Source organism: Barbus barbus (genome assembly GCF_936440315.1).
Source record: "Barbus barbus genome assembly, chromosome: 15".
In the NCBI taxonomy this organism is placed as follows: domain Eukaryota; kingdom Metazoa; phylum Chordata; class Actinopteri; order Cypriniformes; family Cyprinidae; genus Barbus; species Barbus barbus.
Window position 1 is genome coordinate 7,363,372 of NC_136743.1, and position 102,101 is coordinate 7,465,472.

Below are 102,101 nucleotides of genomic sequence, written 5' to 3' on the forward strand. Positions count from 1 at the left end.
GTTCAGGAACCGGTATCGAACTCAAGGTATCGGTATCGATATTGAAAATTTTTGAACGATACCCAGCCCTATAAGGGTGTGTCCACGTTTGAGTGACAGGTGGATTCCGCTGTGGTCATTAGCCTTGTGTCTGCTGTCTGTTAGCCATCACGTTACCTCAGCTAATTTATCGTAAAAATAAATAAATTCCAGCCACTAATCTTAGCATTTCTGCCGTGTTTGCCGTGTCGGGATTATTTCACTGTCATAATGACTTGCTGTGGGGTTAATTGTATTAACAGATCGTCCCAGAAGAAGCCTGGACTACATTTTTTTCCGGTGAGTGAAATTCTAATATAATTTCATTTATTCATTTTATTTTGAATAATTTATTTATTATTTATAATTGCATTTAAAACTTTATTACACTCCAAGATCCAACAGACTGTGATTAGCTGTAACGTTAGCTTGAATCCATGGACTGTAACGTATAAAACGTCTGAAACGTTGTCATATAATGTTACGCCTTCATTTAATAATTTAGCGTAACATTTACTAACACTGACTATATTGGAAGTATTTTTTTGACATGTCCTCAAAGATATGTGTAGGAAATTAACCTGTAATTACTCAATAGACAGTACAATGAAACAGAATGAGGACTAGCTGTGATGTCCGCCACAAATTATTAAGCTGAAATACATTTATTAATGTTACAAACTTTTTGACACGGTAGTAATTTAAGTTATATTACTTGACAGTAGTCTGTGATGGAGGTAACTATCTATTTGTTTGTGTAAAGTTTTCCTCTAGGTGATCAAGAACATCTCAGGCTGGACCAGTGGATGCTATTTTATTATCTTTCAAAAATAGCCCAGGACTGTCTTGTCTAATGTGAGGGTGCTCAATCATGGCACCATTTAAGCTACGAACAAATGTAGCCATAACACCGTTAACAAAATTTTTCGCCTTGTTAATTTTCACCGGATTGGCACCAGCCTCCCACCGGCACCTCTGGATCACAGCTGAAAACATGATCTCCATGCCCGGGTGCCGGAGTTTAAGCTGGTGCAGGTCCTCCTTCATGGCGTTCACGAGCTGGACGCTGCTGACCTCGCTAGGGATGGGTATCGTTAAGGTTTTAACGGTATTACTACTCTTACCGATACTGCTTATTGATCCGGTACTTTAACGGTATTCTTATCGGTACTTTTTGTTTTACTTTGTTTCTTTGTTCATATTCTTACAGTATCTTATCTTATGTATATAAAACACTAAATATGCCTGCACTTCATCAATTTGTAAATGCACCAGTGTGCAGGTATTTTTAGTGTTTTATATACATAAGATAAGATACAGTAACAACATAAACAAAGAAACAAAGTAAAACAACCTGACAAATACAATAAAACAAACACACAAACGAAATGAAATAAACAGTGCTTTCATTTTTCCATGAAGGTCTACTAATATTAATGTTCAGGTAAGTAATAGTTACAAAAGTAATCAAATGTAAATGAGCACTGCATAGTTTTCACTGTATGTACTGATAGATTTATGTTTATTAAAGCTATAACGTTGTTCAGATTAAGAGCTGTGGGTGATTTTCTCTTTGCATTTTGTTCTTTGATTAACATCGATGGCTCAAGCACCAGTCTGATACTTTAAGACAATATACTGACACGCATCGGATTTTCTCCCAACTGTTCTCGTCCACTTAAAACATAAAAGTGAAGACTCTCATAACCGGCCATTTTGACACATTGTGTATTTTTTGGCATATTTTTGCGCCCGAAGCTCAAAGTGTACTTTGCTTGTCCGTTTTGGAGCACGCCGCCGCGCCTGAACAGCATCACTTGTGCAGATTGTACTTTCAACGGTTTACTATCAAATATGTCCTGCAATGTAGCAACAGTAAAGACGGCATTTTATAACAATCACTGACTGAGCTGATTCAGATGTTAAGTTTTGGTTCGGAGGAACGAATCTGCGCCGCTATGAAGGGAAGGGAGTTGTGCTAGAAGAAATGCGGCTATAATCCTTGGAAGCCAAAATCGAAAAAAAAAATATATATATACTTATCTTAATATAACAGCCACAGGCCTAAAGTGTGAGCAGATGTTTGAATAGTTGGTTCTCTCTTCTATCATAATTAAACAGGACTTTCATGTTGCGTGTGCTGAAGCTCCTCGCGTGAGCGCGATCTGGCTTCTGAATTGCGCATAGCAAAAATGCATCATAGACAAATGTTTGAATATTATTGCACATAAAAACAGCTGGCGACATATATATATATATATATATATGGCCCTGAGGGTGTTTTGGGGGCCTGGAGAACTTTCGACATGCCCTGACATTTGTGCTTTTTTTCAGTTGCTTATAAAAATATAAATGGCTAAAGTCTAATAACACTGTAAACAGCACAAACCGGGCTACAATGTTATGTTAGCAGCATTTGTGTACATGATTGTGTTTTTGAGAAAACAACGTTTATGCGTGGTTAGTGAAAAACTTAAATTTTGAAGTCACTGAAATAAGACCATAAAACACATACAGAACAATTGTTTACAAGACTTTTGAGAACCAGATCTTGTAGGCTAGAATATTTACTTAACAATTATGTGAAAATGATTCAGCTTACTCATTCACAGAAAACAATACATTGATTTAAATTTTTAAAGACATGTTTTGTGATTGAAAGTCAATATGCGAGGGAGTGGTAATGGGCTTGAATATTAAGTGATTTTCACCTGAGAGACAAAGGGCCCTCCCCTAAAGCTGCTAATGGCCCATCAGTGTGACTGTGACTGAGGCAGGTAAGACAGAGTGAGGAGACTGACAAAATGGGGTTTTTAAATTATTTGTATTTTATTTACAACACAGTGTAATGAAAACATACACAATGAGGGTCAAATACACATTATTATGCACACTGATCTAACCACAGAGATGTGAACAGACTTTGAGTCGTTCCTGCAACAGATTCTGTTCAACAAGTGAAACAAATAAATCATACCTGTTATTTAAGTGTTTCTGCTATTTTCCATGGATTCAAGAAACTGAACTTCTGATGTTAGTGCAGCGCTCTCAGAGGAAAACAGTTGGAAGAGACTGAAAGTCAGCAGGATTCATCATCTGTGGTGCAGGTGTCTGATTCAATAAAATACAAACAACCAAAAAAAGAGAAAAAACATTTGTGAGCATGTTTATATCAGGAGCACCTATATTTATATATATATATATATATATATAGGTTTTGTAGTCATAGACTCATTCATGCTTTGTATTATCGTAAAAAAAAAGACATTTTGTTTTTCAGAAACTAATTATTATTGTTTAGCATGCAATTATACTAATTTTTGAACAGAGTAGACTATTAATCATAAACATGTTGTAAACATACTTAGACTCGTAGCATTCATCATGTTACAATGTACTCTCATATTACTTTTGTTTTATATAGAGCATGAAAACATACTGGCGCCATAAGAAATTTAAAGAAAATTAATTGCCCATCATATTCAAAATGTTTTACTGGATTTCAAAAATTTTAGTCAGGAATTATAGTTTGGGGAAAACCCAACTATGATTTTGTAGTCATATAGCCATCCTGAACATCATGTATGATTTTATAGTATAAAATATATGATTCTGTAGTCATAGACTCACTCATGCTTTATACTATAAAAGGATGAACTTTGCACTATAAAAAATATATTTTATATCTGCGAACTAATTGTTATCGTTTAGCACGCTATTAAAATATATTTTTGAACAGATATTATTAATAATAAACATGGTCTAAACATTCTTACATGCGTAGCATTTATCGTGTTCTAGTTTGGGAAAAACCCATCTAGTAATGTGTTCAAGTTTATGTCACAATAACACGTTAACTAATGCAAAACATAAACATTACTTACTTATCAGATCGATCTTCTCTACTTGATGAACTCTTGCTGTTATTTTGAGGGAAATCCAGCCTTTACTCAGCGCGTCTTCTTCCAGAAAGTATCAGCGATGAACTCGTCACTGACGCTTTGTTTATGCTCCGCGCGCGCGGGTCACGTGGTTATTTACATGTGAACACGAGGGGGCGGGATCTCATTAAAAATAATGAGTTAGACGGGACAGACTGAACATCGTGTTGGTTTCATACGGATTACTTCATCACAGAATATTCGATGTTTTCGATATGACTTACTTCATTTGAAAGTGGACACTTCAGGGTTTCTATAGAGATAACTCTCATGGTCACAGATTCGAATGGTGTATTGCTCTTATCTGAACGATCAAAAATGGCAGATTAATTCAAACTCATTTCTGCCTTATCAGGAAAATCTGGACGTGGATCCCGGGTGGCCATCACCTCAAAATCGATCACTAAAAAAATACACAGCTTGTAAAAAATTAACTAAGGTAAATGGGTAATAACCTATGGTAATAACATTTTTATGTTGGCTAATACGAATCTAAACGCTACGAATCTTATTTAGTGAAGTGACATTCAGCCAAGTATGGTGACCCATACTCGGAATTCGTGCTCTGCATTTAACCCATCCAACGTGCACACACACACCGTGAACACACACCCGGAGCAGTGGGCAGCCATTTATGCTGCGGCGCCCGGGGAGCAGTTGGGGGTTCGGTGCCTTGCTCAAGGGCACCTCAGTCGTGGTATTGAGGGTGGAGAGAGCGCTGGACATTCACTCCCCCCACCTACAATCCCTGCCGGCCGGAGACTCGAACCCGCAACCTTCGGATTACAAGTCCGACTCTCTAACCATTAGGCCACGACTTCCCCACTACGTTATATACACTCATAAATTCAGGTTAATTGATTTGCTTCAAATAGTTTATTTGAGAAGTAAGTTTTTAAATACAGTTAATATTCTTATTCATGAATCACGGCAACTGTTAATGTTTTCTGCAAGTCATCTAACGTTAGTGTTGAAAATAAACGTTACCGCATGTATCAAAAGTGCTGCAGCGTTTTCAACCTTGTGTAGTTTAATATCAATAACATACATTTATTTCAAGTTTTGTTGTGTAGGTTCAGGTTAATTTACCTCAATGGTAAGCTTGCTTGGCTCAAAATTCAAAATCAACCGCCGGCGATTTGCGTCGAGGTAGGTGGGCGTGGTTTCAGCACCAGGCACCTCAGCTCCACCCAGGTACCGCTTCTTTGCCCATTTTCATTTATCTGGGAGTGACGCGCTGCCAAGATGGCGACGGTCGGCTACGCCCACTTTAGGTTTCAAAAGAACTCTACGGGTGACGTCACGGACACAACGTCCATATTTTTTACAGTCTATGGTTCATACCTTTATCTTGTTTTGTTACAGTTTAACAAAAGAAACTACAAATGGTACATTAGTAAAGCTTTGAAGAATCGAGCCCCGTCTCCTGCTTACTGAAGCCATTTATGTTAGCTCACTGCTGTTTAGATTATTGTGCTAGCAAAATACTTAATATCATTTGTCAAATCATGTTTTATTTACTGAAATAAAAGCATGCAATTGTATGAAGAAATTAACAATTATTTCTGGTAAGTATTAAGAGTTTGTCTCTCTCACTTCCATTAGAATTTGATTTGTGTATATACTGCAAATATGCAATACATAAAATGACTGTCTACTCTATGGTCTGTATTTATGTTCTGTTTTAGGTCCATGTAATGCTTTATTTTATTTTTATTTATATATTGCGTTTTATTACATAGAGTAGGGTGGGGGAGTTACTGTAAATTGCTAAAATTACTCGATACCATTTTCGATACCACGGAGAAAAAAACTGCCACAATATTAAGGGGGTAATTTTTTTAATTTAAAGATAAATGTAACAAGTCGAGAACATGCGGTATATTTTACATGAACAAAAAAGTGTCTTAAGGTACTGCATTTGTTGATTTATTTATTAATCTTTTATTAATCTTAGTTATGTTAATTGAAACTAACGTTTACTAATACATGTATTAAAATCCAAAGTTCTGTTTGTTGATATTCTCATTTGCTTCATAACCAAAATATTTCCAGATATAGGGCCCTATGAAATCCGTTTTATTTTTCCCCAAATTCAGTTTTATTTTTTTCTACATTCAATTTTTTCCATTTTAATTTTTCTGGATTCCGTTTTTTTCCGTTTGAATTTTTCTGGACTCTTTTTTTTTAATGGTCCAATTAAATGCTATTAATCTAAAAGCATGTCTAATTCATTAAAATCATGAAAATTATACAATTTAACATTGAATTTATTAAAAGTGTAACAAAAATGACACGTTTAGGGCCGTATGAAATGTTTTATTTTTTTCTCACCTTATGTTTTATTCTTAACAAATTCTGTGTTTTAGCATGTCTATTATTTGAATGCATACAAACAATTTTTATTTATTCTTACAGTAGCCTTATGAAATGTGTTTTCCCCCTCAGAAATTCTGTGTTGTGTATTTAAATTTTACTGGATATCAGATGAAGACATAAAACTATTTTAATTCATTTATATTTGAATTAATGAAAATTAAACATTTACATTTTTGGCAAATGAAGGGGATTTACTATTAAAATTAAAATATTTTGTGATTATTTCTTTAAAAAAAATTAACAGTAGTAGTATTATGTACATTGTACTAAATAATAGTAATATAGCCTATTTCTGGCACACGGTCTAAAAGTTAAACCGAACTTTTATTTTGACGGGTTGCCGGGAATACTTCTAAAGTTCTGTGTGTGTATGATATGATGCTAGTTTTACTCAAATTAAATGGTAAAATGCTCGTGAAGTGCCTTTCAGATCAGTTCTGGAGATATTGTTGATGTATTTATGTCCTCATTGAGACGGCAGACGCTGAAATCACCGCGAGCGCCACATTAGTAAACACAACCGGACGTGCAGCACATTCACACAGAGATGCGCAGAACATGCAGGATTCATATTTAAATCCACTTTTGCAGCTTAATATTTACAGATACTAGTCCATATCACGATTTGATTTAAATGTAATGACCTACTTTTGATTAATTCATCCAAACTTTGACAAATTCCGTGACATTCCGCGTTAAACTGTCAATTCCGTGTTTCTGACTGGATTCCGTGCGCGTTCTCTGCATCGCGGAGATCATAGATCCCTACAGATAGCGCTCCTGCTGTGTTCTTTAACAACCAGAGCAGTCATCTTTCTATTCACTTCACTTTTGCTATTTAACCAGAGCGAAGGAGACGAGTGCGGTCACGTACAGCTCGGCTAGTAGGTGTATCCATACTTCGGGAAATTAATATTGGTACCGTTCAGATATTTCAGTATCGATATTTATCGAAATATCGATATTTTTGACAACACTAGCACCTGGTAAGAAAAATATGTTGTACATTAGTAGATGCTAATAATATTAAGTATGATATTTTTTTGATAATGTATTCAGCATTTTCATGTGTAATCAGGTGCAATGCTAAAATTTGTGCATTGTATTAGAAAAAAATGTATTGCATATCTGCTAATGAAGTTGTGTTAATGCTGTATGGTGACAGACAGACAGACAGACAGATTGATTTAGCTGCCAACAATCTATTTATAAATTATAATCAATATTGTAAAAGATGGAAATAAAAGTAGACCGCTTGACACAGAGATGGTCTGTTTGGACCCTTCAAATCATCCAGAACTGCCCCAGTCTAACAGAACTCAAGTAAGGAAAAGATCTCAAATCACCTTCTGTCCTGTTTGTATACATTTTTCTGTTGTTAGCAACTATTGTGTAGGTCATATTTTAAGGAATGGTCCACACAAAAATGAAAATTCAAAACCTAACTTTATTCTGTGGAACAACTCAGAAGATATCTTGGTAACATCCATTTAAATTGTTATGGAATTGTTCAAATGAATGTGTCAAAAGCAAAGTATTAAGTGTATCCATTCCTAAAATCTATCATTTTATCTGTACAACTAGGGTAGATGCTGGCTTTTTACTGGAGGAAGGAATAAAGATCTTGCAGAGGTCGCGTACAAGACCAGGCTGTGTTATGAGAGTTCAAGGGTTTGTATTGGTGTACTTTTTGCATCAGTAAATAAACTTGTGTATTTTTTCCATGCAGTTTAATAGAGACTAGAGCTTTTAAGCTTCAAAACACCATGAAAGATGTCCACAGACTTGTGCAGCATATTCCAAGTCTTCTGAAGTTACATAATAATATTTTGTGAGGAACAAACCCAATTGAGGAGCAATCTCTTAGTTCATTACCTGTGAATACCTACTTAAATGTTGGTCTGTTTCTCCCGCAATTGTTATTACAGTGATTATTCTCTATTAAAAGCAGATGTCAGGTTTGTTAATGACTCTGCAGTGATGCTATGCTTTGTGCTTTCTGGTTATGAAGGTTGGTTCGCCATAAACAATCTCAAAAATGTACACTTGGCTCCAACCAGAAGGTGATGATTCATTTGAGTTCTCAGGGCTTTTCTATGGAGACTTTGCGGATGTAAGTAAAAACTAAGATTAACAAATGAATGCATAGATAACGATGAGAACTGTAAAATGATACCAGCCAGAAACAAAAAAGATTTACTTTGTATGATTTATACAAGATTTCCATTTGAATATTTTATGTTATAATAGTGCATGATCACATATATTTATACAGTTGATCTCTTGTCTCTCTCCATTTTTAAGGTCCTTGTTTTAAAACGAATGGTACAGCGTGCTAACTAGGAGAAAGCTACAAAAGCAGCATCTTCACTTAGAGCTGTGGATGGAGAAGACGACATCACCCAAATGCATATAAAATGCAGTTAGGTGTTGTAATAGTTGTCAAGTCAATTTATTTATTTAACTCTTTTCACAATACATATTGTTTCAAATCAGCTTTACAGCGTTTCATGATGTTGATGCTTAATTTTTTGGTAGTTTAGAGCTGGGTGATTGAATAGTTAACATTTGATGATACAAACAATCAAGCAGTTGGGATTTGCTCAATTTTATATATTGTGATTACGAGTGTACTATTTGTATGCAGAAAAAAATTGGTTATACTTGTAATTTTAAGTTGGGGTTATTAGCCTAATTATTTTGCGATGAGGATTCATCCGAGAGTTGATAATGGAGAAGAAAAGCCTTGGGAGAAACCAGGCTACACCAGCGGGCCAGTTCTCCTCTGGATATACAGTCAAAATATAGTGTCAGTAATTCACTAGATAGGATTTAGTTGTAGTAGCATGTTATCACTGATTTAATTTTGCAATATTGTGAAAAATAAAACAAAGCAAAGTCTCTGTGAATGTTTATTAATTTGCATTACTTCACGGAACAGGTTGCCCAAAAATAAAAATTGACTTCCAAACCTGCTTGATTCTTTCTGCTGTGAATCACAAATAATTATATATTTTTTAAATAATATCCTGGCCACTCTTTTGCAGATAAATGGAAAGAGGGCAGGGGCTATCAAACAAAATGATAAAAGTATCCATGACTGCCATTATTGAAATCTTCTGAAGCCATATGACAGCATAGTTCAAGCAACAAACCAAAATGAAAGTTCATTTCATACCAAACAGAGCTAGGGCAGATGTTTGATTTATAAATAATCCATTTGTGTCTGATCTTTCCGATAATCGGGTTCACAATGAACGATTCATTCATGGATCACTGAATTCACCAACATATGTTCTAAAATCTGGATAAGTTTACTTTCATAAAATTTAACCTGAGAAAGAAATAAAACCCATTGACTAGATCCAACCCACCAATAATGAAGGAATCTTTCAAAAAAAATAAAAAAAATTTTTTTTTTAAATTTAATTCATTAAGACTTGATGCATGAAACTGCAGGGGTGACGTAGAGAAAAAGCTGTATTTGTTCAAAGAATATCCGAGAAATGACACAGAAAGGAGTTGTGCTGGTCAAACACTTAATGCCCTGGGTTTATTAAACATTTGTCATACGTTTTTTTTTATTATTATTATTCATTCTTCCAGGTGGGACTAAAAAAAAAACACCTCAAAGATAGATGATGCCATTGGAACGGGCATTCAGATTGTGGTACATACAAACAACAACTACGAGTAGCCTTGTGAGGTACCGTCCTCTTCACAGAAGAGAGCTCATGCTGGCCCCACAGGACGGGTGCCACCATGAAGTCTTACAGGAAACAAAACGTCCCTTTTTTGTTCGTTTTCCTTGTTTTCATATAAAGTGGAATGATGATGATGACAAAGAAACATACTGAGATGTCACTGTAGTCCTCTCTCTTATGAACTACTGTTACGTACAAATAACAGACTCGCTCCTTAACACAGGGGACGTACAATCAGTCATCAAAAACAGAGGTAATCAAAATAAACCCATTTAAGTTTCACAAACCCCAAATGAAAAAGGGCCTCTCAGATTCCAGAAAAAAAAGACTCATACAAAAAGCAGCATTGATAAAAAAAAAAAAAACAATAGTGCTTGAGTGGAGTGGGAGCAGCCACGTGAGTGAGTGAGAGAGATTGAGAGAGAGTGAGTGAGTGAGAGAGTGAGAGAGAGATGAACCCCTGCTGCTTTTTTCCAACAAGAGATGTTCACATACAACTGCTTTAGCTACATACATACATACACACGCTCACACTGCACAGAAGCCCAGGAGGTTACAGTGTATTAAAAAAAATAAGAATTTAAAGGGGGAAGAAAAAAAACGACTGTAAACACCTCACAATAAATAGATAAAACAGCAGGTTTTGCACCATGCATGTGACGCATACATTCAGATACAGTCTCACAAACACTTGAACATTCACAATCTCCGACACAAACTGCACACACACTACGAAAATCGCAGTTTTTTTCTGATTTTTTTACCCCAAGTGCAAAACATCACAAATGAACAATTTCTGTATTCAAGTAATGTTATATACAAGGGGGTGTATTACAAATATGTATGTACATAGAATATTTTCCATATTTCATAATTTACAGATGTTGATATCTTAACAGTAACAAAATTTTGGAAAAAGACAAACAAAAAAAAGATGAGCATTGCAATTAAGTCCCAACGGCTGCCAAGGAAACAGCGTCGCTACGATGCATAGCACCTAAAGGAGACGCCTCGATTGAGTGAACACTTGAGGGGGGGGGGCTACGTCACCTCCATGGCAACTGTGTTGTCTGTTAGACTGTTTAACGGAGGTTTCTCTTGATCGTGATTTTCCCTGGAAAACAAAAAGAACTTGTTAGGAGACCTCAAATTCAATGTTACGTCTGTCTGGTAAATCACCAGTGAAGAACAAAAACTGATACTCGAATAAAAAAAAAACTAATACTACAAGAGCTTAAGGAGAGAACATGAAACAGCATTTGTAATGATGTTTATTTTTCTAATGCAATACAATCAGTTTCTGTTTTGCAATCAGGAATACCAAACCAACATAGTCATTAAAACTTCAGTTTTATTTAGAAAAATATGAAGTTTTAATAATGACTACAAGTCACGCTAAATTTTAAAAGTTGGAAAATGTATGAAAAATTTATATTTACTTTGATTAAGATTGCATTAACCAACTGTTAAATTATTTGTGTTTTTAAGATTAACTTCAACTGAGTGTTAGATGATGTCAAAAACAATCAAACAACTCAAAAAATGGGAAGAATCTGCAGTGGTTGACCGAGAATATTAAATATAGACCAAAGATTTGTGCATGATTTGGGGAAAAGTATCTAATTGTACCTAATAATTTTTCTAAAAATAATTATGATTGTGATTTAAAATGCATTAGCAGCAAAATGTGCTTGTTTATTCAGAATGGCACAATTATATCAATATGATAAAATAATTACTACAACTACTACACAAAAACACAACTGAAGAGTTCAGATGCAAAAGCTAAGTGCCATCTGAAATTTTCTTCTAAAAGGAGCATTTTAATCAGGCTTCTGTGTAGGTTCAGTAATTTTACATTAATGCCAATGAATAGGTTTCTTTTCAATGCTATTAAAGTGAAATAACTGAACATAAACATAAGAGCCGGAAGAAAAAATGGTCATTTTAGAAGAAAAATTCAGAAGGCACTTAGAAGCTTTTGCATCTGAACTCTTAAACTCGCTGTAAAACGATGCCAATATCTATGGCTGTCTGAAAATCGCCATTTTCAAATGTTAAATTAAGCTTTTAATTTGGAGGAAAAGCACAGGGATAGAAAAGCACTAACAATTCTATCATTATCTACTCGCTCTCAATATAATATTTTGAAGAATTTTAGTAAACAGAGAGTTGATAACCACTGACTTTAGTAGTGTGGAAAAACTATTACGCAATCAATGGCTTCCATCAACTATTTGGTTACCAACATTGTTCAAAATATCTTTTGTGTTCAGTGGAACATGAGTAAATGACCCTTTTCATTTTTGGATTAACTATCCCTTTAATGCTTTTCTTTTGTTGATGAAAGAAGGTACTTTTAATTTCTATTTAACCAAAAATATTCTTTTGACCCCACACAGGTACTCACCTGGGCCTCATGTCGAGGGTAGTTGACCCTGCGGTGACCTTTGGGATGGGTCTGTTGGCGTTGGCAGCGAGTTTTAGGGCAGAGGCGGGAACAGTGAGCTGACGCTGCAGCTGACGCACGCTCAAGGTGCCTGCTGGTGAGGGGACGCTCACTCTCACGGCCCCGCCCATCAGAGCTTGACCAGGGGCGGGGCCGGCTGTGCCAACATGGTGATTGGCCGAGGAGGTTCCGTTGTTAGTTGTGGTGGCAGCAGGGGAGGGGGATGAGGTGGAGGTAGGGCCGGCAGACGGAAGGATGGATGACACTGCAGAGCTTGTGTGATGTAAGCCCTTATAGACGCCTGTGGAGTCAAACGATGGAAGCTCATGAGAACAGAATTCATTGCATGCTGAGAGATAGATATATATAAACTGTGAAAGCGTATAGTTTAGAAAGACCAACCTGAGGCTGAGACGACTCCATTGACACCAACTCCCTCCTCTTTACTCTTGAGCGTCATCAGCTGGTCAGGAGTCACTAGTGCAGAGGCAGCAAACTGAGCACTGGCAGCGTCTATCGTCTTTGACACCAAACTCTGAGGTAGAAAAAACACATTATGAAGTTATACAACTGTACAAAACAGCAGCTCAGTAACATGAAATCTGTTCAGTTTAGATTAAATTCAGCTTGAAAGCAGAATTTTTCCTTCATTTCAAGGATACTTGTGATCAAAACAGCAGGTGCGCTACATTATGGAGATGGTCCTCACTGCAGAACAAAAGATCTAGGGGGGTGTGTTTGGATCTAGATCCAACTCCTCCCACCTTACATATACCTAAACCTACCCATCTCCACCCCCTAGATGTGGATCCAACCCCGCCCCCTGGATCTTTGTTCTGCAGTGAGGGGCTACTGTCAAAGGTGTGCCATCACATAAACATGATGCTAACACACCTTGACCTTGTTATTGCTTTTATAAAATTGCATTTATCATCAATAATGCATCATTTTCATGTTTTTTTTTTTTTAATAATCCTCCTCTGTTCATCTTTACGTGTGTATAATGTGTTTTCAGATGTTATATTTAAAGCAAGTGCATATAGATCCTTTTAAAATTTCCAGGGTGAACTACTATATATTTCTGAACGGAACAAAATCACGACATATGTACATTTTGCTGCGTCCGAAAGCCTAGGCATTTTAGAGCTTTCGGATGCAGCCTTTTGTATTTGTTGCAATAGTTAAGAGTGTTTAGCATTTCCAAGACTTTCCAAAAGAGAAAAAAAAACCTGTGAAAGAGTCTGATCACGTCAGTCAAAAAGAACAACATGTCAATAGCAGCATTAACTTGATGCCAAGCTAACAAAACACAATGTATTTAGTGACAAATGTGCATTAATTAAAATAAAAAAATAAATATAGCTGTGAAAAAGGTCCATAAACTGTAAAAGTATTCTGGGAACAGGGCTTAAGTGTCGTTGTCATGCAAAATACGTCCTCAGACAATGAAATATTCATGAATATTAACCAAAATAAGCCTTAAAACATTGTCTCATGTAGTACATTAAAACAGGACAATCTTTCAATCAAAATTAGAAAGCACATCAACAAATTCTTGCGCAAGTCAATGTACAGGAAACATGCCAAGTTTAATGGACACTAGGCTTGCTGCGGTGTTGGCGGGGATACCGGTGATATGCCACAACACCGGTTACGTCACTTGCCCACCGCGGCACCGTCCCTCACAGTCATTTAAATTTTTTTAATAGCAATAAAAATCATTTAGTTCAGTTAGAGAACAGACACTACAATTAAACCGAACGCGGCTGCTCAATGCAGCACACCGAACAAGAGTCGCACATCACAGATCAGATTTCATTTATCACATGAGGAGAGTGAGTCAAGCTGATGAGGTGAAACAGACAAGACGATAGCGATAGAGTTTCAAAACGAAATATAAAAGCGCCTGTTGTAAAAAATATTTTGGATTTTGAAAAGCCTGTTGACCTGCCATTTAGCCTAGGCTAAGGTGATATTGGAAGTTTTTTACATTCGTTTCTCATTTATTTGGTTCCACAGTATTTGCTGATTTTTATTTAAACTGTGATATTTTTCCCATTATTTTACATCAAGGTGAATGCAGTCCGTGCCTCCAAACTTTCTTAATCGCTAATAAACATTCTACGTTTTATAATTATTGGTTCCTCAGTCTTTACTGATTTTCAGTTTTGTATACCCATTTAAAATGTACAAGTTATTTGTTATTTTATATTAGGCATATAGCATGGTGTATTTTTATTCGTTTTGTTAATAAAAGTTAGCTATATGTTCCATGTTGTATTTTGTTGTATGCCGAATCACTGCTAATTTAAAAGTGAAAGTAAAATGCGCACGGTGCAATGCGCAAGCTATTTAAGTAAAGGAAAGTGAGGGAAAGTGGGAAAACGCAAACAAACTAAAAACAAACAACTGCTTGACGCCGAATTGCCGCAAATTTAAAAGTTAACGTAAAACGCGCACAGAGCTTACAAGCTATTTAAAACCGAGGGAAAACTCAAACGACCCCCACCACCACCACGTTGTTGTCACATGTCGATTAACCGGTGGGAAAATTGCCTCACCGACACAACCCTAATGGACAGTGGAGATCTATGGTCACAGAAGGCTCACCTTGGGGTTGTTAGTGATGGCTGTGCTGCCAGCCTGCTGCTGTAGCTGAACCTGTTCAAGCTGCTGCTTCTGCATTAGTGCCAGCTGCTCCTGGTGTTGCTGGTACTGCTCAGCGGTGAAAGCTGCAGGAGCACATGTACAGAGAAAAGATCAGGACATGACAAAAACTGATGCTACTGCTCATGTCAAGATTCGCAATCACATTATGCTAACAAAAGTTATTTTAACATTTTCATAGGGGTACTCTGGTAGTCTTTTCTGAGTCCGAGGTGTTTTACAACCACATTTTGAAATTAATTTTACAACTCATTAAAACTAGAGCCCTAACCGATATGGTTTTTTTGGGCCCGATGCGATACCGTTATTAGGGAGTAAAAAAAGGCAGAATCGATATATCGGCCGATATTCTTTGTGCGTATATTATAGGACGGTACCAGTCAAAAGTTTGGACGCACGAATGGGAAGTGTGTCCAAACTTTTGACTGGTACCGTCCTATAATATACGCACAAAGAATATCGGCCGGTACTGTATATAGAATACATTATATACATAAACAATCTATAGGCTACATCACCACATTTGAGTTATCATTGCTAAAAATGTGTTTATCAAGTACTTTAAATGTGACAAAAATATGTAATGGAGGCAGGGAGGATATTTAACAATAAACTTAATTATCCAAAATGAGCCTGACATCAGTGCACTTAACAGAACACTTCACATCACTTATAAATAAATAACTTTAAAACAGAAATAGAACACATACATATACATACATGCATACATACATATAAAACTTGAATTAAGAAATAAACAAGGTAACTGTGTAGGGCAGTGTTCCTTAAATCTTTCCCTGGAGGGCCAATCTGCTGCAGAGTTTAGCTCCAACCCTGATCAAACTCACCTACCTGTGATTTTCTAATGATCTTGAAGACTCTGATAAGCATGCTCAGGTGTGTTTGATTAGGGTTAGAGCTAAACTCTACAGGAGTGGGCCAGATTTGAGTATTCTTGGTGTAGGGCAACAAGCTACTGCCAATCCAACAGGGGCAGGTTTGTGCAGGAAGCACAGTTTTTCCAAATGTAAACAGCTAAAATGAATAATAATAATGAATCTGCATATTCGCCGATACCTATATATCTGCGAGACTCATATCGGCCGATAAAAATCAGCAAAACGATGTATCGGTCGGGCTCTAATTAGCAACAATCAGAAACTATTTGGCACCAGGGGACTCACCAGGTGTGGGTGGAGGGACACGTGGTTTGGCGGAGGAGGCGGAGCTTCTCTGCATCTGAAGCGTGTTGATAGGGCGGATGAGGAAGCCGCGGCGGGGTCTCCGTGCAGACCAGTGCTCAGGATTGTCGGGGTCGTCTGGCGGTGCCGTCCGAGGCTTGAAATGCCTCCAGCGACAGGCTTTGATATTGAGCAGGATTTGTGCGAGGTCTGGTGAGGTGGAGGAGGGGGCAGAGGTATCTGTGCTGGTGTGTGAGGTATCCGTGCTGGGCTGCTGGGTGAGAGACAACGATGGGAATGTGGGGGAATCCGGGTCCAGCCCATGATACACAGTATCCCATTCAGAGTAGGCTCGATCCAACAAAACCCTACAAACAAACGTGAGAGAATTTATCTATAATATATACATACATATATGAAAATGAATTAAATCACAATATACACATTCATTTTTAAAAATCACATATTAGGGGTGGAAAAAAAATAAATAAAAAAAAATTCACCTCTTGCGATTCTTTTTAAAACTATTTAAAAATCGATTGGTTTACCTCAGAATCGATTTATATTTCATTATTTTATTTTTCCTAAGAGGTGGTGAGAAGTTAGCGCTTCGTAGGGGTGTGCGATATATATCGTCTGCGATAGTATCGTAATTGTCGTTTTAACGATGTGCAATTTAACATTATCGAGTATTTTGCAAAAACCAAACACCACCTACGGAGTGCACGCATACATTACGTGATGAAGTGTAGACTAGAGCGCGTGCGCATTTAGAGTGTGTTCTTTCACTGCACGATTCAGTCTATGAAAATGCATTAAGATCGATCACAAAATTCAATATATGGGGCAGAAAATGTATATTTATATAATTTCATATAGTTAAAAATCACACGAAAAGTGAAATTTTTTCTTCAAAAATTTGCATGATTACAAATGTGATATTGTTTATTGAACTGTTGTATAAAATCAATAAGTTATTATTAAGAGAATTACATTTTAGACACCATATTGCCTGTTTTTGCTCCATTTTGCCAACAAAAAATAATTCCAAACAGCTATAGCACTGACGTGCTGCCACCTGCTGGCGATTTAATTTCACATTTAAAGTATCTTTTCATTTTTGATCAGTTTAAAATATCAAAACATTATGCATTTGTAACTTTAGGTTAAAGAACTCCATGTCCCTCTGAGCTGCATTAAACTGTGTAAATACATCTAAATACCACTTCAGAAGCAACTTCTGCAAAGATTAATTTTGTTGATACTGGTTTCATTTGTTTGGTATCAATTCAAACTTATGAAAAGATAAATTTCTGTTCACTGACCACACAGAAAATGAAGAATATCAAAAACTGCAGCCGTCCACGGTAGTCAGATATCAGCACAATAACACACTCAGCAAATTCAAAGAAGAGTTTTTTTTTTTTTTCTCAATATCGCACTCCCCTAGCGCTTTGTAATTCCAACAGAGGGCGAAATGTATCGGTGAGTTTGACTTGGAGCAGCACTGCGCAGACGCTCAGCGTATGACAAAGTACAGCGAGAGCGATTCAAAAGCACACGAAGACATGTGCGGAGACGTCTGTTCCCTGTAGCTCTCGCGGTGCTTTGATATCATAAAACGATCATTCTGCATGCAAAGTGCCGCTGCATTAGATGACGTCATTTACGTTTAAAGCAGGCACGAGAAAGCAAAACCATGACGGAGGCAGAGGATCAAACCTTTTCCAGAATTATTTCTGTACCTTCATGTTTTGAATCCCAATTGCCAGGAAAACATGACTGAAACGGTATGCAAAGTAACATAGCACTTTATTTTATTTCCTAACGTATTTTTTCTGCTCATTTTGTTGAACATTTAACTATATTCATGTGCAAGTTCATGATTCAAGGTACTTTAAATATACACTGTATGTGTTTGCTCCTGAAATAAAATCAGAAAGATGTGATGCATATTTTTTGTTAATATGACTCATCATATACAGTCTCTTTTAAAGGTATAAATCAACTATTTTCCATTGTCTAGTCTTTAATAAATAAATAAACCTCACAATAAATTGTACTATTTAATCAGCTTAGTGACTGCTAAGAGGTTTTCTTTTTTATTGTGACAGTCTATATTAAGAGTATCATTCAACTTTTTCCCATGGTCTAGAGCAGGGGTCGGCAACCTTTTTTTATTATTTCATTTTTAATTTTTCTGGTTAGCCACTGCCAATACGGTAGCACCCCACCCCCATAAATACAGAATATGCATAATAAGTACATGAACATTTTCAAATAAGATACGCAAAAGATTTATTTTTTTCATAGTTTTTTAAACTTTTCAAAAGATAATACAGTGATACAGTGTATTATAGATACAAGATACAACAGATATACAGTGACCGTACTGAAAACCACTGTGTGTGTGACAAGGCCAATGCATTAAAACCATTTAGTTTAATCAGCATTCTATATTAATGCGCTGCTTTAATTGATGCACGTGCACACACACACAACACTCGCACACAGAGATCGGAGATCACTCTGTGCAAAAAGTAATTCAGAATCTCAAAAACTTCATCAGCGCTGCCACGCAACTTATTAATCAATAGGCTACTGAATTGCTACTTAATTAGATTTCTCAGCAATGAGGAGGTAAAATCGCTGTTTTTTTAAGTAACTAAACTCAGCTTCATTGTTTGTAGAGAGAAACAGATGCAGACAATTCTCACTCTCTCTCTCAAAATGGCCATATTTGAGAAAAAATAAATTCAAGTAGTTTGCATCACTGAATATAACTGTCGGTCATTTAACATTTCTTTCATAAAACAGTTGACTAATATTAAATGATTTGCAGCTTCATCTTACCTTGCTCTCTACCAAAGTTAAACTGACGCTTCGCGTTCAGCATCTGTGAACAGTAAACCCCACCTACTTTGATTTCATTAGCCATCTCAGTCATTTTGACATTGACGAGCGTTGTTGAGGATTTGATCTGAAGCGCCTAGTATGTGCAGCGGTCGCGCGCGCATCTGTAGACTAGCGCAAGTTAATTCTCACACTTTAATAGTATTTATAGCTCCTAACAGGCTGTGTGACTATGAGAAGTTATTGCATAAAAATGTACATCAGTATGCAGTTTTCCCTATTGCTCGCATGCCAGCGATTATCCCTCTGCGTGCCACTGTTGGCACGAGTGCCATAGGTTGCCAACCCCTGGTCTAGAGTTAAAAACAAAAATCACAACATCGAATCGCAATACTTGTAGTATCTAAATTCTTATCGCAATACATATCGTATCGGCACCCAAGTATCGTGATAGTATCGAATCGGGAGGTAGGTATATCGTCCCATCCCAAAAATTATTAGTATTTGCTGAAATAGTTCACTTTAAGTCACATAAGAGTAATACAATTTTTTAATTATGTAAAAATTATGTGATTACATGCGTTTTTTTTTTTAATTCAGTCAATTTGCAAGTATTATTACTTGATCAAATGAAGATAATACAAATTAATTTAATCAAATGCAATTGCATTTATCTACAAATAATTATATAAAATGTATTGCTCCAAAAAAAATTAAATATATAATTAATGGTCTAATTAAATCACAAATTTGAATATATGTGGTTATTATTTGCTGATCAAAGTCGTCAAATGAACATAATCAAACTGCAATTATTTGTGTATGAAAATATATCATTTAAGTGGCTTAACTCACCTGCCCCCTCTGCCCATTCGCCGACGTGCCAACCCCAGGCATCGTCGCGGCACCGTGAGCGTGGTGAGAGAATAGCGATATCGCACATCTGCTACCCCGCCCTCGGCAGGGTCTGACCAGGGCCAACTACCCACAGGCCCTGAACGTGCCTTTGAGAACAACACAGAATAATTTACTAGTAACATACAGCCTAGATTGTAACCTTACAACAAACTCTTGTTCATGCGTATCAGGATGCTTCACAACGTACAGCATGATATTGACATCCTGTTCTCCTTCTGAACCCAAACACACCATCTGGATCGTTCTCTTCCTCAACCTCTGAAGAGCCAGAGAACATCTGAGGAAACAAGAGTGTGTTAAGCCAAAAGAAAACAAAAAATGACTCATGAATCTCTGTCACTGAACGTGTGTGTACCTGTGAGTAGGGCTCATCGTCTGAGCTGGGAAAGTCATACTGATTGAGGTCTTTAGTGTTAAAGACTGCCGGGCCTGAATGGGCAGAGCCTGCCAATGGCAATGGCTTGGCCTTCTTCTCATACTTCCGTTTCTGCCGCACAACCTCTGGTTTATCCATCTACAGCCGAACATAAGAAACACAAACCCACATGAGATTAAATAATTTTGTTGCACTTGTAAAACAAGTTGACTGATCAAGATGGGAACACATAGAAATGAGTGCCGTCAATCGATTAAAGGCAGCAAGTATCTCATACAATACAATATTATTGATGTCTCTAGGATAGTTAATTTTTCCTAATATTCAACCATATATAGCCATTCAACACTACAGTTTAATTAAGAGCTATCAATTAACATTTATTAGACTTAAACAACAACCAATTTAAGTTAACTTAAAACAATCTTTACATAAACCTATTTACTTGTTCCCTTCAGCAAGTAGGAAATACACAAAATTGAATAAAGTTATCAAACACTAAATACTAATGTTCCTGTAAGAGCTGCCACTGCTGAAGGTGATGTGGTTCTGACATGCATGTTCCTAGTTTTATTTGCACTTTAATATGAATTGATAACACACTACAGCATGTGCTGCCATATTTGTGCGTGCAACTGAAGTGTAAAGTGAAATTGGAGTGCGTGTCTGACAGGTCTCCTGTTTGATGTGGTTGTAAAGGCATTCTATTAAGTAAATGCACTTCATCAATAAAAATAAAAATACATAAAAATAAATGTTAAAAATAAATAGCCCTGCCAGTGTTAAATATTTAACGCCATTAAGCTGGAAAAATGAATCGCCTGCACACACTAATTTTGACAGTCCTAATTAGAAATATTAAAGGTGCTGTATGTAGGATTGACACCTAGCGGTTGAAACAGGTAGGTATTGCAGTCCAAATTCAAAATATTGGAGGGGTTTTTTTTCTTCCACCTGGCACATCCTCCTCAGACTTGATGCACACGCAGGTTGCCAGATTAACGACACCAACAGGAACGAGCGTACATGACTGAAATGAAATACGCTGTGTTTTCCACCATCTAGCAACTCAGGATGCCGAAATACAATTGGGTAAACTGGCACTGGGCGGGTTTCACAAACCAAAACAGAGACCGACATTACGGCCCGGAACGCACATTTTCAAAGGAGAATAACTGACTGTAGCATTGTTTTTCAGATAAACAAGTATGTTAACTTAGCATGTTTATTAAATATCTGCAAACATATAGTATTTTTATGCTTTAATAGAGTCAAAAACTTACATAAAGCACCTTTAAGCAGGAACAAAATAAAAAAAAATGTTATATATAAAACAGCACTTGTGTACTTGTGCAAAGTCTGTTTTGGGCACAAGGGGGAGCCCACTGGCCCAGATAAACAGAGAGATGAGTGCCTGTACCTTGATCTTGTAGTCCCGGTCATGCTCTGTGTGTCTGTACTGGTTGCTGTTGGTGATTGGGATCAGAGGGATGACTGGTTTCTCCAGAGCTCTCTGAGCCAGAACCTCTGCCATCACCTCGCCTCCGAAATCAGCCATGCTGTTTCTACACACAGACAAATGAACACACAATGAGCTTAAACAATACACACTCCTGTGACAACCAACCTAGAATACCAGGTTTCCCAAAACAGTGAATTTCCATGAATTTTCCAAGGTTTGTGACAGCAAAATTTTCTCAAATTGCTAAAGTTGTGTTATATTGCATGAAAAACATTAGTGCAATTTTAGGAACTGATAAAAAATATAAAAAAAAGATACTAATGCTAAAAATAGTTAAAATGCAAAATTACAAAAACACCAAATACGTTAAATAGACACCCTTTATGAATAAATATTTGCATATTACTCTTTGCTGAGAAAATATAAGCCAATTAAAATGTGCATACACTCATACATACATATTAGGGATCTCCATAACTATCAGCCAATGATACGATATATTGAAGATACATATGAAGCAGCTAGCGATGCGATACACCCCTATTACGATGCAGTGCGATACGATTTTGATTTGATTCGATTCAACACAATGCGATCCGATGCAATACCATGCAATAGAAAAATATGATCGCTTTTATTTCAGACAGCGAATCATAAATTAACTTGTGTCTTCTAATGCCTCGAGGCCTGTTTCATAAAACAAGTTTATCAAATAGGCTTATTTAAGTTAGTCTGACTGGCTGTCAAATGATTTGGTTCCATAAAGCAAATTAAACAAAGACCAACCTCAGTCGCTGTGGCTTCTTATGCTGGAAAGTTAACCTAGTCCAGGAGGGCAGGCTAACTGTCAGGCTAAGCTGAGTTCCTCTAACACGGAGCAATAGGAACGCAATGATATTACCACTGACTCTCTCACATACTATTGTAGCCATGCATCCTTTCTCTCCGGCTTTATGACAGCTGTACCTTTTATAGTTAGAACAGGCAGCATTAGAATATTACAATCTAACATTGCTCTTTAAATCATTAAAATCACTAAATTAAAACTAAATTAAATTACATTTTAACTGCTATAAGAAACACATTAACTTATCTGAGCTTAGTAATTAGGACTGTACAGCCTACCCATTACCAGTTTAATGCATTACTCAAATGCATTATACAGCAGAAATATATTCACTGTTTGCCATGGTGGATCAATTTGATCCATGATCGACATTAAGGGCTGCTTAAGAATAAGCATCCACAAATTAGTTCGATTGTATGAACTTACATTGTCGTTTATGCAACTGCTTTGATTTGTTAAGTTATTTCAAGTCAGGTTTTGGACTTAATCCCCACTTTTCCTCAGGTCTCCATAGTGTTGTGATACATATTCACGCACAGCGGTGATGAGAGAACACGCTTGAGACAAATCAATCTACATATAAAATATTGGTCACAGATTCTTGGTCACTTTCTAAACAATAAAAGTGTAGCGCATCCACTAGTAATTATATATAAATAAATAGTTTTTTACAGATGCAAAAATGCTAGAAACGATGCGTCGCGATACAACTTGTATGCAATGCACTTTTGTAAATCGATTTAACTTTTTTTGCCGATGCACCGAGCGAATCTGTGAATGTTCCCATCCCTAATACATACATATATATTTAATAAAGATAAAATTGCAAAATAAGTCAACATTTCTTGATCTTTCCAGGTTGTATATAAATCACAGGAACCAGGGAACACATATGACAGAATAAATTATGTTCATGTGCACCTCTTCTCTACAATCTCCAGTGTGAGGTGCAGCAGCTCTCGTTTGCTCTTCTCTCGTCTCTTGATCATCTCCAGGATTGTGACGGCTCGGCTGAGGTCCCTACGCAGCTTCAGCATCTTCTCATAAGAAGCTTCATCGTTCTTACGATTCTGTGGATAAGGATAATGCGCAAATTGATTCTCTTGTCATTCCATAAGCAGAGCCAATTCGTTGAGCATTGCCCTCTTACCTTTCGTGTCTGCATCTTCTCCGTCCTGCGCCTGAAGGCCACATATGAGTCATTGGTGCTGGAGCCGTCACGCTTCTCCTGTTTGACGACAGGAATGAGAGAGCCGCTCTGACATGCTTTCCTCTTCCTGCTCCAGTATTCATACACCTCCTTTATCAGCTCATCATCCTCCTTTAACAAGAGTTTGGCCTCCTGCAGAGACACCGGCTGAGAGAAAGAGAATAATTCATATTAAGCTTGTTTTAAACAACATAACAGGCTAATGACCATCAATATCATCAGTAGAGGTCAAAAGACTAACAAGAATTTTTTTGAAGGCCCGGTCAGAATTGTAGATCAGTTTTTCACTTGCCCTACTGACAGTTTTACTAGCCCCTCCACAAATATGATAAACAGCCATTTTTAACGTTTCTGCAAATAACCAAAATATTTATATAATATTTTTTTTACTGGGAAACAATGGCATAATACCAAAGCAATATTTTATCTCATTTAGGGCTGCCCCCAAATAGTCGACTAAACGTTAGTCGATATGAAGAGGGCTTGGTCGAATACATTTTCATTAGTCGGTTAGTCGCAAAAAAAAAATCACGTGAAATTACGCATTCAGGGGCTGCGCAGTTGGTGTATGACATCAAAGCAACGAGAGATCAACGCGATCTCGTGCCTCGCGGTATACCAAAGCGCACTTGTGGGAGAGGTGTCTGGCTGATGCTAATAATTATGTCAGGAAAAAGAAGAACGAACTGTGGACAAGCTGGTGTTCCTCTCACATAATATGAAAAAAAATAAAATCGAATTGAAAGCTTAGGTAAGAATGCTTAATTTCATTTTTGTAGTGTTTCTGTTTGCTATCCTTTAGGCTATAAAAAAAAAAAAAAAAAAAAAAAAAAAAGTATTTTTATAACGGGTAGGCTATACAAATAAATAAATACATATTTTTATTTATTCGTTTTTATATAATGCAGAAGTTGTTTTTTATTCTGTTAGAAAAATTAGTCTGATGTTTGCAATTTGTTGTTTCAGGTCAAGACTCATCCGTCGTCTTAATGACAGTTTGCGGCTTTGCTCTGATATTTTTTATTTGTATTAGTGTTCTTTAAATTATTTGTTCCACATTTTGTCTTAAATATAGTTGTTCTAAACAATTTAATCAAATACTTAGGCTGTTAATTTGTTTGCCTTCTTTTTTATTCTAAGTTTTGGCGTTGTGCGATGTGCCATGTGCATTTATTAAATTGTTCGTTTTTGTTAATTTTCCTTTTGAACAATATAAAAATTATATAAATTTTCCACTGTATTTTTATACCAAACAGCGTTTTTGCTACAGTATTTATTTGTTTGTTTTTTTTTTGCCTTGTTTTGTACTAGGCCTAAGTTACTAATAAGTTTATTTGATTTATTTTAAAGAACGAATTTTAGTTTATTTTATTCAAAACTGTTTTTTTTTTTTTTTGTTTGTTTGACATGTAACTGTTACAGTTTGTATTTTTGATAATAAATTATTAAAATGCACAGGCAGTCTGATTGCTGTTTTTAATGTTATAATTAGCCTATAACATTCCGGCCACTGATTTTTGTGTCCATAAGCGCTGTATACCTTGGAGAACCTGGCGATACGATACATACCTCGATATACAGGTCACGATTCGATACGTACCTCGATACAGAGCTGTCTCGATACGATTTGATACAATGTGACACGATTCGATACGATTCAATAAAAATACATGGGCCAGAGCCAATTAGTTAATGCTGAACACATTTACTCAACAAACAGAACTCTGCATTTTTCTTCAATTTAATGAAGACAAAAGTGCATTATAACAAAGTGCATTTTGCTTAAATATTTGCAACTTTAAGTGCTCTGATTAATTGTACACAAATTGTATTAATCTGGAAATTACCACAAGTCAACATTTAACTTTCCAAGGGTACAGTCTGAGCTCACACAAGCACAAAATCTTCTTCTTATTATTCTTAACTTCTTATTAAATCTTCTTATAATTCTTTTTTGTGACACCATGTACTGCCATAACATATTTCACTATGAAATCACTTAAATGCTACATCTTGCTTTAACATTTTCCATGAGTTTTTTGAAACTCGCGGGCGCCGCTGCGCCCCCTAATGGCTGGGCGGAGTATCGATAATAAGGGCTAGAATATCGATACTGTATCTTTTTTTATTATATCGGTATGTATCTAAGAATCGATATTTTGAGCACACCCCTACTTTAAACGCTTTACTATTCTGTTTTAAGCGCTTCATTTTCATTTTGAACGCGCTAATATCATGCTTTAGCATTTTCTGTCATATGGAAGTGTTAAACTTCAACTTGGACTGTATACCTTTCCTTGTATATACGCAAGTTATTATATTAATATCATAAATGAACGATTATTCGACTAATCGCTAAAATGCAGGAGTGTTAGTCGACTAGGAATATCTTTAGTCGGGGGCAGCCCTAATCTCATTATAATAGCCTGTTCACACCAAGAACAATAACTATAAAGTTGACCATAAAGTTTAAAAACACCCTGCTGTAACAGGGTAAAACCACTGACAGACATTAATAAACCATTTAATATTAATGTGTGCACTGCATGTTGTCAGCCGTTAATGTGGATGCTAATATAATTATAATTCGTGTTGTAAACAGACCAACTATCAATTCCCAATTATGTCAAGTCAATCATGTTAGTTAGCTTGATAATGTTACTGGTGACAAATAAGCAGAATACAAAAGCAAATACACTACTATAAAAACATTCAGAGTCAGTAAGATTTTCTTTGGAAAAAGATTAATACTTCGGCAAGGGCACATTAAATTAATCAAAAGTGACAGCAAAGACTTGCAAAATCCTGAAAAATCTGTTTCTGCAAAAGCGGCACTGTTTTTAAAAAAAGAATCATGTAAAACTGAAGACTGGTGTAATTATGCTGAAAATTAAGCTTGGCCAACATCAATAAATTAGCCTACATTAAAAATGTTATTAAAATAATTTGTATACATTAAAATAGATTTAAATACTTCACATAGTAATAATTTTTAAATATTACTGTATTTGAGATCAAATAAATGAAGCCTTGGTAAACATTTTCCTCAAACATATTTTTTTAAATTTTACTGAACCAAACCTTTTGAACAGTAGTTCAAGGCCAAATGTGGTGGTGACATTAATGGTCTGATAGGGCAAGTTCTGTCCTTATTGTTGAGCCTTGACTAGGGCTGTGACGATGGCAGAAGTTTAATGGACCAACTACCTGCGGTGACAGTGTTTATATATAGATACATAAATAAAATTGACACGAAATAAATGCGGGCACAGCTCAAACATCTATTAACAAACGTACGCGTTCATTTCAGCAATTCCGTCAGTGAACAAGGCAACACGCAGCCTGCAAAACACTAGGCTATCAAAGAAATAATAACTTTAAATAAGAAAGTAGCCTAAATAATTCGTAACAACTTCAATCACGTGCTGGAAAATCTGCTTAAGCCTACCTTGGCTTTTATATAAATGTTAGATTTTTAATTCTTTGACAAAAACATTAAAAAATATTGTCTGGTTTAAGGGAGGATTAGTGTTACGATGTTTCCAGTAGGGCTGGTTGCGATACAATATATTGCGATACATTGCGATTAGGGTTGGGCGAGGTCTACAAAATTGGCATCGGATGATGTCTGCAGTGAAACATCGCGATGAATGATGACCTTGGGGGGGCGGGGGCTGGAGTTATGGGGTGTGCCCGAAGCGTAAATCTTTATTTAGAACGGCAAGGAAAACAAATAAAATGTGTGGTAAGTACTGCCGCTCCATAGTATAAACAGAGTACGTGCGATCGAGAATCTCAAAAGTGAAAGTGAAACTAAAAAGCGATCGCCAAAAAGCAGTTTCAGTGCCAGGCATAATAGCGGCTCCCTGATGCCCCCAATTTAGGCTATACACAATTACCCAATGATATAACTGCAAGAGAAATTAGGCTACTGAAATATATATTTTCCTCCCATCACGTATTTATTCATGAATCATGATGCCGGTTCAACATCGTGATGTCTATCAGCCATCGGCGATGGACGATGGCATCGTCTATCGCCCCAACCCTAATTGCGATACTGTAAGCAAGGCGATATATTGGGATTTCTCTTATCCTAGGGATAGGACATATTTTTAAGAAAGCTGTCATTAAGAACACACCACCATATGCAAACCTTAGCAAAAAACTTATTAAATTCTTTTAACCAGAACACACTGGGATCTGCATTTGCAATAATCAGTCCCTGTAACATTCAACGTTATTAAACCACTTTTGTGCAGTACGAGTAAAGGGGGAAAAAAGTGAGCCATAAGTAACCCCAAAAGTGAGCCATACCGTGCTGTACCATGCAGTGGAAAAGCGCCATAATACACCCACAACAATAGGTGGTGCCAAATACACGTAAAACGAGTGTGCCAGTAAATACGTACTGTATGCGTGTTGTAATGTTATAACATCGCAGGTGAAAACAAAAGAAAAAGAAAAGCTTATAGTAGCATGCGTTCAGATGGTGTGCTTGTCGCGCAAATGCATTTTAAAGCAAATCGTGGCCAGGTATCTTGCCTCCCTATTCCACCACCAAGCAAACAGGTCTTCGCTGGCCTCCTCTCGCAAATAGCAACTGGAAATGGCTATTGAGATTTGAAGTGCTTGCCCATTTAACGCACCACACTGCAACAGCTAAGTCTGTCTACACTGGACGTGACAAAGTGACCATTAAAATCATTTGAACTTTGTGTCAGCACGTCATAAAACGAGGCATCAGTTTACAGTTGGGGATTTGTCGTGCCGCACCGCATCCAGTGTAGACAGCAGCATCATTGATTATAATGTGTTCTATTGACTATTGTATTTTGTCGTGCCACGCAACACCTCTCGTGTCCGGTGTAGACACGGTGTAACAAATGTCATGTATGGCGTTTGAGGTAATTTGTGAATGAACAGTCTAAAAATAATTTACAGCTAAATGTTATATGCTATAAATACAGAATTCTGTTGCAACTGTTACTATTATAGCACTTGTATACAAAACTTTGTGTTTTATGCTTGTTATAGAGTGTGTGATGTCACACGCATTGCCACGGTTGTCATGGCGACTGTCACAGCACTAGCCTCAACTCGGTTCAAACAACACAATTCACCCTCTATACCATTTAAATAGATGGTGTGTTACACATTGATGAGGCTGACAATAGATCAGAACGGACCAGTAACTGCTAATCAGTTGGACTGGCCCATACATCAGTCTATGAATAATCTACATGACCTACAAATTTACCCATAAATCTGCTGCAGAACAAGCATGCCCTTACAGAAACACTAGCGCATGCTAGGAAACTCTTCATTCATTTAAACATCGATTTAATACGCTTATTACCAAGACACAAATATACACTATTTCCTCGCAGCAAGCAAACCATGTTACTGCTACACCCTTATGTGCAAATGTTATCAATTCAAAGCAGTTGTGTAGTCTAAACTGCAAAGCACAGCACTAGCAACGCCAAGGTAATGGGTTCAATTCCAAGGGAATGCATAGACTGATAAAACATATACCTTCAATGCAGTCACTTTGGATAAAAGCATCTGTCAAATGAATAAACATGCAAATGTAAAAATGTTTTGAATGTTAAGCTACCTGATATTTATACTGTATTGTTTTTACAGAACGAAATCCACCTTAAGAGTACAGATCAGCACCATAACAACCATGAAAAAACAAGTTCAAAACCACAACTAAAATCCAAACCCAATGACAATTCCCGGCTCTGCCCACCACTGTTACCTGCTGTCCGCTGCCTTTCTCCAGCCGGTCGATCATCTCTTCAAATTGCAGGGCTCCCACGTCCATCTTCTTCTTCAGTTTATTTACAAATGTATCGTCCTCAGAGTCCAGATCATAATCCGGCTGTTCGGTGTCCAGACTGAACGCTGTAGGTAGCAGGACCAGTTTGCAGGGCACAAAAAAAGAAAAAGAGTTAGAGATGTTTTACTGTGAACCAAAACCATGATAAACCAAGTTTCATTGCAGACTAGAAATCATGTAGTCATAACTTCTGTGCCTATTGCAGCACCAAATTAAATTGCAACCTGTTTGAGCAGACTGACATTGCAACACTGACTCGAATTACATGAGTTTGGGGCTATTTGTTTGTCTGAACCGTCATCATGGATAATAGCTTTGCTGGTTAGACTTGTAAATAGCATCTTTCCCCATTGACAGCAATTCAATCGTATCTGTATGTTCAAACAAATATTTTTTAAATAATATATCTAACTAGTATTTTCTTCTATTACAGTAAGCAATTTATCCATGCCCAAGTCAGTTTTGAATGGCTCTTAAAAGCATGAAACGAATTTGTTATTCACCGTTTACTGCCTTTTGCGTCACAGTTCAGTGAACTCTGAAGTAAAGGCGTGAAGGACACACAAACCTCAAGCTGAATGAGATATTTGGTCTGGATAAAGGCTGAATGACTCACGCTGTATGTGAATCAGCTGTTTGGGCATCCTGAAGTCCCCCGGGTAGAGGGACTCATAGTAGGCGATGTTGCTCTCAGCCTCTGGGACAGGAATTACCATGTTGTCCCTCTTCTCCCCGTACACCTGCTGAGCAGAGATGGCCCGCTGGAGATGGTGTTCCTAACATGCACACACAGAAAATAAGATTTAGCCTAGTTAAATTGCAAATGCAAGTTTGTGTGGGGTTTGGCTGGACGGTGACCAGTGTTGTGACCGTGTTGCCAATTTAGCCACTTTTCCTGCCATTTCGGACTTCTTTACCAAAAATAAAGAAACAAAAACAAAAAAGCCTAGCGACAAATCTTGTAAATATTGTATTCCTCCCATTGTCTGACAACAAGAACAATTTTATGGCAAATTTGACTATTAAAATACAGTATGTGATCACAGACAGAATGAGAGAAACAAATAAAAAGCTGACACTAGGTAGAATGCAAATATGATGTATTCTTTCAATAATATGCTAATCAGCTTATGACGTTATTTAGTAACTTTGAGCAGGCTACTTTCCATTGAAAGAAGTTGGCAAAAGTTCATCTATCACTTAAACAGACTCTGAAGATATTATTTGGAGTTTCACACTCATTTCACAGCAGCATATAAGAACTAAATTTCAACCACACCAAAATAAAACCTCACACGCACCATATAAAAGAACCTTATTGGACAAAAAAAAAAAAAAAAACAAACAAACAAAAAAAAACACTAAACTGAAAACAAGTTTCCATTGCATTACTCTCGCTAACAATACAAAACACACACAAAAAAAACCGAACATAGCACAACAGCCAGGTATCAACATTAAATTCACAATACACACTTGTGACCCTGGACCACAAAACCAGTCTGAAGTCGCTGGGGTATATTTGTAGCAATAGCCAACAATACATTGTATGGGTCAAAATTATTAAATTATTAATTAATTAAACATTAGGATATTAAGTAAAGATCATGTTCCATGAAGATATTTTGTAAGTTTCCTACCGTAAATATCAAAACTTAATTTGATTAGTAATATGCATTGCAAAGATCTTCATTTGGAGTTCTACCTCAGCCAAATATGGTCATATCCTAACAAACCATACATCAATGGAAAGCTTATTTATTCAGGTGGTGTATAAATCTCAATTTAAAAAAAGTTGACCCTTATGACTGGTTCTGTGGTCCTGGTTCCTATTTGTTATTATGCATTGCAAAATTAAATTTTTAAATGCATATTTTAATTTAAAAAAAAATATATTATATACACAATCATCATGCATTATAATATTTTTGCTGGATAATTACCATAATGTTATCTATTTTGAGTTTATTTAGACCGAATAATTGTAGATAATTTTTTTATTACCAAATACTGCACATATAAATGCAAAATAGATACAAGTATTGATGCATTAATGTGAGACAGAAAAGCTATATACACAAATTTAGTGATGCATACAGTATAGCCCTAAAACCCATATAATTTCTAATAAATTCAGCATATCATAACATTAATGCAACAGGGCAAATGCAAAACAATGCAGGGGTCAGGTGAGTAGTAGTAGTTTAAACAGGAAAGATACTTTAATATGCAAACTGACAAACATCACAAGCAGACACAGTTAATAAGGTACCACTTCTAAAAACACCAAAATATAGATACAGACTGTACTAATCGACAATTGTGACCGATGCCTAGCTCCCTCCAAGAAAGCCCTGACACAGCAAAGCTGGATCTGTCAGATGCAAACCGAACCAAAACACTGGAGCACCCACACAAACAATTACAGTGCTCAAAAACAACAACGCTCCAATCAGTTTAGATTTGTCCATGTACACAATCTCCAAGAAAAAACCCACTGATTGTTATACCGATATAAAATGTGCACTGTAATGAAAGTAACATCCAGCATTAAAAATCCACATAAATCAACCACTAATTTGACCAACCACATGATCTGACAGCCAGTGGTCACTCTGACCCCCAGATACCCCATTATTAGCATATCATAAAACACTGAGTGGGACAGCAACACCTTCATCCCGCCATCTCACACACAAACACCAGAGAGAGCATTACTTTTGACACCTGCCCCAGAGCGCTGAGGTTAGCCAGCATTTTCACACCATCGCTTTTAGACAGGCATGTTTACACCATACATATTTCCCCCAGCACATCTGCACACATTATCAGAGCTGTGCGGAAAATGTGAATCATCCTCATTCTAGAAATGTTTTAAAATCACATGTGTGGAAAGACTACAGTTCAGTTTAAAACATTATGCATTGAGAAATAAACAAAAATACAGACAAATGTCACAGGGGGAAATAATTGAGCTTTAATGGATCTGATATAAATATTTCCACATTAATAGCTGCTGAAAGAGATGTGCATTGGGTTTGCTTGCATGAGGTGGATGTACAGATGAAAGGCAGCTGTCAGGAGCTCCAGTTGCCTGTGTTGAGAAAACAAAACAAGGCCTCGTGCGCCCCTGCACAAAACAGATCATTGCATACCTAAACAGACCGGTTGGGCCAGATAGGCTTCCTCTGTCAATTCAAAGATGCATTCACTAATGCATTGCACAATCCACATAAATGTAAATGCTTCTCAGAGAGTACCTTGATTAGAAACACATCCAATTTCAAAGAAACATACTAATGTTTTAAGTGACATGGCAACTATTCTCACTGAAGCTTATGGCTCTTTACAAAATAAAACACTGCCATTTTGGACCGTTCAAATGTGAGGCAGAAGATTGTTTGCTGGGTGTTAATTGGTAATTGCTGTATCTGTAAGGGGCAGATATTGCCCCCTTCGGTCAGTGCGCGGTACTTGCACCTCGACACAGCTCTACTATAATCAACAAAATGGTGGCTTTGCCCGTGGTCACGTGACTCCTTTGTACTCCGTAAACAGTCTATGGGCAAAAATACTGCGTATTAATCACCTCCGAGGTTATATTTGTATAGAAAAACCTCTAAAGTTTGACCCCAAAATACGAAACCTCGGCCGTCTCGGAGCCTAGCGATGTATTTGACGCGTTTCTGCAGGAGAAATGGCGGCCATTTTGTGTACACTGGCGCAGAGAAGCAAGGGACGCGCCTCTGAGAATAAAAATGAAATTATTTTGAAAATACATGACTCTGAGCAATAAAACGTACCGATTCCTCCTCTTTCTCCATCCCCGTGGGCATCTGTGGCACTGCCCGGTTAATAGACGCATATTCGTGCAGGTCTGGCAGGTCCTCGCAGCGGAAGACGGGTAGAGGCTTGGAAGCGTCCAGCGCCCGCGCCCGAAACGACAGTTTACTCATTTTTCTTTAAAATTCGAGATGCTGCATAAATCTATCCGATCCCCTAATGTTCCCTACTGGTCCGATTAAAGATCTCATGGATGATGCCGGGTCGGTGTCCAGCAGCGCACGGGTCGCTCGGTGGAGGTGGCGGGGCGAGCGGAAGCGCGAGGCCGGGTGTGGGTCGCTCTCTCTCGGTGTGTGTTTCCAGCGCGCTCCGGTCCCTGATTCCAGGCTCAGTGCGCCATGGCCAACATGGCGGACATTAAAAACACTCTTTAACGGTCCGCTCGTGTTCAGCGGCCCAACCCCCCGATCCCAGATCAGCCATTCCCACACGGGCTTACAGCGCATGCGCTTGCGGCGCGAGAAAAGACGGGGAGGGAGTGAAAACCACCCCCATCCCATCTGCAGAGCGCGCCTCTTCAAAAACAGGTATTTTTCACCGTGTGCTTGAGAATTTGACTGATGTGGGGAAGAGGACCACAGACACTGACTAGTAAAGTCTCTCGTGCTTGGCTGTCGGTTAAGTGCTTCTCTACCAAATGCTTCTTGTATTCAATGACAGCACGAGGCACAGGTGACCTAATGACAGAAGAGGTGCGTTTCAATTGTCGAAAAATAAGTATTTGAAAAATTCTCACGTAAAAAAAAAAAAACAACGCAAAGTACAGCCTTTCCCAGCTTCCTTACAGAATCTAGTTTCTTTTCACATTTTTAAATTAGCTGTAAAATAATAATGTTACATTTAATATACACAATGTAACAACTGCTTTTCCTATCAAAAATATGAAGTATTATTATGTCTTAAAAATCTTCAGATATATATAACTTTTGCATATTTACCCTACAACTTTGAAATTATATATTATAACTAGTTATCAAGTAAAAAAAAAAGAAATGCAGTGGAAACATACTTTTTTTGGCTAATAGTAAAAGTTAGATATATTTTTATGATTTTAAGTAAAATCATTTTTGACCTATGAAGTTATTCAATCATCGTTCTGAATTGAGATGACTTTTAGGTGAACGTCTGGTTGGTTACTGACCTAATTCATTACATGATGTCACTTCAGAGTAACCTACTTAACTAGCAATATTCCTTTAATAAAGTACTATTACAGAATGATTTGGCACCTGCATAAAATGTTACATTACTTCTACCAATATATGCATGTTTATATACAGCACTATGGTCCTGTGGCACGACATTTTGTTCCTTTATGTGTTTCTAAACATGGCAGAATGACAAAGCTCATGACTTTGATTTTAAACAGGAACATCAGGGAAGCATTGCAGCTTAAATCAAAGTCATGAATCTTTTGTAAATGCCTATCGAAGACGACAACAAAGCCATCATTTCCCCTGAAAAGGATCTTAGTGATGTTGCAGCACGATCTCAAACACTATTCCCACTAGAAGCAAAGAGACAAGTGCCTCATGGCGGTAATGAGACGCCAAGATCACATTTCACTGCAAAAACCTTCTGTCTGCTAAAGCATTCGTATACTTTCTCCTTCTTACATCATAACAAGACCACAATACATTAAGCAACAAAAATAATCAGATTTGACTGTGTGCAACTATAAAAAGCAATGCATCAACAACATATGAAGAAATCACATGCGTTTATGTAGGGATTTTATAATATGCAAAGATAAAGCACCCAAGATGCGATCTAGTGCAAGTGTGGTTTTTACCTCCAGAAGACCCACAGCGCCGTGCCCATCTGGCCCTCCAGAGGGGTAACAATCCGTCCGGCATCGTCCATTCCTGTCACACACATTGATATAAACAAACATGAGCATTGACCATACTCTTGACCTCAAGGGTGAAGGTGTTGCCATATCTCCAGGCACCACCTCTCTAGGACAACAGCCAAATAATGACCTAAGTGCAAATGCACACAGCTTTCTTGTACCAACAAAGGGGTATATGGTTGCTCCCTGATGTTTCCTACCTCTAATTAATAAAAAGCAAATCTGCAATAGCGCCACCATGATAAAACACTGAACAATAACGCATTTCGCTCGCCTCGCGCAAATCCGTTTGACCGTTCACACTTATGTAACTCCAATCCGGATTCTACTCGCGGAGCGGAAGAACATTTAAAAGCTGCTCCGATTTTGGCTAACCGCGGAAAAAAATATCTGACAGGACAACAAAAAAAGCTTTTAAAGAGGATGACACGTAGGCTCGCAGTTAATGAGCGGAGATGATGCGGCAGTCAAAGCCTTCTGCGGATATTTAACCTGCGCGAAAAGTGCACCTTCGGCTTTGTTTCAATCCCCAAACAGGTCACACAATTCCGACATTTTCTCAAAAGTGTGCCGTTGTCAAGGCAGAGCTTGTTTAGGCAGGTATTTGAGTTTATTTTCCGGGCTGATGTGATAATGATGTTGGGAATATGCTGCCAAGTTCACAGTTGGAGTCATTCAGCAAGCCTTTATGTTATCAAAACGACATTAATCGATCAATCCACTTTAAACGGGAGTCGAGACTTACCAGCTCTGGATCCAGAGATCTCCACGGGTCTGTTCTGGATTTGCCACATTTCGGTGTTTCAGACGGCGTAACGCATCAAGGTGGTGTTTGGCAAACACACAGCACAGTCGTCAGAAATACTGTCTCTCTCTCTCGCCTTTGCCTTCCGTTCGACAATAAAGACAACGCAACCCGTTAAGAGATCCGGCAGGGAAATTGAGTTATTTGCGTCAGATTAAGGCTGTAAGCAGACCCCGGGGACAGTCCGAGACTGCCACAGGGTTAATAACTTTGCAATGGCAGCGAGACGCCGCCTGATTGGTCAGTGAGTGGCACCAATCACCTGTGGGAAGCTTCAGGCATATGATCTAAGCAGCAGCATGAAGAGATGCTGTGGCAGAACTAATTACTGCAAAAATACACTTAACCCCTTCTATTGTCCTCGGATCATTTTGACCCGTTTTCGCTTACTGAATACAACTGTATATTCTTGTGGTAACAGGCAAAACAAGAACACTAGCAACCGAAAAACAAAACTTTACAGTGAGAAAAAAACAAAAGCTGTCACTAAGGCGGTACAAATATGAACTATTTAGGTACTGTGTACATTTGAGGTGCTAATGTACATTTAAGGTACCCTTTTAAAAAGGTATCACTGACAGCTCTAATACATTTTTACTTGAGAGTGTAGCTATCATCCATGGTGTGAACATCTCTTCAATATTCACTTTCAGCAGATACATGCATTCACAATTTACAGTTTTGGGAATTGGAAAACAAAAACATTGATGACTCATCTTGCACTACACAGATTTTTGTCCAATCAAATGCTCTCTAGAATGAGAACGCCCCTCCCCCAACTACAAACATCCACTGACTATGGAGAAAAAAATGTCACCCACACAAGCAGACTGTCAAGAATGTATTTAATAACCCCAACACTGTTTTATTGGCTTTATAGAAAGTGTTCGAAAAATAATAATCATTGGTGAACCTTGTTGTGACTTCTTGTGCTCTGCAAAACCACAATCTCATAGGAAATAAGGAGTTTCATATTTACATATAAACATTACAAAATAGAAACAAATATAATTAAGCAATGGGAAACTAGCTTACAAATCAGTTCTCAACTGGTAGGCTGGGACCCAAAAAATGCATTTTATTGCACTGTTACACTAAAACAGCATAATAAATAGTTTATTAAAATTTGAAAGAAAGGATAAAATTGTTGTTGACATCTGAGTAGGTGTTCACAATATGTCCCAGATTGCATTAAATATGATACTGTATTAGGTCACCGATGTAAAATCTGGGCGATGAAGCAAAGACCAGTTGAGAACCACTGCTGCAAGCCATCCTGAAGATCCATCATTTCCCCTCATATCTGGGGTTAACCACAGTTGTTACAGCACTCTTGTAGATGGGGTTGTCACCCTAAACAGAATAGCAGGTATTATTATCCCAATATTTGTTCCATAGCCCTTAAAATGTATTTATTTGCATTATTAAAAAATAAATACTAATAAAGAGGTGCATACTGTGTCCCATCTGGCATTCATCTTCTCTTTCTCAAACTTGGCGAACTCTCTGCGGTCATGAATAATCATGAGCAGCTTCCAGATGAGCAGAAGAGCTAAACCAATCAGAACGATTCCTGCGACCACACCCGCTACGATAGGAATGATGTCAGGGCCAGAGGGACACTCTGTGAACACAGGCACAAAGCATTATGGGAAACAAGGTAAAATTCTTTTCTTCACTATTGTGATGTATATCCAAGTGAAACTGCTTCTCGAACAAGAAAAAATGGTAAGGTGGGACTTTTTTTCCCATGCATCGTTTTCTTTGCATAGTGACAAATGACTTTAAATAGTAATATCAATAAGGTTTACTTTAAAACTTCAGAGTCCAGTGCTTATGTCGACACTCATATTTGTATTCAATATTTGCAACAAAAAAAAAAAGTCATACTGGTACGTGGCAAGTTTTTCTATAATCTTTACCCTTTTTTTCAGCCACAAGGACGTCAATGTTGTCATCGTTCTTGGTAGTGTAGGTGAAGAAGAACAAGCAGTCGTCAACGTCGCGCTCTTTACAATGATTGATGGATTGGTCATTTGGCCGAGGAAGTTCCTCCTTAGTCTTCACTGATGTAATATTGAAGGATCGGCAGTCTTTCTCACATGTAAGTTTCTTACTACCCGTGCCAAATTGTCGGCACTCAAGACAGTCCCTTTGAGGCAAAACACAGAGGAATGTATTTAGTACTGCTAGCTGAGATTAAATAATTTCATGATTGCACTGATTTCACAGTTTATTCAGATATAAAAATGGCTACAAGCCAGTAGTTCAAGCTGTTAATCTAACCTCATTAGCAAGTATTCAGCCAATAACTCACTTGTGTTGATTGCAAATTCTGGAGCAGGTTGGGCAGATTTCACAGGTTGGACCTTCATATTTTTTGTCGGTACATTTACACACACCGCACTCACAGGTGCCCCGACCGTTACAGATCAGCTTGTTACTGGTCAGACAGGTTGAGGGGTCCAAAGGGCATTCGCAAGCACTTCCTTCGTAGTTAGCATCACAGATACACTTTTTGCACTCGCATCGACCATGACCTGTGGGGAAAAGGACGCCTCAGTAACAAGTATTTTTGTCTTGTTTACCAGAACAAATATCTAAATGGCAGAATTCATTCACAACAATAAAATACAGCAAAAGACAAAAGTGCAAATTCTCAATGGGCTGTACCTCCGCAGAGCTTGTTGTTGGAGCGGTCACAGCTGAAGTTGTCACACTCGCAGAACTTGCCGCTGTAGATCTCCTCTGGGTTGTCTCTTTTCTTGCACTCACACGTTCCACAGACACATTCTCCATTGTTGCTGCAGATGTCCGTCCCGTTATCCATGCGGCAGTTCGCGTCCAGATCGTCTGTCAGGGACTCATCTTGGCTGCACTCACATAATCTGCCTAACCGGCCTTTATTACACCTGATATAATAGATAACGTTGAATCAGGATAATTGTCATATTATGTGCATTTGCATATGAGAGCCTCTCAAACCTGCATACTCCACACTCCAGGGTGCCATGGCCGCCGCTACACTCCGGACTGTTGGGGATTCCATCTTTACGACACTCACATTCGCAGATAAAGTTGAGGACGATCTCCACCTTCTCACTGAAGCCCAGTGGGTTGATCCTTATAGTCTTTGATTTACCTTCAGATGGACAGCCTGTAGCCATGATTTCTATATCAAACATCACCTATGAGGCACAACACATTGTTGTAAATGCTAAGGCCTCATGCACATTACAAATAAGAAGCACATTGTACATATTTAGAGATTCACTAAAGAGTCGTGTAATGTAAAAAACATTAGGAATTTTTACAAAGCTTTAAAACACTACAGTAAAACTTAATTGTACATCAACACATATGAGTAGATTTTATATCATTTAGTTTGTCACTTTTGTTATCAGTACTGTGCATTTGTTTTGTGTTACAATTTATCTTATTTATTTCATTATTTTGACGTCACATGCACTGCAAACCATGAGTTATCGGTTTATGCTGTAAAATGTACAGACACAACCATGCCATCTGATAATTTTTGAAACATTCCCACCTTATTTTTATGGAGGATTTCTGGCAATCACAGCTGCCAGCTCTTACCATAAATGTAACCTTTTTTCTACAATGTGCTGTTTTAGGATGCAGTACTTCATCTAAAACTGCATGTGCACCATCAGTTTATCTGCACTGAAGAAGTGCAACATGGAGGTTGCTTTGCGCTGATTTGCACAGAACTGAAAATAAAATAACTAGTTGGAACTAGTTTTAATTACATATATATATTTTTTGTTTCCAACACCTCGCCCTCCTCTCCGAGTCTTTCCTTTCGCAACTTCATTGGGTGTTGCTCAGTGCTGCTACAGTCTGAACTAGTATGTGTCTTAGAAGTATGCAAAGTAGAATATCATTGGTGAATGGGCACGAGCTGGAATTTTCCAGCTCATGCCCACCATATGAGAACTTGTGCACTAAGCTTAAGCCACAGCTAGCAAAAGGGAGTCACTCTACATGCACGGACAAGTTCAGAAGTTCACTCTCTCACCTCATCCCCAATGGAGATGTTGGAGCACTTTCGCCCATTTTCTCCTTTTTCGCTCACTCCATTCTTGCAGTGGGAGATGTAGGAGATGGACACACCAGCAGGTAGCTTGCTGTTCTCCAGAATGACCTCTGAGGACAACGACTGATTGACATATTTAAACAAAGAGTATATTAGTGCTTGGCAAATACTACTTTTAAAAGGATAGTTCACTCAAAGTCTGTCATCATTTATTTACCTTAATTACATTTTAAAACTGTATGACTTTTTTAATTCTGTGGGATACAAAAGAAGATATTTAAAAAAAAATCAATACTTCAAAATATATTCTTTTGTGCTTCATAGAAGAAAGAAACACAAAAAAGTTTGGAACGACATGAGGGTGAGTACACTGTAAAAAAAAAAAAAAAAAAGCTGAGCCAACTTAAAATTTTAAGGCAACCAGCTTCAGCAGATTTTTGAGTTCTCTCAGCTTATTTTTTGTAGGAGATTCTCAACTTTTTGTTGTATAAACTTAAAACAAGAAGTTGAGAAAACTCAAAAATCTGCTGAAGCTGGTTGCCTTAAATTTTTAAGTTGGCTCAACTTTTCTTTTCTTTTTTACAGTGTAAATGATGACAGAATTTTCATTTTTTTTGGTGCACTGTGCCTTTAAACTCCTAACTTTACTGGTCGCATAGCTGTTGATCCGACTGAGCAATAAGCTTCTTACCATTTTCTGATCATTCAAATGACTGAGTACATATTTAAGATTATAAACAACCATTATGCATGGGAACTGCTGTAAAGTAGAATCCTTTGCAAGCAAGAAAAGAGTAACAGTGGTTTTAGTTTCACTTCCTTTTAACTCTAAAAGGAACTAGAGCTGACCATAGCCAACCATTACTTAAAGAGACATTATATAAATAACTTAAACTCACATTATATGCATCAATGATGAGCTGGATGACATTGGAAGAGTTGGTAGACAGTGTCCCCACTGCTGATTTAGGGATTAGAGCAGACAGCTCCTATTGCACACACACACACACACACACACACAGAGAGAGATTGTCTGTATTGACTCATAATGCTTATGAGACAAACCTGATGCTTATATTATGAGATGATGAACATGATGTTGTTACAATGTGGAGAAGATATAATACACATATAGCACACACCTGATAAAGATCTTTGAATTGCTGTGTCACAGCAAAGATGGTCTGAATGTTGTTGTCACTCAGTGTGTCTACCAGCTGAGAGATGGTGGGGTAGTCCTGTAAAAAACAACTGAAATCAAAGACACACTGACATTTTCGGCCGGTCAGTGGGGCGGTCTGTCTGTCTATCTATATCGCACATACTTACAAAGTAGTTGCTCATGGTGTACATATTATTCTCCAGATGGCATTTCCCATCATTTGGTCGAACAATGCCACCCAGTTTTCCATCTCCAGCAAAATGGAATCCAGCATCCGTGGAGAACACAAGGAGGCGAGTAACATTCCTCCAGCCGATCACTTCCTGAAAAACAATCAAAACACAGCTTCAAATTGTCAGATTTTGTCCAAACTTGTTGCGTGCTGCTCCCTAGGACTCAATGAGATATTGAGTGTGTTTCTGATTTTACAAAGGCTCAATCCACGTTCACTACACAGTTAGTGTTTTAAAATTAAATCAGAAACCTCAGGTGACAGTCAGAACCAGTATATGAAGATAATGATGAAGTATGTATACATAAGAAAATCTGAGTTCAGCTCCTGAATTTCTAAATTTGGAAGATTTTCCATTAGAAAAACTATTTTATCGGAACAAAAAGAAAGTAGCTGTGGGCACAGCCATTCGCAGGGCAAATACAACACTGCATGTGCAAACATGTATTGGAGACTTTGCCCGTAGTTCTCTGGCATTTATGGAATGTTCAGCTCGACTCACCGTGCAGACAGCAGCTTGCATGATTGCATCAAATCCTGCCTCGGGAGAGTCCAGGTTTCCAGAGGTTTTCTGCTTGCTGACCTCTTGGGTGAACAATGCACCATCGTCGGTCAAGTTCAGCACGTTTTTGTAGCTGAAGGGCGCTGAGCAGTCATTTGGAAAACATGGGTTCTTCAGATACTTCGGTGTCATCAGAATGAAAGGCATAACCAGTTTCTCCAAGAATGAACCAAAACCTGCAAACAAGAGTTAGCAGATCATTTAACAATAAAAGCGTACGCAGATGTGAATGTGAGCATGTGTGTTCTCCTAACCTATCCGCAGGTCTTTTGTGATGTGCTGCATCGCTCTGGCAAGTTCGGTTCCCAGGTTCTTGACATTTTCAAGATTACTTTGCATAGAGTCGCTGAGGTCCATCAGGAAGTACAGATCGATGGGATAATCTTCTGCCCTCTTGAACTTGAGAGTAAACTTCTGTGGTTCACCTGTAGGGTGACAAAGACAAGAGACAAACAGAAATATGCTATAAATGCTATGACCAGTTTGCTAAACTTATTTTTTAGCTGATCAGACTCCTATTACTATGTATACTAATAAACAAACTTAATAGTAAATAATTGACTCACCCACATGTCATTGCAGACCTTTATGACTTTTTCTTGCTTATGCAGAACGCAAAAGGTGATTTTTTTAAAACTTTTTTATCCTGGTTACATAATGAAAGTGAATGAGGACTGTCAAGGGGCTGTCAAGCTCCAAAATCAAAACAAAAAAGCAACATAATGCGAAAGTCATCTATTCGACTTTGACAATACATTACAAATCTTTAGCTTTGTTTAACAAACAGAAATTTGAGTCGTTCAGTCACTGATAATCTTCCGTCCTGTTAACCGTCACTGTTGCATCGAGTCAATTCAACTCAAAAAAATTATTAGTTTATTAGTCAGACTCTTGTTGATTTTCCTGTGAATATGTCAAGGTTTTCAGTGAATACATTTCAACCAATTTCTTTTACCGATCTAACTTATAGATTTAGAAGATTCGGAATATGACATAACAGTTATAGTATTTTATGGTAATTACTTTTTTGTTAATTTTTTTCCCTTCACAAGCATCCTCAGTCCTCATTCACTTTCATTATATTGAAAAGAGTGGCAAATATGTTCTTCAGAAAACCTTTTGTGGTCCATGAAAGAAATAATACAAACAGGTTTGGAAAAACATATGGGTGAGTAAATGATGAAATTACATTTTAGATGAACTTGTCCTGGTTTATATCTCACAACACATTCGGACACATCAAGTGATGTTTTTGTTGATCACACATGGGGTCCAGTACCTGATCGGAGGTTCAGGGTGAGTTTCTGTGGCTGAATCTGGGTGATCTCATCAGGCCTCAGATTCTGTCCTCCATCAGTTTTACGGTTTGTGACAGGTTTGTTCTTGTCAATGGTGACCGTTCCTCGAGGGTTTTCTACGCCGAGTGGAGTGCAACCAGCCTTTTCCAGAGAGTCTCTGTCATCACAGCGTGAAGGTTTGAAACCCTGTTGAGATGCAAGCAGAGACTTGCTAAATACACATTCTGGTAAAACTCAGATCATCTCCCAGAGTCAGGAGAAGACGATCACACTTTGTAGACAAAATAACTTACAGGATCTTTGCACCACGAACACTGTGGCCCAATCTGAATACACTCTCCACATGTTTTGGCATTTGCAGAAATACAAATATTGCTGTCTGAACGCAAAACACAACGGCTTTAAAAGACAAGATCAACATTGTACAATGTTAAATAAGATTCAAATCGTCGTCATTTCCCAGTGACTAAAGCATTATGAAAAGAAAAGACAACAAGTAGATCTTTTGCAGAATAGTTTAAGAAGGTATTTTTGAAGTTATTTCTTTGTATATTTATGCCAAAGCAGAGCACTTATTCATACAATAAACTCATAAATCTAAACATTAAAAGAATGCCCCCCAAGGCACTAAGTAGCCATGTTGCTGGCGATAAATGACTTGTATTACCTGTTTTTGACCTGACAAGAGAGACAAATCCTAGTAAAGCTGATATTACTAGCACTTTCATATCCATCTAAATACAGAAGAACATAAATTACACAGAAACACATCAGGTAGAGAGAGAGAGAGCAATCACTTATGCACAAATACACAAAATCCTTTTCTGATACATAAACTGTGCTGTGAATGACAGTTCAAAACATTTTTTTTATTAAAATGTGCATTAATAATCTTGACCGTTTTTGTTTGATAATAAGTATAATACTCTTTGCACCAAAAAGTAGGTTGCTGTTAAAAAAAAGGAGTGTCTCTGACTCAGAACAATGAAAGAGATAGTTAATCATTGACTTTGATAACAAATAAGATATTAAGAAACAGGCTCTTTCTATTCTGTCACTATCTTACAATCTGCATGTTAATATATATATATATATATATAGATTCTGAATTTCAGAATAAGGCAGTATTAGCGTAAATGATTGATCACTTAATCATAAATTTGCTTTTGATCTGACATTTATATACATATACAAACACAGTATTTACTTGCAGAATGACTAGTGAAGTGTTATAAGATTTCATGGCCATTTTAAATGAAGTGAAAATAAAGAAAAGTGAAAAAAGCTTAGTTACTCACCTTATGCTCCTAAGGCTCTTCCTAGAATTATTGTGTTTATGAAGTAAATGTTAATATGCTCAACTTTTCCTGATGTCATGAGTTACACTAGAGGTTGTAGTACTCCTTAACAGTCCTGTAGGCATATAAAGAATGTTTCTTAAACGGCACACAAAACAAAATAACAGCAGTTGTACTGAGAGTGTTTGAGGTGAGAGCAGGTCTTGTTCAGTAGTTCAGATACAGCAGCAGCAGCAGTTTCACACCTCTCTCGCACACAGGAAACAGACTGAAGGATTGTGAGCTTGGGGCGGGACATGTCAGAGTGAGGCTCCTCTCCCAGAACAGAATGACATTAGAAAAAATAAGAAGAAAACGATTTGACTCCCATCAGACATAAAAATGTCCAAATATTTTCAATAATAATAATTATTATTATCTAATATAAAATATTTCTCAATAATGCATGACAAAAATTAACATAAAAAAGTGCAAATATTTTAGCCATGATTTAGCAAATTCCATTGGATAATATACGCCAACACAATATCTCTTTAGTACAGAATTGGACAGGACACTTGACTCTATATCCGTAAAGAGGCTTGGCAGTTACTTTGTAGTTGTACTGAGTATCAAAGATATTAGCAACTGTTACTCTCTACTTCACTACATTTTTAAATGAGTATCTGTACTCTTTACTCCACTACATTTGAAATGAGTGTTGCAGTTACACATTACAGTTTGCATGGCACCTAGCTTTTCTGCAGCAGTTTATTTATGCTACAAAAGATGTGATATTGCCAACTACAGGGCACTGGAAGTACTATATCTTGTGCATTTTGCCCTTACTCAAACCTGTCAACAAGGCTACTTTATGTGAATGTGAGTTTCTTAGCCAGTAGTTGTGAATCACAGGTGTTTTATAAATGAGATGAGGACATGACAGTAGCCGGCGATGAGGCCAAAACCAGCACATCCAGTGCTGGGCTTTTTAATTTTACTTAACATTATTTTATTTATCCGTTACACTGAAGAGACCTTTTATGAAGGATATTGTTTTTTGTTTTTGCAATTTTGAGGTGTTCAGAGAAAATAAACATGATTTCTCTCCTCACAAATCAGCTCTTTCCCTTTTTTGTTGCTTTTTCTGTGCCTTGTCTTGGACTTTTATGTCACTTCCTGTCTCCCGTGGTGCTTGTAGTCAGTTTGTATCTTATCTTGTTCGGCTTGTTAGCCTCCTGTATACTGTATATACAGCCCTAGTGTTTCTTTAGTTCTTTGTGAGTTGTTGAATGTAATGGTTGTCTGTTTGCCCGTCATTCTGTTCTTTTTTCCCTTTGGTTTTTGGCTCATTGTTTGTTGTAGTTTTTCCATGAAATATCTGCACACAGATCCTTGCCTCTGCCTGTTTTCCACAGCTTCTCCACAACGTTACAGTATTTGACTGGAATGTCTCTTTGACTTGTGCATCTTTGAGCCTATTTTTAGTATAAGTAAAATAAAATCAGATACTCTAATACTTTTACTCAAGTTATTTTGGAATTGGTGACTTGTAACTTGTAGTGGAGTAATTTTCACTGTAAGGTATCTGTACTTTTACTCAAGTATGGTTTTCAGGTACTTTTTACACCTCTGTTAAAAAGGAATGAAGTGAAAACTTGCTTAGTTTCATTAATTTGCGATGCTCACAAACAATCAGCCATTTCAACTGAAAGGTGATGGATGTAATGCTAATATTGTCCACTAGAGGAACCTGCAGGATAAGATGTCTTGAGAAATAAAATGATAAATGAAAGATAAATAAATGCCCAAACCAGTTTATTTGTAAAATTATGGTGCACTGGTAATATAATTTTTTATAATTAGTTAGAAAGAAATCGCTCATAGATCATTAAATGTTCTAACCTTTATATATCCCAATAATGCTGAAAACTATGGAAGCCCGTTTCTGCCACTGAATAAAAAATAAAAAACTTTTTTTTTCTTTTTCTCTTAGACTTTTTATCTCACAATTTTGACTTTTTTTCTCAGAATTGCGTGCTACAAACTCGCAATTCTGACTTTTTTCTTGCAATTCTTACTTTTTTTCTCAGAATTGTGAGATATTCACAATTGCGAGTTATAAACTCAGAATTGCGTGATTTAAACTGGCAATTGCGAGTTAAAGTCCAGTTTTGAGGGAGGGAAAGACAGAATTATGACATATCTATATCTCAGAATTATGACTTTTTAACTCGCAAATGCGAGTTTGTATCACATAGCTATGAGAAAAAAAGTCAGAACACACAGCTTTACAAGAATATAATATGTGCAAATATATGATCAAAATCCTAAAAGACTAGGCTAAAATAACATGTAAGCATAGCACAGCAATCAACATCTGCTTGTTGACCTATGGCATTCTATGACACACACACCACAGATCTCCTGATCACATCTTTTGACAGGAAAATAATACAGAGGGTTTGTTGACAGCTGACATAAGTTGTCTCCTTTGACACAAACCCTATCAGTCTCAGTAAAGATTCAATATGGACGTTGCTGTAAAAACCACCTCATTAGACATTTCAGTTGGATCGCTAATCATACACGTGGGCCTTTGGTGCTTGAATCCCGAAGGCTGTCGCTTGTGGCTTTATTTTTCCTTTTTCTGGATTTAAACTGTCTGGTTGTCGTAGCCATTGGTGCTTGGACGCCGATAGTCACAGCTTATAATCGTGACTATATTTAGCAAGAATTCTGCCAATAGCTCACTTGCATTCAAATAAAGAAAGTCATTGAAAGTCAAATTCTGGGGCAGGTTGGGCAGATTTCACAGGTGGGACCATAAAAATTTGGGTCGGTACATCTACACACGCCACACTCACAGGTGCCCCGACCGTTACAGATCTGTTTGTTACTGGCCAGACAGGTGGAGGTGTCCAAAGAGCAGTCACACGCTATGCCTGCATAGTTAACGTCACAGATACACTTCCCGCACACACATTGACCATGACCTGTGGGGAAAAGAATGCCTCAGTAATAAAAGTGTCCTAATTCACTTCCAAAAAAAATTAAATAATAACAATATTTTTTCTTGTTTTCCAGTAAAAATATCTAATTCTTAAATAAAGATACATTTACTTGCAAATGAAAATGATTCAAAATATGAACTCTTTTTTTCTGACAAATTTATCAAAATGAATTATGCTTAAAACAAGAAAATATGGTAAGAAAAACCAACTTAATTCAAAGGGGAAACAATCATTTTTCTTACCCCACAGACAGATTTTATTTTCTTACTTAGTATTTCTATCCTGTTTTCCAGTACAGATATCTAATATAATATATTACGCCTGTTTTTCTGAAAAATCTATCAAAATTTGTTTATGCTTAAAACAAGGGGGAAAACTGTCAATGACAATGAGTTAAGAAAATTCAACTTAATTCAAAGGAATATCAAGATTTTTCTTATTTTTCTTACCCAATTGGCAGATATTTGTTCAGTGTTTAGTCAAATGTAGTAGCTTTTTAGTCCATTAAAGTCAAAATGAAATCAAAATGGTTCCTGTTTACTAAAAAAAAAAAACTTAAGTAAATGTTCCACCTCTAAAACATTCTCCCCTATTTAATACAACTGTTAAAACAAATAAAAAGGTGCCAACTGTAAGGTTTATGAGTACAATTTCCTGTTGATTTGAACAGTTTTCTGTATTTTTAATTGAGGAGACGCGAGTATGCATTTAAACATAAAAGAAAAAAATACTATAGTGAAAAATGGGCTGTACCTCCGCAGAGCTTGTTGTTGGAGCGGTCACAGCTGAAGTTGTCACACTCGCAGAACTTGCCGCTGTAGATCTCCTCTGGGTTGTCTCTTTTCTTGCACTCACACGTTCCACAGACACATTCTCCATTGTTGCTGCAGATGTCCTTCTTGTTATCCATGCGGCAGTTAGCGTCCAGATCGTCTGTCAGGAACTCATCTTGGCTGCACTCACATAATCTGCCTAACCGGCCTTTATTACACCTGATATAAGAGATAACATTGAATCAGGATTATTGTCATATGTGACCCTGGACCACAAAACCAGTCTTAAGTATACATTTTTCAAAATTGAGATTTATACATCATATGAAAGCTGAATAAATAAGCTTTCCATTGATGTATGGTTTGTTAGGACAATATCTGGCCGAGATACAACTATTTGAAAATCTGGAATCTGAGGGTGCAAAAAAATCTAAACATTGAGAAAATCAACCATTAAAGTGGTCCAAATGAAGTTCTTAACAATGCATATTACTAATCAAAAATGAAGTTTTGACATATTTATGGTAAGAAATTTACAAAATATCTTCATGGAACATGATCTTTACTTAATATCTTATTGATTTTTGGCATAAAGGAAAAATTGATAATTTTGACCCATACAATGTATTTTTGGCTATTGCTACAAATATACCCCAGCGACTTAAGACTTAAGTTTTGTGGTCCAGGGTCACATATTATGTGCATTTGCATATGAGATTGACAGCCCCTCAAACCTGCATACTCCACACTCCAGGGTGCCATGGCCGCCGCTACACTCCGGACTGTTGGGGAGTCCATCTTTACGACACTCGCATTCGCAGATAAAGTTGAGGATGATCTCCACCTCCTCAGAGAAGCCCAGAGGCTTGATCTTTATAGTTTCTGATTTATCTGTAGATGGACAGCCCATAGCCGTGATTTCTATATCAAACTTCACCTATGAGGGACAACACATTGTTTTAAATAACAGGTGCATATCATTTATGGGAACTGAAATACACTGCAGGGTGTGTAGGTTTTATTTGTGACATGATCTTTAGAATGTTAAGACCTCGTGCTCATTACAAGACAGGAGCTCTTTACTATAAAATACTGATAAATATATGTTTTTTGTAAGCAAAAACTACAAATTGTAATTTTTGTTCAAATATGTTCAAATATTCAAAATATTGTCACGTTATTTATTTACGGTACATTTCAGGCAATCACCAGCCGCCAGTAAATTGAACTTTCTTTCTTTATTTAAACAATGCAGTTAGTCGCTCATTCTCTCACCTCATCCCCAATGGAGATGTTGGAGCACTTAACATGGATAACAAAGGGTCAGTTCTGTTTAGGAAATTTTGTATCTCATGGAAAGTACTGAATATTTGATGAAAATGCCATAGATGCAAATGCACAAGAGTCTAACTGGAGGATATTATTCTCACCTCATCCCCAATGGAGATGTTGGAGCACTTTCTCCCATTTTCTCCTTTTTCGCTCACTCCATTCTTGCAGTGGGAGAAGTAGGAGATGGACACACCAGCAGGTAGCTTGCTGTTCTCCAGAATGACCTCTGAGGACAAAGACTGATGGACATAAGTAAACACAGAGAGTACATTAGTGCTTGGAAAATAGTCATTCAAATCCTACTTTTAAATGGATAGTTCGCTCACATTCTGTCATTGTTCACTCACTCTCATGTCGTTTTAAACCTGGATGAGTTTTTTATTCTGTGGAATGCAAAAGGAGATATTTTGAAATTCAATATTTTAAAATATCTTCTTTTGTGTTTCACAGATGAAAAAGAAATGCAAAAAGGTTTGGAATGACATGAGCGTGAGTAAATGATGATGGAATTTTCATTTGTGGGTGTGAACTGTGAACTTAAAACTTATAATTTTACTGGTCACAGAACTGTTGACCTGACTGAGCAATCAGCGTCTTACCTTTTTTCTATTATTCAAAAGGATCACGTAAACAACTGCATGGGAACTGGCTGTATTTTGTAAACCCCCTGGACGGCCAACATCCTGCAGAGTTTAGCTTCAACCAACTCCAACGTGCCTGGAAGTTTCTAGTAAGTCTAAAGGCCTTGATTAGCTGGGTTAGATGTGTTTAATTATTGTTGGAGCTAAACTGTGCAGGATAGTGACCCTCCAGGAACAGGTTTGTACATCCCTGCCCTAAAATGAACTAGAACTGACCACAGCCATCCATTATTTACATACAGACATTATATAAATAACTTAAACTCACATTATATGCATCAATGATGAGCTGGATGACACTGGAAGGGTTGGTAGACAGTGTCCCCACTGCTGATTTAGGAATTAGAGCAGACAGCTCCTATTGCACACACACACACACACACACACACACAAATTAACGTGACCACGAGAGAGAATCGAAAGCATAAGAAGCTGTCTGCTCTATCGCTTTCGTGGTACTTAGATGTCATAAAACGATTGATCTGCACAGCACAAAAAGCCAAAATCTGGTTATTTTAGGCAATTTAGAAATCCAGGGCAGAACAAGTCCCCGGTAAGTGGCACGTCTGGTCACCTTAACACAAATGCATTATGAGTCAATACAGACTACAATCTGAGTTAAACCTGATGCTTATATTATGAGATGGTGAACATGATGTTGTTACAATGTGGAGAAGATATAATACACATATAGCACACACCTGATAAAGATCTTTGAATTGCTGTGTCACAGCAAAGATGGTCTGAATGTTGTTGTCACTCAGTGTGTCTACCAGCTGAGAGATGGTGGGGTAGTCCTGTAAAAAACAACTGAAATCAAAGACACACTCTGACATTCCCAGTGGTCGGTCGGTCGGTCTGTCTGTCTGTCTGTCTGTCTGTCTATCTAACACACACTTACAAAGTAGTTGCTCGTGGTGTACATATTATTCTCCAGATGACATTTCCCGTCATTTGGATGATCAATGCCACCCAGTTTTCCATCCCCAGCAAAATGGAATCCAGCATCCGTGGAGAACACAAGGAGACGAGTAACATTCCTCCAGCCGATCACTTCCTGAAAAACAATCAAAACACAGCAGATAGAACACAGCTTCAAATGGTCAGATTTTGTTCAAACTTGTTGCATGCTGCTCCCTAGGACTCAATGAGATATTGAGTGTGTTTCTGATTTTACAAAGGCTCAATCCACGTTGACTACACAGTTAGTGTTAACATTAAATCAGAACTCTGAGGTGACAATCAGAACCAATATATGAAGATAATGATGAAGTATGTATTCATTATAGGAAAATCTGAATTAAGCTTCTGAATTTCTACATTTTAAGCATTTTCCATTAGAAAAACTGTATAAATATTTTATTGGAACAAAAAGAAAGTAGCTGTGGGCACAGCCATTCGCAGGGCAAATACAACACTGCATGTGCAAACATGTATTGGAGACTTTGCCCGTAGTTCTCTGGCATTTATGGAATGTTCAGCTCGACTCACCGTGCAGACAGCAGCTTGCATGATTGCTTGAAATCCTGCCTCTGAAGAGTCCAGGTTTCCAGAGGTTTTCTGCTTGCTGACTTCTTGAGTGAACAATGCGGTGTCATTTGTCAAGTTCAAGAGGTGTATGTAGCTGAAGGGGGCTGTGCAACTGTTTGGAAAACATGGGTTCTTCAGATTTGTTGGCGTCACCGGAATGAAAGGTTTCTCCAAGAATGAACCAAAACCTTCAAGCGAGAGTTAGCAGATCATTTAGTAGCTTTAAGAGTGTAGGCAGGCGTGAATGTGAGCATGTGTGTTCTCCTAACCTATCTGCAGGTCTTTTGTGATGTGCTGCATCGCCCTGGCAAGTTCGGTTCCCAGGTTTTTGACATTCTCGAGATTATTTTGCATGGAGTCGCTGAGGTCCATCAGGAAGTACAGATCGATGGGATAATCTTCTGCCCTCTTGAACTTGAGAGTAAACTTCTGTGGTTCACCTGTAGGGTGACAAAGACAAGAGACAAAAATAAATATAAAACGTGCTAAACTTACTTAATCACTTAAGGTGACCAGATCTTATTTATAATTACAAGAATAATTCACTTAATAGTAAAAACAGCAACAACAATGAAATTAAAATTCATAATTTACCCTAATTTATGTAACTGAAATCCGGTAGGCCTATGACTTTTTTTTCTTGCTTATGCAGAACACAAAAGATTAAATAAATAAATGGTATGAGGGTAAGTAAATGATGAAACTTTTACATTGACAATTTGGATGAATTTGTCCTTATTCTATATCTCACACACATGGGGTCCAGTACCTGATCGGAGGTTCAGGGTGAGTTTCTGTGGCTGAATCTGGGTGATCTCATCAGGCCTCAGATTCTGTCCTCCATCAGTTTTACGGTTTGTGACAGGTTTGTTCTTGTCAATGGTGACCGTTCCTCGAGGGTTTTCTATGCCGAGTGGAGTGCAACCTGCCTTTTCCAGAGAGTCTCTGTCATCACAGCGTGAAGGTTTGAAACCCTGTTGAGATGCAAGCAGAGACTTGCTAAATACACATTCTGGTAAAACTCAGATCATCTCCCAGAGTCAGGAGAAGACGATCACACTTTGTAGACAAAATAACTTACAGGATCTTTGCACCACGAACACTGTGGCCCAATCTGAATACACTCTCCACATGTTTTGGCATTTGCAGAAATACATATATTGCTGTCTGAAGGCAAAACACATACACAACAACTTTCAGTCAGATCCAATATGCTAAATCACCATTTCCCAGTGACTAACTCTCTCATGCAGAATATTATTATTTTTTATATATTATTATTAATTATTATTTGATTTTTTTTTAAGTATTACGTATATGTGTTTCTTTGTACATTGATGCTAAATTTAATTTACTCCCACAATATTGCTATGGGATAAACTCATAAACTTATTAAAAGAATGTCTCAAAGGCACTAGAAAGTAGCCGTGTTGCTGGTGATAAATAACTTGTATTACCTGTTTTTGATCTGACGTGAGAGACAAATCCTAGTAAAACTGATATTAATAGCACCTTTATATCCATCTAAATGTAAAAGAACAATGGCATGAATGATAGAGACAGTTAATCGTTGACTTAAATATCAGATGAGATATTGAGAAAGAAAAAGCTGTGTGTGTGTGTGTGTGTGTATATATATATATATATATATAATAAAAGTCTTAGTTACTTACCTTAACTCCTAGGCTCTTTCAAGAAATCGGTTTATGAAGTAAATGTTTATATGCTCAATTTTTCCTGATGTCTTACACTCCAGGTTACAGTACACCTTAACAGTCATGTGGGCATATGAAGAATGTTTCTGAAACGGCACCCAAAATAAAATAACAGTGGTTGTGCTGAGTGTGTGTGAGGTGAGAGCAGGTCTTGTTCAGTAGTTCAGATACAGCAGCAGCAGTCTCACAGACTGAAGGATTGTGAGCTTTGGGTGGGACAACCAATCGCTATGTAGCAGTAAGAACAGAAAACAACATATTGGAAAACCATTTTACCATATTTGGGAAAACCCACATATTGGCTGTTACGAATAGCATACAAACTCACTACTATTCCTGCAATATACAGCATATATGACATGCACAGAATACGCAGATGGCATACAGATCAATTAAATATTTATTGTAGAATAAAGCCTATGATTTTAAGTAAATAGTAGGCAGTGTATAGTTTATAGTGTACACTGCACAATATTTAGTGAGTATTAAGCTAATGGCTAACTATTCATAACATTGCCATAATGCACAAATATCAGCAGTTTGGTGTAATAATTCACATTGCCACCAAAAACATACATACTCAAACCATATAAAATCTGTTAGTGACATTACATTCAATTATAAAGCATGTTGACTCACAAACAGACACAGATAACAATGCAGTCCAGTGTTTTGGGTTGTTTATTTTAATAAATAACTCATAGAAACAGAAGACAGTGGGCATGATGCAAAAAAAAAATGATGAAAAAGGCACTTTAAAATGCAAAGTGTGTATGTAACATGATTAAACTTTTGAAAGCTTTAGAGATTAAAAAAGTGAAAAAAGAAAAAAAAACAAGTTATCTTTCTTTAACACTGATCTTTACCAACAATAATCTGAGCAGTTGGTCTCATTTAAGAACAATGATGTTACAAAGGGACAAATTAAAATGACAAAAACAAATGTGAAATCCACATCTGGAATATAGTTCTTGCACAGTAGACGTAAATATTTGGCATAAGTGATAGAGAGAAATTCAGGACCTGAGTTTTCATTTCCTCATTCTTCAAACAAATCTAAAACCTGAAGACCTTTTCATATGACTTTACACTCATGTTTTCAATAATAATAATAAAGTTGATTGTTCCGTCCACAGACAATGATGAAAATGTCCCTCTAACAACTCAGATGTTGCAAAGTCAAAGGCATTTAAATCAAACACTTGACAGATAAAATTACAACAAATGTCAATTTTTTTGTATGTGACAAAGAGATACTAAACCTGTCCGTTTTAGATTCATTAATGTGCACAATAAAAGGACACTAAACCATCTGACTCGCAGACCGAAGAAAGGCGATGTGAGCGCACAGATCCATAGTCACGTAGACCTAAACATTAGAATCTGGACTCAAATCATCCAGGATTATGCAGACGACATAAGCGTCTACATGAAAAGCACCATGTGTACAAACAGCAGCGGTCCGCTACAGCTACCTACTATACAAGTGACAGGACACTTCATCCACAGACTCAGAAAGTTTCCTGTACCATCATAAGACACAAACTGGCTCTAATGATCAACTAGTTACTGGACTCAAGCCGGTAATTGTGTCTAGTCTTTGTGGATGTTCATTCTTCATGCATACTTGACCACATCATACCTACAAAACCCATCATCTAACCCACCATGATCAGTTCTAACATTCAGAAAAACCAGGCAGATCTGTGGCTAAAAATCAAAACTGAACATTGAAATTATTGTCTAAGATTGCATTAAAAAAAAAGTAAAAACTCAAGTTTATACATACTGTACAGTTCCAAAACGATGCATAGAAACACAGGTTAATAGATTATACTGAACAGTGGCAAATGCACAGCCAAAAGGTGATTTAAAAACACACAAAAAAAGAAGAAAATAAACAAAGTGAACTTCAACTCTTCTGCTCCTCTTGAATTGTTCTGTGTACAGTGTTGCTTGAAGATGGACACGTTCGTTCATTACTTGCCCTCATATTTAGGGTTGACCACCGTCGTCACAGCACTCTTGTAAATGGGATTCTCACCCTGGAGATCAACATGAAGAGAGGATAATTAGATCCACCTTTAATATAACTACACAGTTGCCAGGTTAGGACACTTCACAGCAAATACAGTAAACTTTGGTTGCGAAAAAGAAAAAGTATATTAAGCATCACAAAAGGCACACAATCAAACACAAACACTATTACATTTTATGCAAGAAATATATCATACAGAAATTAAAATGCAATCATCCTCAGGCCATCCAAGATGAGTTTGTTTCTTCTTCAGAACAGATTTTGATATATTTAGAATTATTTCACTTTATCAGAACAAACTTGCAGTGAATGGGTGCCATCAGAATGAGAGTCCAAACATCTGATAAAAGCATTGTTATATGATGGACTGGAGTCATGTGGATTATAGTAATGTTTTTATCCGTGTTTGAACTCTCATTCTGATGGCACCCATTCACTGCAAATTTCTCCAAATCTGTTCTGATGAAGAAAGAATCTCATCTACATCTTGGATGGCTTGAGGAAGAGTACATTCACATTTTTGAGTAAACGATTCCTTTAAGGATCAAAAGTTTTGTGTTCCCCAGATCGTAAGTCATACAGGTTTTGAACGACATGCTGGTGAGTAAAATGACATAAAAGGCATGTCCTAATAATTAGTGAATTAGATCAAATTACTGCAAATGACAATTTAGAAGCTGTTCATATCATACATGAGTCTGTGGTTGTTGTTAAAGTCATAGAAAGACAAACAGACAGAAAGAGGAGGAAAAGAAAAACACATGCGAGCAGCAAAGAAGAGTACAGACTCAGAGTGTGACGCCCTTATTTCCATAACTTGGATTCTGGAATTTATTAATGGGGCTCTTGTATATTGGGTTCTCTTGCTAGATATGACAAGAAGAAAAGGTTTGAAGAAAGAAAGGCAGAAAGAAACAAATATGACAGAGTGAGAAAAACAGAACTGAGATAAAGATAACAAAAAGCATAAGAGCCTGTGGTTTTGACCAGTTCAGTACACATGACATATAAAGCCTGTAAATCATTTAGCAAGTAAAATGCTTTTTAATAAAATTCTAAAAAAAGTGTTCAAGTTATTGTACACTTGTTTTTTTGCTGTGAAATCTTTAATAATTTTTAATAAGTAAACATAAGTATAACGTCAAGATGAACATTTACTGTACTGAAACAACTTAAATTTGATTATCTATATTTTGGGGGGGGGGGGGGGGGGGCATTAAAATGTATCAAATATGACATCAGGATTTTGAGGAACATTTAATTGTGCATCTCTTAATCAATGTATATTGTCCACTACAATTAAAACTACAGAGCTTTGCTCATAAAACTAAGCATTTAAATATCACCTTACTAAACATATTATTGAAATATATATATATATATATATATATATATATATATATATATATATATATATATATATATATATATATATATATATATACACATATATACATACACACAGAGTGACAGTTGAAATTTATATGCATTTTATGTAAAACAGTCTGTTAGATCTCATTGATTTACATTATAATCTATCAGAACTTCATTTTATAAATAACATCATCTGCACCAAACTACATATTTTTGCTAAGTTTGGACCTCTGAACGAATTTTTCATAAAAAAAAAAAATATTTTTCCTCCATGAATATGAACAATCTCATTATATCATGCTACTTGGGCCATAAAAGCCTGGTGAATCAAATATGAAAAAATAAATAAAACAAAACACAAACAACTTAAAAAGAAAAGATTAAAACATATTCCTTCAACATTTTCATTTTTTCCCAGACTATTATTTCATGTCAGGCTTTACAGGGTTAATCTACAGCTACACCAATTGATAATTTTAGCTCTAGATGAAAGACATCTAAAATGCATTAATTTAAATAGGCCTTTGTGCATTTTCACAAGCCTCCAAGCCCTTCTTTTGCTGCAATATTCTGTAGGATTCATGAACTGCAATACTAGCAGCGCCCAGCAGGTGGCAGCAATGACCTCCCCTGCTGCCAGAGAGGCCACACCCCACGCAATGAGGCCAGACATCCCATTACAACTAGCTGCACTGTGCGAGATGAAAATATAACTATATTGAGAAATATTACATTTCATGTAGATGCTATTTTTATGAAAATAACTTTTGACAGCTTTCTCTAGGCCACTGAAATGGCTACATACATCATGACTGAATAACAGATATTTGAGATGAAATGTAACGTAAATCAGAGAAACGTACCGCGTCCCACTTGGCATTCATCTTCTCTTTCTCGAACTTGGCGAACTCTCTGCGGTCATGAATAATCATGAGCAGCTTCCAGATGAGCAGAAGAGCTAAACCAATCAGAACGATTCCTGCGACCACACCCGCTACGATAGGAATGATGTCAGGGCCAGAGGGACACTCTGTGAATACAGGCACAAAGCATTATAGGAAACAATATAACTAGTTAACTAAAAAAAATATAACTCAAGACCTACTAGTACTCATTTCTTACTTACCAAGCTCCTCCGCCACATGGACCTCGACAGTGCTGTCGTTCCTGGTGGCATAGGTGAAGAAGAACCAACAGTCGTTAGCATCACGCTCTTTGCAGTGATTGATGTAGGGCTGGTCGTTGGGCTGAGGAAGTTCCTCCTTCTTTTGAACTATTTTAAGATTGAAGTAGGCACATTCTCTCTCACATGTGTCTTTCTTGTCACCAGTACTAAATGCTCGGCACTGGACGCAATCCCTGTGAGGAAAGACACAGGTGAATATATTTAGTGCCTCTAGCTGAGCCAGTTGTTCAAGTAAAGGTCCTGTTAATAACTCACTTGTGTTCAGTGCAAACTCCAGGGCACGTTGGGCAGATTTCACAGGTTGGACCCTGAAACTTTGAGTCGGTACATTTACACACGCCACACTCACAGGTGCCCCGACCGTTACAGATCTGTTTGTTACTGGCCAGACAGGTGGAGGTGTCCAAAGAGCAGTCGCAAGCACTTCCTGTGTAGTTAGCGTCACAGATACACTTTCTGCATTCACAACGACCGTGACCTGGAAAGTATAGAAAGTTTGTAACTTATGTTTAATCATTTACTATTCCTCTACATATGTGAAGATCAGATCTGAAAAGTGTTATTTCAGCGTAGTCGTACCTCCGCAGAGCTTGTTGTTGGAGCGGTCGCAGTTGAAGTTGTCGCACTCACAGAACTTTCCGCTGTATCTCTCCTCTGGGTTGTCTCTTTTCTTACACTCACATGTTCCACAAACGCAGTCTCCATTGTTGCTGCAGATATCCGTCCCGTTATCCATGCGGCAGTTTGCATCCAGATCTTCTGTTCTCACCTCGTCTTTACTACATTCACATACCCTGCCAATACGTCCCTCATTGCACCTGAAAATAAGCAGTCATAGATAACATTATTGCCATTGATTTGGTCTTATATGCAAAAAACCATGTATGAATAATTCAACTCACCTGCATGCTCCACACTCCAGGGTACCGTTGCCAAAGTGACATGCTGGACTGTTCGGGATTCCGTCTTCATGACACTCACATTCACAGATGAAGTTGAGGACGATCTCCACCTCCTCAGTGAAGCCCAGCGGTTTGATTTTTATCGTTTCTGATTTACCTTTAGATGGACAGCCTTTAGCCGTAACTGCTACCTCAAACGTCACCTGCGACAGGAATAAAGAGCCTTGATTTGATTTGCAGTCTTTGTAGTTTTTATTCAAGTTGCTATCAAGTTTCTTTAAAGAGGAAGAGCAGATAAAAATGTGCTGAATTAACAAAGGGTTAGTTATTTAGGAAATGTTGTATCCAATGGAAAGTGCTGAACATTTGATGAAACTGTCATTGATGCAACTGCTTGAGGGTTTTAACTGGAGGATATTCTTCTCACCTGATCCCCAATGGAGATGTTGGAGCACTTTCTCCCATTTTCTCCTTTCTCGCTCACTCCATTCTTGCAGTGGGAGATGTAGGAGATGGAAACACCTTCGGGGAGCCTACTGTTCTCCAGAATGATCTCAGAAGACAGAGACTGAGAAAGACAGATTTATGAAAGCATTATTTAAAAAATTTAATTAAAATTGACCAAATTTGGACATATGATTGTTTTGGAAAAAAAACTTTCAGCAAGGAAACTTTCTATTGATTAAAAGTAACAGTAAAGACATTTATATTTAAATAGAAATATGATTTCTACAAAAATATCAAGCAGCACAGCTGTTTTCAACCGTTTATTGATAATAAAAATGTTTCTTGAGCAGCAAATCAGCATATTATAATGATGTCTGAAGGATCATGTGATCCTGAATATTGACACTTTCAATAGCCTGAGTAAATTTGCTATCACGGCAATAAATTTACATTTTAAAATATATTAAATAGGAAACAGTTGTTTCAAATTGTTTAACATTTAACATTCATAATAAAAAAATCTGAATTAAATAGCTTTAATCAACTGTTTTTACTGTAAACTTCATTGTGATATTTCCATATTTTATTTTCCAGGAACTTGTAAAAAAAAAAATCTATAAAATCTAACTAAAAGAATTTCACTAAATTGACTTTTAGTCCCTTTAGTTACTGAGATCTACTCACATTATATGCATCAATAATGAGTTTTATCACATTGCCGGAGTCGGAGGATAGCGTTCCCACAGCCGACTTTGGAATGAGGTTTTTCAGCTCCTGTAGAAAAAGATAAAAACAGTTTGTCCAGGCTTTCTTCCTATGCAGTATTTAATTTCCAGTAGTGTTACAGAATCCGACTTGCCTATTGATGTAGAGACAAAAGATGTCTTTTTATTACCTGGTAAACAGGCTGGAACTCTTTAGTTACAGCAAAAATGGTCTGAATGTTGTTTTCACTTAATTTCTGAACCAGATGTGCGATCGAAGGATAGTCCTAGAAGCAATGGAAGCATATTAAAACACCTTTACATATATTCTATATGCAGTAATTACTCAAAACTTTACACACACTTACATAGTAATGGCTCATAGTGTATGCGTTATCCTGCAGATGGCATTTCCCGTCATTAGGAAGCACGATGCCGCCCAGTTTTCCGTCTCCAGCGAAGTGGAATCCAGCATCCGTGGAAAACACAAGCAGACGGGTAACATTCCTCCAGCCGATTTGGTTCTGTAACACAATTAAGATGAAGCACAACCTTCAGTTCCAAAAGCTGACAAGTCATCAGTGTATATGTATATATATATATATATATATATATATATATATATAATACATACCGCACAGACTGCCACTTGCATGATGGCGTCGAACCCTCCCTCTGGTGAGTCCAGGTTTCCTGAGATCTGCTGTTTGCTCACAAGGTTATTAAACTGAAAACCATCGGCAGTCAAACTCAGCACGTTTTTATAGCTGAATGGGCTGGTGCAGTTCTGGTCTGATGTGCAAGGGTTTAGCAGCTTGGCTGGTGTTGTGCTGATGAACGGCATGACAATTTTTTCCACAAAGGAGCCAAAGCCTGGAAACATTGACTAAGAATGAAAGCAGTGCAGTGCAATACAATTATAGACAAATTCAGCATGGATCCTCTGAGGTTCCTTACCAATCCTGAAGTCAGATGTGATCTTTTGCATTTCAAGCATCAGGTCGGTTCCCAGGTTTTTGACGTTCTCTAAATCATCTTTCATTGAGTAGCTGAGGTCCATCAGGTAGTAGAGATCTATGGGATAATCCTCAGCCCTTTTGAATGTCAGATTGAACGTCTGAGCTTCACCTGGGTTAGAATGAGAGATCCTGGGTTCAGACTAAAGCTTTATAAGGGAGTGAACTGATTATACCGAGAAGACCATTACTTCACATGACTTTATCAAGTGATGACCTAAATTATTTAATAAGCAATCCTGGAGTTAGAAAGGGAGTATATAGTACCTGATCGGAGGTCTAGGGTGAGTTTCTGTGGTTGAATCTGGGTGATCTGGTCTGGCTTCAGTTTTACTCCATCCTTTGTGCGGTCTGTTAAAGATTGGTTCTTGTTGATGGTAACAGTTCCCCGAGGATCTTCTATGCTGGCTTTAGAACAGCCCTTCTTAATCAGAGCTTCAATCTCATCACACCGTGTGGACTTCTGCTCACCCTGTTTCAGAAAGTCCTGCAGAAAGAGACAAAGGTGTGGAGGGAAAGAGAAGAAAAAAAAAAAGAGAAAGATTATAAACACTCAATCAAAAATAGCACCAGTTGCAGCACAGTATCAGTAGTATTTAATCTTACAAAAGATGGAGCAGTTCTAAGGGACACATATAGAGAATTATGTTATTTTAGGACACTATATCCATGTTAACATATTAAATAATACTATAGTTATCTATAGCAGGGACATTCAACTGAATATGTCCAAGCTCTAAATATTCACTGTAAATTTGTGAAGTTCTACCGATGTAAAATTTAAATATTTGTAAAAATACATTTCAATAATAATTAATAGAATAGAATTAAAACAATACAATGTTAAATACGTATGTTAAAAAATTCCCTAAAACAGATGCAAAATTTGATTATGATAACAAGGGTGGGTGTGATTTGCATTAAATAAACCTGAGGGACCAGGAAAAAATTATATTCATTTTGGATAAATTAAACAAACAAAAAAAATAAGTTAAAATAAATTTTTTCCATTTGATTAAACCATGTATATAATATAAAACTATGATTTTCAAACATAGTAATTAATGGCCCAGTTTCACAGACAGGGCTTAGACTAAACAAGGATTAGGCCATAGTTCAATTAGGACATTTAAGTAATTTTTATAAACTTGCTTAGAAAAAAAACATTACTGGTGTGCATCTTGAGACAAAACAAAAGCACTGATATATTTTAAGATCAGTCAGTGAACGTTTCTTTCAGTTTAAACAGCTCAGATTTACATTTTAGTCTAGGACTAGGCTTAAGCCTTGTCTGTGAAACCAGGGGAAAATGTTATAAAATAATTCCAGAACACTCCACCTTCCTGCTATTGGTCAGTCAGACAAATAGTCCCGCCCCAAACTCACAACATTGGTTAAGCCATGTGCTAGTCGGGATGAGGATGTGCAGTGTGCCTGTTGAAACGATTAAGAGGGGGCACATTCCCAACAGAGCTCAACCCCCCACTCTTATATTACAGTGACAGTACACTTCCCGCTTTCTTTAATGTGGTCCAAGATTGGTGCTTCCTGTCCTTCCATAATCTGCTCCACATGGCAGGAACAGACATGATCACACAGGATGCTGACTCATGAGCACTGAGGGGTATGATGTGCTCAAGTTCCACTAAAATGACTCGGGAAACTGTGGGTAATAATCAACTACAGGCGAATAAAGGTGGGACAGAAGGTGATGTCACTACAAATCACTGGTTTCTTTGGATATTTCGCTCGCCCAAAAACATGTTTTTTGCAAACAGAATTGTTTGCATAATCACAGGATGTCCTCTACAGACTTGGATAAACAAATAATCCGACTACAGGAAATGGTTTCTCCCGTAACATTTTTCCCTAAATGCACATCGTTGCAAAAGCAGCCATTTCAGTCTTTAATGGTTTCGTCTGAACTCACCTCGTCTGTACACCAGCCACACTTTTCTCCGGCCTGAATGCATTCTCCACAGGACTGGGCCGAGACTTTGGTGCATTCGTTACCATCTGCACACACACACACAACAAAAACATCCATAATTCTCAATTCCCTCCTACCACTAACACAGGAAACCCAAATCAAAGAGCATTTAATAACGAACACTGTGGCCAGCCATACGCAATATGATTCCCTCTCATGAGACTGTCATTCTAAAATAGACGCAGAGTGGCCATATGCTGTAGCGAGGTCATGTGAACTGCATTAATGATGGCATCCTTACTGCTTTCTCTAAAGCCTAAATGGAAACCATGAGGCCAGCACATCCAGAATAAACCGCACAGCACTGTGGGACAGCGCTAGAAGATAAAGATGATGAATATATCGCATTCCTATTATTCTGCATTAATGCTGTGAGATTTTCTTAGATTGCACACTGCTGCCATATCTGGAATATTCCTGGAATGAAAATCGCTGCAAATGTCTAAAAGATGATCTGGACAGTATTACGAGTATTTTATCAGTCTCTGGTCTGGTGTGTGTTCTGAGTGGAGCTTCCAAAAAATAAAACAAATATCACTCAAAAGTCTGCTCCTACACATATAGAAAAGTCTAAATTTTTTATTTTTTTTGTCCTTCATTAACATGAGATGAGAACAACATCGAAGACTGCATTAAATGCAGGCTAGGTGATTTGGTTCAAAAATATTTTTGGTTATGCTGTTTGAAAGTCTCTTCACATCCCAATAGCAATCACTAAGTTAAGTGGTCTAAATGTATTTATATCGTCAGTGGAAGACATAGGACCAAAAAATGTTTGTCCAATCATATCCCTCGGTCCGAGAGCTATGATAGGCTGTCCTGCCTGCCTGTCTGTAAAAGTATGTATTTGCATACCTCCGCGCACCCGTTCACACAGGCATGATGAGTCATCAGTGCATTCCATTACGCTACTGCTGACTGAGTGAGAATGGAAGGTGTTATTATTGTAATATCATGCGCTTTGTACTGTATTGTTTTCTCACCAGTGAATGAGACAGCATCTGACAGCACTGCATTCAACCCTGCACCGACACCGTCTGTCATTATGTTGCTGGTCAGACTCTGGTCTGTCAGTGCGTGCTCATGTGTTTCAGAGGAGACGTGGCTTTGGAGAGTGATTTGCAGGGAGGGTGGGATCTTATGCTTTCAATGCTAGCTTGCTATTGCTGGCCTCTCAGAAATCGCCTACCCTACTTTTATCTCACACAAACCTGCAGGGTTCCCACACCCACTTTTTTGCCATGACAGTTTGTTTTTTAATAATTTTACAGAGATTATTTATCCAATTATGCGCTGGCACAAACCGTGTTTTTGTGTTAAAATTGTACTGTCAGGATTTACTGAAGACGCGCAGTGAAGAATTAGCGCTGAAAAGGAGTGGACAGAGTTATTTGTGTGCGTGACCTTATTGAATATGCATTTGTAGGAGTTTCCTATGGGAGGAGAATATTAAACGAATCACGCAACGCGATTTACTAACGTTTGCACTCATCAAATTACTGGTATTTGCGCCATTTTTTAACGCCCAGAAAAAGCATATCTTAAAGCAGGTGCGCTGCTCTTGGTAGATTGCGCTGGTCATTATGGAAATGATCTGGCTGTGTGTGTATTCTTTAAATGTGCGCATTGTCAGTAAATCACCCGCACAATTTTCCTCTCCCATCAGCGCTTTTATGGAATTGCGCTTGAATGCTAATTTGCCCCGTTTAGTAAATCTGGCCCTAAATATGTTAAAACTGTGCAATGCAAAATATATTCACTACAGAAAATGGATGGATAAAACACACAATAGAAGCATTTTCACTAGTGGCCTCAGATTTTTAACCCCACTGTATATCTGATGCTTTTAAAATCTGAAGTGCTTACCTAGTTGTGCCCTGCTGAGTCCCAGAAGAACTGAAATCAGGAGCAGTCTCACTTCCATCTGAAAACAACAAGCCAACTCAATGAAAATGAAAAAACTATTCTATAATATATATCTATAAAACACAATTTAATATTTATAATAATAGCATATTTTCTGCATATACAATTTAATTAAATATGGATCATTTTGACTAAACCAATAGCATTGAAAAACACTGTGACAGGAAAGGGCGTGCACATGTATATGTTTATGACTTCTCAATGTGTAGGCAGAGTATTACAAGGTCACTTCCTGTTTCTCCTAGCACGAACGCATGGTCACAGTAAAACATTCCAACAGTTTGCACAGAACTGCAGACAGAGATACTTCATGTAGCAGACAGCTTCTTATCTAAAGTGACTGTACTACAGGGACCGTACCACTGCAGTTACCTGGGGTTAACATTTTACAACCACATACTGTGAAGTCAAATATTACAGAGCAAGTTAAGGCCTATTTATTACTACTATAGTCAGCAAAGAGACACAATTACACAGAACGTTCTACTTTACGCAAGCCAGACAAGTACGTGCAGACATCCAGAAAAAGAGAGACTCTACTCCCATATTTGGTAAGACGATGGATCTGCTCTTCCCATGAAACACCTCACTGAAGAAACAAAGAGGAGGAGGTCCTTTTGCTTCAATCTGTCTAGTGTACAGACACCAGTGCCAAACACAGCTGATATAGCCTTATTAGGATTGACAGGGAGTACAAACACACAATGCCTTTTCTTAGCATCCAAAACAACACTTCAGTCACAGACGAGCTACTTTTCACAATCCAGCATGAGAAACACACACACAGCAGGGGCAAATCCAGCAAAACTCCAGCTGTTTTGAAGCAGAAGATACATGTGATATGAATTATATCAACACAAACTCATATTTCTTTGTTCGACACAGAGGCATGTGTGCTGTTGACACTAGACGGGTGGGTGAACTGCATTAGACTGAACTGTTACTCTATCTACACAACACACACGAGACCTGTGAACACTTAAAGATAAGCAAACAGTGCTTCTTTCAGTACACTGGTGCCGTTCATTTAGGCCACAGATGTGTGTGTGCTGTAAGAGAGACACATGAAGGACAGTAAGTGATTTGTCTTGGCAGAGGTGCTTTTTTTTCTAATAGCCTATTTATTCTTTTGACACCCTGTAATTTATAACTTCACTCTAATTAAAGTCTGTGAAAAATGACCCATTTTACAAACAAATGAACTTTTCGTATTGATTTGTCATATTTAACTTGTATTTGGAATTTCATACTGCATTATGTTTTAGGGTTAAAGGAAATATTCATATATACTTAAGGGATAATGTCCTGGCAGAAAATTACAAGCACCTTCTCCGTTTCCCCTAATTTCCTACATTGTATGCAATTTATATCTTATTGCTAAATGTATTGATTTTTTTTTATTAATTTTATTTATTTACCTAATTATTTTCATTCATCAATTACCTATTTTGCACTTCCTTGGTAAGAAAGTTTTTGTTGTGCTTATAAAGCAGTTTAGTCATGACATCAATTTGCAGATCAATCCAAAAAATGTCAAGTTGCTAACGTTACATTTCAGTTTCAAAACATGGGTTGCAAGCAAGCTGCAATAAAAGGACAACAATAGTTCTCAGATTCATAAAAAAGCAAGCAAACTCACATTTAGTTCATAGTTACAGTCCTTTTTATCAACTTTAAAAAATGAAGTGTGAGGTATTACTGTGCATCACTCAGCACTCAAAAATGCAAATTCTCTGTTTTCTGGATTACAAAATCAATATTTCTCTAAAGCAAACTATATTGGCATTGAAACTAAAACAGAGAGATAAAGAGAGAACAGACGCTGGACAAAACATCCTAATACATTTATTTTCTTTCTATACACACACATGTAAATGTAAATAATGTAATTAATTATCTCAAAGCCAACGGTGCAGTTTCAGCTCAGAAAATACAACTGAACTATCACTTTAAATGTTCAAGGACACACAGAGCGACACATTTCAGTCTGCTGCTGACTCAGGCATGGCAAGTTCCTATCTGAACACATCATTGATGTGTCAGAGCGTGTTTTCCGGGTTATTACTTCTAAAGAATCATATGAGGAAATGGAAAATGTCTTTATGGTCACTTGATTGATTTAATGCATCCTTGCCGAATAATAGTAGTCCTCAAAAAAAAAAACCTTACTGAGCCCAAATCTTTGAACTGTAGTGTTACTAGTGTATGCTTACATTACCCAATCAGGTTTCATTCACATCTACTAACACAGTTGTTGATGAACTGAAGTATTCAAAGAAAACTGTCTTTGAAAGATGTCATGACAATAACAGTAATTTGCAGAAAATCTCTGACTCCATGTATCTCAAACCAGTGACATCATAGTAGTCTAGTTTCAAATATAAGCTCCTCAAAGTGACCTCACTGGTCATTTATTTGACAGTTCCACATTTACAAGTCTTCATCTGTCTGGCTGACACAGAGGCAGATTAAGCTGCAAGACAGCTGGTTCTTCAGCCTGCTATTTCATTCTCAGTCGCACTGTGTAACACGATCTTCAGAGAGAGTATGTGTGTGGGAGAGACAGAGAGCTTCTCAATTTTGCCTTGTCTGATTTCCCCGAGGCTGCGTTGTGTGTCAAGGCCTTGAAAATGCAGCCCTGAGGTCTGGGTGTGTATCTACATGTAAGTCTAATGTGTGTGTGTGTGTGTGTGTGTGTGTGTGTCTGTAAGTGAGTGAGAGAGAGAGAGAACACTCCTTCAGCTGCTTGAAGCTTCTTTGATAATGTTCCAAAGCCCCGCCCACATTAAACAGGCACCAGTCAAATCACAGCTCTACCAATTATCTGCCTTCGGGCAACACATTCTCTTGGCACTGTTCTGTTGATCAGATAAAATTACAAGTGTGAATAAACTGTCATTCAATTCAATCTTTTTGAGTTCTGTGAAAAACAAAAGTGAAATTGTAAGTGAGGTATATGCATCATTCATTCAATAGCACAAACACTGTGGGAAATGTTATATAGGCCTATATTTCAGTGAAATAGAATACAAAGCAACTCTTTCAGTATCCACCAAATTTAATTTCAGATTTGTCATATTCAAATCAGTAATTCAGTTAATTAAAAGAATCAGCTGTAAAGAGTCATTCATTCAGGAGTGAGACTATACTAGTCGCATGTTTTTGATTCACCAAGAAGAACCAGGGGGCTGTTTCAAAAAACAAGTTTACCAAATAAGCCAGGCTTATTTCAGTTAGTCTGACTTATTTTGAATCAAATCAAGTGACAATAAGTCAGACTAACTGAAATAAACCTGGCTTATTTGGTAAACTTGTTTTATGAAACAGCCCCCAGCTCATAAGAGTCTTTTAATTGCATCTCTTTCAATACAGTCTGCAAGAAAAAAAGCTTTATGCCTCTTTCAGCCTGAGCTTAAACTCTGTCTTCACTTTAAGGTTGCTTTTAAACAGGAATTATTTAATGGCTGTTCTCAGTAATCCACTACCTGCTGATTTAAGTAACTGTCAAGACAAACATTAACCCCTCCACAGCAGGGCGGCCATTTCCTTAATTAAACTGCCTCACCCTGCCAACCCCCCTCCGTCACACACATTGTGATGGGCGATTATTTACCACAGACGCTGACCGACAGACACAGTCTAGGGAAACTCCACCTCTGCAGAGACACCAACTCCCACTGCAGTGAAGGTACCCAATACATTAAAGGTACAGTATCACTTTTAAAATGTTAAAATACTATACGCAAGGTTTTGATTTCTCCTTAAGCAAAACACTGCTGCATTATCAATTTGAGCAGCCAGACATGTCAACTTCTAGATCAGTGGTGTGAGTTTGGGGCGGGACCTTTTCTTTCTGAACAATGGCAGACAGGGGAGTGTTTGGGAAATTATTTTATTGTAAATCCAGACCCTCTATTGATCTTTACCATGTTACTCATTAGGCATCATTTGTGCTATGAACATAATGAAAAATTAAATATATATGATAGCATATAATTCGCAGATAATACAAGTGAAAGCACTGGCAACTGTCCACAACAAAAATGTTTTTGAGAGGCAATAACCACTTACATTTTTATTTGAATATTATATTTTATTTTGTATCTATCAACATGTAAGTTTTGAAACCAATTCAAACTAAAAACCTTCAAACTTGAGGTTAAGGTTCTCGAACCAGCATCAACTTCTCGAACAGCATCAGCATATTTTTTAAACCTCTGTTCAACGATACAGAAAAAAACTAACTTTAGCTTTAAACTAGATTGTAATACTCCTCCTCACAGTAAACTGTGACTATTACAGCAAACACAAAGTCTCTTTTGGTCTCTCTTAGCACTTTTAGAAAAGTCAAAAAAAACTCTTGACCCTTCAGATTATAATGACCAATTTGTTTTAAAATCCCTACCTCCTTGTCTCATTGTTATTGTGTCATAACTGAAGGGACGACAGGAAGTGAGTCAAAGGGCCAGTCTGGAATACAGCATTCATATCGAAATCAAACAATCGACACATTCTATCGCCATCTCTCACTCACCTTTATGACCCACACTGTCCTTTATCAGTCATACCCACAATAGCAGGTCACCCTACTTTAATAGAAGCTTAGCATAATAGCCGACCCTGAACACCTACAATAAAATAGGTGTGAAATGAAGGCATGAAAGTAGCAACTGATATTATCTTCTGTATTATGACATACATTCGAGTGTAACAGTGAAATGTACAGTGGAGACTTGGTTCTATGCATCGGTTGTTAATAGCTGCACTACAATTTTTCACTATAAAAATGAGGCAGATGAATGGTTTAAGCAGACTACATGATTAGAGAAGTTGTGTATGTGTCACCAGGGAGAAGTGTGTCATTTTAACTGGCAGACCTGGAGATAAAAAAACAAAAACAACTATACATGGAATATTTCACAATAAGACGTTATGCATACAGTTAGAAAACAGACTTTAACATGTGGAAATTGGAATTAATTATGGAACATTATTTTCAACATCATTTTTGTCTGCCCAAGTGTCACTCATCACAATTAACGATTAAAATCATTTCAATAACTCCTCTTTCAGTCTGCAATCACAGAGTCATTCAAGTTCAATCATGACAACTCTGAAGATTTTAGCACGGTGATGGATATGACAATGTTAATGTATTTGGTCTTGGTGGAATAGATCTGCTACGCTGCTGCTGTTGGTTATTGCTGCTGTTGCAAACAAGTACAGGAACTTGCTACTGCCAATGCATATAGGGATACTGTGCTGTGAGTATTTAAGACATACTGCTGCTGCACAAATAGCATATAAAATAACCCGTAGCAGATCTATACAGGTGGAGCTGGGGAAGGTGAAGGGTTTCAGAGAAACTCTGAAAGCTTGCTGCAGGAATCTCAAGTGAATGCTAGACAGTCATTTAAATGCAAAGCAGGCTGCATATGCAGCATGAACCAGTCAGCTTGTGCCAAGTCGTTTAACTCTCTGAATATCATCAGTTACGTTAACAACCCGTCAGCCTGTGCCATCTAGAGTTTCATGACTGAGCTACATATTTGTATGATTTGAACACAGACTCTTTATCCTGTTGCCAGTTCAGATACAACACAGACACAAACGTGAGCACACATGCGCACACACAAACACAAGAGGAGCCACAGCCTGCCATTTCTGTTTCTTTTTATATGACAGCAAACAGCTTTGTTTCAATCAGGGACAGGAACTTCAGAAAAAACAGCCACACCAGTTAAAATTAACTCTTTCCAAAAAAAAGTTACCAAAATTAACCATACTACAAATAACACCAAAAAACACGGTTACTATAGTTAAACCATGCAGGTTTTGCAACATTAACCATAGTTTAACCATGGTATTTGTAGTTACTAAAACTTTTGGTTATACAAATGGTAATCAATACGCCAAAAAAAAAAAAAAACACAATATCAGTACACTTTTACTACAACTATGGTTAATTTGTAAGGTAAAACAGTCTGAACTTTAGTAGTCACCTACCTTTTTAAATATTGCAGCAATGTACTATTTTCAGTAAGCCAAGATTAATTAAGGAGCAAGAGTTCAACCACAGATAATATTCAGCTGGTCACGTGATGTTGCCCAGATGATAAAGCAGCTTTTATCAGGCTACTGATATGAATGGAATCTTTATGTTATGTCTGTGTACCTTAAAAATATATTTCAAAATCACTATTCTTTTATTTTATATCGGAAACCTTTTAATGAGGACACCTTTAAGTTAAAGGTGTCCTCATTAAAAAAGACATCCGGGAAAGAATAAAAAATATAACATTCTTCCACACGATCACGTGACCTGAATATATAGGATGTGAGAGTTTTATTGCAGATCCGCAAAACTGAGCCGAAAGCACTTCACATCGCTGTCCGTGTCTAATGTCATGATTCAATTTCTCCTAACATAGCACGATCCCTTTAAATCACAGTAACGATGTATAACTTCTCCCAGTCTATTCGCTTTGAGGCACAATATGACTCTTCGGTGCGTTCATATCAGTTAAATCATTGGTGGTCTAATGTGTTCAGCATGTCCCAAACAGGATCATGACTCACGCAAAAACACGGCTACATCATTTCGACTTCCAGGGAGGCACATTTACACAAGCGACTACCAAATAAAGCATTGTTCAACCCCCACAGCCCCCCTCGGGACTCTCTCTCAGGCCTGGACTGGATGACTTGCAACAGATGTTGTGGACACACACGACGCGACAAATAGATACAAGATAGCAGGCGCCTGGGACAGACATAGCCTGAAGGGACACTATTCGCATATGATCTGTGAATCACTTTTGGGGCAGATCCACGTCGGTCCTTTGAAGTGCAATGGATGGGACATCCCCACCCAAAGTTCACTCTCCAGATCAAACCCTAAAGCTCAAAATCCCTACATTCAATAAACAGTTCTGGCACTAAAGTTTCTTAAAAAGGGATATTTTAATGTTCCTTACCTTAACACGTGTCCCCGGCGATTTATCAGGTGCTCTTTTAAAACCACATTTGCTATGGAAATAACCCCCAGCAGCGTTTGATCCAACAGTCCAGTTGCTCGACCGTGTCTTTGTTTCCGTGGGCTACTTTGAATCAACAGCTGGTTATAAAGTACAAAAACACGCGATTCCCTTGCCTACAACAAACAAAGAGGCAGATAAATGTCTAAATGTGGGCAGAGAGTCCAGCTCGTCCTTCCACGGGGTGTCCTCAGTCCGTGTGGGTCACTGTGAGATGGGTTTACAGTGGCAAGCCTGTCCCTTCCTCCGCCCACAGGAAATAATGCTAACACCCCATCCACACTGCGAACAAACTACTGGTGAAGATTCAGATTCAATTGACTCATCAAGTGATTCGATTCTTTTGAATCATTTCGCAAATCTGTTTTGCCAATATCCTATTATTGCAGTTTTATCTGAAGGTGCTTTTGACTGCGTGAAAAAATGTCAATTGCGTGAGTCCCACGCTGAATGATTTTAATCAGATCTGATTATGGTCGTGTATCATCTGCAATGTCTTTATTGCAGATACAGCTATAGGCTCAAGGTTTCACAGACAGAGCTCTTTTATGAAAAGTCCAGTTCAGCACAGTTTTACTGCTGAGGATCAGTCAGATCAAACGAGTCTGGACCGTTTCCGGTGTGTCCCATATAAGACTATCATTACTCACCTTGACTATAGCCAAAACAGTGATAAGACCTCATACTACTGAGGACATTTCAGGTTTATGGCAGAAAGATAATTTTCCTTGCTATGAGCAACTTGAAATCTTACTCATGACTGAGCCAGCTCCCTTGAGCTGAACAATGAGCAAACGGGGAAAAACAGTATGCAACAAAGGCCCAAAGCCTTTATTTAACCCTGAAAACTGTCATGATAAGGGACAAATGCTGTGGGAAACACCATCTGCTTTGCAAGCAAACAGGGCCTGAAGGTGTGAAAATATACTTCAATGCATTTCCTGTTTAGAGAAACTTTACATAAGCATTCTTTTAGCTGTCGCCTGTATGTGAAATTCAAATATGATTTGAAAATGCTCTCTCTCTCTCTCTCTCTCTCTCTCTAGTCCAATTAAAATAATTGAACTATATTCAGATCTGATTAAGCAGGAAAAAAATATAAATATAAGCTGAATAAGATAAACCATGTTTGAATATAAAATCATATAAAATCACAGTTTTCGGTTCCCAAAAAGTTTTGGGGAAATACTGGGAATGTTAGGGGAACGTTCTCCAAACAGGGAACATTATATTTCCTGGCTAAACAACAGAGTTCTGGGAACTAGAAACCAACATTCCTAAAATGTTCCCAATTAGACAGGAAAGGTTTCTTTAAATAAGCAGAACGTTGCCTGTTTAGAGAACATTCCCTCAACATTGCCAGCATTTCCCAGAATGTTCTCAGTAAGTTCCCTTAACTTTTTCTTTTAATTCTGAATTCATTTACCCTGCTGTACATCAGTAGGCTAATCATCCAGCACTCCTGTGACACTATATATAAAAAGAATAAGGTATTTCACAATCATATAAAATCATATAGGCTATGAATTTAATTGTTTTAGTTAATAGTGGTCATATAAGTTTGTGACAAATGTTCTCTTCTTCAGCAACTTTGCATTGTTCATAACAACAGTTTTAGGTTGTTTTTGTTTTGTTTTAATGATCTTTGACAGTGAGCTCGCCAGTTTACTTTAAAAATAGCTGTGGAATGACTGGACTTCATCTGGCTTGATGTTGAGAAGCAGTTCACATTTAGGACATTCCTGAGAAAGAGGGAGACGGGGGGAATAAAGAACGGCTGGGAGAGGAGAGGAGAGCAGATGACAGTCAGTCAATGGATAGATGTGATGGTGTACTAAGAGTTTGAATGTTTGTGGAAAGAAATATGTCAGCCATCTGAGTCAGTGTTTACAGACGGACAATGATGAAGGTTAACTGGAATGAGATCATATATCCCAGTGCTCACCCAGCGTAGCTGATCATAGCTGACTAAAAGCACATATATACATTCAGAAAGAGCTTATAATGCATCAGAGGCAGGGAGAATTCTGCCAGAAACAGTAGGCTATATAATGAGTGCTGTGTGTGTGTGGTTACTGTCTGCTTCTTCTTCTTCTTTTTTATAAATAGAAGAGTTTCTAGGTTAAATAAATTATCAAATCACAGGTCAGCTGCTGGAGCTGAGCTCTGTGTGTTTTATCTGTGGCAGCATCTCTGAGGAAGTGGCACAGTGGTGATGAACTAATGTGCAAACACACACACAAAATACAAACTCTGTGGTTGCAGAAGTGTTGAAGAAGTGGTTTGGATGTGAAACCGCACCACCATGATGACACCACAACGAATTTGCGCTCTGCCTAGCTTCCCCGTTAGCCATATAAATAACTGATTAAAAAATTAAAACAAAAGAACATTAATTAGTTTCATAATACAAAACTGAATGTTGTTCAGTTTTGGAAGATTATACGCCCTCTAGTGGCAACGACGTAAAACTGCAGCCACGTTGAACTTATACAGCAGCACCACCTAGTATCAGAGCAAGTCTGAAAGAAACAAGCAAATCGCCTCATTAGAAGTGTACCGTTAAAATGATTTTGAAACTGATATTTCAAGGTACAAAAAAACGTACGTACGGTTGCTTTAAGCTAGGCTAAACCAGTGAACACAATATAACCACGGCATACTCAAGATTAGGGTCGACTAGCTATATCTTGAAGGTATCATTTAACCTAAAAAAAGAGCTGAAAAAAATTCAGGCGTTTTCTCTGTTCAGTTTTTCAAAAATGGCAGTTTAAATTATCCTAAATTGTCCCATTAAATATGAAATGGTTTGTAAGCATAATGCATTTTAAAAACAGACTTGTTGCGAAAGATATTATTTAGATAATTCTTTATCAATGAACAATTATAGCAAACATAGGATTGCTTTTTTAGCCAATATTTTTGACGTGCCATTAAGTAAAATTAAAAAACAAATAAAGATGCATTTATACAGTTAGATCCATATATATTTGGACACTGACACAATATTCATAATTCTGGCTCTGTATGCACAGTCCAATCAACTGCTCCATTTGACTGAATCTGGGCAGAGAGTATATCCCCATACACTTCAGAATTCTTCCGGCTGCTTCTGTCCTTTGACATCATCACTAAACAGCAGTAACTCAGTGCCACTGGAAGCCACGCATGCTCATGCTATCACACTGCTCCACCATGTTTCACAGATGATGTTGTATGCTTTGGATCATTAACTGTTCCAAGCCTTCTTCATATTCCCCCCCCCCCCCCCATCATTCTGGTACAGGTTGATCTTAATTTCAGCCGTCCAAAGAATGCTTTTCCCGAAGTGCTCTGGCTTTTTTAGAAGTTTTTTTTGGCGAAGTCTAATCTGGCTTTGTTTGCACCTTGTGGTGAACCCTCATGAAGTATTCTCTTGATTGTAGACTTTGACAGTGACACATCTACCTCCTGGAGCGTATTCTTCTCTTGGCTGGATGTTGTGAAAGGGTTTTTCTTTACCATGGAGAGGATCCTCCGATCATCCACCACTGCTGTCCTCCGTGGACATCCAGGCCTTTTTATGTTGCTGAACTCACCAGTGCGTTTTTTTTTCTGAGAATGTACCAAACTGTTGATTTGGCCTTTCCTAATATTCCTGCTATGTCTCTGATGGATTTGTTTTGTTTTTGAAGCCTAACAATCATCTATTTCACCTGCATGGAGAGATCCTTTCACTGCAAGATGTGGGTTCATAGCAACAGCTTCCAAATGCAAATGGCACTTAGAATCAACTCCAGACCTTTTACCTGCTTAATTGATGTAGAAATAACGAAGGAATAGCCCACATCTGTCCATGAAATGGATTTTGAGTCAACTGTCCAATTACTTATGGTCCCTTGAAAAAGGGGGTACATATTAAAGAGTAATTTCTTTACCTTTCCTCCAATTGTGATGAGAATACCCTCGAATTAAAGCACAGAGTGTGCACTTTAAGCCTATATTCATTTTATAACCGTAACTTGAATATGTTTTGGTCAACAGCTAAAAATTGTGCCTGTGTACAAATACTGCATATATGAACCTAACTGCACACACACACACACACACACACACACATTTATACACAAATAACAGTTTCTCTATAAAAAAGACAGTTATTTCAAAGAAAATCTTTGTAAAAACTTTATTAACTTTACTCTTTGGAATGTTGTTGTTGAGAAATTCATAAATCCGATTGGTCAGATTTGCTGTTGCAAACAGGTGATTGGTTGAATTAGTTGATGCCGATGAGACATTCTTCAGTCTTTTTTTTCTGTTCATCACAGAACTGTGAATACAAAACAGCCACCAGACAGATTGGACTTTATAACATCAAGTGAACTCCATCAAGTGAGTTTTTTTTTTGTGAGAGTCTGTGACGAAAATCCAGTCGAGTGTTACTTCAGTTCCTCAGGACACAAAAACAACTATTACAATTAAGAAAAATACCATTTCATTTTAAATAACATTAAAAAAAGTGAACTGTTACATAGACAGTTGGATTTCTCTTACAATTTAAAGTAGTTAACACTTTTATTACTACTATATCTAAATCTTTCATTAAATATAATTCTCAGTGCAAAATGACATACGTTGGTTCATTTGAGTGAGAGAAAAGTTTCTGGAGTCTCCTTCAAGATGCTGAAAACAAACTGCTTTTCTGCTGTGTGTGAAATAGACCTAGATGCCTTTGTCAGCACTTGTCGTCTCGTCTCTCTTAGGTTGTCCTCTCAATGCTTAAGAGCATGGATCAGTTTGTGCCTTTCACATCCTTCAAACACAGTTAATTTCCTTGGGGAGATGCTTCCACATTAGAGCTCTTAGATGCTTCATTTGCTTCGTCTCCGCTTCGATTCCCAGACGTTCCCAGATTGAGCGTCTCCCCAGCGTCTCCTGATCAGGAGGGTTCCAGTCTAGAAGACACTATTTTCACAGATGGTCTGCAGACATTGTGATGTCATTCTGAAATATGATGTCACTTGATACCGTGGCAACATACGTTTACTGACATGCCACATGGGCAGCTGAAAGAAATTCCACATTACATCGTTTAAAAAACACTTTCTCAAAGAATGTCATCTGAGCTGTTGTTTTACAGTATATAGAGTCAGGATGGACCAAATAAAGCGGTAGAATCTCTTTCTTGCTTCTTAACATTGGGAAAGATGCCATGCGTATGTCCTATTGATATATATTAGATGTATTATGTATTTAAACATTGACCCTTTGACCTGTATTGAACTGTATCATGACCCTGAAGTAGGACTGTAATTTTATAGTTTAGATGTAATTACACTAAAATATTTGATTGCAGAATACCAAGTGCATTTAAAATAAAATAAAATCCTGATTCATGAGAATTTTTGTCTCGTTACCAGCAAAATATCTAAACATTCTTAAAACAAGATGCACTTAACTGAGAAGCAAAATATTAACTTGTTTTAAGTATTAAATTAAATAATTTACTTATGCCATTAGCAATTCTTTCTTGTTTTAAATATAGGAGTAAAATTAATTTTAGTGATGTTTACTTTAAAAACAAGAAAAACTGTTTACCTTAATATCTTATACAATTTTGCTTGTCAAGTAAAGTATCTTTACATTTTTACTTGAAAACAAGACAAAAATACTGATTAAAATTCTGTAGTGCAGAGAGCTGTAAGTTTATGAAATTGGGTCATATTATACCCTAATGCTTCCCTAACAAAATGTCTTCTGACCTGCTGTTTTACAATATAAGTGAAGACAGACCAAATAATCTAGCTACTTAACACTGAGATAGACATCATGCGCATGTCCTGTTGAGATATATTAGATGTATTATTATGTATTGACCTCTGACCTGTATCTGTGAACAGTTTGTGCAAGAGCAAATGACTAAGGAGGAACCCATGTGTAAAAAGGCAACAAAAACACGTTTAAAGGCACCATTGGAATGAAGTGTGAGTTAACAACTTAAACACATCTCCAAGCATAAACAAGCACAACAACACTGAAAACCCAGTTGTGTACAGCTCTGAAAAAGGGGCTTGACGAAAAAAATATCCAACTGTGAGAGAGGATACATCATTTTGTCTTGGTCTCATCACCAGCAAGAAATGTACAAACAAAGAAACAAACAGTAGACGATCATCGTCTGGCTGTACAATCTATACAAGGTGCCAGTTTCTCTTCCTGCACGTCCTGAGAATAACGCTCAGTCTCGATCTTGAGAAACGCTGGATCAACATTCTAAGAACGTTCCTCCAACATTGTCCAGCAAATGTTTCCTGGGTTCGTCCAGCATTCCTCATGCCTCTGTGTAAGATTTCTGTGCACTGAGTTTTTCTTTCTTTAGTTTGACTCCGTCCACCAGCTCAAAGTTGTAGTTCTCCAGAGCGGAGAGGTTCCTGTTTGTAGTGTGAGCGCATGCGCAGTAGAACAGTACCCCGCACACAGCGCCCAGCAGGACTCCCACAGCGCTCATCACGATGATGGTGATCAGGATGGGGTCTAAACTCTTCAGCATGGAGCCACGTCCAAAACTCCACAGGGTGCTGTCAGTTCCCTCACAGTTCACTGTTGAGAGAGAAAGACAGACGGAAACGGAGAGATTGTGAAACCTGTATAAGCAAGCTCAAATATATTATATAAGAGATCATATACATTCATATGCTGGACATTATGGCAAAATAAAAATAAAAGTATCTAATCATCCTGAAAACATGATTCATTTAACTGAGAAGGAATATATATATATATTTGTCTTTAGAGAATACATACTGAATTAAGCATTAAATTAAATAATTAAATTCCATTAGCAATTTTAACTTGTTTAAAATTTTTATCAGTAAAATAAATTTGACATTTATGCTTAAAACAAGAAAACCGTTGCCATTAAGTTTAATATCTCATACAATTTTGCTTATCAAGTAAATGTACACTGCAAATAAATTAGATTATTGGAATATGTTTTACAAGGAAATACTATTTTTTTTTTTTAATAATTTTTTCATCGCGTAATTTGCCACTTCTTTGTAATTGTTTGTGAAATTTACTAGCAAAGTCTGAGTAAACTTTTCTACACCAATTTTTTAAAGTGTATTTTTTAATATTTTCACTTAAAAATAAGACGAAAATACGAATGATATTTTTTTTTTTTTGCAGTACACAGAGCTGTGCAATAAATAATTAAACTGGGTCTTATTATAATGCTTTCCCAATAAAATGTGGGTCTTACCGATCTCATCAACTCCATCTTCATCACCCTCTGTATTATCTGGGTCTGAAATGAAAAAGCACATTTAATCAAGGAGATGAACTCCTTTCAAATTTCATTCATACTCCTTGTAGAGATTTTTTCAACATGTAAATGTTAAAAAGGTGTGATTTATCTCAGAGGTTCGGTTCATGAGTGAGAATGATATTATAGAAAATGCCTATGGAAAAAAATGAATACATCTGGAATTAAAGCGATAGTTCACCCAAATATCACCTCATGTCATTCCAAACCTGTTTGACTTTCTTCTCTTTGTGGAACATAAAAGGAAATATTTTAGAGGAATGTTGGGAACCAAACTATCATACTTTTTTACACGCATACTTATTACATTTCAAATTTGCACCTAACATACCTGTACATACAGAATTGTCTATTATGTATATTGTGTTTGTGCTATTTGGCACATTGTCCATTTTTGTATATTTGTACATTATTTATTTTATTTTTTATTATCTGTGTCCTGTCCTGTTGCTGTCATTCTGTCGCACTGTGGAGCTACTGTCACTAAAACAAATTCCTTGTATGTGCAAACATACCTGGCAATAAAGCTTATTCTGATTCTTCTGATTCTGATTCTGAAACAGCTTTGGTTCCTACTGAGTTTCATTAAACTTGGTTTGATTACCAACATCTTTCAAAATATCTTCTTTTATGTTCCACAGAAGAAAGAAATACATACAGGTTTGGAACAGCATGAACAACGATTTTTATTTTTGGATAGACTATCCCTTTAAGATCAATAAAAAAAGTGGGTGGTCACTGTTGTGGTCAGTTATTGTGGCTGGATTATTATTATCATTTGATTATTAATATAAGGGATGCAGGTGTTTGATGATGCATACTAATGAAGGTTTTTGGCTGGTGAGAGAAATCTGCTAATAAAAGGAGGGCAGGCCAAACAGAAAGAAGAAGGGGTTAAAATAAAGGCGTGTGGTCAAACATACCCTTGCACTCTTCAGGATCCACTTCATCCAGTATCTTTACATCGTCCAGTGAGATGTAACCAGATTCTGTAGGATCCACTTCAGCCTCGAGGATCACCTACCGTGCACATACAGAAAAATAGTTAGTATCATGTTGCAATCAGGATGTTCGGATCATAAAGTGGCCATCAGTACCTGATAAGGAGTGTCTGCACTGGGAATCAGAACTCTTCCTTCCCTCCATCTGCTTTTCATCTGGCCATTCACAGAGCGAATCAGAAGCTCATTGTCCTCTCTCTCCTCCTCCGCCACCACCTCTAATCGCTCTATCTTCTGCTTGATGTTCAGAGTTCCTGTGTGTTTCTCAGTGAAGTGGTACCAGAAAGACATGCACAGGTCTGAATCCGGGGCTGTGACCGGCAAACTGGCCAGTCTCGCCACCCTTCCTTCTCTCGCCAGTTCTTCATCTGTCTCCGTTTCTGTCTTTCTTTCGATCTCTATCTGCGCGTTAGTGTTAGAAGCTGCGTAAATGAAGTTGTGAGGCATCCCTGAAACAGAAGGGAGGTGCATTAGCATCACTTTAGCATTTTATCTCAATATGCTGCCCTATACTTTAAAATACAATTAGTTTTGAGATAAAAAAAGAAGTGCATTTAGGAATTTATACATCTATATTTCATGCTATGCTGATTGTTCTCACCTGTGTGGTCCAGATTAGGCAGTTTATGATCAGTGTGTTTGCTGTTGTTATTTATATGCCATTCAGCTCCTTCACCTCCATCTTGACTCCATCCACAGTAGGAGGGGTTATCAGCCCAGCCAAAGTCACAGGCAAACCAAATATATGCTAAACAGGAGCACAAACAAAGCTAAATCAACTTTACAGTCCTTCATACCGAATTTACTTTCCATTCAAACCAACTAATGTTGCTCAAGTAAGCTACAGTTAGTGCAGTATGGAGCATCCTCTGCTTTTTGGACTGCTGGTAGCTTATTATTCAAAGATCTTGGCAGGTATTCAAAAGGTTGTAGGTTCAAACCACAAAGGGGAGTGAAATGCATTAAGCGAGCCTGTATCTGCCAACAGATACTGCAGCGAAATCTGCTAAATCACCAATAACCAGTGGCCAATTGTACAGCACTGTCTCTAGATATCATATTCTCCAATGACTCCCGTAAATTTCATGATCTAAGTAGTTTTTAGGAACTTTTCACATGCAGTGTGTTTATGTGTTGTTGTTTCATACACATCTAAGCATCCTTAAAACAAGACACATTTAACAGAGAAGCAAAACTCAAATTTCAGAAAATATATCTTATATTGAGTATTGAATTAAATATTTTTCTCATGCCATTAGCAATTTAGCCAGTCAGACTCTGCAGTGTTTGAATTTTTGCATAAGGCTTTTACAATGTTAAACAGCTGGAGATTATAGCATGGAATTATGCAGCACAACACTTGGTGGCAGTAGAGATTTTCTTTGCGCTCAAAATGGAAAACCCCAAAGAGAGAGATTGAGGATTTTGTTCCTCATTTCTATCAGGCTAATCAAGTATCTGTATGCTTTCCGTACATATCATAATGTGATTCTGTAGGAATTATAATCAGCCACTAAAGAGAATACCCATCGAGGGTGGACCAGTTTTTTTTTACGACAACAGCAACACTCCAAATTGTTATTGCCACTACAGATAATTGTCTATTTTGTATATGTGTGTAGTTTCTCACCAGGTACTGCTTCCATCTCCATAAATGGCTCTGCCACTGCAGTTTCTATGGAAAACAAAATGCAGAAAGTGCTATAGAGTTAATGAAATACAGACTAGTTCATTTCCATCTACATGTTCTGTATGTTTATGTATTTGGTTCATGTTGAGTCACTCGTGTCATTCATTAAAAGTAGGAACTGAAACCACATGCAAAAATAACATACTCTGTATAAGATTTCATACGATTATAAGGCCACCTACAGACATTTAATCTTAAATACATTAATCATATACAGTGAAAAAGTAAAAATTATGCATTGCAGATCAAGCTGTGAGGTTTCCCGACACAGTTTGCAATGACACAGAGCTCTGCAATGTGGATCTGTTTTAAAGGGGTTTCATGTGTTTGAACTGGTTTTGAGGATGGCACACTTGGCTTTGCTTGAGGATATTTGCTGCGTGTCTCATATGAGAATGTGTTTTAACGAGGGTGTCATATGTTTGCAGAATGAATTCATTAACATTAGAATGAGGTTAAGAACAAATCATGTGCCTACACACGTGTTGCGAATTAGCTGGACATTTTTAGTGAGAAGTGCATATGTGCGAATAAATACAAAATATTACACACAATTATTAGTGAATGAGACCCATTGTCTTCATTCTGCAGTGCGTTGAAATGATAAATGTGTATTTGTGTGTTTGTGTAATCTGATAGGTCACAGTTTAAGTCGTTGTTTGTGTGTAACCTATGTGTCGTAGCATGCTGCTGTTTTGCTACGTGTAACCTGCTGGGTCGTAGTGGGTCTGTGTTTCAATGTGTGGGTGTTTGTGTAAGTGAGGTTTTGCTTTCTTTGTGAGGACTTAAATGTCCCACAGAGATAGTACAACCTGAAATTACCAACGTTATTGGGACCTCCCAACAGTCCCTATTATGAAAACAGCATAATAAAGTGAGTAAATAATGTCTTAATTAAAATCTAAAAATACCATAAGGTTTCTCTAATGAGTTGAGGTAATGTTATGGTTTAGCCAATATAATTAGCTCATAGATGTTAATGATGTGAATGTGTGTGTGTGTGTCTGACCTGTTGTGTCATAGTCTGTTACTGCTTCGCTGTGGCAGTTGCCATCATCATCGCAATTCTCCACTGTCGTTGAAATAATGGTGGTTGTTGGAATATTCCCTGGAGCGCTGGTGACTGTAGCTACTGTAGTTTCCATGGTGGTGGTGAGGGGAAGAGGCGTTGTGGGCTCTGAAAAGAGATCAAGGATGTTTAGACAGGCAAGTTATTTAAAGTAAAGGAAGCTTTCACAGATTATACACCATTTCAACAATCTTGTCATTTTGGAACAGGACGAGATTCCTCTGAGTTCTGTGATTGGTTGGTTTGGTTGTCACTCACCTTGCAGGTCACACCCTAAAACTTCCAGCCTTAACCCCATGCCTTCAGGTGAGCCACGCTCAGGGTAGATACGCAGGAAACGCATGAGCACTGGATCAAAAGTACGTACTTCCGGTGTGTCATGGTTCTGATTACCCATAAACACCTGGATGTGCGAGAAAATACAATTTTCGTTAGAACATTTTGTGTCTGCTTAAACCGATGAAAAAAAACTGCATTTTATTCACACCAAGAACAATAACTATGAAGATAACAATAACAGTAACGATAACTATAACGTTTACTATTATTAGTGTCCACACAAATAGATGGCGATGACGTTAAATATGCGATGCAGGCATATTCTCCTGCTGCTATAAATGCTCGACCTCTTAAAAGTCAGGTGGAATCTAACCCTGTTTCCGCCACTGAATAAAAAATAAAAAAAAGTTAATTGCGACTTTATCTCAAATTCTGATTTTTTTCTCACAATTGAGAGGTTGCATCTTTCATTTTTTTTCTCTGAATTGTGAGACTTAAATGAGTTTTTTCTCGCAATTGTGGGTTTATGTCACGCAGCACTGACTATCTAACTAGCAACTGCGAGTTTATATCACGCAATTCTGAGAAAAAAGTCATAATTGTGGGATAAAGTCGCAATTACCTTTTTTCATTTTTTATTCAATGGCGAAAGTGGGCTTCCATAGAATTCTGATTGCCTCTCAGTATATTTTATTGTTCATTAGCTGGACAAATTTATTGTTATAGCTGTCTGGATTTCCCTATTCTTGTAAAATTAGAACAATTGCTAAAACTTTATATTATAGTTATCATTATATTTATTGTCCTTGGTGTCAATGACCCTTAACTATAAAAATAACTATATAAAGTGTTTTACTAATCATTCCAAATCTATGAGAATAGGGAAGTCCAGACCGCAGCTATAACGTTAACAACAGAAAAACGAACAACACCTTCAGTACTTTTTTTTTCAGCTGATAAATGATGAAAACATTAACGGCCAATCAGAATCCACTCGACTTTGAAGAGATTGCACATTTAAAGTTAGAGTGGTTGTAACAAACAATGTTACCGTCCATTGGTGTGGGCACTAATATAATTATAGTTATCATTAGAGATATCATTCTTTGTGGGGACAGGCTTTTACACGTGCAATACCTTCACTTTGTTGCTGTTCTCCTCTAGTATGTGGCTCCAGTCCATTCCATTCATGCTGTATGTAACTCTGAAGCGTCTGATGAAAATATTCATGTCTCTGTATTTCCCTCCTTGCAGGATGAGACCCGATACCATCCGCTGGGCCCCCAGATCCAGCTCCACTGACTGGTTCTTTCCGACATTCTGCTGGTGAGCGACCACCCAGCCCGTTCGGCCGGTTAGGAGCCGGGCCTGTTCTGGGAGCCAACCCCTCTCTGCCGATGGCCACACTGTGATCTGAGAGTCTGAAATCTGACCCGAAACCATCCCTAGCATACTGGAGCATGGAGCATCTGAGAGAAGGAGAGAGAATATGAGCTATTCTAATGAAAGGAGCACCAATATTCTGAACCACAGGAAAGAGACATACTGTCTACTTCTACCTGTGAGAAATGGTGAGAATTTATTAAAATAAACACACGCATGCAGATGGGACCTCATGATGTCAGTATTAGGTGTCAGTGAATAGAGGGGAGTCATTCTATAATGATCACACATGGAGTGAGCGAATCTGGGGGAATTGAAAGTGACTCAGTGCTGCAAACTACAGCAACACCTGCTGGGATTTCTTAGTGATGTTATGGCTGAATCACACTACAAAAAAAATCCTCTGCTATGAGTGTGTGTGTGTGAGTGTGTGTGGGATGAGATACCTGATATTTTACATCCGTACACCTCGAAACGCATGCAGATGCCTTGTTCCCAGGACAGAGGTCGAATACGTAGGTAACGGGTCAGGGTGGGTTTGGGCAGCCTGGCACGTACCTCATCTGTGGGATTTTGATTTCCATGAAACACCTGAGAAAAAGAGAAATGACACATGTATCATATTCCGCCCCTTTTCCACTGTTTTTCCTTACCAGTCAACTTTAAAAATGTTATATTGGCATGAATGTTTTACACACATATTGTTGCCAAATAATCTACACAAACAACAAAAGTATAAATGTAAAAAATGAAAGTAATACTAATAAAAGTGTTAATGTAAGGGTTGAGTCCCACCCCCCCACACAAATGTATTATTGAATTTAATGTCAGTGTGTTTAAACAATTACACAGTTATTTAAATCTTCTGCATTCTTTAAGGTCTTGTGATTTATATTTAATGTTTCTGTTCTTTTCATGCTCTATCTGCACAATAGTATGTATGTATAAAGTCTGTCTGTGACTTTTAAGCTGAAGCTTGGCAGACGAGATTTGTAGAAGACAGATGTGTAGAATCGCGAGATTAAGAAAAACCGGAAGAGAGAGTCATTGAGAGACGGGTGGATAAGCATGTGATGTTGATGTTCCCCGGAGTGTAACTCTGTGTTGAAAGTGTTTTTGAAATAAAACGGACCTTATATCTTCATAAAAACACACGTGTGGACCTGGTGTTTGTAATATTAACAATAAAAATAAATGATTTATGTATAGATTATATATATACACTGTATGTATGCATGTATGTATATATATGTATATATACACACACAACTATATATAAGAATACGAAGTCTCCTATGCTCATGAAGGCTGCCTTTATTTGATCAAAAATTCAGTTTCCTGTTTTAATATATTTTAAAATGTAATTTATTTCTGTGATGACAAAGCTGAACTTTCAGCATCCGATTTCATTTCTGTTGATTTGATGCTCAAGAAATTTATTCTCCATATTATTAATGAATATTTATTTTAATTTAGATTTATTTGAAATAAAAATCCTTTGTTACATTATAATGTCTTTACTTCACTTTTGATCAATTTAATGCATCCTTGCTGAATTAAAAGTATTTATGTCTTAACAGACTGAGACCATACTTTTGACAGAAGCTTATGCAAAATTAAAGATAAAATCTAATAAAATCAAGCACTTTGTAATAAAAATACAATACATTAATAATCAAAAAAAGAAAAGAAATGCTCACCATATGTTTGGTTTTGTCTTTCATGATAATCCAGTCCTCTCCGTTTGAGCTCACACTGATCTTGTATGTTCTGACATAGTATGCTTTCTTCGTTTCCTTTGAAATGGCACCTTGTGTTCCTATGGCCGTCACATACCGCAGGAAACCCAAGTCCACCTGCGAGAGACAGACAGAGATTGTAAGACAGGGCTGTTATTCTCTGGTAAGTATTTTTGTGTGTGCGTTAATGTGTTGTTTTGGACTCTTCACTGTGTTGAGGCAGTTGTCATGCAACTGCTTGTTGATCACCGTCAGACACACTGCACCGATTCACTGTCAGATCTTAGCATGATCTATGATGTGTTCACTGCATAGCAGCAGTGCAGTGTCTGGACAGGGGCAAAAAGCTTAACATGGTTTACCAAAGTAGGACATGTTCCTGGATCAACGTCCTTGTTCCTCATGGAACAACATTACTAAAATCCCACCCGAACAGGACTTTAGGCTCAAGACTGGGATTCCCTCTGCTTTTGGAGGGTATTTTAGGGTTAAAGCTATGACAGAGTGATAGAAATGTTGTTCTAGTACAAACAAATGAATTTTGATCCAGGAACATGTGCTACTAGGGAAAAAAAACATGTTGAGTCAGATTCCACACATACACATTAAGCAAAACACAGCACAATATGGTCTAATTACAGTCAATAAACTGCTGGAAGAAAAATATGAACCAATAATAAAAAATGAGCTTCCCACTGTAAAACACTCAGTTCAGCTCTACACCTTGAACAAATTAACACAACTATCAAATTTATACAATTTGACCAGACTTAGCAGCCACTTGTTCATATTAAGCCCTTTACTTAATTATTATTACTTAATTAGTACAAAAAGTTTAGGTCAGGTAATACTAGCCACTGTATGACCAAAGAGGTATTTCTAATCTCGTGCCGAGTGTGTGAAACATAACCTTTGTCCCTTATGTCTATATTGACACAAACAAAGTCCTCTGTCATAATCTGAATCACTTACAACAATAACTGGCCAATGACGCTAAGCACACCCTCAGAATCATCTATCATGGTCTTATATTGTTTCAGGTTCCGAGAATCTCCATTTCCTTCTCTCCTCATGTATTACAAGAAGGGGTTTAGAGACCTCCAATAACCTTACAGTAACAATGACCACTTAACACTACAACATGGTCAAAGATACAGGTCAGAATGACAAATCATGTTGTTGTGGAGCAATTCCTGCTTTAAATCTAGCGTGTCAGTTATTGTCTGTCTCTCGAGTGTGTGTGTGTGACTCTTGAGATAAATTAAACTCAACTGACGCAACAGAAGTGTGCATAAATAGCCTACTGAGAGAGTTTGGCTCAATGCAAGCATTCCTGGCACAAAAGTTCACATCTCTCTCCCACTGGTTTCCACCCAAGTCTCAGTGAGCAGATGCACCAAAACCGCACTGCTGCCATCTCTTTCTCTCTCGTTCTCCTTCTCTCTCTCTGAACAGGAAGGTATTATGAGGCTAATTGCTTTTCAATATTGTGCCGTATCAGAAGCGGCCGAGCTGCCAACTGGAGCTAGCCACAGCTAACAAGATCAACAAGTGTTAACAACCTTTAACGAGGGAACAATGGCAGGACAGAAGCAGAGCCTCTCAAATGCCAGGATCTAAAGACAAACATGGACACTTTTTTGTAGAAAACAGGATATTGGTGGGTGTGAGAGAGAGAAATAGAGAATTTAAACAGGAAAGGGAAGAGGCATAAGAAAAGAGGAAGACGCTACTCTACTGACCCTTGTGCCGCTTTGCTTTCTTGGGATAGTTTCCAGGCTGAGGCCAAAAGACAAGACATAGCGTGATTCAAAAGTGCCCCAGGACAAGGATCACTTGTTCAAAGGCAGGAATATGAAGAATTTGGACAGGGAAGACAGATAGTTTGAGAGAGGAAAGAAGGAGGCCATCTAAGTGAAAATGGAGCAGCCATCTCTGAAAAATGCTTTGACATTGCCTGCCAGATAGTTTGCCTGATTTTCACACATTCGTTGTGCTTCTCACCAATAGGGCAATGACTCCATTCTTAAGAGACCCGGCAGAGTGGTAAGGTTAAAGTGTAGTTTACCCAAACCTAACAGTTCAGCCTTTTCATTCCAGTGTCAACTGATACTTTTTCCGTTAAATGCCAAATAAAAACAATGTCTAGATTTTCTTTTCCTTACAATTAAAGTGTACTATAAGGTACTAAAATGTACTATAAAATGTGCTACAAATGTAGTTTATATTCATTATATGTGCTATTTTTTATATCAGTAAGATTGTATGAAAATCTATACTTTGATTCAACATTAAATTGATCAAAAATGAAAGTAATTTGTAATGCTACAAAAGATGTTGATTTTAAATATATGCTGTTCTTTGGAACTTTCTATTCATTAAGGAATCCTGAATAAATGTAAATGTTAATAAATGTTTCTACAAGAATGTTATGCAGCACTGTTTTCAATATTGATATTGAAAATAATAAGAAATGTTTCTTAAAGGGGTCATCGGATGCCCATTTTCCACAAGCTGATATGCTTCTTTAGGGTCTTAATGAAAAGTCTATAACATACTTTGGTTAAAATTTCTCAATGGTAGTATAAAAAAACACCTTTCCCCCGTCAAAATCAGCTCTGTTTTCAGCAAGCCGTTTTTTAGTCCATGTTGCTTTAAATGCTAATGAGCTCTGCTGACTCTGCCTCTCTCTTCCGTGGGGTGACGAGCAGTACTGTTTACTTTAGCCGCGAAACTGGCTAGCTAGTACATTATTAGGAAAGGGGATTTGCAAAGCCTCATAAAAAAACCATATACTCACTTCCTCTGTAGATGAAGCTAGATCACGAATGATTTGCGCGAACATAGACGCATTTATGCAGATCGGGTTCGGCGCATTCACTTCAAAGCGAAAGAAACGTAATCCACTGCATCTTCAGTGGCTCAGATGTGGGGAGTAAATAACGACAGCTAAATTCATTATCACATCCAACAACAGAACACCTCAGTCGCTTAATCGGAGACATCTTGTCTTCCCCTGCACCGGAGTCGACACAATGGCGGACAGCTCACAGCTCACTCAGGACGGGTCTAAGGTAAGACGGCCTTGTCAATCAACTATCGTGGAGCGGTCTGTGCAGAACTGCGTCATTCTGACAGGAATCTCAGAACAGCCTGATTTGAGCCTCAAACGTTTGAAGTTTATATGTATGCAAAGTTATGTGTTGCTATGAAGTAAACAATGGGTAGAAATTTTCACCATTGTACTGGTGATAAAGCCACCTGGATGAGCAGCAAAATCTTTAAGAAATAGAAACACATCCAGATTACATTCTGCATGAAAAAGTATGTGTTAAACATCTTTCTATTTGCATATCAGATTTTAGGCAGTTAGGTTTCTTATTACTTAATTATATTGTTAAATATCATGCCCCGATATCCTTAATGGTTAAAATATTACTCTCATTCTGAGAGGAAAGCAGTGACCTTTCACTAGTTCACTAGCTCAGCTCACTCCTGCTGCTAAAAAGAAATCTGTGCTAGAACCTCATGATCAGATTTGGAGGAATGACCTCTTTCTCTGTCTGTGTCAGAATGAAATGTGTTGTCCAGATGTGTGTCTGTTTTCCCAGTAACGTCAGAAATGCTGGCCTACTGTCAGCACAAGCTCTGTCTACGGTTGCTCCATAAATGTCCTCTTTCAGAGAGGAAACCCTTCCTGCGTGTACTGCTGTGAGAATGACAACACGCCAATCAAATTCCAGAGCCAGGAAAACCCTTTTCTTCTGTGTATGCATGAGATTTTACATTTATCACATAAATGTCTACAGATTAGACAATAAATCAAAGCAAGATATATGATATTATATAAAAAAAGAACAATTTGTAAATATAAATTTGTATTATTTATACCAGGTCAGAAATAAATTACAAAAAATTATTACTCAGCAAGGATGCACTAAATAGATCAAAAGTTACAATAAAGATGTTTCTATTTAAAATAAATGCTGTTCTTTAACTTTCAGCAAAGAAATCTAAAAAAAATGCATCACAGTTTCCACAAAAATACTGTTTTCAACACTGAGAACGATAAGAAATGGATCATGCAACACTGATGACTGGAGTAATGATGCTGAAAATTCAGCTTTGCATCAAGAGAATGAAAATTTAATTTTAAAATATGTAAAATAGAAAACCGTTATCTTAAATTGTAATGCAATTCATTAAACAATTATACCTGTGCCAGTAGTGTATATATTCAGTTTTTATTTAATAATACATTTTGATTAACGTTGAATACTGACTTTGATTTAATATCCAATGTGTAAATGTAGTGGACATTCGAGTCTTGCCTGTGATGTTCTATCCCATCCCTCCGTCTGTCTTATAATTTCATGATACTGTGTACTGTCCAATACAAAGCCCAAAATAAACAGCAAGGGTGTACTATCATTCTTATGTGCACTATCCCTTTAAATGTGAAGTAAACTCTTTAAGGCCAAACACAAGCACCCACTCAAGCACTGTTTTCCCCCTTATATAACTTCAGTTATTTTAAAATATTTTGCCTGTTTACACATCCGAGTGACTTCAAAAGTGTAAAGTTCATGTCTTGTCTGGTATGATGAAACAGCGTTTCCCTATACAATTAGAGAATGTGTGTGTGTTTGTATGTACCTGTATCCACTCCCGAACAGAATCATCTGATGGCGTCCAGCCGTTGTCAGGGAAGTTCAGCCTGGAGCGCAGTGGAGACCAGCTGGGATTGTACTGTGATGATGCAGTTATCCTGTCTTCTGTGATCTCACCACTTTCCATCCCTAAAGGAGACATACACTCACCTACACACACACACACAAATACAAATATATTGTGAGTAGTGTCATGTTTTTGAAGTAATAAACAGCACACATGGCGCTTTCATAAAATTTGAACCGACTTTTGAGGACATTTGAAGTGGTCTCCACTATTTGACAGACTCCTAAATCATGCTTTTGATGAATCTGATACTTTCAGAAGGTTGGGGTTTAGTAAATATCATTTATTTGGTAAATATCAGTGTCTGTATATGTGATTGTGCACGTGTGAGAAACAAAGAGTCAGATCTGCTCTCTTCTCACCACAGGAAGTTATTATTAGTCTTTCATGTTTGGCCACAGATGTAGTGACCCGTGTGACCCTTGTGCCCTGTGTGGCATGGCGATGAAGATGAATTATAAACGGACAGCCTCACTGCACTTTATTACACTGAACTGAAAGCACACACATACACAGCTTTGTGAAGTGAATCTGAGCTGGGATCAGGTCTCAAAGGATCATGGGTGTTACTTCAGTGCCATCAAGCACATTATTGCCACATTATTGCTAACAGTCTCAGTTAGTGTATGATTCTCTGAACACTTGATAGATGGGTTTAATAAAAGCCCCAGACTGAGTGAGCTGAGAGCGCAGAAATATCAACAGCAGTTCTCTTTTCATTCTCATCTTCACATATATAAATCAAGTAACATGCACTTCAGTTTCAGGAAAGCTGTCATAAAATTCGAAAACCTTGTCACTTGATTTTGTTTTAAATTACACAATTCTATCCTACCATGAAAAATTAAATTATAAAAAATTTCATGTCATCACAACATGGCAATGTAATAAACACAATTTAACTGTAATGTAAACTTTCTGGCTACATTTCCCACAGTTTTTTTTTAAATGAGCTAAAGATGATTTTCCTTTTAATTGACATCTTGCACTTCCAGACCTGGAGGAAGACCAGATGCTTGGCGAACCAGCTGTGGAGTCTAAAGATTAAGATACATTTGGTCTGCGTTTCCCCAAAAGCATTGTAAGTGTAAAACCATTGCCACCAATTTTCTCTGTGATCAATTTAGGCTTATGACGCTTTTGGGAAATGCAGCCCTGGCCAATATATTTGACAACTGATTGCAGAAAACCAAAAGCAGCGTTATTAAGAGAGAGGTGGTAAAAATAGTCTAAGACACAACAAAGACAAACATAAGACATTGACAAATTATAAAATGTATCACAAAATTAACACTTTTAAATGAAACCGATAGTCTCACACTAACCTTGGTGCGGCTGAGGTGGGTCTGAGCTGGTTTGGATGCTGTAATTGGCTGAAAAGCCTTCCTTGGTGATAGCGTTGTCTGTGTGGATGCTGAGAGAGAGAATGCCGGTGTATGAGATCACACGACCTGGCTGTCTGGAACCACAGTATCGACCAATATGAGGCCCCACTGAGAGAGAGAGAGATGAGTTTGAGCACTTCAGTTCACAATTCAATCACAAAATCAACCTTTCATCATGCAGAACATTTCTATTAACCAAAAGAGCCATAATGTTTGTGTTTTGTGTGTGTGTCTTTGGTTGTTCTGTTCTTCTAAAAAGCCTTTCCTCCAGTTCTAAGACTTTACAAACTTCCTGCTTCTCTCAGCATGAAGTCTGAAAGTCAGCACTGTTTTTTACCCTCAAGTTCCTCTGTTTTTATTGATTTATTTTTTGTCTATACCTGTAGGATATCCGTCCCATATCTCCAGATAGTCAAATCTGCATATGGCCCCCACAGGTGCGGTTGTGTCCGGTTCCATATCGAAGCTCTGGAATTCCAAAACGACCTCTGCCATCTTGGGTGCAAAGATGATGAAGGTGCACTCCAGGTTGTTTGGATACTTATCAGGGAAACCAGGGGTTTGAATCACTCCTTGTGGCTCAGTGAAGTTTCTGGAACATTCAGTACCTGCACAAAATGTAAAACAACAAGTTGCATAATGTTAATGCACAATATATGTCAGATTTTGTGTTAGTGTGTGTGCAATTGCAATGTAAGGTCTTTGACTGTGTGTGTGTGTGTTTTCTGATACCTGTGCGGTGTATTTCATAGCGGATGCTGAATCCGGCTCCAGCGCTTTCATAGTCAGAGGTGAATTTGATGAGTAAAGAGTTTCCATTAGAGATAATCGGAGACGGAGCAATCTTGCCGCAGAACCTCCCATGAGAGAAAGCGTTCTCATCCACACCATCAAACACCTGTACAAAATCATACCTACACACAAATACAAACATTATTGAAATTATTGTGTTAATGTGTTCTGTAATACATTTAACAGTAAGTTACCAGTGTTCAGTTCAGTAAAGTTATGAATAATATAATATAATAAAACTCAGAAAATGCTTGTAAATTTCACAAGAAAAAAAAAAAAACAGCAAGTAAATTTTGAATTTTGAAATAGAAAGATTGTATTTTCTAGTAAAACATACTCAAAAGAATCGGTTTTATTTACTTCGAAACATGTATTTTTTACAGTTACATACAATGTCTTATAATAAAATGTATAATCAGTTGAATGTTCTTATCAATAATTGTAATCCATTGTTATAATGTACAACACACACACATTATAATACATAATTATCTATGTTTATGCATTTAGAGACTTTAATGCATTTTTATGTCATTATATCATTTCTACTTTTTTGTTGATGTGACCATGAATACATATTATAATGTATTATGAATACCTTTGAAATGCCTTTACAATGCATTATATACACACATGCTGCACTGAAAGTATAACTGGAAACTCTGACACATCTTCCCCCGGTTACATCCTAGAGTAACTTTTGAATGTTCAGTTAGATTCCTTTTGATGACTCCTACAGCATCAGCTCCAACAAAATCACCCGAAACATGAGGCATTTCCTGCTGACATGACACTGGTTTTACACACAGCACCCCCCTCTGAGTACATTCGTGCTCTCTTGCTCTCCTGTAACCCAAGACACAAGACACTGATGGTCAGTGTGATCTCTGACCTCTCACCACGACGCGACCCTCTGTGGGAGCCGAAGTGTGCTTCCTGCCATTCAGACAGATCGCTCACAGACTGGACTCGAGTTAAACTGATGATCTGGGTAATTTAATGAATCATAAACTACATAACAGGAACCCTGGCAGAGGAACCTTAAAAGGATGGTTCAGCCCAAAATTAAAATCCTATCTTCTTTTACTCACCCTCAAGCTGTTCCAAATCTGTATGAGTTTCTTTCTTAGGCTGAGCACACAAATATATTTTGAAGAATTTTGGCAACCAATCAGTTGCTGGTAGCCATTGACTTCCATAGTTTTTTTGTGCATGCTATCAAATGTCAATGGCTACCGTCAACTGTTTGGTTACCAACATTTTTCAAAATATTTTCTTCTGTGTTCAAAAGAAGAAAAATACTCATACAGGTTTGGAGCATCTAGAGGGTGAGTAAATGATGATAACATTTTCATTTTTGGGTGAACTATCCCTTTAAGAGGAAATCTGTAAAATACTAAAGAAATGTGTAAATTCAGTTTATTTAAATTTTATTAACATTATTTAATACTGAAAATGTAATTACATGTAATACATTTCATTTAATACAGATTTTTTTTTTTTTTTGGGTCAGTAAGTTTCTCCATGTTTCTAATGAGCTGAATGAGAGTTCAGTGCTGCAGTGTTTTGTATCTGATAAGCATGAGAGAGAGAGAGAGAGAGAGAGAGTGATTACAACAGACTCGCCCGCTTTCAACAGAGACAGAAACTCAGAAACAATGTCTGTGATTTTGGATTGAAAAATATCCTGCTATTGAGCAAGACACACAAGAGGACGTGAAAGCTGCTGATATAGTGACTTATTGAGAGTAAAATAAACCAACAATGAAACTGTCAGGAACAAGAGGTTTGGATGTTTGCAGCCGATTCAGTCCCAACAGAAATGAGAATGCATGAAAGAGAGAGGAAAATGATAAAGTGTGAGTGTCTGATTATGCTTTACAATAAAACCCTGAAAGATAGGGGAAGAAAATAATAAGAAATAAATCATAACTCGCAACAATAGATCATAACATTAAACCATTAAAATCATGACAATAGGTTGGGTGTTGTGGCCGATAAATAGGTGGTCGCTATACAGTCGAAAGGTGTTCTGAGTGTTGTTTTTTTTTAGCTTGTTGCTATGTGGTTGCTGGGGTGTTTAGTGTGGGGTTTTTTTTGTGGGGTTTTTTACGCGTTTGCTAGGATTGTATTATTCCAATCCATAGCATAAAGAGTCCATATATACAAGCCAAAGTTTACTACCTAAGAGTTAGAAGCTCAAATCTCTAACACTATATATGAGTAATAGTAATAGTGATGCTTGTCTTAGCAAAAATGTGTGTGAAAGAGTGTGTGTTTGGGAGGGCTGTTAAGAAGGCGTAGAGAGAAAAAGAGAGTGTCATTAATGATTAATAAATGCAGAATTATTAAAGCATTCCCACACAACAAAGCCATTAATGATGAACATTATTTCTACTCTGTAAGTGTGTGTGTAGAGGGACTTAGAGGAATCAATCCTCATGAATGCTGCAGTAAACTACTCGTGTTTTCTCTCCTGGAACACACATCATAAAACGACAAGCAAAACTGGAATGGAAAACTGCATTTCTGTCTCTACGACGTGGTATATGAAGTTTATAGATTATGTGTGTGTGCTGTGACACAGAAACATATGTGACTGATTTCACACTAATTACATTACTGTCAGAGGCCAGAGGCATTTGCAGGACCGTCATCTCCAACGACCTCTCAGATAAGACAAGAATGCACTAGAAACACACATACTAACCCTCTAAGACACTCGATAAAATGAGTACACAACTACTACTGTAAACAAATCAGCCAGGTTGAGCTAAGTATAACAGCAAGACTCCACAATCCTGAACCAAATACCAAAATATTTGATTTCTCAGCATGGACGTGCTCCTGTCAGATTGGTGCTTTTCCATTAACACGGTGCTTTATTGTTCAGCTTTTGTGTCCAGAGAGAACCTATGAAGCTTTTTCAATGAGAACTTAAGAGCAATGTTCTGCTGCATTCATGCCATGTTGGAATTACCATAATTACAAGATGACAACTTGGAGATTCTACTTGGAGCTGTTCACATCCTCGGGCTCAGATATAATTTGTTTCCATGGCAACGTTCATAACGCCAAAATTGATCCATGTGCAGCTTTGTTGTTGATGACAGCAAAATAATTAAGCACTACTTTAATTCACCATTATAAGAATAAAGAAAGCATACCAGGTAGCACTGGCTATAATAAAATGGCATATCAAATATGAATATGAATATGTACTGCTAACTACATTTAACAGCAAAAGCCACTAGCATTTTTGTCATCACAACCATCAAGTCTGAATTACAACTTGTAATTAAAAGTTCAATGAAGATGTGAATGGTTTACACCAGATAGAAGCTCATGCAGCATCTGAAAGCTGTAACCAGCTCTGCTCTGTTATATAATATAATATGTTGAAATCAAAAGCTGTTAGATTGTCCGATGTGTTTGTTCTCTGCAGTGCAGAGGAGGAAGGAATGAATACCGTGTTCGCGGTGGTCTCCTGGGCTTTTCCGCAGGGTTCGTTTAATAATGTTCACTATAAACTCTGCAAGTTTTGCCACAGCTAAAAAACTGATGGCAGTCCAAGAACAACACTGCAGCATCTGGTCCAAGTTAAAGTGAATTTCTGATTAACCTTCCTGTTCTGAGGCGCACATTCATGCTAGTCTGTCCAAAACACACCAGACATTCAGTCACACGCTTATGTTGGAATCTGGCATTTTGAGACAGAACATTTAAGCTCAGTGAATGTTTCTGAATGGATGGGAAAGTTCTGGAACTCCTTGGAATTCTGGGAGAAAATAAAATAACACCAGTGCTGAGTTACTGTTTCACACCAAGCTCAGGGTGAGAATGGTTGTTTTGAATAGTCTTGACTAATTATCCATCTGTATATCTGTCCAAATTGCAGTCAGAGATGTTTGTCTATATCTATGGCAGTTTTTGTATTTCTTGTGAAACATGGAAGCTTTTCAGAGATCTCCGTTATGAGCTTCATAAACATCTGCAGCTGGAATCCTGTACTCTGATGACTTTCAGAGTTTAGGATTTTCGACTGATGATTCAGACTGACTCATCGTCGAAGACATTTCAAGTTTCTTCTCTTTTCGCTTTTTTGGTCTTTTTTTTAATTAGAGATGGTTTTGACTAAACGTAAGCTTAATGTGGATATATAGTTGAGCGTATACTGTCTGCTAATTGTGATCTCTTTACATATTTAAATTTGCAGTAAGCTTCCACTAAGCATCTCTGAAATAAAACATGGTTATTTTGAATGTATTCAATTCTGTGTAAAATATCTTAAGGAGATTTTATTTATTCACCCGCATTTAATTCCAAACCTGTATGACTTTCCTCTTTGCAAAACAAAAGAAGATATTTAGAAAAATGTCTCAATATTTTTGTAAAAACAATTAAATTCAGTGGTCCAAAGTTGTTTTGGGTGCCAATGACTATTATAATAGTTTAAAAATTCTTCAAAATATCTTCAACAAAAGAAAATCATACAGGTATGAAATGACATGTGGGTAAGTAAATAGTGATAAAGTTGCCATTTTTGGGTGAACTACCTCTTTAAACTTTTGAGGCCTGATTAAATAAGTAAAGAAGGCGGATATACGTTTCTTAAAATGTTAATTCTTGATATCAGGAATTAGATTTCTACTAGTAACAATGGCTATTTGTCATGTTTCCACTAGTAACAATGTTAATTCTTGATATCAACAATTCAATTTTCACCAGTTAAAATGCTAATTCTTGATATCAACAATTTATTTTTTGATATCAAGAATTAAATTGTTGATATCTGTAATTGTATTTTCACTAGTTAAATGTCACCATAGGCTGCCAATCAATTGTTGTTATCAAGAATTCATATCCTGAGAATGAATAAAAGTCAAAACGGCTTGCCATAATAGTATACCTACTGCACACTTCTATTATGGTAGCATGCAGTTCTAAACATACCCTTCTTTTGCATCTCTATCTCCCTGACTCACACACACACAAACTAAAGAAGATGGACTAAAAGAGAAAATAGATATAAAAGGGATGGTCATGGTCTGTCTGTTGCTCTTTCATGCCCCCTCAGGGACCCACAGCAGGACATTCAGCATAAGGGACTTTTCACTGGTCCCCTGGCACTGAAATCCAACCCAATAGTAAAGCCAAGTCTGTGTGACTGACAGCTGCTGATTTACGCCCCCATTTACGAGCTGTTCAAAATGACAGAGAGACTCAGCAAATACATCTAATTTATGAGATTCAGTCCACACAAAGCCTTGCGAGTGTTTATGTGCTGATGCTGTTAACTAAACCACTGAAATGAGCCACAAGGCAATAACAAGCTCTGCCTCCAACCTCACTATCATTTAATGTCATTGTCTGTCAGCCTCCTCGTTAAGAAAACAATCAGCTTAATTACTCATGTGATGCTGGAAGCCTCATCAAACTGATGAAAATGAAACCATAAACAGCGCTCTATGCGCCCTTTCACATTTTTCTGTTTTGACTCCTCACATTCTTGAGATTTCCTCTTGGGAAAACCATCCCCCTTTTTTTCCTTGGGAAGAACAACCCTCTGAGTGATAAATGCAGATCCATTATCACAGCCCAGGACGTTTGTTTTTAAACAGATCTAGTTCAATTCCTCCTAAATATTGATCCATAAATATGAAATATTTCATTTTCAACCAACAGGTGGCACACCTCAAGATCTGAGCGCCAAACTGATCTACTTTGAAAGCAGCTAGATGTTTTGTGATACCAGAGACAGTATAAACAGAACGGAAACCACTTGTAGAAAATAAACTGGAGATTACGGCGACTGTAGGAACATATTGGTTTTCTTAAAGGAAATCAATTGCCTTATCCGGTCTTTCCCCATTTAAGTCAATAGAAGTTGTAAATGCATGTCTAGAAAACAGCCCACAAACAGACTCATTCCAGAAAGGACTTTGGTGACATCTATCATTTCTGACACCCTGGTTTCATACAGGACAGAAATGTTGGTTAGACTTACTTGCATTCCCGGCTTTCTAGATCAAAATGTGGATTGAAGTTGATGAGGATCTTCTGCTGTGGATCAGGTGCTTGGATCAGCCAGCTGCACTGCTGGTTCACCGGGTATCCAGACGGGTAACCGGGAGAGGTCACATACCCGGCGCTGGTGATTGTGATTTTCCCACCACAGGGACTTTCTAAAAACCAGAGTGGCACATTTATCATTTTAACAACTGAAACTCAGGGTGTCATACTTAGATCTCAGTCATAGTTCTGAACATTACATGCATCTCACACTAGTAGCCTACAGATAATAGGTGACAAACTGCGCAAAAGTAACATGACAACCATAATGTTACACACAGCGCGCTCTGATCTTACAAGCTGCTCGACAGAGGATCGATTATGCACCTGGAATTCGATCAATGTATCTGAACTGAACACAACAGGCCGTGGACTAAGAGAGGGGTCACTGTATATGGGTGTACAGACGTGGTGGGCAGATATGCCACTGTGTCTGGGTGTTTGAGTCTGATAACACACACCCAACTCCCGGAAACACAAACATATAAATAAAAATAAAATAAATAAAAGTGAAAATAAAATAACACTATGTAGGTAATACATAAAAAACTAAAAAATGAAAATAAAAATACATAAATGAAGCAAATACAAAAATAAGTAATACACTGTAAAATCATGCGTCATGAGGTTATATCTAAATTGTTTTAATTAAAATATAACATTATTAATATCATTTTTAATATCAAATTTTAAGCATCAGATCAAATAGCTCCTTATGGAAACAAACTGTACATTTTCACTTTTTACAGTGTGACAGTAATTTATGTAGTGCGTAACGAATGATCTCTCACTTAATCAGATACGGTTTCTACCAGTTTACCTTCTGAAACAGCAACCCTACAGATGAGCGTCGATAACAAACGACAGTAATAAGCATAACAGAGCTCTCCTGTGCGCAGAGAAACCGTGCCGTACCGACACCACAATAATCGACTCACCCGTTAGAGAGCGAGCCACGGACAATCCCGTTAGAGTCACACAGAGCAAACGCCAGAACATCCTCAAAGAAATCTGTTCACTTATATCCTCAGGATTTCGTGTATGAATTATTTTTGAATCCACGCGGCTGGAGAGAGATCCTGTGACTCAGATCAGGGAACCGCTGTCTTCTCTTCCATAACGCGAAAAGAAAACTCACAGCCCTGGAAAGCGGGAGACTCTTGCACAGTCAGTCAGCGCTGTAAAATTTCATAATTCCAAGTCTGGAGAGGCTTGACAGCGCGTCCTCGGCTTGTTGGCAGCGGGCTGTGCACAGGCGCTTCTGCGGGCGTGCGGTCGGGTCACTCCTTAAATGACTGATTTGCGTCCTCTCTGTCGCGCGTAGACGGGCACTGGTGGGTATATTTAGCAGGTTCTCTGTGGTGTGAAGGTGTCAGCATCCGATCTGAAAACTGGGGGTCTCAAAACTCTCGCAGCACTGGTTGCTCTCGTTCCTCCTCCTTGAGAGAGAATGGGCAGGAGTGGAAACGAGCAAACCCTCTAACCCCTTCCAGGCAGAGACGCGCGGTCTCTCTGCCAACCAGACACGGAGACAGTGAGCCAAACCAAAGAGACTTTACGCTCCTCTGCGTGGGAGCGCAGTGCTCAAACAAGATGTCCCTCAAAGCAGGGTGCGAATTATGAGGGGTTCTGGGGGAGTTGGCACCCCTAACTAGGACCCCTAAAAGAAATCAAAACAAAAGACTGAGGATGTCTTAAATGTTTGAATCGTTTTTGTATATGCGTTTTCAATATACGCTTTCAAACAAGGTTTCAGTAACTACTGAAGTAAGATTACAAGTTAGTTACAGCTAGTGCGCTAAATAGTCGGGAACAGAAGTCGTTTTTGCCCGAGGTACCCATAGCAACACTACGATATGCGAGCGTTTTGCGTTAAAATCAAATCGTACATCGCCAAAATGCTAGGCTACATATTATACATTAGAAGTATTAAAAATAAATAAAAAATCAGTCAGTGTTTTGTTTTAAATATAGCTGAAAGTCAGTCAATGAATCAAGACCATATTGATTCCGTTGCGCATCTTGCCATTCATAACATTTGCATTTTATTTATTAAATATGTTCATAATATGGATATAAGTATTA

At 37.5% G+C, this 102,101-nt stretch overlaps 4 protein-coding genes across 5 annotated transcripts; all 4 read right to left on the reverse strand.

Annotated features, from left to right (window-relative positions):
- Positions 1-10,608: 10,608 nt before the first annotated feature.
- Positions 10,609-34,133, reverse strand: LOC306881677 (enhancer of polycomb homolog 1-like). 2 transcript variants are annotated; one of them, XM_079435876.1, is made up of 15 exons: positions 33,657-34,133; positions 30,470-30,629; positions 29,773-29,918; positions 29,544-29,573; positions 23,946-24,152; positions 23,717-23,865; positions 21,907-22,051; positions 20,466-20,624; positions 20,298-20,387; positions 20,048-20,196; positions 16,343-16,707; positions 15,102-15,223; positions 12,894-13,026; positions 12,453-12,792; positions 10,609-11,156 (listed from the first exon to the last, which is right to left on the reverse strand). In XM_079435876.1, the coding sequence occupies exons 1-15, from the start codon at positions 33,807-33,809 to the stop codon at positions 11,084-11,086; spliced, it is 2,421 nt and encodes an 806-aa protein (XP_079292002.1). In that variant the 5' UTR covers positions 33,810-34,133; the 3' UTR covers positions 10,609-11,083. The 2 variants fall into 2 exon arrangements, with proteins under 2 accessions (XP_079292002.1, XP_079292003.1); XM_079435877.1 differs by lacking the exon at positions 29,544-29,573 and having other exon boundaries at positions 33,657-34,123.
- Positions 34,134-37,181: 3,048 nt separating this feature from the next.
- On the reverse strand, positions 37,182-72,772 carry LOC306880959 (uncharacterized protein). Its single transcript, XM_079434758.1, has 32 exons — positions 72,507-72,772; positions 65,470-65,527; positions 63,544-63,629; positions 61,881-62,100; positions 61,555-61,725; positions 61,232-61,470; positions 60,966-61,121; positions 60,789-60,884; positions 60,578-60,667; positions 59,874-60,014; positions 59,447-59,649; positions 59,124-59,362; positions 58,800-59,022; positions 58,485-58,717; positions 58,222-58,388; positions 55,934-55,991; positions 54,275-54,282; positions 44,332-44,398; positions 43,958-44,043; positions 43,646-43,850; positions 42,621-42,791; positions 42,307-42,542; positions 41,740-41,895; positions 41,553-41,648; positions 41,310-41,399; positions 40,393-40,533; positions 39,339-39,541; positions 39,027-39,265; positions 38,671-38,893; positions 38,276-38,505; positions 37,811-37,977; positions 37,182-37,706 (listed from the first exon to the last, which is right to left on the reverse strand). Exons 2-32 carry the CDS (start codon positions 65,525-65,527, stop codon positions 37,641-37,643), a joined length of 4,764 nt encoding a protein of 1,587 aa, XP_079290884.1. The 5' UTR covers positions 72,507-72,772; the 3' UTR covers positions 37,182-37,640.
- On the reverse strand, positions 46,734-54,149 carry itgb1b.2 (integrin, beta 1b.2). Its single transcript, XM_079435879.1, has 13 exons — positions 53,905-54,149; positions 53,689-53,755; positions 53,313-53,398; positions 53,001-53,205; positions 52,501-52,671; positions 52,193-52,419; positions 51,603-51,758; positions 51,403-51,498; positions 50,970-51,059; positions 50,159-50,299; positions 49,463-49,665; positions 48,709-48,947; positions 46,734-47,937 (listed from the first exon to the last, which is right to left on the reverse strand). Exons 2-13 carry the CDS (start codon positions 53,753-53,755, stop codon positions 47,726-47,728), a joined length of 1,893 nt encoding a protein of 630 aa, XP_079292005.1. The 5' UTR covers positions 53,905-54,149; the 3' UTR covers positions 46,734-47,725.
- A 3,936-nt stretch (positions 72,773-76,708) lies between the features above and the next one.
- Positions 76,709-101,543, reverse strand: LOC306881676 (neuropilin-1a-like). The gene is made up of 17 exons (XM_079435875.1): positions 100,955-101,543; positions 99,952-100,129; positions 93,885-94,066; positions 93,533-93,760; positions 93,093-93,260; positions 91,687-91,850; positions 86,992-87,147; positions 85,738-85,882; positions 85,046-85,377; positions 83,888-84,032; positions 83,570-83,737; positions 82,501-82,545; positions 81,472-81,618; positions 80,967-81,319; positions 80,793-80,889; positions 79,807-79,851; positions 76,709-79,145 (listed from the first exon to the last, which is right to left on the reverse strand). Exons 1-17 carry the CDS (start codon positions 101,013-101,015, stop codon positions 78,877-78,879), a joined length of 2,883 nt encoding a protein of 960 aa, XP_079292001.1. The 5' UTR covers positions 101,016-101,543; the 3' UTR covers positions 76,709-78,876.
- Positions 101,544-102,101: the final 558 nt, after the last annotated feature.

Coding starts and splice junctions, on each gene's coding strand:
- LOC306880959 (XM_079434758.1), bottom strand. CDS start 65,527: ATGGAAGTGAGACTGCTCCTGATTTCAGTTCTTCTGGGACTCAGCAGG. Junction 62,101..63,543: donor GTGGCTGGTGTACAGACGAG/GTGAGTTCAGAC, acceptor CTCTTTCTGCAG/GACTTTCTGAAACAGGGTGA. Junction 43,851..43,957: donor GTTCGTGGTGCAAAGATCCT/GTAAGTTATTTT, acceptor GCATCTCAACAG/GGTTTCAAACCTTCACGCTG.
- itgb1b.2 (XM_079435879.1), bottom strand. CDS start 53,755: ATGGATATAAAGGTGCTATTAATATCAGTTTTACTAGGATTTGTCTCT. Junction 51,759..52,192: donor TGCAAGCTGCTGTCTGCACG/GTGAGTCGAGCT, acceptor ATTGTTTTTCAG/GAAGTGATCGGCTGGAGGAA. Junction 47,938..48,708: donor CAACAACAAGCTCTGCGGAG/GTACAGCCCATT, acceptor TTTTCCCCACAG/GTCATGGTCAATGTGTGTGC.
- LOC306881677 (XM_079435876.1), bottom strand. CDS start 33,809: ATGAGTAAACTGTCGTTTCGGGCGCGGGCGCTGGACGCTTCCAAGCCT. Junction 29,574..29,772: donor AGAAAGGCAGCGGACAGCAG/GTAACAGTGGTG, acceptor TTCATTTGACAG/ATGCTTTTATCCAAAGTGAC. Junction 24,153..29,543: donor CCAAAGTGACTGCATTGAAG/GTATATGTTTTA, acceptor TCTTTCTCTCAG/CCGGTGTCTCTGCAGGAGGC.
- LOC306881676 (XM_079435875.1), bottom strand. CDS start 101,015: ATGTTCTGGCGTTTGCTCTGTGTGACTCTAACGGGATTGTCCGTGGCT. Junction 91,851..93,092: donor CCCACCTCAGCCGCACCAAG/GTTAGTGTGAGA, acceptor GTGTGTGTGTAG/GTGAGTGTATGTCTCCTTTA. Junction 83,738..83,887: donor TTTAGGGTGTGACCTGCAAG/GTGAGTGACAAC, acceptor ATCTCTTTTCAG/AGCCCACAACGCCTCTTCCC.